General features: G+C 36.3%; 7 protein-coding genes across 10 annotated transcripts; 3 read left to right on the forward strand and 4 right to left on the reverse strand.

The window, feature by feature from the left end:
- Window positions 1–6,680: 6,680 nt before the first annotated feature.
- On the reverse strand, window positions 6,681–13,713 carry LOC137404339 (zinc finger C4H2 domain-containing protein-like). The gene is made up of 6 exons (XM_068090533.1): window positions 13,603–13,713; window positions 11,236–11,332; window positions 10,670–10,841; window positions 9,031–9,218; window positions 7,742–7,904; window positions 6,681–7,005 (listed from the first exon to the last, which is right to left on the reverse strand). Exons 2-6 carry the CDS (start codon window positions 11,283–11,285, stop codon window positions 6,904–6,906), a joined length of 675 nt encoding a protein of 224 aa, XP_067946634.1. The 5' UTR covers window positions 11,286–11,332; window positions 13,603–13,713; the 3' UTR covers window positions 6,681–6,903.
- Window positions 13,714–18,295: 4,582 nt separating this feature from the next.
- Window positions 18,296–27,424, reverse strand: LOC137404617 (prohibitin-2-like). Its single transcript, XM_068090842.1, has 7 exons — window positions 27,206–27,424; window positions 26,765–26,846; window positions 26,147–26,226; window positions 25,841–25,965; window positions 25,605–25,755; window positions 22,962–23,182; window positions 18,296–18,611 (listed from the first exon to the last, which is right to left on the reverse strand). Exons 1-7 carry the CDS (start codon window positions 27,318–27,320, stop codon window positions 18,504–18,506), a joined length of 882 nt encoding a protein of 293 aa, XP_067946943.1. The 5' UTR covers window positions 27,321–27,424; the 3' UTR covers window positions 18,296–18,503.
- Window positions 27,425–30,595: 3,171 nt separating this feature from the next.
- Window positions 30,596–46,004, forward strand: LOC137404616 (death domain-associated protein 6-like). Its single transcript, XM_068090841.1, has 9 exons — window positions 30,596–30,739; window positions 36,486–36,601; window positions 37,586–37,667; window positions 37,956–38,680; window positions 39,491–39,685; window positions 39,904–40,052; window positions 41,026–41,126; window positions 45,134–45,205; window positions 45,663–46,004. The coding sequence occupies exons 2-9, from the start codon at window positions 36,497–36,499 to the stop codon at window positions 45,788–45,790; spliced, it is 1,557 nt and encodes a 518-aa protein (XP_067946942.1). The 5' UTR covers window positions 30,596–30,739; window positions 36,486–36,496; the 3' UTR covers window positions 45,791–46,004.
- Window positions 46,005–48,050: 2,046 nt separating this feature from the next.
- Window positions 48,051–62,499, forward strand: LOC137405175 (dnaJ homolog subfamily C member 16-like). The gene is made up of 16 exons (XM_068091403.1): window positions 48,051–48,208; window positions 48,396–48,462; window positions 49,841–50,013; window positions 50,443–50,576; window positions 51,059–51,246; window positions 51,757–51,941; window positions 53,130–53,205; window positions 53,593–53,723; window positions 54,337–54,511; window positions 54,806–54,963; window positions 55,934–56,020; window positions 57,407–57,556; window positions 57,886–58,056; window positions 59,341–59,465; window positions 60,490–60,627; window positions 61,738–62,499. Exons 1-16 carry the CDS (start codon window positions 48,051–48,053, stop codon window positions 61,950–61,952), a joined length of 2,331 nt encoding a protein of 776 aa, XP_067947504.1. The 3' UTR covers window positions 61,953–62,499.
- A 483-nt stretch (window positions 62,500–62,982) lies between these two features.
- On the forward strand, window positions 62,983–76,264 carry LOC137403508 (far upstream element-binding protein 3-like). 4 transcript variants are annotated; one of them, XM_068089442.1, is made up of 15 exons: window positions 62,983–63,131; window positions 63,277–63,493; window positions 65,400–65,615; window positions 65,796–66,014; window positions 66,103–66,267; window positions 66,389–66,510; window positions 68,293–68,493; window positions 68,612–68,632; window positions 68,771–68,945; window positions 70,428–70,631; window positions 70,830–71,045; window positions 72,399–72,440; window positions 73,728–73,922; window positions 75,259–75,419; window positions 76,006–76,264. In XM_068089442.1, the coding sequence occupies exons 1-14, from the start codon at window positions 63,078–63,080 to the stop codon at window positions 75,387–75,389; spliced, it is 2,178 nt and encodes a 725-aa protein (XP_067945543.1). In that variant the 5' UTR covers window positions 62,983–63,077; the 3' UTR covers window positions 75,390–75,419; window positions 76,006–76,264. The 4 variants fall into 4 exon arrangements, with proteins under 4 accessions (XP_067945543.1, XP_067945545.1, XP_067945544.1 ...); XM_068089444.1 differs by lacking the exon at window positions 72,399–72,440; XM_068089443.1 differs by lacking the exon at window positions 68,612–68,632.
- An 830-nt stretch (window positions 76,265–77,094) lies between these two features.
- Window positions 77,095–78,509, reverse strand: LOC137403509 (uncharacterized). Its single transcript, XM_068089446.1, has 3 exons — window positions 78,408–78,509; window positions 78,114–78,208; window positions 77,095–77,558 (listed from the first exon to the last, which is right to left on the reverse strand). Exons 1-3 carry the CDS (start codon window positions 78,465–78,467, stop codon window positions 77,255–77,257), a joined length of 459 nt encoding a protein of 152 aa, XP_067945547.1. The 5' UTR covers window positions 78,468–78,509; the 3' UTR covers window positions 77,095–77,254.
- A 738-nt stretch (window positions 78,510–79,247) lies between these two features.
- LOC137405176 (ankyrin repeat domain-containing protein 50-like) lies at window positions 79,248–111,900 on the reverse strand. The gene is made up of 15 exons (XM_068091404.1): window positions 111,682–111,900; window positions 104,027–104,194; window positions 97,614–97,712; window positions 97,446–97,486; window positions 89,512–90,981; window positions 89,287–89,412; window positions 88,098–88,959; window positions 87,377–87,512; window positions 83,027–83,097; window positions 82,578–82,675; window positions 82,236–82,435; window positions 81,124–81,194; window positions 80,009–80,171; window positions 79,564–79,756; window positions 79,248–79,371 (listed from the first exon to the last, which is right to left on the reverse strand). Exons 1-15 carry the CDS (start codon window positions 111,898–111,900, stop codon window positions 79,248–79,250), a joined length of 4,041 nt encoding a protein of 1,346 aa, XP_067947505.1.
- Window positions 111,901–141,882: the final 29,982 nt, after the last annotated feature.

The following is a 141,882-nucleotide window of genomic DNA, read 5'->3' on the forward strand; positions in this document are numbered from 1 at the left end:
GTTACATTTAATGTATGCATGCGCTACCGCTACCTGCATTAAAAAGAGAGCTAATCATAGAATTTATTTTACTACCGTTCATGACTCTGACAATTCAAGCTCTGATTGGCCAACAAGACCCATTTACATGCTCCAAATGTTACGCACATGCAAAGAGCGTTTCTTCTTGCACTGACAGTTTAATGATGTTCATGCCATAAAATATGTTTGCTTTCGAGCTTTTAGTATTTTGTGCGATAATTAATCTACGCACTTTAATTTTAATGGTCAAGCTATGAACAATCTAGTGAAAGCTAACAAAACATTGTGTTAAAATGGAGTAAAAAAGTTTTTAATTACCCATGCTGCTCCTTAAATTGACAAAAGGAGATCTAAATACATTTAGCCATCAAATGAACCAGTTAGTCTCTTTTTCAAGTTAAACCTGTGAACTATATCATGGGCAGTACAAACATATCGCTTGTCACTCATTGAAAAGATACGCAAATAAAACAAATCAATAGGCTGCTTGCAACACCACTACTAGATTTATTCAACCTTAAAATAGCATTGCTACAGCAATTCACTTTGTTGATAAAACAATTAGAATGCAACATATTTCAACAGTTGCGCCGCAGCCGAGACAATACAAAGTCACCGGAAAGGATTAGTGAAAATCAGATAAGAAACCGCCGCAATGCGTCTGAATGGTCAGGTGTTTTTTTCATTCACCTACGCATTCCTCTTACGCATACACCTTTTTGTTTGCACGCGTGATAAGCAATAAATATACCTATTGCACATGATATAATCGGCGAGAACTTTTCTCGCTTTGTCATGCGAAACGACAAGCAAGGCTTATCAGAAAAAAGGTGTGACAGAGGGCTCATGTGGACAAGCAGCTGCAGGATGTTATAAAGAGACACATCAGACTGATAACAATGACTTCGCTAAATGAATATTATCCGAAAACCAGGAATAATTTTTTTTCTTATATGTTATATTGTCTTCTTTGAGATGACGCTGACTACTACCTATTTTGATGAATCAACAGCAACCCAAAAGAACAGCATTTATATAACAAGTTATACATATATATATATATATATTACATATTTATATATATAAATCTCAATGTTTGTCTGTCCATTCGTCTGTCCAGGTATAACGATAAAGTTTTAGGGATAAAAAATTCTTTGCCCACTGGATTTGAACTCAGGCATTCATCCAATACATTATGCTGCCAAACTGGCTGTACTAAGGAATAACTTGTTATATATAAATCTCAGTGCTTATCCATATGTCTGTCTGTCCTATAAGCTATATATATTTATATATAGCTTATAGGTTATATAATGAGTTAATATAATCAAAGGAAATATTTTGTCAGCAGCATCAGAGGAAGTGACAGCAGAATTGGAATGAAGGAGACAGAAATGAGGAGGAAATGAAATAATAATCGTGAGGGCTAAGTTTAACTTGCCCATTCCTTTATTCTTACAACGCTCTCCCTCTAAGTTTAACTTGCCCATTCCTTCATTTTCACAACACTCTCCTACCAATATATTTTCCATAACTGCTTCTTTTAGCAGTAATGATGGCGTAGCTCTGCAGTTAATTGTAAATTAGTACGGCAAGGGTATGCTATAGAAAGTTAGGTATAGCAAAAAATGTCCTATAGCAGTTTAGGTGTAACATAAGATATGCTATAGCATATTAGGTATAGCAAACTCTATGATATAACAGTTTAGATGTAGCAAAGCATACACAACGGCAATTTAAGTATAGCAAATTATATGATGTAGCGATGTAGGTATAGCAAACCATACACTATTTTAAGTTAGGTATAGCAAAGAATACACGGTAGCAACCTAAGTATAGTAAAAGAGTGAGCTATTGCATTTTTAGCTAAAATAAAATACTATTTGCTGCTAGGAAAGCAAACAGATCTCTCTTGTTGAGATATGCTTTCTAAATATAGGCATTACTTCAGTATTACTAACATCAGCGTCTTGTGAGATCTTTTTAGCATTATGAGGTAATAATCATGGGTAAGAATTAGTTAATATGCAAAGATACCAATAAATGTGTGACCAAAGAACATCTTCTGTGCCGGCAGCATACGAATACTCGTTAACAATACAGGCCATAATCAGTAAACATTACACTAGTGCAAGCCATTAATTAATATCATATTTAGAAAAATTGTTCAGAAAAAACATGTTTAAAAACTTATTTTTATTCCTTTTCATTCCGATTAGTTCATAAATTAAAAAATATGTATTAATTATTCGATTTCATTTTATACAAGTATATATATATATATATATACTCATGCTACAGACAGTACTGTTTCGGCTATTGAAGCCTCATCAGTGCAGCTCAGAGCTTAGGCAAGGGACACAAATCCCATTACCAATGAGAGTCGATTTCCTGCCATGAAACAACTAGGTTGCCTCACAGACTTTAAGAAAATCAATGTGCTGGCACCAGAGTGCTCAAATCACAAAAGTGATGAGCTTTGCACAAAGGCTAATAGTGCCGCACCTCTCACAGAGTGCTCAACCAAACCGAAGTAAGGGAGCATGTACTCATGCTACAGACAGTACTGTTTCGGCTATTGAAGCCTCATCAGTGCAGCTCAGAGCTTAGGCAAGGGACACAAATCCCATTACCAATGAGAGTTGATTTCCTGCCATGAAACAACTAGGTTGCCTCACAGACTTTAAAAAAATCAATGTGCTGGCACCAGAGTGCTCAAATCACAAAAGTGATGAGCTTTGCACAAAGGCTCATCTATATAGGCATATATATATATATATATATATATATATATATATATATATATATATATATATATATATATATATATATATATATATATATATATATATATATATATATATATATATATATATATATATATATATATATATATATATATATATGCAGAGTTATGGAGCAAAGGGAGTTGACTAGCCAACGTGAAATTATAGTCATATCTACTTTCCTAGTCCTGTAGTGACACATGTCTTTATATGTCATTAGGAATCAGTTTATAAAATTTAGCTCTGGCAAGCGAATAGACGGAAGGTAAAGCTAATACTGACACCTGTCCTTATATGTCACTAGTAACCAGTTAGGAAAATTTAGCTTTGGCTAGTGATTTGACGTAAGGAAGATAAAGCTAGTCCTGAAACCTGTCCTTGAATGTCACTAGGAATCAATTTTTGAACCTGAGCTCTAGCAGGTAATTAGACGTAAGGAGGGTAAAGGTAGTCTTGACACCTGCCCTTGCGTGTCACTAGAAACAAGCTTGTAAAATTGAGCTCTAGCAGTGATTAGACTTTAAGAGGGTAAAGCCATGGGCTAATCACATCTATTAAAAATGTAAGGAAGTCGATGATTTGCTGAACATACAGAGCTGTATACATGCCTCTACTTGCTGAATATACATGCTGTATATCCTTCAAGTTCCTAAGGATGCTACTAAGTGAATAGTGCTTCATGAATAATTATGATGATAAGACAAATGCTTGAGTGTACTTACAGAATTGATCAAAGAAACAAAGAGTGCTACAACATGGACATAGCTAAAAGCATTTGAGTCTGTATTGTATTAGGAGATACGTAACACCAAAACATGCATAGTTTTCAGCAGAGAATTGACTCAGTTAAATACTCCTCTCCCCCTCCCTTCTTTTGTATGTAGAGGCTGGCACTATAGGTTCACAGCTATACATCTCTCTCTTACAACTGCAGTACACTTGACTTCACTTCAACACCACCCATAACTATTATAAATATTAGGGTTTCAGTTTGTCAGTCTGTGTTTTGTGTGGGAGGAGTGGGTGGATACGCCAAGCATATAGCTACATCAAATGCATGTGTAGGCAACAAAATGTCCAATTCTTTTTTATATACTCCTCAGCTGTTATGAAACCTAGCCGATGGCATAGAAAAAAGACCAAATTTCGAGATGCTGATTTGTCAAATGAAAATAAAGTATTTAATATTCAGTTACTTGTAGGATTTCTTCAAATACCGGTGGATTCCAAATGAATCAATACATGTAAATGCGAGTCAAATACAAATGATAAGGGCAAGCATGCCGAGTTTATCCATTCTATTCACAGAAGTGGTAAAATTGTTGACAAGCTAGGAGCAGAGAGCATCGTTCTAAGAAAAAAGATAATGGCACGAAGTACCCAAACACGCGAGAAGACGAATATATGGAACATACTATCTAAGATAGTCTCATTACCATATCAGCAGCTTTGTTTGAATAAGCATTTAAAATTTACATAGACGACGCACCCTTGTTTAGAATAAACATTCTTATTTGGAGTGATCATCATAATGTACACTACGCACATACCCTTACAAATCCTTTTTCAGATTAATAATCACATGGGTTTAACAATTTTACTTAGACTAAGTACCCTTGTTTAGACTTGGCACCGTTTCTTAGAGAAAGCACTCTTGCTTAGATTACGCAATCCTGCTGGAATAAGCACATTCAGTTAGATTATGCACCCTCGGTTTGACTAAGCGCGTTTCTATAGCTCTACCATTTTGGTTTAGTAGTTTTCAGCTTTTATAATGACACTTTTGCAAACGTGTAGGCTAGTTATGATGAACATAATTTATGACAATGATTCTGCATCCGATATTCTGTGTAACAACTTTTAAAATCTCTGTGAATAGCTTGATAAAAAGAACTGGAGAAATCGATCAATTTTCTAGCCACACTTGTAGACAGCGGGGTGTGAAAAGACCTCTGCAATGCAGTCGTTGCATTGCGGACTTGGCAATGAATAACACTGTAATATACTAACAGTAACGGTGAATGTGGCAGACCCAAAACTTGCTCACTTCTAAGGAAGATATTTCAACACTTCTTGGAAATGTTCGTGATTGCTGTTATGAAATTATGTGGTGCCACAAAGGAAACATTCAAGGAAGAAAACCAGTTGTTACGAAGAGATCAGTGTCTTATAGTCTACAAACATGGTATTAAGTGAGACACTGAATAGCTTGGTAATTTGCTATAGTGACATCATTCGGTGTATGACCAGGGGGTGCTCGTTACATTTGGTTTATTTAACATTGATTTTTTGCATGACCTAACATGTAACATTGGATAAGACTATACAGAGATTCTATAGTTAATGACTGATGCTATATTAAAGACAGTATTTAGAAAAACAAGGAAGTGATAATATATGGCTTTAATAACATACCTGTAAATGATGCGATAATTGGTCAATGGGTTAACTAGCCTAAAGAAAGATGATGCAGTATTTTGTATTGGATAAGTGACGAACTAAACCTTTGAATATTTTGCTAAATGGTTTTACATGCACGAGTAGTATGAAAGTTTTGAAATCTTAAGTTTATTAAAAGTAGATAGAATAGTTTGTAAGGATGAAAATGAAGCTTTAACAGTCGGAACACTGAGACTAGTTGTTTTTTACCATTTCATGAAATTTTTTTATTTTTTACTGGTTTGTCTAAATATTTTTTGCAGTGTTGATGCGCTAAATCGTTTTATATCTTAGCTTACTTAGGGTTAAGACTAGTCATGGAAGGTCAGATTACATCTGTTGTGGACTTAGCAATGCTTTAAGCCAGTTAAGGTAGCACAATCATAAATGCAAACCTACTACCCACTTTCTAGTTAATCATATACCAGTAATTCTTGCTTTCATCAGCGCTTTCCACCTGATTAAACCGAAGAAAGTTTGTAACCAACATATAAATAAAAAAGCTTTATTAAAATGCGATAAAGCATGCGCTGTTGGCTTTGTTTTGCTCAATTCACAAGATGGTCACCTGGCTTAACCTGAATAACCTGTTTTAGACTAAATCTCAGTTCTGTGAGCTTTTTCATATCACTCATGCAAAACTGGCAGCACCACTTAATCATGTGATTGCCTCACAAGTGACTGTGAAAGTACACTAGCTCACACATGGCTCTGTTTCAATATTCTCTTCTATATAATATATTCTATTATTCTATATTACTATTCTATATATATCAGTATTCTGCAAAGCCATTTAGTAAGTAGCAGGCCAATGTTCCAATATCAATGTTTAAATTCTTACTTTTGTGTTGGATTATTATGTTAATAAAATGTGACAAACTAGAGGAACTATAATACAGACTAGCTTTTCAGGCACCCTTTAGGTACTCCGTTCAATATCATATCAGCATAAATGCATGTAGCAGCTTTTAAGCCTTGGAGATCTAAACAAAAAGTGAAAATTTTTCAACTTGGGTGCCATAAAAATTTTCCAGTTTCGTTGTGATAAAGCAACATTATGCAGTCTCTCACCTTTATACACATATCACATCTACGACACGAACCTTTGTAAATTTAAAACGGTTTTCAATGAGTAGACAAATCTAAAATGTTTTCGGTTTTGTGATTGTCTACCCTTAAGATTGGACAAATAAGAGCAATTTTGGAATTATCCCTTCAGTCAACAGGTAAATCCAAAAAGCACCGAGTGTGGATAACTGTATAAAAGTACATAAACATCTTTTGCATAATAAAAATGAGCACTAATCTTATCATACCTAGAAGTTATCTTACCTTGTCATAGAAGTTATCTTATTTTGTTGTAGTACAATGAGCAACATAAATATATCACCGTGATTATTTTTTCAATGACCAAATTATTATGTAAAGCATATATATTTGACTGAACTGAAGAAAGTTTGTAAACAACATATAAATAAAATAAACTATTAAAATGCAATTAAACTTGCACTATGTAAAGCTTTGTTAAGTTCAACCAACATGATGGAGACCGACGGATCGCTAATCAACGCCTGCATCACATCCTGTTCTACACTGAATCTCAGTTCTGATCTGTCAGACAGTCATACATATTTTACATGAAATAAGAATATTCATGTCACTTCTTGACCTTCTTTGGATGCCGCGACTTTGATTTGGCCTTGCAGAGAGGACATATGGGAGCATTTCTGTGTATGTACTGATGACAGGAAGCGCATTGCTGCAAGGGTGTAAGAAGAATATATATGTACTCACATGAGCAAGCGATAGATAGTGCTATGAGATTAATAATACTAAAGAAGGCAATGAACAATGTACCATGAACTTTCTGAGAGAGTTGACAAAGTTGATAAGTAAGACATGCAGAGAATATAGATGAAAGTAAATGCCTGATCAAATTTAAAAGCTTATTCATCATGATTAGTCAATAATAATTATTATTATTTAGCATGACTAGCAAATAGCAGAGCCATATTTAGCATGATTGTCCAATAGCAACGTTTTACTCAACATAACTGACCAATAACTAAGTCATATTCAGCAACTGCAGATACTCATTGCGCTGGACTATCTAATAGCATAGCCTGTGTTATGGGGCTATAAGTAGCGGGTCAAGGAACAGTGTATTACCTGTAGTCTAACATACAGTATAGTATATACATGTAGCACAGCGACCTTGGCTATCTCTACCATTTACCTCACCGATTAGACAATTAGCACAGCTAATGCCCTGATAAATTTCATTAAACTTCAATACAAGTATAAAAAGGGTGTCAGAATAGTTAAATAATTGCATCTATCTATCGTTCTATCAGAATTATTAAAAAATAATCCTTTGCAATTACTAGAAATTGATCGAAACCAAACAATGAAAATCAAAAAGCTAGTAACATCACAATTAATCTTGCTGATTTGCAACAGACAAACAACATGGACCCAATGGTCTGTTGTCGCACCTTCATTGGAGGAACTGTAGCCTTTGAGCTAAGCATCATCTGAGGTTTATCGTGACTGCCACTAGGCAAGGACCTCTTGCTTCCTGAACGTGACCTGCACTGCTTCCTTTCTCCATTGTTCGTCTCATCCGAACTGTTGGAGTTACGCTTAGACATCTTTGATCTAGAGAGAACATATTATAATAACTTATAATATATTATTAGATAATGCATAATATATTACCTTATAATATATTATAACTTAATAGAGTTTGAGACTTGTTTTCAAGTTCCATCAACATGACATGATCTCTGTCAAAGTTGAGAAATACAAACTAAGAAATCCTTTGAACATTCCAGTACAAGTACGGAACATTGCGGTACAAGTACGGAACATTGCGGTACAAGTACGATGTACAAGTATGGTGTACAAGTACGATATATATTAGGAAAGCTTAAGGATTGTATACGCTTTGGAGCTAATAAGTGCACTTTGAAAATGTTTTCAAGAACATTGAATTCAAGAGCGTGAACCTCTGTCAAATTTGGAAACACTAAAAATGTTCAGTCATGATTGGAATTGTCTTACCACATCACAATTATATCATTCTATTAGGTACCTCTGAAAATATTCAAGCTTATTAGAGCAAAAACATTAATAAATTGAAGAGTGTTCGAAAATTATCTAAACAAAAATAATTTTTTAATACTTACAAAATAGATACAGGTATATAAGCTTTTGTTGTCCAGAATAACAATTCAAAAACTATTGGACTACAAAAACTACTAGACATTAATAATGCAAAATACAGTTAAAACTATGTGTATATTTATGCAATATTTAACCTATTTTATTAGGAATGAATGAATAGCAACAGATAGCGTGTGCAAATGGTAGCAAAACAATACAATCAAGCCATATAGCTGAGATGAGTGCATCCCATCCCGCTGACGTGGTTTGGTCATAAAACACGTGACTCAATTCTGGATTGTGAACACCAGTACAACGTTAAAATAGAACAGAAAAACTAACCAAAGATTTGGTTAAGTTTCAACAGCTCACTGCTCCTACTTGCTTTACACGCACCAAAATACGTTTTTAATAGAACGGAATTTTGGTTTGCAAATAGTACGATGGCAAGGAAATGAGAATGTTTGAAAACACGCTGAAAGACCAAGCATGGATTTTATTTTTCAATAAATGGCTGATCATCAAGTAGGCAGGCCAGTTAACCTTTGCAAACCTCTATTTACCGGTAATAAATCTAGGACACATACGAGCAACAACCATAACTTCCACCTATGCCTACCTTGAGCTAGAAATAGAGGCAAGGAACTGGTATTTATTAGAGTCGTCTTCCTCCAGAGGCTCCAAACCAAGCTCAGTCCTGAGTTCATTAACTTCACGCCTAAGCGGGGAATACTTGTTGTACAGAGCTAAGGCTGAACTCTCGCCAGCCAGTAAAGCCTGCTGTCCTTGCTTCATCACTGTCTCCATCTATTATTAGACTCAGTAATGACAAGAGACGCACCTGACAAACACTCCCAGTGTTTAATGAATCCTTACGCAGTCAATCCTCTAATTATGATTGTGTTATCTATCGGCGTTTCAAACATCTGATGTTACACTCTACTCCAGAAGCAATTTTCAGCACATCTCTAGTCTAAAGTTCCTCGAACTGTTTTGTAAAAGCGAGCGAAGAGACCGGTAAAAATGAACAAGGAAACAAAACATACAAATATGACAAAACTTTGTAAGCCAATTTAGTTTAAATCTTACCAAGTCTAAATTGAAGTAAGTTATGCCACATCTTCACTTACACGCTACCAAACCTACACTGACTCTAAGTTTAACAATAAAAACTTTTTCATGTAGTTATTAGCGGACTTTGGCTAACAATTGAATTACAACGTATTCTTATAGAGTATTTGTTCCGACCTTGGATAGTTTTAAGATATGAAGCAGACCTCAGAATGAATGACCTTTGTCTGAATAACTTTAACTGTACAAGATTCAGAACTGATATTCAAGTGTGCCTTCAACCAAAATATCACATATTAATGAAAAATTGAGATTGTTAGTTAATAGAAAATAGAATTCACACTTGATTTAAATGGTATTGAAAGTTGCAATGTCAGAAAATGTGATCTGCTATTGATTGGTGTACACGAGGAGTACAGCTTGCAAACTAGCGGATAAGGAAAGTGACACTACTTACAACAACACACTTACACACTTACAACTTTAAATGAGATAGAAAGTAATAAAACTGTTCAAAAACAACTTTGCATGATTCAAAAGATGTCTGGCATCGAAGAGTAAAACCTTATTGTCCAGCCTACGAGATGGATAAAACATAAGCAAACACAAATTAATCAGATCGTTTTATCTTGCCTTAGGGGCATTCCAATGCTACATTCTGTTAATACTATTGTTCTAGAATGAATAGATAAGCCGCCTTTATTGACTTTCTGGCCGCGTGGCCAAACTATTGATCAAAAGTAAAATTGAGATAAACGAATATTCCTCACATATTCGTTGTCTCAGCCTTATCAGCACGCTCCATTTCCAACTATAGTTATCAAATGAGCTTAGAGCACCTCAACATAATACTATCAATCATTACCGAAGTACATGTAGTTGGTTATTGTCTCCCCGTGCAAAAGCAGACAAATAGTTAACAAAGGTTACAGCTGCATCAAAAGTAAAAGGTCAAATGATCATAATCTCTGAAAGCAATAGAAAAAATAAATTTTGCCACGCTTATGTTTTCTGCACAAACATATTGAAGCACTTGTGCCATAACATTGATAAGGAATGAGTTCTGATCAACGCAAAACTGATGCGTGTTAGCGGGCCTAATCAGTAGACAGAACAAATTCAAAAACTGAAACATTCATCAATAGCAGTTAATGCTACCAAGACAACGCGTAAAAAAAATTGACTACCATATTGATGTCTGAGTGAATCTGCCTGAGAACTTCGACGTGGTGAAGTTTTTCGGCCAACAGAAGGTCCATCTCGGATCTGTAGTCCTTTATGTTTTCCTCCTCTTCCCGCAGGTTCACTACTTCTTGGCTAAGTATGTTTGATACAGCATTGAAATCCTCAGTTTTGGACCTGCCAACAAGTAGCATAACTCTGTGTTAGCCCAGCCAATGAAAGAGTGTTACACTCTACGCTTGCTTGGACAGCAGGCACCTGACACCATTCTACCTATATCCAGCTAATAGGTAAGTGATAACATTTTATTTCAGCTCAATTCAATAGACAAGTGGGAAACTGTCACGCTGTGTTATCTAAAGCATCATAGACATCAGATATTGTTAATTTTAGCTTATCTAATAAATAAAGTGATTCAGGAAGTTTCACACCGAACCTGTAAATTGATGCAATACAAATTTTAAATTTTTATTTTCAAGACAGGTATAATCGATACCAGCATACAAAAGCACCGTGCATATAAAGTAACCAAAATATAAACATAATTTGAGGATTTTCACAAGAATTTTACCTAATCTTTTGCAAAGTATCCAGCTTCTCCATGTACTCCTGGTTACTCATCTTTTTCCGTAAATATGCTTCTCAAACAACCAGATGTTTCAAGCAATCTGAAATAGTAAAATAATTGTCATTTCAAAAAGGACGGAGCAGTGAGCCCATACAATAACTACTTCCAAGTACTCAGCATTTTAACTTTTCATCTAAAACTTATCCAACAGTAATAAAATTCCTACTCACTCTATAGAATGACCAGCTGCCAACTGACAATAAGCTGAATACGCCGATAGAACAATCGGTCGTGGGTAGATTATTGATTATTGAGCTGAATGCACAAATGGAATTGTATGAAGATGCCATGAACTACACCAATGTTTAGGGACTACCACAATGATCTTCAATTGCAATTACTGGACATATTTAACCATATTGACAAAGAACCACATTTCCAGCTAACAACAATCAGCTACACTTTCAAGTGGAGAAAAATTTTCAAGCTGCCAATAGATTGATTGACTTTTAGGATGATAAGGCCTTTCAAATTATTAAAGAGACATATTTTTTGTCGGACTAATGTGAAGCATATAAAAATGTGATATTGATGGCAACTGACATGCAATATGAAAAGCAACATTATGGTATATAAAGTTGTAGACGACGTGAAGATGCAGATGAAAGCTGTACAACATCTTATGCTAACTATTTTAGTTAGTATTGATCATTTTTTTTATGAAAAGCCTATAAAACAGTTGTTATCACTGCTACAAGCTATGAGGAGATAATGCTAAGATCTGTGTTCATAAATGACAATAAAGTAGTTGGTATTTGAGAAGCAAATTTTGAAGCCGCATCTGCCACAACACATTGAATGTACATGTGGCAGCAAGGTACTTATATCTTATTGCAAGTGCTACACAAAAGAGGTAATGTCCGAACCAAGTTTCCATTATAGAAAAGTTTATTTTTTGGCCTTTCCATAGGATAAAATGAAAAGAGACTTCTAAACATCTAAAATACAATGCAACAGTAAAATGGCAACCCTCTTATATGCACAAGTTTTTGTTCAATTTAACTCTATCAGCATTAGAACTGTATTTTTTACAAGATTGAGATGAAAAATGATATAATAAATGTGCGTGTATGCAGTATTTATTGGCAATAGTAATTAATTAATTAATCCAATAAAATTAATAAAATGAGAAATCTCTGCAACTTCTAACTTTCATATTGACAAATTTTACTTCAAGCAATTACAAAGAACAACTAAAATTGAATTCTAAGCCATGATTGTATAACTTATATTCTTTGAGATTTTCCAACAGGGAATATGTCTGTGACATTACACAAGCATTTTTTCAGGTGAGGGAAGATGTCATTCTTGCCGAAGTTCTTTGCTGCAGCTTGTGTGTGTCATGGAAATGTACAGATTGGGGATGATGACTAAGATCACATCTCTCAGACACAGCTCTCCAGCCTCTGTCTGGCAGAGACTGGAGAGCTGTCCATGTGCGATTGCCCATCATTTGGTGATTATCTGACTTGCTGTTTACTGTTTCTTGTTGATCGATTTTCTCTCATCTGTTTCATATGTTCTTTTTGGCGATTCTCTGACCTGCTGGTTAGTGTATCATTCTAATTGATTTTCCCCTTGTCCACTTACAATGGATTTTCGGTGACTCTCTAATCCGCTTAAAAATGTATTGCTTCTGAATCTTTTTACTGCACCAGATGGTTTGCTGGTCAAACAGATTGTGTAAATTGCTAAGACCTTCTTCTTTTCAACAGCAGCAGTAGCAAGGGTTGTACAAAAGTGTGGTCAACTAAACAACTTATGCTGCAATTGACTTTCAAGTAATCGTACATAAATTTCTGGTACCCTACACAAGACATTGGAGATTTATGGGTTAACAAACATTATTTTAGGACACTACAATATCAAACATTAAGCTATGAGAGTATGTAGTGACCATTTACTCACTAGATTAATTTTAAAGTTAGTTGAATGTTCTCACTTTTTATTTGAAAAGCACTGTTCACGTGAAGCTGCAATATCTAGTGCGGTTAACCCTGTATATCGCTTATGTAATGCGGTTAACCCTGTATATCTCTTATGTAAAGAGTGACGATCAAAAAATATTTCTACGATACCTCAGACAGTAAAGCTTATGTTGTTCCAAAAGGCATACTAAATGCAATTTACTAAATAATAGTAAAACAGACACTAACGGAGATATATGTACCAGCAGATTGTGGCACAAAAAAAGACAGCACACGACATGATAAATGAAATAACGGTCGTTCAAAGCACTCACAGTTTATACGATGCATAATGGGCACTACTATCGAAAATTCAAACTTGCAATACTGTCAAACAACTTACTTCAAATACGCAAACAAATTATTGCTTCATAGGAGGCGTCAAGGTATTCTGTAAAATGCTAAGAGCGTGTACAAGTAACCGAACATTAGCTAATTTTTATTAACATGTTGCCATAAACAGATAAAGCCGGCTCGCTCAACAATGAAAAATCAATTCTACAGGCCTGTACGGGCTTCAGAACATCGACCTGCGTTCTTGGATTTCTAACTGCAAAACTTGTCACGTGTGCACAACTCCTTTTCACAATGACAACGCTGTCCAACTATGAATTTTGGCACGCTTTATTGTGGAAACTACATGGGCGTTTTCTTTTGCCTATGGTTTACAAGGGTAGTAGAAAATGTGATTGCAGCCATGCACTACTAATACATGTTTTGCTTTAAAATTTGTGTAGGCAATTCACAGCTGACAGAAGTTGGCAGCTATAATCAATCTGGGCCATTCCATGGGGACCAGACCTGCCAACCCAAGAGTGGGGCAATGCGTGAGATTTGGTTTTGGGGCAATTGATGTATCAATGATAGTATGTATAAAATTGCGAAAATTGGGGCAAAAATCTCACGCATTTCTCACGCATTCTCATTTTTTCTTTGGGTGATTGCGTGACTCTCACGCCTAATGCGTGAGAGTTGGCAGGTATGATGGGGACTGGTCCAATGTGTGTGCTGACCCATCACAGATATGATTAAAACTAATCCTATGTGAAAGAGCATGTCAAACTTGGTGAGAATACAAAATTTTTAGTCTCTAAACATTTCGTGGCGCTGCCGGTATCACCCCAAAGTTTGCTGTTCAGGACAGGCAACTCCGAATCAGAATTTTTAGGTTTTTTGATTACAAATATCCCGAAAACTATATCTTCTAAAAATCTGCATTTTTAGTTATGTCTTCTTCCATATGTGATCTATCATTTTCATTTAAAAACTTGCCTGTCGGAGGCTGTCATTTGGGGTCAGAGATCGCTAAAGTAGGTCAGCAGGCCCTATTTTTGGCAAGTTTTGTAGATTTAAGCTATTTTAGCGTCACGTAAAGCCCGAATTTTTTTTCATTCTTTGGCAATGTAACTTTTAATATATGCTTATTAATGTATTTTCTACATAAAAATAATTTTTATTTGTCAGATTTCATCCTCGAGTGGGTGTGGGCGGGACAAATCCAACATGGCTGTCGTTGGCAGCAATGGAAAAGGGTGACGGAAACCACTAAAAATCACAGAGATAGCGTGAAAAATTATATAATAAAGTAACGTTTTATACATATTTCACATGAGCTGATTCCAAATCTTGTCTCAAAATCTATGATATTCTGCTAGAAAATAGGTTAATAGCACAATGAATTGAAGACACTTTTATATAAAAAAACCATTTTCGGTCAAAACACACAATGATCGTAAAATATGCAGAAACTGTATTTCTAGTTTGGATACTTGCAAAGACAACGTCAAAGAAGAGTATTGCCCTCAAAATTCAAAGGAACGGATAGAATCTAATGTCGAAGAACTAAATACGTCTTTAGAATCTTTAACAACACCCATTAAAACGAGTCAAGTTTTAAAGTTACCTCTGAAAAGAAAGGCAGAATATGCTGAAAGGAAAGCAAAAAAAACTAGAAAAAATCTAGAGAATGTAATAAAAAGATCTATTGATGTAGCGGCTGCCAGCGAACAACCTAAAGAAGATCCTTTTGCAGACCTTATGGAGGATATCAGAGAGAAGTTGAAAATAAGCACACGTAGGGAGCAAGTTTCTTTGTTAACACTTTTGCCCCTTTCTTGGCCAAGAGATCAGATTAGCAAAGATTTCAATGTGTCCGAAAGGCAAGTCAAAGAAGCAAGAGAGCTAAAGCGAACCAAAGGCATCTTAGCCACACCCCAATCCACCAAAAAAAGGTAATAAAGGTTTAGCGGCTAACATAAAAGCTGATGTAGACAACTTCTACAAAAACAGTGAATTTGTTTGTTTGATGCCTGGAGCAAAACAGGTCTCAATACATAGAAGCTTTGATGGTACTAGAGAATATGAACCGCAACGCCTGATTTTATGCAATCTTACCGAGTTGTATAACCATTTCTGCCAAAAAAACCCCATCAGGGGTAACCAGATAAAGATTTTAAAATATTGCGAACTTAGGCCAAAGTTTTGCAAAACTGCCAGTACAAATGGTACTCATTCCGTTTGTGTGAGTACCATTCACCAAAACTTTCGTTTCATGGTTGAAAAGGTGCCGGAACTGAATCACTACACGGATGTTCTTGATATGCTGGTTTGTGATCGTAAGCAGGCAAATTGTATGTTGAGAAAGTGTGAGAATTGTCCAGGTCAAGCAAACATTAAAAATTGCCTTTCTGAGCTGTTTGACAAAGCTGACTATGAAGGAGACGATGAAATCACATATAGCCAGTGGGTTACTACTGACCGGTCAAACATTGTGAAACACTGTCCAACTATCTCCGAATTTATCGACACAATGGGCCAAAAAGTTGATGAACCAAGTGCCCACCATTACATAAAAGAGGAGCAGTCTGCATTTCTCCAGAATCTGAAACAAAATCTTCAGACTACCGAAATCATCATACAGATGGATTTCGCGGAGAATTACTCCTTTATTGTACAAGATGCCTCCCAATCGTTCCACTGGAACAATCTCTAGGCCACACTACATCCTATAGTAGTATATTACAAATCAACCGAGGGAAAACTTTTACACATATTTTACTGTTATGTAAGTGATTATTTGCATCACAACCATTTAGCTGTCTATACGATGCTCAAAGTTTTCCTTCCTCGACTGAGACGTATACTGCCAAATCTTACGATGATACACTACTTCACAGATGGCTGCACAGGCCAATATAAGTCATACAAAGCCTTTTGTAATTTGATGTTTCCTACCGAGGATTTTCAGGTGCCGGCCAAATGGCACTACTATGCAATATCGCATGGAAAGTCTGCCTGCCATGGTGTAGGGGCCGTCATTAAATACCAGGCACGTCGAGCAAGCTTGCAGCGAACTTCGCAACATTTTATTACTACGCCTCAAGATCTATATAACTTTGCGAAATCAAACATTACGAAAGTGCTAACTTTATGGTTTGATGAGACAGATATCAACAAAGTGCGTTTACTCCAAGAACAACGATTTGAAACAGATGGCGTCCCTGTACCTGGATCCCGTAGCCATCGTCGTTTCGAAAGAATAGGGAGAACCCTTATAGGCAGGCGTACATCTAATGGTGAAGTATCTATCAGTATAGATTATGGCAAAACCTTTACAGGAAATTTGCTGACAGGGCTAATTCAGACTCGGCTAATTGTGTTGGCGAAAATTAAACCAGGGGATTACCTTGCCTACAAATATGAAAAGGACTGGTACATTGGATCTATGATAGATATAGACATGAAAGAAGAGGATGTAAAAATTAACTCTCTCTTACCGCATGGACCAGCCAAGGTATTCAAATACCCATTACGACCAGATGAACTGTATGTTCCAATTCAACATTTTTCTTGATGCGGGTAAATCTTGAGACAACTAACCACCGCCAATATACCTTGAGTCAACATTTACAGGAAGAAATCGCTCAGTTATTAGCATGATGTCATTGTGAGTTAAAACTGGTATATGTTCAAGCAGTTACTAACTATGCTCCAAATGTGATGACTGTCACATAAATGGTAATTGTGAATGTCTATGCAGATACACTGGACCAGACAGGGCAGCCTTATTGTGTTGAAATCGGCCTTGAATGGTTTTTTTTATATAAAAGTGTCTTCAATTCATTGTGCTATTGACCTATTTTCTAGCATAATATCATAGATTTTGAGACAAGATTTGGAATCAGCGCATGTGAAATATGTATAAAACATTACTTTATTATATAATTTTTCACGCTATCTCTGTGATTTTTAGTGGTTTCCGTCACCTTTTTCCATCGCTGCTGACGACAGCCATGTTGGATTGGTCCCGCCCACACCCACAGAAGGATGAAATCTGACAAGTATAAATTATTTTTATGTAGAAAATACATTAATAAGCATATATCAAAAGTTACATTGCCAAAAAATGAAAAAAAATTCGGGTTTTACGTGACGCTAAAATAGCTTAAATCTACAAAACTTGCCAAAAATAGGGCCTGCTGACCTACCTTAGCGACCTCTGATCCCAAATGACAGCCTCCGACAGGCAAGTTTTTAAATGAAAATGATAGATCACATATGGAAGAAGACATAACTAAAAATGCAGATTTTTAGAAGATATAGTTTTCGAGATATTTGTAATCAAAAAACCTAAAAAGTCTGATTCGGAGTTGCCCGTCCTGAACAGCAAACTTTGGGTGATACCGGCAGCGCCACGAAATGTTTAGAGACTAAAAAATTTGGATTCCCACCAAGTTTGACATGTTCTTTCACATAGAATTAGTTTTAATCATATCTGTGACGGGTCAGCACACACATTGGACCAGTCCCCATGGAATGGCCCATCTACCTAAACGAATTTGTTTGTATATAAATGTAGTTTTTGTTGCCTGTCAAGGCTCGTAAATCAAAAGTGTGTCAGCAGTCCTTCAACTATGCTACTGGAAGTTCCCTGATAGGAATTATTACCTGGTACTATTACTGTACGATGGCACACAAAAGATCATCTGAAAAGCTGGTGGACTACCACTTGTCAAATTAACGAGACAAATAGAAAATCATGTATGAATGTATATTAACACGACTAATATAAACAATATATTGACAAAAAACACCCTTGGTAATTATGATCATGTATTTGAGTTTACAAGCAATAAAAAATCAACACAAACTGGCAAAATAAATGCATATTATACATAATATCTATCCCGAATCTGCATCATAATGAAATGCGTTGTGTTCTCCAGATAGCAAAAATGCACGCTTCTATTTCTTCCTCTTCATATCATCGACAGTTTGATCAAACTCTTTTTCATTAATATTCAGCATCAGAGTGGAGGCATTTAAATAGACCTTGTTTTGTGAAGTAGTCAACTACAAAGCAACACATCCATAAATACAATACAGTGAACTAACCAATTGGCAATGAGAGAGAAATTTCATCAGTTACAGTACCAAACAACTAGCCTGTACAGCCACGAATACAATAGGGGTAGAGTATATCAACTAAGTTCAGATAATAGTAAGCACGACTACATATCGGAGTCACACAGCTTTGTAAATGCTGCTAACAAGTTTGATGTTATAGTTCTCACAACTATGAGCCATTTACAATGCTATAACTGTCCGCCGCAACTCATGTGGCGGACAATTTCAGACCAAAGCACAATTTCTAACACTCGAAGAAAATTATGACAAAATTTAAAGACAAAATATAATTTCATGCTATTGCACATTATAAATGCAAGCTGATACTTGATTTCAAACAGTATGTATACCTTTACTTTCTACTAGTGATATCAGGTTAGGGAGTCAGAGTTTTTGAGTAAAAATTTTTACAATAGAATTCACACCTTTGTATGAAACCATCCCTAAAGCACATCAATTATATCAGTACTGTTTGAGCTTATTAAGGTACTTCAATATCTTGGCTTTCAAATGAACCATTGTTTGACATGGTGAGACAGACATTGATTGGTGTTTATAGGATTTCCCCAGAGCTCTACCACGGAAATGTTTAATGGTATAGGCTCGCAAATTGTCACAATTTTCATATTCGGTGTTGTGTGCTCTTACCACTTATTTATTAACTACGATAATGCCGCTAGTGGCAGGCAAAAGTAGGACAACCCTAGAGAACCAATGAAGATGACAAAGGAATCATTGCCATTAGCTCTTCATGTACAGATTATTTCTATGATAAATAGCTCAGATTCCAAGCACCATACTATGTTTTCCCGATGATATTATGCACTAGTCCTCTTTTTATTGTGATGTTGAGGAGCATGACTGCGGCTAATTAATTTCAAGCATTGCATGATCTCGCGAGAGTGCAATTTACATATAGTCCTAGGGCCACGCCACTGCAGGTCACAATTTAATCGATGTGGTTTCATTACCTTTATCAATGACAGTATATTTATTGAAGCATAATCATATTTAAAAAGCAACATGGAAAGCGATACAAATTCTTCAGATAATAATACTGCTACAACAGCAACTACTTCCACAAATATCCATGAAAATACTTCCACGAAAAATCTATTAACCCAGGACACGTGTTTGTATTGGTCGGGCGTTAGCACAATCCCCAGGAATTGTTGATTATCTAGAATCCTAGTTTATTATTAGCGCTCTCTAGGTTTAAGAGCACCGATTGTCACAGAAGAGCGCAGCCTCAATGGCAGTGAAAGGGATTGACGACCTAAGGCTAAATGCTAATTATGACATCACATTGTGGTAACCGCAACCAAGTGTTTTTTTTTATTGTAGGACATACTTTTGACACCCTGTTTTTCATAGTTCTATTATTCTTTGTGTATTGAATATAGGCTCATTCGAAAGCCAAGACTCCTAAGTACTGAAATATATTATAAAAGTACTGATATAATTGATGCGCTTTAAAGGTTGACTTGCAACAAAATTCACATTGCAGTTATTTGGTATAAAAAGATTCACCATGTCTTACTCTGCTGTGTTGTAGGTGCAAAATACCGTAAAACCTCTAACTGAATGCTATGGCGCTCTATTTTCTAACCTTTGTTCTATAGTGGCGGCCAATTGGAGGCGGTGTTCAAATGGAGGCTGGCGGTCCATTTTTCAACTAGCTCGGCAGAATTTTCGGAAGATAAATTTAGCCCTATCATTGGCAAAGCGAATGTCGCCCATATTTTGCTCACTTCTCCGGTAGACCGATATTAAACATTTTGAATGCAATAAATCAGCTAACTTACCTTCAACTTGCCAAAGATCTCTTAATAAACGTGCATCAAAAACCGAGAAATATCTCTACTAGATGATATCTATTGCTTGCAATTCAACTGAGGTGATATTATAGCCTGTGACCTTCTTTGCAATTTTTTGGTATTTTCAGAATTTATTTCTCTAAATTTGAAAACATTTTTATCTTCTCTATATATTTAACATCGTTGAATAAAAGCTCATTGCGCTCACTGATATGTTTGCTACGGTTTGCAGCCAAAACTAGCTTTTTATGTGCAATAGAAGTGGAGTTATGAGCATCGATCCATTGTAAGCTGTGTTTAGATAGCCGCAAGGATGCTATTAAACAAAATGCTATAAATTTGCCTATTTATAAGCTGTACAACAATAATCTATCAAATAATACAAATACATGTATATATTTATGAACAAGTGACATAAACGAACCACACTTATAGCACATGCAGAAACAAAAATTAACATTTTAAAACATAAATATTTCTATCATTTGCTCGGATAGCTGCATTCTGATAGTTGCTTTGGATTGAACGAACATCTTCTAGTTGTCCAATACCTTCCACAATATCTTCTGGCCTCAACTCTTTTTCTGCACTGCTGAACCAGTCGATATTAGCGTCCAAACAATTTTTTAGGAGAGCAAACTTTCACGCACTGCATTTAGCACTAATGCAAGGCGTAGAAGTTTTACTCACAATAAACGTAACCTTTGGTTCAAACCCTGGAAACCGGTGTTATATGCATGTCCTTCGAAGATTAAGACGCGTAAAACAAATAACTACTATTAGCCTGAGACAGTTAGTAGTTATTTCTATGGGGTTGCTTTCAGAGTTCCATCTACCATCATAAATTTAAACCGTTTTTTTGTATTTTTTATAACGTTACTTCGAAGTATCATGACCACGTTAAACAAGGAACCACTATTAGCCTGAGACCGTAATTATTTCTATAGCGTTGCTGTGAAAGTTCACGTACCATCATAAATTTAAACCGTTTGTTTATAAATGCAGGCTACTTCAAATTAGAACAACCGCGATAGACCGAGAGCTACTACTAGCCTGCGACCAATATTGATTATTGGTACGGTGTTGTTTTCAAAGTTTTAACGAAAACAACAATTGGAATTGGAGAACGAAAGGATTAACTGATATTGATATAAACAATTCATTATTAATACGATTTTGTGGACACTTTTTTACTGATCAGTTGATATTATAGGCTCGTAAAGATCAAATAATGTCAAAGTGGTGGTCAAATGGAGGTGGCGTTCAATTGAGAGTGACAGTCTATTTTTCAACCCTTCTCTCTGGATGGCGGTCAATTGGAAGTGGCGTTCAAATAGAGGTGGCGTTCAATTAGAGGTTTTACGGTATGTAGAAATGTGATTGCAAGCTCTTACAAGCTCAAAAACGAACAGTTCATCACGGCCATCCCGAAAACGTAGTAGGTTGGAATCCCTTTTCAAAACGGCTCAAATGGGATGTAGTTGAACACGATGGCTTCTGTTTACACTTTCATGCAACCTCATTCGTCAAAATATTTTCAAACAAATATACATCAAGCATTCAATAAAACCAGGTCTATTGTCATTACGCGTCTATTTCATCATTATTGTAATGCTGCCACTTTGACCATGATATCCCAAAACCTACCGTAAAAATTAGTTTAATTTTGTAACCTTAGCTCGAAGGGGTACATATTATCATTTGATAAACAAGATGAGCCTGTTGGTCACCTGTGTTAGTCGAAAAATTCTGCAAAAATTGTTCGTGCTATTTGGCAGGAAGTATGGGTCACATGATGTGATTACGACTAGATGATTAGACCAAACTGAAGTGAAACTGTACAGTAGCGAGCATCTATATTTAATACGAGCTTTCAGGTAAAACCCAAAGTGTTTGTCATAAACTAGTACTATGAAGTTTTATATTGAGCTTTTTATTTCACGTGATAACATCACATGTCAAAACAATAACCACATCAAGATGAGTATGTCATCGAAATAAAGGGATTCCAAACTACGGCATTTTTGTGATGGTTGCGATTAACTATTCATTTTTTAGCTTTTAAGAGCTTGTAATCACATTTCCACAAATTTTGCGCTTACAACACAGCAGAGTAAGACATGGTGCATCTTTTGATACCAACTGTAATGTGAATTTTGTTGCAAGTCAACCTTTAAGGAATGATAATGATCACATTTCACAATGATAGAATGTGTGTCCTAAATTACTATTTAGTTACATGCAACATTAAAGATGCCTACGAAGTTTCATAGATATAAATTTACTAACCAGAGACAATATAACAACACAATCACCCAGTGTAATGCTCTTCAAAGTGGTTTTGACAACGTGTAACTATGTTTTGTGTTGCAAAAACAAATGAAATAACATGTCGTGGATATTCTAAAACAGTTAATTTCTTAGCATCTTCCATGTGTGGGATTCAAGAGCGACCGAAACATTAAATAAATCTGGTTACCGTTTTTGCAATTTGTTGGGCGGCTCTGATTTTCCTCAGTTTAAGATAACCAGGATTCTCCTTGATGGCTTCACCAATCATCTTGGCAGCCTGGGCTTCTCCCTCAGCTTGTACGACCTTCTGTTGCTTCTCCTGACGAGCTTTCTCCACGTAAAAGTGAGCTCTTTGCGCTTCCTGCTGTGCCACCTGTTTGGCCTCAACAGCAGCTGTGTACTCTCTCCCTAATAACAAAGTATAACCACTTATACTTTGGCATCAAATTGCTAGATCAAACAGAAACCAAGCCAAAAATTAATTGTCGAAATTCACCAGCAATCGATTTCATAATTGCTCGTCTGTAAAGATTTGAATTGCTCAAGATTGTAAATGAAATTAATTTGTTAAAGGAAACCTCATTTGAGCACATTAACAACAATGTTCAGCTAGACATAGTTGAGCCATAACGCTACGAAGATAAATTTGGTGGTTTTACTGAACCTAAAAACTCACACTTTGGGGAAGATGAATATTTAATTGAAAATGTTACTGGAAATCAGCACAGCTTGGTTGTAAAGCAATGCAAAATCGTTGGTGCTATACCATCTCACATCATCTACCAGCGGTAGAAAGAGATTGACTGCGTGACTCTGCATGGAGTGTACCATGTGATAGTTTTTGGTAATTTTGTTCAATAATACAGTACATACATGTAGGAATTTATTGTAATTGTAAATAAATTAATTTAACCCTAATTCATTCAATTCAATGTTCATGCAACTCAAACGCTATGGGGTACCAGCATTCTATGGTGAGCCAACAACAACATCACGTAGATACAGTGACAGGATCAAAGTGACAAGACCACAGCGACAGGACCACACATACAGACAAGGGAGCAACAGTGGTTAGAATTCTTAAAAAAGAGCGAGACATTAACCGATAGCTGCTAGTCTCATCTTGACTTTTTGCTGGATGGTGATGAGAAAAAATTCTACTGATCTATTTGTTGCATTTTTAGAAGATATACGAAATGCTTATTTTTGCAAATAACACAAAATGATTTTAATATATGTGGTATTTTGAATTACAATAGCGAGACAAGTAATTCAAGGTGGACCGCAAGCTATAGTGATAACGTGAGGTAGACGTCCCACTATGTTGTATGAGACTGCACGATATAAAAGCACCAATTTTTCATCTACTACTTATAAGATAATTGGGGGTCCTACCACACAAAGCTGTCGTCAGAATAGTCACTTTTAAAATCACTGTCGTCACTTTTAAAATCACTGTCGTCACTTTTAAAATCACTGTCACCTTTTTCAAATTGGTCACCAAAACAACCTCTTTCTTCACATTCGTTATTTTAATACAAATATCTATACTGGTGGCACTGGGTTGCGTTAAAAATCTGAAACTCGCTCAGTTTGAACTTCTGCTAACCAAAAGCATGGCTCAACCAGCGACCTTCACAAACATATTAGTGATGTTTGGGAGCGTTGCTGATTACTCCGCGAAGAGTGACAGCCGTCTTAGGTTTTTAGAGCTATATTTCTTGTACTGAAAATAGACCGAGATTGCCTTTAATAATCACTGTCAGTCACAGACTTGGAAACTGATTTGCTGTCAATGTCGTGGCATTTCATTGCTTGAATTATTTGGCAGTCTATAAATGCTGGGCCAGATGCTTCAAACCAAAACTAGTGAAGTTTCGGTTGACCGTGGTGATTTATGAACAAATAATAAGTTAGTAACGGTACGGCAACACGTAACAAAATTTCCGTTGGTTCTAACCAAAATCACGAAATGATTGAAACACACAGAATTATTCTGCGCTGCTAGAATCGTGCTAGCGAGCACGATCTCAGCAGCTTTTGCAATTAGTATAGTCCAAGAGACGTATAATGACACACAATAGTAAAAGTATAAGTGCAAATCAACATAGTACACACGATGCAACTGCTTAGATTGCGTTATTGAATGTATTTATTGTTTGGACGCTATAACTACAATTTGTTTATTTTTTTTAATTATTTTTCCTTTTTAGCAGCAAAAGTTTTGTGGTAGAGAATGTCGACATCTCTAGCGCAAACAAGTCAGTTGCATCGTATTTACTATGATAACTTTCTGTAATAATTTTCTTGTGTGTCGCATTATGTTTTCGGACTACATATTTCTTAAAATTTGCTAAAGTCGTGTTCGCTAACTAACAATAGCGCGACTTAGACAGTTTTATCGTGTGTTCTATGTTGAAATGCTTTCGTATTTTTATTGTGTGTCACGGTACATGTCTATACTAATTGCTAAAGCCGCTAGAATCGTGCTCGCTAATAATTTGTTTAATCTGTTAAAAGCGTTCGTCGACGAACTCGGTGGGCATGCACAGCTCAAATAATTCTGTGAATTTTGACCGATTAATTCTGCGTTTTTCGTGATTTCGGCAAGAACTCCGAACCAACGAAAAATTCGTTACGTGCAGCCGTACCTTTAGTAATCCTATTTACGCAATCCTCGTCACCTACATTGGTAAATGGTCGTCTCGTCTGTCACTTTTTAAATACCCCTGTCGTCGGGTCGTCAGAATCGTCACAAAACATGGGAGGACCCCCATAATTAGAAAAATGGCATAATTTACCAGCAAGTTAGAAAATGGAAAAGACTAACCAAAGGATAAGTCTGTGATTGAAACATCATCTAAGATGATGTTAAAGTCTTTAGCTCGACTGACTAGATCTCGTCTGATGAGCAGAGAGACCTGCTGACGCTGTGTGATCAACTGTGATGCATTGAACTTGGCTACGACACCTTTCAACACCTAAAATATACAGCAGAACTAATTAACAAAGAGTACACAAACAAAATCAACGAGCAACAAAATAAAAAATTCTGTAAGCACTCACCTCATTTATAATAGAAGGAAGCACCCTTTCATCGTAGTCTTTCCCTAGTTGTTGGTATATTCCTGGCAGCTGACTCTGATCAGGTCTCGCTAGTACTCTCAATCCAATATTCACCATTTGTAAGTCTAGTGAAACATGACATACAAATTGTTGCATCAAAATATATAGTTTAAAAACTAGATTGTACACAAAGTTAGCTGATTAAACGCAAGCGAACAATTTAACAAAAGAGGCTGTTATAGTCCACATAAATACATAAATATATTATAGTAAATGCAACCTCTAAGCCAGACTGTTAACAAATACCTTTGCTTCCTGTGGGTGATACAATCTTCCTTGGCCTTGCTCGAATGTCATATATTATTGGATACTGAAACCATGGTACCCTATGGAAAAATATAAGAACATACAATATATTAATGCCAACTGGAACCTATATGTTAGACTACCAACTGATAAATTTTTGTGGAGACTATGTTTTAATGACAACACAGAACCACTAGACATTGTGCCTACTAACATAAAAGTAGCTAAAACATGGTGCGGAACATTAGCAGTCAGACAGCACCAGTAGTCAGCTCCACTAGTCTTGTATCAACAACTTAATTAAACAAACATGGCCTTGTTTTACATAGTATATATAACAATTTACCAATGATGGATCATGTAATCATCTTAAAAAATCAAATTTATTGTTGCAAATTCATCCAAGGTGTGTAGCATAACTTTACTTTGAAGTAAGAGTTCGCTGTCATGTTACCCAGAACGGACAATATTACAACTTGCATGATATGACATTTAATTTTTTATATTAAAGTTGAGCGTAACGTTACAGCGCAAGAGTAATGCATGAATACTTAGAGATGAAGTCTAAAATACTACAGAAAACTGAAACTTTTGGATAATCTTGAAGAAAGTACTGACCTAAAGTGTATACCCTCCTTGTAAATATCTTTTTGCACACCGGTTACTCGGTTGAACATGACTGCTCTATGACCGCCTTCCACTGCGTGAACAAAAAAACACACATCAAATCGGCCATTATGGCACAAAAAGAGAACTTAGTAAACGACAACGATATGAATCGAATTAATTTATCAGTATACATAAACACGAAACATGTATGTATGTCTATGTATACATTAAAAAAGCTTACACGAACGGTTACTATTTCTGCACAAACTAAACACTCATCTCAGATGGCAAAACTTGCGCATCAATCAATAGAGTTTGAGGAAGATTCACCATATGCATTCAAAATGTTAAAAAGCATCATTTTATTTTGCCTCTAAATGTGCAACTCTTGCAATAGTAACATTCTAGTAAAATAATAGCAGCTAGAATAATATATAAAATCACGCCTACCGGTATAAACGGATTGGTAAAGCCCAATAGCTGCGGCACCAATTGCTCCGAGCAAACCAACACCAACCCCTGCACCTTTTCCACCACGCGCAACTCTTCCACCAATGTCTTCCATTGCTAAATGCTATGGTTAAAGACGAATGGATTAGCTACAAATTGCTGAAACGCTTGATTTTCAACCGCAATACACGCAAGGATGAAGAAAGTTCAACCTGCAAGCACGGTGTAAGCTAAGGTTGCGTCTTGCAGGTAAAAACACTGTTACAAAGTACTATCTTTTTACAATATTAATGATGAAACTAATTAATTTTAGGACTAACATTTTTTACAGTCTCAAACCAATAAAGAATTGTAAAAGACAACTTTTGCATAAACAAGGTTTGAAAAAAATTATTAAAAAATTAAATCAATCATTTAAAAAAAGATATAGTTTATCTATTAAACCGTGAGTTGAACTATATTTCTAGCGATTCCATTTTTAAGGTTTTGCAATATAATAAACGTCCAGATTTGAATAAAATTAGATTATGGTTATACATGTATATATGAGCAATCTTTATTGTGGTAATCAATAGCATACCTGCAAACTCTCACGCATTGGGCGTGAGACTCACGCAATCACTCCAAAGAAAAAATGAAAATGCGTGAGATTTTTGCCCCAATTTTATATACACTATCATTGATACATCAATTGCCCCAAAACCAAATCTGGCCAAATCTCACGCATTGCCCCACTCTTGAGTTGGCAGGTCTGATCAATAGTCATATATCATGGTTGTTGTTTTTTTCCCATATACGTTAGGGTAGTTTAAAAATTGCTTTATATAACTACATGCTTTGTGTTTTTAACATTTATTTTCAAACATATAATTGCATCTATTAATATTTCATGGCTATTCTTAACCTATAATTAATTCATTATGTTTTTATATGTAGTTTTTTGTAGGTCGTAGTTTGTAGGTTTTGTAACAATATCGTACATGTATGCTATTGTAACAATTTGGCCTAATGCAATGTTTATAGTTTTTAGATAGAAGTTTCATTTGTATTTATCTGTGAAGTGTGGGTTTTAGTACGCCACCTGCATTTGTAAAGTTAATGTTTTTGTAAAATGAATATCTGCATGATTTACAAACTTTAATTAATTTTTTAAGAAATAAATCAGTTAGCACATGTTTTAGTGATGCTGTTTTTATTCAATGGAGCTTTAGCATTTGTTCTAAACTGTAAAATGTAATTGTATTTCAGCATCTATTTTAATCCACTTTCATCCCAATTTTTAGTCACTTTATTAATACGCTAAATACGTACAGAATATAACTGCTATTGCTTGTGTTTTTCCACCCAACATATCGCAATCTATGGGATATGTTTTCCTTATGAGTAAAAAATCTGCAGTCCACCTTGTGCGTTAACGATTTTACAATTTTATCATATCTTACCTGGCAATAGTCTTATGCTAACAATTTACTAAATACAAGGTTAAAAACATATATTGAGATAGGAGCAGTGAAATAAATCAGCAAAAAGCCTTATGTGTTGATACTAAGATGGAATAGATAGTTTTAGGCTAGCAGAAGTCACTTTTATCTTTCCTACCTTTGTTTCTGATTTATTAGCTTAAATAAATTTCTGTGTTTGAATTTCTTCAACCAGTCACCCAAACACTAAATTTTCAAACGCCCATGCAATGGAGGCTGGAACATGTACCTTTCTAGTGTTTTCTAAGCACAACTATTAAAGAAAATGTTACACCTTAGCTGACAGAAGCAGAATCCTTTGATTTATAAATGTTAAATGAAGTCAGAATTTCAACAGATAAGTTTTATGAATTATAAATGGTACATGAGCCAAGACTTCATGAACTTCTACCAGACTTTTCATCTGGAGGCTGTTTTCTTAACAGAAAGAAACAATTAAAGTTTTGGACACAAAAGGGACTGGTATAAAGACTCCAGCAAAGATCAGTACCAGACATGGAGTGTGCTAAGTCATACACCGACTCTTCCAACTCATAGTCCTAACATTTCTAATACCGTAATGACATTATGTGATGTATGGACTGTTAGCACTTTCTATTGTTTAGCTATTGGTGGCTGCAACTAACCATAAGCTACAACTAGTCATATGTGTTTTGTGTGGTTTTCATTATAGTATATCATGATAGGGAGTTAGCTCCGCCTACTAAGCGCTTATGGATTTATTGTACATTGGACTGTGGATTACAATCCAGTGGCTCTCAGATGTTCATTGAATGAACACACAAGTTGTCTCATACATTACACACTATATCATACATGTACCTACAACAAGCCATGCACTAAACAATATGCGAACTACGCCTGATCATATGCTAACTGCACCCAATCATATGTTAAGCTACACCTGACCACAAGTTAGCCATACTTGATCATATGGTAGCCATACCTGATCATATGGTAGCCATACCTGATTGCGTGTTAAGAAACAGGTGATCATATGTTAAGTTACACCTGATCATGTGTTAGCTACATATGATTGTATGTTAGCTATACCTGATCTTATGTTAGCTATACCTAGTCATACATTAGCTATACCTGATCTTATGTTAGGTATACTTGATCATATGTTAGCTATACCTGATCATATGTTAGCTATACCTGATCATATGTTGGCTACTCCTAATAACATGTAAATAAAGATAATTTTGTCTAGCTTAATTTAATTTATTGAGTTTATTTGCTTCAAAAATATCTTTCTGGAATGTTACCCATCAGGCAAAAAATTTGCTAGAGCTTTATCAATTGTCTTTAGCTTTTTAACTGATGCCTAACGCTGTCAAAAGGTCTCTTCAAATAAAAATAAGAAGGTGTATATCATGGCTGGTGCATGGATTATGTTATTTTGTACAATATTCCTCAAGCATTGGGTGGCACCTCAGATGGGTATACATGCCAATAATGTTTGTATGAATACATTGTAACACTTATAACTTTTTGTAATAACACCAAGATGAATTGCCTGCAGTTTTCCCATCAGGTAAATGCAAGCTTCAGGAGATTTATTTGTGTTTGGTGTCTTACTAAAGTGGAGATTCTTGTGTGGTTTTCATCAGTTACTAAAGTTGCTATTCTTTATTTCAGATTCTGCTTTATTTGTTTAATACTATTTTTTTAGTTGGAGTGTATAGCCAACTTTGATAAGTTTACTCTGCCGTTTTAACATACATAATACATACATAAACAATTTTGACTAAAATACTGTACAAGAAGTGGCATTCGCTTAACTCAAAATGGATATGAAGCAGTTATATTCTCATGACTAATTCAAAATTCGCGCTCTATTAATTAATGTGACTAGGTTCGTATCATAACAGTGTGGTTAGAATGTCACTTCGCTCGGCTTCCGGAACTGTTACTGCTAGTTGGCGTTCTTAATGGAAAATCTACTGACAACCTGTTTAAATAAATTTTAATTCTGGATTGTTATATAATTTTTAATTATGAAGATTTCAGTTTTTCGGGCTTCTGCAGATTGCAATTAGTTGAACAAATGGTGAGTAGCATGTAAAAACACATTTTCTATAGCAATTAATCTTACTATTGTTTCGCGGCTTAGTTATACTTATTTATACTATGAAGACGATGCATTCACTCGAGTTTGTTTTTTTATCATGCAAATAGATTGGAATGCATACAAAAATATAATTGCCGTTAAATTATAATTGCTGGCTTTAACAACAGTAAAGTAATACCAAAATACGCTCTTTGTTATCAAGTTCCAGACCATGTGGAGGACACACGTTATCTTAGTGTCCAGTTGCAATCCAACCTGAAATTTAACAAGCATATTTCTGAAAAAATAGTAGTTGCAAAGCGGCAACTAGGCATGATAAAAAGAGCCTTATACTGGGCTCCACAATCTGCTCGGTTGCTGGCATACAAGTCACTTTGTCGTCCACATCTTGAATATGCTGCAGCAGTATGGGAACCGTTTCTAAAAAAAACACATAGCAGATATAGAAGCTGCTCAAAATCAAGCTGTACGTTTTAAAAGCCACCTTTAAGGACGAGAAAGTAATAGTGAAGCGAAAGAAAAGCTTGGTCTTGAGCTACTACACAAGAGACGTCGTGACATCAGACTCATACCTGCCAACTCTCAAGCATTGGGCGCGAGACTCACGCAATCACCCAAAAAAAAAAAATGAAAATGCGTGAGATTTTTGCCCCAATTTCCACAATTTTTTATATACTATCATTGATACATCAATTGCCCCAAAACCAATTCTCACGCATTGCCCCACACTTAGGTTGGCAGGTCTGATCAGACTACGACTTTTAATGAGGATACTTAGTGACGAAGATAAGCATTCAGCACTGAACAGTTCATATGACCTACTTATTAACCAATCCGAACCTCACATTCAAACCCGAGCAAGCAGTAAAGGACTACCATCATCCGTACATGCCACTAAAACAGCTTTCTACCTAGAACCATACGAGACATTAAAAATCCTACAAATAACCACTCAGCAAAAGGACTATAAACTTATATAGCAAGTTAAGCTTGCACTACTGACTAACATTAAACTCAATTACTCAAAAATGGAAAACCACTGACAAAATAAATTAAATCATATGAGGCACACCACTTCCACATTGAGTGGTCTAGTGTGAAGACAACTACGAGGTAAATCAAAACTAGCCTGATCTACTACCCCGTCGAAATCGATCTATCTGAAGAAAACTCATTGGAGTGGGATAGAGACAATTCTTACTGTTGGCATATCTGTGCTGGACCTAACGCTTCCTGTGATACAACTTGCTGTAATCAACAGGAGGGAGCTGAAACTAACTCACTTGTGCTCTGCTGGAACCAACAAAGTGTGCTGAACCTAACACTTCCTGCAATACAACCTGTTGAAACCAACTCACTTGTGCTCTGCTGAACCCAACAGAGTGCACTGAAGTCAACACTTCCTGCAATACAACTTGTTGCAACCAACAGAAGAGAGCTGAAACTAACTCACTTGTGCTCTGCTGAACCCAACCGAGTGCCTTGAACTCAACACTTCCTGCGATACAACCTGCTGCAATCAACAGGAGGAAGCTGAAACCAACTAGCTTGTGCTCTGCTGAACCCAACAGAATTTGCTGAACCCAACAGAGTGTGCTGAACCCAACACTGCCATTAATGCTGAAACCAACAGGAACGGATAAAACTCTGTAAGAACACTAACTCTTCAGTTTTAATCATCATTGCAACATTTTTCGAGCTTGTAAGTCATTCAACTGATGATCAGGAAGTGATAACATTTCTCCAACGACTAAACAATTTATTGAAGTAACATATTCATGTCCCTTTTTTAAAAGCAAAACACAATATGCCCTGCCTAAAAAGTGCAGCAGTATTTATGTATATTGTAAAAGTGGTCAAACTAGAGGTTAACAATTATTGTTTGAACTGACTAATCACGTTACTTTGCTATTTGCTAACTTAGCAAAATTTTTACATACGAAACAATAGAATATTATTATGCTGCAACTAACCATCGTGGGGCAATAAACTAGGCATTAACAGAAAGCTCGTGAAAAATTACATACAATATGATGTGAACAGCACTCTCATGTAATAGAAGGACGTGCTCTGAAGACGCAAAGTAATAACTACAAAATTTAGTCATGAAAAAAGTATAACCAAAACGGAAATGTATTACTTAGAGAAATTTTAACAACTAGTAACTAATTTGAACAGATCTTAGACTATTCCGACATGTTACCATGAACATAAATATATTGTACTAACATGCGAACAGTATGAATAAAATCGTTAAAAATTGTCCATTGCCCAAAAATGTCCATAAACTTTGGCAAATGGCATTTGTCATCTTTTCTATATCAACTTCGATCCCATAATTCCTTCATATATGTGACCCAGGCAGCCAGAATGTACAATCGTACTAAAACAACATTTTTGAGTTATTTAAAGTTTTAAAATCAGCAAATTCTGAGGATTTTAATAGTTTAAAAAAAATTTAAATCGGATTATATATGCCCAGGTTATGCAAGATTTAGTAGAAAAGGTCTCGCGATGAACTAAAACTGTTGTTTTGAGTTTAGGCAGGATAAAGTTGACGATTCATGAATCGTAAATAATGGTATTTGTTTACAAATCAAAATGCCATAGCAACCGACCACCTAATCTCAACCTATATTGATGAAATTTGGCATTATATGGCAAATATGATGGTTGCATTTTTATTCAAATTCGATTGACGGTTGACCTCCAAAAGGTCATGGTAAGGTCAACAATATGTGGCTAAAAGCGTGCTGTCCTGGAGATTTTCATTAAAAGGGTATGCTTCAAACTGGGCACTTCTCATCAAGTCATATTGCTATGACTGCATATAATGGCAATCCAACGACGTAACAAAGTGTTGGAAATGTATTCAGAATTGTCCACCTATACAGAAGGTCATTGTAAGGTCAATGAAAGGTGACCACAGATGGCATCAGAATGCGGAAATATCAACCCAACTCATCAAGTGACCATTCAATCTAGAGCTCTTTTTATGAAGTTTAACACTCACACAGTGTAACACCGCAGAGATTTATTGTAGCGCATTGACGGGATTTGCTTGTTATGTTAGTGGCAATTTGTCCCAACACAACCATGTCCAATGTTTCCTTTGGTAATCTTTGATACACAGTTCTAATGAGGCTTATTTGTTCAGATGACATAAAACTAGCGCAGAATTCCCTACATTTGCATCCACTTATTAGTTTGATGTCAACACCTAAAATGGGAATGTTATCAGCAGTGATAGGCTGATCGTTGTTCTCTGTAATTTGATTTAATTCATTAGGATGATCGTTATTACTCTCATTATCGTTAGCAGCCACATATTGCGTAAGAAGCTGTATTTCTAAGGTTCCCCTATTATCACAATCCTCATCGTCGCTTTCACTATGATCTGAGGCAGCTGACTCAGATTCTAAGTAGAAATACTCATCTAAATTGTTAGCATCAACCAGCCGTAATTTTTGCGACGGTTCCATTTTTTTGGCCTGGTGCGTTAAAACAGGAAATAGCCACATACATACGCTCACCCACAATTAGGGCCCATACTTATGATCTTGGGTTATGAAAAATTCCATAGCAACCACCGATATGGGTAGAGTTAAATGGCAATTCTGGCTTTATGATTGGTCAGACACAAAAAGAAACAAGACCATGTGAAAGAGCAGGGTTGAATGCACTATAAACCACTGTTTACTAAAATGGTGATGGTGAGTCATTTAATAGCATATAGCACGCGTAGCGCACTATTGTGAACAATGCAATTCCCGCACGATTGTACATTATGACTGCCGTGGTCACATATGTATATACTAGCTGTGCCTCCTGGCGTTGCCAGGGTATTAAAAATCAACTTATAAACATGAGAAGTAATGAGAGTTACCCACCACTTGCTATTAGACTGGCACATTGCCAATGGAAATTTCCAGTAAGCTAGTTAATAAGCGCTAGGCTTCTAATGACGGTACGCCATGACGTTGCATCTGCATTGTCCAGCTACAGCGGTTCTAATAATACCTATAGCTGGAGGGACACACATACACACACACACTTTGAGAAATATAAATATACATATATAGTGACTCAGTCGCCTCTCCTTTTTATCAGTCCATCTAAAATGAACGCCCATGGAGTTGCTCCCCATGGTCCTTTTCAGGGCCATTGCTCAATGATGTTGTTTTTTATTCAATGGAGCTTTAACATTTGTTCTAAACTAGGTTAACTGTACTGTTAAATGTAAGGTTGAGTAATCATGAAATGAGTGATGGTCCTTTTCAGGACCATCACTTTATCACCATATCAGGACCAGCACCATCTTTTTTTGAATCGCAAATGCTGTTCTAGCAAGCAAACTATGGGATGAGTGATGGTCTTTTTCAGGACCATCACTCATCTCATAGTTTGCTTGCTAGAACAGCATTTGCGATTTTGTTTACATATCATGTGTGAAAGACTTCTAGTTAGATCAAAGTGATTGAATTTCCTCTCAATGGGTTTTGAGGCATGCACAGTTTCTGTTGTATTTCATTAAAATATAGATTTTATTCCACTGTATTGTCTCAACGTTTTTGGCACACCCCACAACATTTTACCATTTCAGCATCTGGCATTTCAATTTTTCTCTTCAAGATGTTGTTTGTTTAGCTGAGTGTTGATATTTCTGTGCTATTTGAACTTTGTGAGCTAGAGAAACTTGGAAAACATCGGTAGCTTTAATATTTGTTTTCAAACTGTAAATTCATCTCTAAGATCTTTGCCCATTTCGTTGTAAGATTTTAGTGGATGCACATCAAGAGAAAAACAATCTTTACGTGCATAGCGTACGACATGTTTTTAGAGATGGTGGTACTTTAATACTTGGCTAAAAATGACAAACACGAGCATTGATTGTTTCTGCATTACATACACCAGTTTGATAGGCGCTGCGTCCCTCTCCATGAGCTATAATATAGGAAACGCTATGCGCATGCTGTCACCAATAGGCTATGTAACAGGCATTGTGAAAGTTGCGGCAACTTATCTCCAACTTGTTGTAGATCTCTAAATAAATATGCTCAAGGAAACGGATAAATATCTCTACCAGTTGATATATATTTCTCGTAATTAACCCACCTATGATCTTGGAGCCTGCATTGCAATTTGTTGAAGCTTTCAAGTTTTTTATTTCATTTTAAATTTAAAGGCATATTTTCCTTTTATAACTATATTTAACAAGGCTGCATAAAAGCTCATTGCACTCATCGATATATTTGCTATAGTTTGCAGCCAAAACTGGTTTATCTGTGCAATAGAACAGATGTTACGAGCGTCGATCCATTGTAAGCCGAGTTCAGATTACCGTAATGATGCTATTAAATAACATGCTATAAATCTGCAAATTTATAAGTTTTTATAATAATAATATATAAAATAGTGCAAATATATATTCAAGAACAATTGAAGTGACATAAACCATAATCGTAATACATGCAGAAACGACAATTAACATATAAAACAAATATTAGCTCACTGTCACCTAAGGGAAGGGTTAAAAAATAGAGCGTCATAGCGTTCAAATAGAGGTTTTACGGTAGTTGGCAGAAATATTGACCAATAGTTTGGGGGCCATAGTTTGTTATGTTAGAAAATTTATGCATTAAAGAAAAACTTTTTTCAGTTTTGATATGTTAGTTTACCCTGTATGTCGTCAAAAAAAACATACGCTGTCATATCCTCTTTACAGCTTCTGTTGTCATGTCTGATCGAAAGCGTGCTCCGTTTTCTATTTCAACTGCAAAGAGACCTTCAAAACGTATTCGAAGCAATTCTTATGACAGATCGAGTGGAGGTTTATCAAAGGTAAGGAATACCTCGACATAGGGTTGAACATTGCTTTAGGTGTTTGTGTAAGTTATTGTTTATAATTTTCAGTTAAATTTCATAGAATTACTTCATATTTTACCTTCTTCATGGTATGACGTTTGGGGTTCTCATAATTTGATACTTACAACAAATAATAGTTTTTTGCTTTTAATTGCCTCACAACTCATTGTGTATAATGTATATGTGGCTAATGCACATCGGCAGTCTTAAAATACATCAACCTCTCTCACAAATGTTCATATGAATCGTTGTGTAAAATTTCTCTTTAGACTCATTGCTTCTATTGCTAGTTCACCTCATCCGTGTCTATTTCTTTTTTCAGGGTATCTGCTAAATCTGCTGGAATTGTTGATCTTGTGCAAAAAAATGTAATCTTTCATGTAAAAGGTTTAAGCATTAATTTAATATGTAACATTTACAATCTAGAAAGCTATCACTTACCTTTGCTAAGGGAAAAAAAGATTTGAAGTCAATGTTTTTGCACTGGCCAGCTGTATTCGCTGAGACTTTTAATTTGGCCTCTTTATTAATTAGTCCATCAGCTTCATTTTTACTCTTCCTCATCCTTGTCACCTCCTCTCCAGGGTTGGAAAAAAATCATGATTTTTAGAGAAAAAAAATCAGATTTTTTATTTAAATCATTTTTTTTATTTAAATCAGATTTTTTTGAAAACATCAATTACCAGCTTCTTTTTCAGAACCGCTAACATAATATAATTTTATTTTGTTGAAGTGTGCCACATGAAAACATTAGCAACATAACAAAACAACTTTGCATCATTTTTATTTATTGAAAGTTGTTTTTATTTTAATTTTGGCCAAGTTGTGCAGTTCATATTCAGTGAGATGGAAAAGTTCTGAAGAAAATAAATCAAACATGATATTTTAGGATGATTTTCATCATTTGATTTTAATCGGCCAACCCTGCTCCTCTCTTTATCTGTTTGGTTTTGTTTGCAGTATGAAGGGTTGTCTCCTTCAGAGTTGATCATGAAAGACCTGATTTCCGCCTGTCGATCCACCCTGCCGCCTCATCATGAGGGTAAATATTCATTCTTGTAAGACAGTAGATCTCGAATCATATATGCATAGTACAGAATGTAATAAGCATTTGAGAGGAGATTGTTTTCCATGACGATTAATCAGTTGTTTCTATGCAGCTATTAAAATATAAAAATTAGATGTCAAGTATGAAATGTGGCTAACAATGATTTGAATGTGGTCTACAAAGGTAGTTCGTAAAAGTTTACATAGCTAAAGCTTAGTCTAAAACATAGCTAAAACTGTATTTTTTGTTGATGATGATAGTTTGCCCTGACATCGCTTGCAGGTAATAAGATATTGGATACAGTGGAAAAGCTCTACAGTAAGGCTAGCAAAGACTTTGTCAACTCAGACGACTTTATGAACCGTGTTAAAGAAACCGCCATGCAAGTGCGACACCATCCGGCCACCATGTTCGTTATCACTAAAGACTTGTTTAACGATATAAAAGCATACAAGACTAAAGAAAAATCTGAAAAAGAAGTTTCTAGCAAAGAGCCTGAGAACAAAGCTGAGGCGTTACAAAAAGACAGCGCTGCTTCTGCTGTTACTGCTGAGCAGGAGTCAGCAGACTCCGAGTCAGCCGCGTCTAGCAGCAGCCGACAGCGACCTTCCACTGGGCAAATATCGAGACTTGAGTCGATATTGGCAGCACATCACAAGGCGATAGAGGCCTATGAGCGTAAAGAGCTTTCGTTGGATGACCTTGACAAGCAAGACAATGATTATCTTATTACAGAACGTCTAAAAAAGAGGGCGGCTAAGATCTATCTGCGCTTGTGTGAACTCAAAGGCAGGTCAACTGACATGGGTGGGACTAGGGAAAAAAAGTTTAAATATTCAGGTAGCAGGTACAATGAGGTGAATATCCACATTCAGAGATTCATAAACAAACACAGTCTCGAGGAGCGTATGCCTGATTATTCTGATGTTAGAAGAATTGTAAAGAAGTGTAATGAAAAGTTTAAATATCGCCTCAACGCCCGTAGAGTGGACGATCTATCCAAAGAGGTAAAACAAGGTTGTTCTTTTAGTCTTACTTCATAGCAGATGCACATCATAGTTACAAAACACCCAAATAATTTTTTAGAATATGCCATGTTTTGGTCTTGCAACTTGAACACAAGCCTCACATGTGAGTTGACAGCACACCCCTGATTGCATAGCTTAACTACCCTTTTTGCTAGTTGCACCCTCTCACATAAGGTACAATGATATTATGATGATAAGCGGTAAGTGTTAAGAACTGGACACGAACTGTTTAACACTCGGTGGTAAGCAATATTGAGGTGCTTGACAAGTAAATAGCCACATTAGATCTAGTTGAAAGCTCAGTCATCAGCCAATCGCTAAGCAGACAAAATTATTTACAGGTTTTTAATAACATGAATTTCTGTTAACGCAATGATTGGTGATCCCTGTCTACATAACCTATGAATATGATCTATGTGTATTTAATTTATTAGATATCACATCAATTATTCTTGATAAATTCTTGTTTACTTACCAGTACGTTTTCAAAATTGGAATTTCATTTTTATTTGCTTAGTTTGCGGTGTCTGATGTCAGCAGATTAAGAGTCTGCCGATAACAGGCCTTATTCAAATTATGGAGTTACTCACTCCACAAGGTGGATGAGGAATCCCAAGCTGTTTATTCATCACCTTGATTTGTGTCCAGCTCTTCAGTTAATCAATCTATCTGCTGCAACTCCTTCCAGCTCCAGTTTAGAATTCTGCAAAACATGGCAGCAACTCAATTTATTTTATTCATCAACTAATTTGGGAAAAGTATTCTGTAATGAATTAGGTATATTTACAGGTGTTCACTGAGGTGGGTGGTATTTTGTCAAATCTTCGAAAAAAAGACTTTATGAATGATTTTGGACCTTCCGAGGCAAGCAGAATGCTACATCGTCAAACGGATGACCCAGCATTCTTTGACTCAAGGCTACAAGCAACACTTAAGAAGAACAAGGACTTGGCAGAAAGTAACCTCAAGCGGGAGTTTCAGAAGGTCAGTGCACTGATAATTCTCGGGCTACAATATCAGAGTTATGAGGTTTACATTAGTAACTTACTGATGATACCGAAAAGCTTCAGTTAGCACAATGAAATTGGTAGTTGAGTTTCTCTTTCACATGAAAATCCTATGCGTTAAAATCCTAGGCGTGCTTTGAGTTGCGATGTTTTCAACTTATCAAAACATCATTTGACTGCCTTCTCTTGCATCAGTGGGCAGATTTGGATGAAGAGTCACAGAACAAAGAAAAAAAGGAAGACGAGGAGGTCCTGGAGAGCCCAAAGAAAAATGGTGATAAGTCTGAAACAGCTGATGCCCTCAATGGTGAAGACACAGAGGGAGATGATGAGTCGGAAAGCAGGTAATTATGTGAGAGATTTAAATGATGTCAATTACATCAGGTGCTGCATTGTAGTGGGTGCTACTATCACATTGAAATGGGCTGACTGATACCAGACACATTGGTGTATGATGGCAGCTGTGGGTAAAGTTTTGATACGTTTAGATAGCTAACTCCTCCTGCACTGCTCGTAGCCTTTTTCTTTTTCTATGTTCCAATCATTTTTCTTTTTGTTCATCTACTCTCACCTTTTTTCATGTTTTTGTGTTGGTTTTTGTGTACGCTCTCAGGGTTGTCTCATGTAATATTGTCTCTTTTTGCTACCTACATAATGTTTCACATTTTTCTTCCATCTTTTTATAAGATCTGCTAGATAGACAAAGTCAAATAAAAGAATTATTTGACTTGATCTTACGTTGCTTTCAAATCTGGAACCATTAAGAGAGAAATCCACTTGCTATCACTAAACACTTCTGGGCCCACTCGTACATTGGTGTACCTCTAAATGCACATGAACTGATACTTATGTCACAGATGCTACTGGTTTCTATTGCAAATTAATATAGTCTAAATTTATTGAACACAGTTTTGTAAAGGAATACAATAGGTTACTTATTCACCTCTTAAATATTTAACTTTTAAATTTAGGTCATGGGCCTTTTTAATGCTTTTGATAGTGATAACATATCTCTCCATCTTTTTCTCAAAGAAAAGGCCTTGTATGTACTTTAAACTCCGCCCACATCCGTTACATAAAACAATGACAGGTTTGAGTTTGTCGCAAAACTCATTACCTGAGTATTGTAATGATACTTGGCATTGTATGATCAACTACAATTATACTTATTTCAGCAACTTGGCTTTAAAGGTGTCTATTAGAAAGCCCCGGCATGATTTGCGGCAGAAAAAAGGTTAATACTGTTTTCTGTAGACCAAAGTTAGTTTATGTCATACTTACACACATTTGCGCTTCAAGAATCTGTTACATTTTTAGCAGTTCTAGTAGTTCGTCGGATGAAGAAGATCTCATTGGCAATTTAGAAGTTCCAGAAAAGAAGTCGGATGAATCCGCTAGTGCTACGACGGATAAAATTGGTAAGTTATCAGATTGATAGCATCAATTCTCTATTTCTAACATATTTTTGTGAAATTGTGATACTTTTGATAAAAGTTACTGGTTGCTTTTTGACTGCATTGTCTGCCGTAGTATTGATTCTTAGATTCAAGAGTTCAGTCAGCAAACTCTCTGTTTTTTTAAACCTGTAAGCACAGTTTGTATGGTCCTCTAGTTGGAACTCAGGCTTTTTGCTTCAGTGCTAGCAATATCACCTAAATTTCGCCTCTGCGTTTTCACATCTGCCGAAACCGTGTAAGCACATTGTTTAACGGGACATAGTACAGCCAAAGCTCAACATACGCGCTCAATTCGTCCTGTGATCCATTTCTCATGAAAACCGGCATATTATGTTGATGTGAATATTCCTACAAGAATACAAGGTAGTAGTCTAAAAACACATGATAATTCCTCAATATATGCTGCTTGTAATTACACATACCATTCCATACCAAATACAAACGTAAAAACCAAATTATATGTAAACAATTAAGTGTTAATCAATAAATGTTGTTTCGCTTTAAAGTGAAGAGGCGGCAATGCTTGGGTTTGAAGGCTGAGTGAGTGATGATGCACTGTGGCATTATTTACTCTAACATTGACTAGATGAAGTTTAAACTATTAGATGTTTTGTATTTATACGATTTAGTTTTTATTTTCACCAGTCTTTTCTCAACTACTTACGCAACCGTCGTGTTTCAGAAAATTTTGATTTTCATATATTGCGCTGTCAGTTGCAGATTCAAATATTTACGCATATTTTATGTTCTATGTTGAAAATTTAGTATGTTTTAGTGATCGTAGTAGTGGTTTGACTGTGATGGCATCTGTTGGACAGTGGTACCACCTCTTCCACATGAGTCGTGTTAAGTTGAGAATGAAAAATGAAAGAGACCTTGACATGCAGCTAATTTGAGTATACAGAGAGTTCGTTGAAACGACTTTCAATATTGGAAAATGTTGGTCGCGTGTATGGTAACATGAGAATATATTGCTTGCTACCGTCTACTGGTACCATCAAGGATGTAGTAACGTTACATGATACACCTCAAAGCCATTACTGATATCAAGAAATACATTTGACAGTTCCTACAAAGTTGACTTGACATTACATACAAAGTCAAAGCATTAAAAGCCTAAGAGTATCAGTGAACTGAAGAATCCATGAAGTGAATAGGATGCTACTATGGAAGCTGTTAGTGACACATTGTGTCTTCTATCCACATTTCAATACTACATTATGTGGGTTTGCTTTAGTTGATGAGATAGTAGAGGGTTGGCACAAAAGTAGTCGGCAGGTCAAGTATGAAAAGGATTAGAGTATTAGATTATTTCGCTACGCAAAATAATTTTTTTATCGGGACAAAGTTACACATTTGGTAAAATTTAATATCTGACAAGGGCGCGTATAAATTGTCATAACTTTTGAACCACACGGTTTATAAAAAATATTTTGATACCAAATTATTTACCATCAAATTTTATATCAATTGGTGCCATTGAAATTCCATTAATATGTTGCAGAATGGGCTCAGACACATTTTTGCTATGACCGTAAGTGTGTCCAAGTCGGATGATTTATCAATATTATCACAGTTCAAGGTATCATTTATTATCACTGCTAAAAATAAAATAATGACTTTCAGTGGTATTATTGTTCAACAAAAATCACCCAAGTCCGTAGATCTAAAATTAGTGAAACCTTCGCAGCTGTAATGCGTCTACCACCACTACTGGTCGTTACCAACAATAAATTGCGATAGAAATTAAGTTTTGGTAAAGGTAAACTATGTTCAGGATGGATTGTAAACCTATTTTGCCATTGGCTCAACATATGCAGATAGTTGGTTCCTTTTGTTTAAGTATAGATATGATAAGCTAATTAATTAACTACTCAATAATCAGAAATTTTTGTACAAAGCAAACGGGCTCGGCTCAACAAGGCTCGACTCAACAAGGCTCGGCTACACAAGGCTCGGCTCAACAAGGCTCGGTTCAACAAGGCTCGGCTCAACATGGCTCGGCTCAACAAGGCTCGGCTCAACAAGGCTCGGCTCAACAAGGCTCAGCTCAACATGCCTCGGCTCAACATGGCTCGGCTACACAAGGCTCGGCTCAACAAGGCTCGGCTCAACAAGGCTCGGCTCAACAAGGCTCGGCTCAACATGCCTCGGCTCAACATGGCTCGGCTACACAAGGCTCGGCTCAACAAGGCTCGGCTCAACATGGCTCGGCTCAACAAGGCTCAGCTCAACAAGGCTCAGCTCAACATGCCTCGGCTCAACATGGCTCGGCTACACAAGGCTCGGCTCAACAAGGCTCGGCTCAACATGGCTCGGCTCAACATGGCTCGGCTACAAAAGGCTCGGCTCAACCTGGCTCGGCTCAACAAGGCTCGGCTCAACCTGGCTCGGCTCAACAAGGCTCGGCTCAACAAGGCTCGGCTCAACAAGTCTCGGTTCAACAAGGCTCGGCTCAACAAGTCTCGGCTCAACAAGGCTCGGCTCAACAAGGCTCGGCTCAACAAGGCTCGGCTCAACAAGGCTCGGGCAAACACCTTTCCGGGCCATGCTAAGCAGCTTGTAGTAGCGAAAGAATTAAATTTAACTCTGACCCTGTAGGAACAAAATCAACCACCTATAGCTCTATCAAAAAAGTGGCTTTCACCAGTAAAATTTTGTCTGTCTAGAGCAGGTGCTCTCAGCTACATAACATTGGACAGGCCTATAGATCGGTCATTTGAGGAATGGCCCAAGATGCAGATTACAAAAAGTTGTTCAAACCACCCGGCATATTATCAATAGATGTAAAGAAAACTGACAGCTACTTATTATAACCAGTGATATACATGTACATGTATTCATGCCACTGGGATAGTGTCACGTCATAGAATAGAATAGGTGAAAATCAAGAGTTAGCACATTTTTGCTGGATGGTTCAAACTGCTGACAAAAGTCCAGTTGAAACTGGCTGGTAAAAATTCAGGTGGCTGAAATTATCTAGCAAAAATCAGTTTCACTCTGCAATAGCATTTTAATCACATTACGTTCTCTGCAACTTTGAGGTGTCAAACAATGCATTTCATTGTAGATACAGTACCTCAAATATGTTTACTCTAATCACTATAATATACATGTATATATGCATATTTTTATATACCACTTCCACAATAGAGTATAAAATATTTAAATGAGTAAGTAGTAAGGAAGCAATATCTACAGGCTATATAATCTATTGAGTAAAGAATATTAAGAATATCGATTACCGTATGTAATTAGGCTAATATTGCTGACCAGTATTTACTCAAACTTTAGTTCAAAGCAGAAAGCATTCACTCATATTGTTGGAGTATTGGCCTGCACAGTCTCAGTCTGCATTTAATTTTTTGTGTCTTTTCTCATCTGTTCCAACAAGTTTACTTAATGAATAAATGTACACTAGAGAACTACTATTATTTATCATGTAAGATATAACTGTTAATTGGATTAAATTTATGTACAATAATGCCAAATAATATTAATTTGTCAATTACTGTCAATTTTTACCATTATTTCCCGGTTTTTACCATTTTTGTTGGCAGAAATTAATTTTGCTTTGGCATAAACCAAACCTGTGAAAATATCGTGATTGGTCTAGGAGAGCTATGTATGCTAATGAGGTCATGAAGTGGAATATTCTGGTGTTCGCCAAATAAAAAGGGACTGCTTTTTTATAGATATAGTAAAGCCCAATGGCTACAATCTAGCCAGCAAAGGTAGGAAAATGTATTGCATAGCAATAAGCGATCAAAAGATAGTGATAGCCGAGTGGAGCGGCGAGACTTTTACAACAACGTAGCTTACTCAAAAACTTACACTCTAAGCCTTTGGTTCAAACACTGAGATTAGGTTTCATCATAGGTTGACAGGTGTGAGGAAGCAAGTCTTTATTCTTATGCTATCAAAGACTCTACATGCTGTATTGATAATGATCTGTTTTATTTGTTTAGAGGAAGGGAGCAATAATGATGCGGAGTCAAGGCCCTCCTCCTCTGCAAGCTCTACTTCAGCTGAAGATGAAGGTCAGTATGACAGTCGTATTATGTTGGTTTGTCTTGACCACTTTATCCATGTCACAGCTTTGACATGCTGTTACTGCTCTTCATCGGTCAATACACACCATTTATGCACTATTTATACAATGTATAAAATACTATAAATGTTTAAATGTACAATGTATAAATGTTTGTCCCTTTATCATTGTGTTTCCATGCTTTGAATGGGGTTGGAATTGCTTCGGCTCCGAATCATAAAAGCGGTAAAATGCGAGCGTATTCAACGCCATTTCGCTTCGCTAAATTTACGCGATAGGCATTTGGCAGCAAACAACTCCAAACCTATTTGAAACATGAAGACGGTGAATCACTAACCAGCCATACCAGTGAGCTGTATGATTTGTATGAAAATAGCTTTTTATTGCTATTCAACAGTTTTTCACGCCTCAGTTCATCTTGTTGATAAATAACTCCTTATTTGTAGGCGGTACCGACATTGCTGACCTCAGTATGAACAGTGATAGCAAATCAGAGGCGTCCATTGATATGCATGCTGATGAAGCGGACACTGATAAGCCAGAAGTGATTCAACTGAATTCTGATAGTGACTGAGTGTCATCTGCATGCACCACTATGCACCAGAATATCATGGCTCTGCTAATATACTTTTCTTTCATATTTGCAGATTTCAGTCTCCTGATAAAAAAAATTCTTAAGCCTGTGTTGATATTTGTACAGCACTCTGCTGCCTATAATGGCATTGTATAGTTGTACCTGATGAATGTTCTTTTATAAGTGTACATATACATACAATGAAGAACCCTAATTGTTATTATGTCTACTCCATTTTTAAATACTTACAATTTATAATTGAGGAGTTGGCTGAAGAAGGCCATCGATTGTTTGTAGTCGATTTTGTTGATTTGGCTTTTGATTATCAGTTACAATCAAACAAAATACTACAAAGATTTGAAGGAAAATGTATGGTTATCTTGTTTTAAATATGAAGGGTCATGTTCCGGGTTGGTAACAATTTCACTAGAACAGCAGTGCTGTGTAGCAAATGAGAAATGACGGCATACTTAATCATGAAATGTGCTATTTTATCATGCCGAATGTGCTTTGACAGAACATTCTCACAAAGTCTATGGTTACAGCAATCTGTCAATACCTATATCCATTTGGGCAATGGTAAAAAAAGTGTGGAATGCGTACTGAGATGTATGGCAGAAATACTTATACATATAAATACACCTAGGAACAGCCAAACAGCACCTGGTCTAGAAATATAAGACAATAAAATTGTTGCACATGCAAACATTACATTTCCAAAAATTGTTGATGTTTATACCTAGAAAAGTAACACGCAATAAAGAAACAAAGAAGTTGTTATATCTAGAATCGGCCATGTACAGAAAGACATGGAAAGAATAACAAACTACACCAGCTTCCCTAATAGATCCTCACAGAGACAACATCTACAAATTCCGGAGATGAGAGGATCACCATTACAAACCTATTTCTAGTTCCAACCTACCCACTGTACTACCAAGACAAGGAGAACTTGGCATAAGGAAATTTCAGATAATCGCCAAAAGATAACAATCTTAACACAGACTATGATAACTTGCGTGATGTGATAGCTAGCTCTGTATTGACACTGATCTATACCAGTTCTAACATTATGATTGGGATTACACATTTTGAAATCTTTACTGATAGAATACAACAGGATGTAACCAAGGACCCCCAAAAATTACAATGCTTTGAACTGAAGAATTGAAACATATAGTTCCACTCTTGGACACCAAGGCTAACTCTTAACCCATATATAAGGACGCATATTCACCCATATACTTCGCTCTTCAATATAAGCTTCTTCGCAGCGGTCAGACGTGTCAGCAGAACAAGTGGAAAAGTCAACTTGCGGAGAACAAATCAGGGTAACTATATTGCAAGTCTCTAGAAATTACTTTTATAAGTTCAACCTAGAGTGCAACTTATTATATATTTTCTTGTTCTTAAACAAACATAAGGTATCGTGAAACCCCTCTTGCACACCTTAAGGATTCCCTCTCTCAGAGCAGTCTTAGATTCTCACATCTAGGAAGGTCTTTCATAGGGTCTTGATTACTCATGTTTTGTTAATCAACAAAACATTTGCTAATAGTCATTTATCAGGGCTGGTCCTGTCTGAAAAGTCAGTACTGACGATTAGCAGTGTATCTGCATTCAAGAATAAACTTGAGCTAATCCCTAACAGTTGTAAGATCATTTGGTAGGATAATCTAATACTATCATTAATCAACAAAACAAAGTACAGCTAGACTAAGGAACATGCTACTTGATAAAACACATTTTGGGCACATGTTATTAGTTATTATCCAAGCAATACCAAGAGGAAACAAACTAATCCACAATTCAATTACCGAGTTGTCTTTTCCTTCAGCAATTTTCGGGACAATTCCTTCAGCAGTAAATCCAGTCAATAATCTCGAGTACGTTTTTGACTCGCTCAGCTTTGTTAACAGCTGAGTCGGTAATCATTTGAAGATGAACAAAATATGAATAGTTTTATTTTAACATCTATAATATTATTAATTTTGATAGCCAATATATTCATAACACTCTGTAGGCTTATAATGACAAATCTCATTTAATGACTGGCCAATCACTCTTTGAATTGCTTATTATCAAGTAGCGCAATAAGATGAAAAGTAGACAATTTGGAAACTGGAGTTATCCTTACATCAAATTGTTGTTGCAGAAAGAACGAATAGCTCACGATACGTCCCGACACAGGGGTATTATAAAAGAAAAGTTTGATCAGCTGCATTTTCTCTCGCCCGTTTAGGTTATTTATTTTGCAAAAATGAAGAGCGGATCATCGATTTTATTTGTAACGATCTATCTTATCAATTTTGTTTGGGCAACTGAGCCTAAGTTTGATCCTTATAGCGTACTGAACGTAAAAAGAAGTTCAAGTGCAGATGAGATTAGAAAACAATATAAAAAGCTTGCTAGAGAATGGTAAGATTACCAAATGCAGCCAATGCTCAACAATCTTTTTGCTCATTTGGTCATTCAGCAATGTTAAAAATGTATCGATGATTTCACCCATAACATCATGAGATTGTTTTGTTTTTATAATTTTGTATGAAACGATGTTTTCATGCAGTCATAATCGTGGATGAGCAGTTTTTATCGATGTTTTCAGGCATCCGGACAAGAACAAAGATCCCGATGCAGGCGACAAGTTTACGCAAATAAATAAAGCCTATGAGGTGAGCTTAGTAAAAGATATTTTTATAATCTGTCACTTTCTTTTTAGCTTAATGTTTATACAGACCGTTTTTGATAGAATCTGCATAATTATTTACAATTAAAGATGGATAAGTAGCTCAACTATTTTGATGCAGGTATTTTAAAAATTGATCACGAAGAAACTCATTTGAAAGACTCTATCAGTCAAATACATATACTAGATATTGGCACAAAGGTTTTTAGGAAGTACCATTGCTGAGACTGACGAAATTTTAATTTCAGCTAAAAAGTTGTTTGAACCTATTTTCTAGATTAGGAGAAAAAGTGTGGTCTACCAAGCAAGTATTCTGATTAATTGGTTTAGAATAAATCGCAAACTGAGCTCCTCACTATTTCTTTTGCATTTTGTAAGTCAGTTTCAAAGTCTTTATTATTCATGACCAATGGTTAGAAGGCTTTTTGTGCTTAATTTCATAAAGTTGTACCACAAAAGCTTAGATTTCCTACACAAAAGCCTTAGTATTTATATGTCATCACTAGTTAAACTAGTTGTGATCTTGGGTTATATACATTGCTAAGAGATGTTCTGATACCTAGCTGCACAGTTGTCAAGCAATGTACAATTAAGCAATGTACAATTAAGCCATGCAAATTTGTCAAGCGATGTACATATATTAACTGATCTACAGTTGTTCCTGATATAATTGTAACCCCCTTCACAAAGTTATCTGTATACGGTATTTTATGGCAAGTATTTTATAATACTTGACCAAGCGTATGGTGACAAGGTTGCGAATTGCACTACTGTTCACCATTCATGCATTATTTAAGTTCGCATTATAGAAAGCCATTTAATAGATCATATTTGGCAATTGTAAACTGTTGCAATCTTTGCAAATCAGTTTGGAGTCCAAACGTATAAGCTCACTAATATATGAGAGAGGTAATGTTTTCTAGAGATATTACCACTGTTGAAAATTGTATGCAAAATTTTGTAATTATTTTTGTTTTCAAATTTTTCATTTTATAAATGATAATAAGTGACCCTGAATGAGTTTTTGAAAAACTATTATCGGTATTGGGTACAGCTATTGTAGTTATCTATATTAACAGAAACAGAATTTAGCAGTATGTGATCTGTGAACCTCTTTTCACAGATCACGTGCTGCTAGATTCTGGTGTTATTTTGTAACTCTAGATGCTGGTATTTTTTGTAACTCCATTGCATTGCATTTTTAATTGCAAATGTGCTTTTATTAGGACACCTTGACATGGTGAAACTACAGGAAGCGGTGTTGTCTATTTTCTTATTTTGGATCATGCATTGAGATTAGCTCAAATTTGTATCTTTGCGAAGTTGATGTCCGGTTTTAAGGAAGTCTTAAAAAACACTTTTAGATACTAGGAGATGAAAAGAGAAAGGATCAGTATGACAGGTTTGGTAAAATTGATGACAATCAACAATCTGGAGGGAGTCAAAGTGGCCAGTTCTTTAGAACTCCATTTGGGGACTTTCAATTTCCTGGCGAGGGCTTCAGATGGGATAGTGATGAGAATGTCATCACTGACAGGTGAGTGCGCGTACTTAAAGCTGGTCTAGTGGTACAGCGCAAAGACATGAAGACGCATAATATTAATTTTCCTCATCTTGATGAGTTGGTTGCTGTAAATAGGAGAAGATTATCATAGTTGGAAGTTAATTTACTATAATTCGCTGTCACAGCATATAGGTAGTTTATGGCTGTGGGTTGCGAAGAAATGTCGTTCAAGGTTTGTAGTTGAGTGTTCTACTTTATACAAACATTGCTGACTATAGTAGTAAATCACCTAAAGAGGAGGTAGCTACCTGTCCGCAGTGGTACGTTTGTTTAAAGAGACACCCAGCTAGTAGCCTTACAGCTGCGCATAAGGATGGCTCTTTGGAAGTTTTGTTAGTTTCTATTTACATAGCAGTCAGCTTGAAATGAGATAAATGGTTTGATTACTCTTATATATTACAGGTTGTTACAAAACCACATTCTACCAGAAAGTTATGAAAAACCCTATTTCTTTTTTGCTACTACTGATTTCTGCTTCAACTGCATGAGAGTTCAGCCTATTTGGAAACAGTTCACTCGTGATCTTGAAACCCTTGGTGAGTTGTAGTTTGGTGAGTTGGACCTTGGTGAGTTGTACCTTGGTGAGTTGTACCTTGGTGAGTTGCACCTTGGTGAGTTGTACCTTGGTGAATTGTACCTTGGTGAGTTGTACCTTGGTGAGTTGTACCTTGATGAATTGTAGTTTTGCTGGTCTAAGCTCATACTAATCATGTGATGGCTCAGCCGTTTCTCTCTTCAGCATTGACCATATGCAATGTCATCTCACTGCATACTGTTCATGTGACAGTTCAATGGGTCTCTCCTTCTTTGCAGCCTCTGCCTCTTGAATATTCATTGTTTGATCACATTTATTAAATACTAAATAAACTCGATTTTAAAAGAATTCGAGTCGTATTGTATCACATAGTTTTAGCCAAGTGTCAGCGTAGGGGAAATAAAGATGGTAAAAATTATATTTTGTCCAATCTTTGCGAGGTAGTTTAAATGTGATTTGATTTCTTTTGGTTCTCATTTTCAGACATCGGTTTTGGAGTCGTTGATGCCGATTATCAGATGAGTGTCGCCAAGCGTTTGCGGATTCCCAGAGTTCCTTGCATCGGGGCGATAGTCAATGGACGCTCAGTAATATTTGACTCAGGGCAATACAGTATTAACGTACTGCGACAATTCATGAGGAAACTACTCCCTGACGACCTTTTACAGCAGGTCAGTAGACAGTCTTTGTTTGTATTACTTTTTATTGCCATTGTCAATTAAAATGATGTTTATCGTTGCATGCCAAAAACAGATGAAAAGACAGAAATAAGAAATTATTGAATGAGTTCAGCAAAAGTGTTTCAAAAGTTGGTAATCTAACAGTGTTGTGGTGGAGTTATGATAGTGAATTAAACGTTGTAGTTACCGAACATTCATAAACTGAAACATACGATTGTGGATGTAGTATGTTAGTGTCATGGAATAAAACACGATATGTGACATATGTATAGAAGGCTAAATACAAATATTCTGGGCATAGTTTATGCAGTAATTGGAAACCTGTAAGACAAATGCAGATATGAGCAGGTTTAGAATACCACAATTTGTTCATTTTGTATGTAAGCATTTCTGTACCTCTATGTACGAACTTTCATATGCTACAGGGTTGGTGTCACTCACAAACTTGCTACAGGTTTAACGGTTACGCTTATGCATACAGCCGACATGGTAATGTTGCAGATTGATGCAAATTCGGTAGACTCTTTCCTTAGTGGATGGAAGGATAACAAAGTGAGGGTGATCTTTTTTGGAGCTCATGCTCTTGCCACTATGCGCCTTCTTGTGCCCCTGTATCAAGTGAGAAATCACATCTCGGCAACCTACGTTGATACTAGAGCAGCTGACAGCGCTCAGCTTTTAGACAGGTACAAGAGAGAAATCTGGTGGGATGATCAACATTACTCTATTGATTTTAAGCTTTACTCTGTTGTTGCATCTGGCATTTAACATCAAATCATTATTACTAGAAGCTGAGGAGGTACATCACCTCCTTAACATCTTAAAGGAAGGAGGTGATCAAATTCTACACATTTTGCACAAACACTTTTGGGACAGGCAGCATTACTTTCATTAGGATTAGTTCTATCATGGAATTATTTCTTTAGCATGTTTGAGCGCAAACAGAAGTGCAGGTCAAGGGCAAACACAAGTTGTTGTCTTTAGAGATATGTAACTGACCATCTGCTTTTCTGACTGAAATACTTTACAATGGCAGAATATCGTTGCTTCGTTTTATCAAGGTCTTTTTGTGGAACTTTGTGTAAGTTAGTCCAATATCTGTCAATATCTGTCAATATATTTTGATATTTATCAAAATCTATTCTCAGTTCTTGATTTTGTTTTTTTTCAAGTTTTTTAAACATACCACAAAAACAGCATGTGTAAATCCTTTTATTATAAATATAAAAACATTTCATTATTTTTAAAATTCATTATATGTCGAAGCTAAGTACTGTTGAGTCAGTAGCTTAGAAAAGGCCTTGAGGAAAGGACAGACGGAGGAAAACAACTCCGAGTTGGGCTTTGTTAAAAATCTGTACGTAAAAAATATACTAAAAATTTCATCAAGTTTGTAAAACTCGTGTCACATCTCTTTCCTGTCTATTCTCTTTTCCTGTAGAGCTAGTACAAGTTTTGAGCTATGACGGGTTTGTGTTCATACAGTCAGTTTTGGCAACTTGATTTTACAATTTTAATTTGATAGAAAATATGTAGGGGCATATATATATATTGTCTGCCGACCATAGATAACACTGGTATATATATCATAGATATATAATTAATGCTAGACTAATTTTCTATGTGCGTTTGTTGACAAAGAACATTTCACCCACTTCGGACCAAATGGTTAATCCTTCCTTATCAAACCATACCATAAAGACAACGATGATAGCAGCTGCGTCAGGGATTACATTGACATCAATGTATAGTCAAGAGAAAGCAATTATATGTTTAAAATGAAGGTCGTAAAGGTGGATGTGGCAGATGCTAGTCAATTGTATTTGTTTGAGACCAAAAGAAATATCGTGTTATGCTTGTCTCATTCCTACCAGGTTTGATGTGGAGACAAGTGCAGAAACACTGCTGATATTTAAGGAGGATGTTGAGCACCCTGTGCATGTAGAGAGTGTAAGTTACCTTTCTATGGAAACAATAATTTTTTATTGCAAGGTCAAGTTATTAGGACAAGAAAAAATGCTCGATGTATATTGATTTATATTGATGTATATTGATTTATGCATTCTTATTTTTATTACAGTCAGCAAAGTTGTCGGCAGCTTTTGTTGTTCAAAATATGTACAAATGTTTTAAAGATTTGAGTAATTACGGAGATTTAACTATGTTGTCAGCTTATAACTCTTCTTCATCTGGGTTTCTCACATTCAGTTGTAAATATTTTTACTAGTTGGTAGCCAAGTCCTGCTACTAACAATTGTCCGTAACTCTGAGGTTATTCTTTAACGCTTGTTTTACTCTGTTGTTTACTTGTTTTACTTTGTTCTACTCTATTTGCAGCAAAAAAAGTTCAGCACGGTTGATCTTCTTGCTACCTTTAAGGCTAATAAATATTTGTCCTTACCAAGGATAAGTTCTCCCGCAATATACAATGATCTCTGTCCCGCTAACGGCGCTAGTCAATATAAACAGTAAGCATTGTTCATATTTTAATTGATCATTAAAATATTTAGAAACTAAAAGCCAGTGCTAGTCTAGTTACAGTTGAAGTTGTCTTCTCAACGTCGCTATTGCCTTTTTGCGCTGATGTCTCATTTTTAATGTTTCTCAAATTCAAAGTTTTTGTTAATAGAATTATACAAGCTACATTCTTAAATTGTCATCATATCAATATTTTAATGAAAAAAGCACTGTAAATAATGAAGGTACCATGTTGCGAATTGTATATATGCCTCCAGGTGATGCCTGTTTGTTGAGACTACTGAAAAAGCTTTAATGATGGATCCGTAATTTTCAGAGCAATAAATATTGACATCATGTTTCAAAGATAACTCAACCGTTTAAAGAACAACTTTTTAAACATCTTAATCAAAACTTACTGATATTATTACAGATACACAAAATTTTGCCTGTATCATTTTGCCTATGATTAAAACAGAGTATGCATTTGGTAGTTAGAACTACTCGTAGGTGTCGACCTATTGCTGCCGCAAGTGTTTACTCCTTCATGTTATTGTCAGTTAAGTATTGATCCATTGCTGTCACAGATGACTTGAGTTCCTCGTTATATTCTTCTGTTTTTAGATATTGCGTTATGCTAACATTTGATTCAAGCTTGGCTGATCTTGCGCAAGTACGCCTCTTTAGAGAATTTGCAAGAAAAGCTACAGGGTCTGGAAATATAAAGTTTGCGCATGTCTATACAGACAAACAGAAAATGTTGACTGAAGTTTGGGGTCGGCCTCCAGGAGACTTTCAGGTGCGCTATATCTGGGATAGGCTATTGGTATATGTGAATGGTGACTCATAGTGAGTCATTAGTGATTGGTGAATCATGAAAAGTGACTCATTCATAGTCATGAACAGCATGTGATTCAAACTGCTCTTAAACTAAATACTTTTCTTTTTAGCACTAGATTTGTGTGAGGTCGTTTTTCTTAGCAAACATATTTACGCATTTGGTCAGTTTTTTTGTGCAAATACAATATTTTTATTCTTTTTAGTAATTGATAAAATTATTTTTCATAGTATGATCAGTTGCTTGTTTTCTCAGGTGGTCGTCATCGTGAGGAAGAAAGATTATAGGGTGGATCTGAGCTGGGTGGAGTGGTGTGGAGAGGGCTGTGAGGGTCCCTTGGAGTCGGTGATGACTAGACTTAGTACTGGAAGCTATAAATTCACTGATCAAAGTGTAAGGAGATACGATATCAGGTGGGTATTGCAGTTGTATGTCTTGCCTAAATGTCATTCAGATCCATAGACAGACATGGTCTGTTAGTCTGTTACAGTTGCCCTTCAGGATCAGTTGACAGTACAGAGCACAGTTAGACGGATCTTATAAAACACGGCTGTCATTTTAGGATGCCAAACTTATGAGCTCATAGCAACATTCATGGAGGTTTTGGTTAGCTCTAGCAAGATATACATGTAGGTAATATTGAAACTAGTAACTCAATAACTAATATTCACTGAAGGCTAGAATAAAGGCTAATCTATGCTCTATAGTTAACTCTTTCGCTACTAAATTAATTTTCTTACCGGGACATAATTCAGTCTTCCGTAAAACCTAATATTTGGTGGGGCACATATAAATTTTTATAACTTTTGAACCACACAGTCTATAAAAAATGTTTTGATACCAAATTAATCCACATAAAATTTCACATCAGCCAATGCAATAAAACGTGTTGCGGAATGAGCTTGGACACTTTTTTGGTCTTTTTCGGTAATACTGTGGAAATGTTTCGAGTCACACGAGTTATTAATATTATTATAGCTTGCGGCATTATTATTGCTGCTAAGAACAATATAATCTCTCTCAGTAGTACTATTATTCGATAGATAATCATTAAAAATAAATTAGAACTAGTTTTGTTCAGCCGCTCTGGTTTCCAGGTACATTTACATTTTATGTGTGAGCAGTCTTCATTAGTTGCTGCACCCAACTCAGAATCAAGCTCAAGTCATTACTACCAAATCGTATTATTACAAGAACAATGGTAACTAGGTCTCAGCCTCAGGTGTTTTAATTCAAGGCTTCATTTTTTCTATGGAATTTGCCTCTATTGAGCATCATATCGCTGAGTCTTATCTACATCTGGCCACCTCATTTATTTTTAGAAAGTACGATCTCTTTGCTTTTCTATTGTATCAGCTTGCAGATGTAATTTGCGTATTGTAGGGATGAGATGGCTGCCAGCCTGATAGTAAGGATAGTCAGGCGGATTCGAGATTGGTGGGACCACTTTACTTATACCTATTTTGATGGGTCTGTCAACACTCTCTTTGATTCTTGTTTTGATGACTATGTCACTAGAATTTATTTTTTTTTTGTGTAAGAGCAGCTTATGCCACCTTTCATTTCATGAGGTTTTCAAATTAAAAACTTGTTATCAAATTTTCATTTAATCAAATTAACTGTTAACAGCTTACCAGCTGTTACCGGCTGTTCATCTCGTTGGCCGAAAGAACTTCCTAAGCCTGTTCAATGAGCAGCATAGGATTGGTGAAAGTAAGCATAGTTTTAAGCACATATCATGTAATATCCTGTTTGAAATTTAAATTGATTAAATCTATCTGTGATGAGTCTGAGCGCGTGTTTCACGCACCTCTCAAGTTTTATGAGTCATACTCGATACACAGTCAAGCTCATCGTTATTGTCTTAACATATTTTGGCCAAGGTCATGCAGTTGTTTTCTAGTAAATATTTGACATGGTATTGTGTGGAAGAGCCAGCAAGTGGAATTGGTAAATGAGGTGCCATGCGGGTGTTTTAGAAAAAAAAGTGTGCTTGTTTTCTAATCAATGAGAATGGTTCTGCATTAATATTGCAATGTCATTGTGATGCAAATGTAGGTATGTGGATGCTTAAAAGGTGTATGAGAGAGAGTCATCTATAGTAGCCATCTATAGTAGTCATTTATAGTAGTCATCTATACCGGTGATCTATAGTAGTTATCTATAGTAGTTATCTATAGTAGTTATCTATAGTAGTTATCTATAGTAGTTATCTATAGTAGTTATCTATAATAGTTATCTATAATAGTTATTCCTATTAACAGAAACAGAATCTAGCAGCCTATTATCTTTGAACCACTTTTGTAATTCCATAATATTGCGTTGTTTAATTGCCGGTGCGCTCTAACTAGAATGCATTGACCTTGGCATCATGAAACTAATAAAAGTGGAGCTGTCTATCTTTTTTATACATGATAAGGTTTTGAAATTATTTGAATTTTGTCAAGTTGGTGTTCAGTTTTCATAAATCCTTAAGACATACTTAGAGATGGAAAGAGAATGAATCAATATGACAGGTGGTTAGTTAGTTCTTTTTAAATGAAATTTTAGTCTAGGCATATTTCTTACATGGTTTGCTTTTCCCATGTTTATTTTTTAAGTTGATTTGGTTTCAATCTTCATCATTTAAAATAATTGCTTTGTTTGGAACAAACTAGATAAAATATTCATGCTTTAAATTGTATTCGGATTATCATCTGTTGATTGCGGAGCAACATTCGTGATACTACTTGCAGTATTTCCATTTATTGGTATCATATATTTGTGGGAGATCTGCTCTCATCTGATTGGTTATAGGATTGTAGTTGGCACTTGAATGGCTACATGTATCTTTAGTATCGTGTATGATTGTTTTAGAGACCACAGTTTGACAATTATATCTATATTGTCCACAACAGTTTGTGTGGTTATTATCACCTTTGCGGTAGGCATGGTGTTCAGCTCTGCACCAACTTCTACACCAGCCTCATTTTCCACAGCCCCCACAAAAAAGTCTCCACAATCTGGGTAAGTGCTTTGAGTCTGTTTGTTTTGCCTCACTCTATAGACTTATAAACGGCTTCATAGAATGTTACTTAGAACGTTCATAGAACGTTCTATCTAAAGTTTTAAAAAATGCTCTGTTTAACCCATTCATTTAGCTAGTCACTGACATCGGTGTTCACCTTATGAAGAAGGCAGATTTTATTACTATGTCAATTGGTGTCTTCATAAGTGCTTTACTGTTAATAACTGGTGTTTGTGTTTAATGCACAAGAGAAGATAATTCCTTATTTTCAATGGTCCTGGCTCGCCTCACATTTTGCTGCAACATCCTGTATGCAGCTGTTTGACAGGTATGCCAAGAGTCCAGGCAAGTTTACTGTATATGACATGCGCAGCCACAACTATGATAAACTCATCACAGACTCGCCCCCTGGATACCGCCTCATTCTGCTCTTTGTTGATGAAGGGAACAAAAAACAGTATATAAAACGTTTTGCAGACCTCATGATGCCTTTTAACAGGTTTGTGTACCGTACATGTTGGCTGCGCACTGCATTTCATATTTTTCCATATCGTCTGTTTCCCTGATCATTCTGAGCTTCAGTCTCTGCTTTTGGCGAATAAAACAAACGCTCAGCCTAGCAGTTGTCTCCCCATCATTAATCAGGTGTTTCAATTATATGCTTGCTTACATTAAATACCTCTCAGATTATTCAAATAAGCTTTAGATAGTTTTATAACTAAGATGATGATAGTTTGAATATGACTTTCCATGGAAATATAATATTCAAATACCTTTCAATGTAGAAGGTTTTCACTCTAGCTTGTGATTTCAAACTGAGTGTATGAATTCTTAAATAATGATCTATGATCCAATTTTGGCAAAGCAAATGTATTGAAAAAGTTATATGAGCTGCTACTGTTTTTAACTGCTTTGAACTTTCAGAAAATGGTGCTCCTAGTCTGGAGCCAGAGAGTTAAGGAGCTGACGAAAATATAGCCTTATCTGTTGTCTTACCCTAATCATTGCTGTACTCCGCTGCTTCTCAGTAGTTATCCCAACCTGCTTAATATGGACATTTCATGCTTCAGTTATATCTAGTTTTACATTAACTAGCTAAAGTGCCTTAATGCCCCACTCCCTCTCCTCTTTGTCTACACGCCTATTCACATCATTATATTTTGTGTCCATCAAAAATTATTACCTATAGATTGACTTGGAAGAACAAAGTTAGTGATCAGTATTGTATGGTTTTACTCAACGAGAAGCAGACAGTTGAGGCCATACTATTGATAACACAAGTTATTTATTGGAAGACATGATACTTTGTATGATATATAAACTAGTCCTCTAACTCAGAGTGATATCTCATCATACTGAGAGTTAGTAGGAGCACATGCTATGATGTCACAGCTTACTCCTTTTGTTCAGGTCTAAACACCATTATCTAAGTTACTGATGTTCCAATTTTGGATGTCTAGTATCTACAATGAGTGCTACTAGCTATTTTAGTAGTGTTAATATAGCTGTTGTGTTAGTTTGTCAAAGAAAGAATTTGTTCTCCTTTGAGCATATGTGCTTCGAGTATATCTACAGTATGTTCAATCAGCAATGCTGTAATTCATCATTTGAAAAGCCATGCAAGATAATTCATTTATTATCTGGTGTTTTGCATCTTTAGTGATGCTAATTGTTGTATTTAAAATGCTGTATTTTATTTGCCCAGTTTCTTATGAAACCTCATGCAGGGCGTCTTGTCAGGAGACAAACCAATGTGTTCTAAATTTAGCAGTTGTTTTTATAGAGCTCCATACTTCATATTTGGGTTCATATACATCGACAAGTATCTGAGCTGGTATCAGCGGCTTCTCGCTCAAACTGTTGGGTTTAAAGAGGAATTACGCAACATATCAGCTCAAAACTGTATAGGTGAGTGTGTGAAGAGGCAAGTAGATAGGTTTCTGCTGGTTCTAGACTGAGATATGTCAGATTAGACGACTACGAAAATGTTGAGAACTGACTTCTCATAAGGTTTAGCCTTACATACACCTCATAGTATAAGGATACCTTTTCAGATTTGAGAACATTTGGTCTTTTTTAAAGTTCTTCCCATCGTGTGTACTTTTGCAGTTGTTATAAGGTGATGTGATGAGTACTGATACTTCCCATCGTGTGTACTTTTGCAGTTGTTATAAGGTGATGTGATGAGTACTGATACTTGAGAACTTTGCATAAGTTCATTACTCATGTCGCGATTTCTTGCTGTCTAGGTTATTGGGATTTTCCTACTAGTAACCTAGACAGTAAGAAATCTAGTTTCCCACCATCTACCTGTAACTTGTTCGTTTTACACGCGCTATCATCCAACTACCGTAATAAGCATCCATATATGGGATTACTAGCAGTGTAATTTGACATTGTGCAAATGTCTGCTGAAAATAGCTGTTCAATGATTGGTAGTCATTCACTGTGTTCCCATGCGTCCAATGGGTTCAGCGTTGCTTTCACTCTGAATGAGAAAAATGGTAAATTCCGAACGCATTCGACGTTGGCTGCGCTAAATTTGTGCAATAGCATTCGCTGTGAAAAAGCGAGTCTACTTTGACAAGTTTTGTTTTGAGAGATATCAAGAATTTTGGAAAGATCTATACATGTTTACATAGTGCTACTTCAAATTGTTGCAATGGTAGGGTGCAAACTCCATGGAAACAAAGTGAATGAAGAGGTACTATCATGCATGGGGCACTTTTATATTTCATTATAAATCAAAGTGGTTTAAGTTTAATATAATTAAAAGTGAAGCTCGTCACCAAATATACATATAAGTACATCATATAAGTTTATATTATGTCTGTCATACCCTGCTACAGTGTCTCTAGAAGTACTTTAGCTTGATTGTTCACGAGATCTGCATGGCTGATGAAAAGCCTGTAATGTTTTACTTATTTTATAGGTACTGTGTTAGCAATAAATGGTCACAGGAAGTACTACAGCATCTACCACCCAAAGACATTAAATGTTAGCGCCAGGCAACGGCAAGATGGCTATGCATTTGTTGGTTTGGAAGACAGCTCAGATTCTGAACAAGAAGGTAAGTTGCTACGTTGTCTAATATTGCCAATTTAATTTGCAATTGGTTTCATGTAAGAAACCAATTATTGATTAAACACATGGTAGGCAACTATATTAATTGCAGGAAATACAATAAGATAAGACACTACTGCAAACTATATATTCAAGAAGTATCATGCAAAAGAACCGCAGCATGTCACTTGTGCGTTTAATATTAAAGGTTGACTTGCAACAAAATTCACATTACAGTTATTTGGTATCAAAAGATTCATTATGTCTTACTCTGCTGTGTTGTAGGTGCAAAATATGTGGAAATGTGATTACAAGCTCCTAAAAGCTCTAAAACGAACGGTTAATCGCCGCCATCACAAAACCGCCATAGATTAGAATCTCTTTCCAAAACGGCTCAAATGGGACATAGTTGTACAAGATGGCTTCTGTTTACTCTTTCACGCAACCTCATTCATCGAAATATTTTCACAAATATACTTCATGCATTCAATAAAACCATGTCTATTGTTCTTACGCGTTTATTTTATCGTCATTGTAATGCTGTCACTTTCAGCACTGATATCTTATAACTTACTGTAAAAATTTGTTTAATTTTTTAACCTTAGCTCGAAAGAGTACATATCATTGTCTGATAATCATGACGAGCCTGTTGGTCACTTGTGATAATCAAAAAGTGCTGCAGAAATTATTTGCGAAGTATTGGGTCACATGATCAGATTACGACTAGACGATTAGACCAAGTCGAAATAAAACTATAAAGTAGCGAGCATCTATATTTGATACAGGGTTTTCGGTAAAACCTGAAGTGTTTGTTATAAACTAGTGCTACGAGAAGTTTTATATTGAGCTTTTTATTGGCGTTTCAATTTAGGTGAGAACATCACGTGACAAAACAATAACCAAATGTAATGACAGCGTTAGAGAAATAAACTGATTCCAATCTACGGTTGCTTTTCGTTTTTGAGCTTTTAAGAGCTTGTAATTACATTTTCACATATTTTGCACCTACAACACAGCAGAGTAAGACATGGTGAATCTTTTGATACCAAATAACTGTAATGTGAATTTTGTTGCAGTCAACTATTATTTTGACTGACCACACATCTCAACTTTTTAGGCATGAATGGCAATGGACACACTCTAAATGGTCAAACTAAGCCTATGGATGGAGACTCCCTAATCGCTGCGGGCAGACTTCTGGATGGTCTAAGCCATTGGGTGGACAGGCTATTCGATGGCACACTTCCTAAATGCAAAATTCAATCTTGGCCTGTTTTCCCTGTTGACCAAATTAGTGAAAGGAAATTAAATGAAAATAAAAAGGAACAATAATTCAGTGCTTCTCTGCAATCAACGAGAATTTTTATTTCTGTAGTAACTGTTAGATTTTGTCACTGCTCTTAGTCATTCGACTAAAACCTGTTCACCATTATCTAGCCTTTTAGAGGATATTATAGACATTTCTAACTGTTTTGGTGATTGTCAAATGTTCAACAGAGAACTACAAACTTTGCCCATCGGGTTTAGAACTGGCATGAATTATTTATTTATGAAATAAAATGGAATGCAATCTCAACACTGTATCTTATAAATTTTGTCTGTATGTGTATTTGATGCTGGTTCCTATCATTATGATTTTATCGCTATTAATTTTAATTATTAATGTTTATTTATTCACTATAGCTGCAAGCAACAAATCCTGTTTCTGCATGAATACTGTCTTTATACATTGAACCAGTTTTTATTGCATATTTATTGTATTTAAGATATGAGCAACTTAATCATCGGAGATAAACATACACTAGCTTTTATTGGCTATATTATTGTGACTTTGTGCCTAGCTATATCGCAACAACATTCAAATACATGGATGAATGTTGCTGCTGCATTATTCAGTGCATTGCGGTATGATACTTGATTTATGCGTGGTAATAGTGATCATAGCTTGTTACACGACATTGGATATGCATAGGCTAGCGTGAATAAAATGGAGAGATTTCATTGCTTTTGCAATGTTCTTTATGTATGTTGCATATATTATTATTAACACATTTAATCATTTTCTAAGATACCACTAAAAGTCATGCTGACTATAATTCAATAAATTCACAATTTAGACATTTTGTTACTCATTCTGATTACGCAAGCGTTTTATTTTGAAAAACGTTAAAAGTGGAAATAAATATAACCTTGCGAGCTAGAATGCAAAGCTGTCGTAAGCGCTTTCAATTTTTACTTGGAAAAGCCGATTCAGTACGAACTGTATTTATGGAGTTGTCCTTCTATGTTTCAAAATTGCATCTGAAGTGGCTATAAATTCAGCCAATCCAATCATCGATAACATATTCTTTCTTTAGGCGGCCATGTTGATAAAGCTGAACGTTTTTGTTATAGTTCTCTGACACATAAGCACGAGCTAGCGCATTCAGTTTTATAGGTTTTGAATTACATCACGATATGGAACAGTCGTCTAACGTGGCATTTACTGACGCTGTAGCCCGTGCTAGACAGGTATATATCGTTTAAAGTATTGAACCCCGTAGCTAGTCTGACGTATCGGTGTCTTGTACAGGTCATTCGATTTGATTGTGTAGTAAATATTGTTTTTCGATTTTTTTCAAGTTGCTGCTAAATGATATAAAAGTTGAAATTGCAGATTGCAGCCAAATTGGGAAGTGGAACACCTGGATCTGTAGGTGGTGCTCCAGCATCTGCAAACGGAACAGCTCCATTCACCCCACCGAATCCTCTTACGAGTGGTTTGTCTGACAAGGGTAATCCCAACAACATGCCTTTAGGTGTAAAACGCTCTTTTCCTGGTGGGGCTGGTGATGACGATCATAATGCCAAAAAGTCTGCAGGAGAGCCAGATGGTAAGAATGGGCTATATTTTTATACGAGGTATGGTGGCAAGTAAAATGCCTTGAAGGTTGACTTGCAATAAAATTCACATTACAGTTATTTGGTATCAAAAGATTCACCATGTCTTACTCTGTTGTGTTGTAAGTGCCAAATATGTGGAAATGTGATTACAAGCTCTTAAAAGGTCAAAAGCGAAAAGCCGCCGTAGATTGGAATCTCTTTATTTCGATGACGTAGTCATGAAATTTGGTTATTGTCTTGTCACGTATGTTCTCACGCGAATTGAAAGGCCAATAAAAACTCAATATAAAACTTATCGTAGCACTAGTCTATGACAAGCACTTAGGGTTTTATCGAAGACCCTGTATCAAATATAGATGCTCGCTACTTTACAGTTTTGTTTCGGCTTGGTCTAATCGGCAAGTCGTAATTTGATGTGACCCAATACTTCGCAAATAGTTTTTGCAGCACTTTTCGATTATCACAGCTGACCAACAGGCTCGTCATGATTATCAGACAATGATATGTACTCCTTCGAGGTAAGGTTAAAAAATTAAAAGAATTTTTACGGTAAGTTATAAGATGTCACTGCTAAAAGTGACAGCATTACAATGACCATAAAACAGACGCGTAAGAACAATAGACATGGTTTTATTGAATGCGTGAAGTATATTTGTGAAATATTTCGCCGAATAAGGTTGCATGAAAGTGTAAAGAGAAACCATCTCCCACAACTATGTCACATTTGAGCCGTTTTGGAAAGAGAATCCAAACCACGGCGGTCTTGTGTGGCTGCGATTAACTGTTCGTTTTTTAGCTTTTAAGAGCTTGTAATCACATTTCCACATATTTGGCACCTACAACACAACAGAGTAAGACATGATGAATCTTTTGATACCAAATCACTGTAATGTGAATTTTATTGCAAGTCAACCTTTAATGAATTTTAAACTAGTAGGCGTACCTAATCGTATTTCCACCATGCCCTTGTCTTGTGAACGTTGACAAAAATTTGTTGTACTACTCGTATGTGTTACTCACATTATGTATTACTCATAGTAAGTCATGCGTATTTCAACCCAGGTAGCGACTCATATCGCACAATGAATTCATTACTTCTTGCGTAGTTCAATAGGTTAGGTTATAACCTGGTAAACGAGAGGTTCCAAGATCAAGTCTTCTGCGAGATTTGCTAGATGTTAATTGCTATAGCTGGACAGACCGGACGACAAGCTTTGAGATTTATATACCGTAAGTCCTCATGCTCAAGCCGTGTGGCTTGTGCTCAAAAACAGATGACTCACGGAGGAAAAAATAATCCTCGAACAAGCTGTCTGTGGTATCTACCCACCCTTACCAACAAGACGCATATGCCCACAAACTGCGGCTAAAGACTGAGGTTTTGTCGTCTTTGACCCCTTTGGGAGCGAGAGTGTTGAGACGGGTTTTGCTATACCCCGTCCTCTTGAATAAGAAAACAGGCTACATTAGTACACGTGAAAAGAATTTTCTTTTACTTCCAAGTTCGAATTAAAATTCCTGAACCCTTGCATCAAGAACCTACTTGCCATGTCTCAGCTAGATTTTTATTGCGCTGTCAGAGGGCAAATAGAAGTAGCGGTCGTATAGAGGTAGCGGTCGAATAGAGGTAGCGGTCGAATAGAGGTAGCGGTCGAATAGAGGTAGCGGTCGAATAGAGGTAGCGGTCGAATAGAGGTAGCGGTCGAATAGAGGTAGCGGTCGAATAAAGGTAGCGGTCGAATAGAGGTAGCGGTCGAATTGAGGTAGCGGTCGAATAGAAGTCGTGTTCAAGGGGTTAAATTGTCAGGATAGTGTTATTCATTTGGTTCCAATTTTTTACTTCCACATAAGATACATAATAATATAATAAAAATGTTCTACTGTGCTATTTTATAGCTATCACTGCACAGCTGAGGGCGTTAGCTGACCAGCAAAGAACTTCTGCCAAGGATGCAGCCAAGATGGCAGCCGAGCAGGTGGCAGCAAAACTAAATCAATCGATATCAATGGCACCAAGTGGTGCACCAGTACCTGTAGTTGGTGGACCACATGCTGGGCTAGGCATGTCATCATCTGAGGAATGGTCAATTCCTAATCGAGTGGTTGGTCTAGGTATGTACCTCCATGCATTGTTCAAATTTCCTTTTACATCTGTGTACCCACATTCATTTCAAGCTCGCAGCAATGTAAAAGTTGCAATGTGATACAATATTGATGTCAGTACTTGTGTTGTTTTATGCGAAAGTTTTTGTTGTAATTAGCTTTCTTTAACGCCTCTTTGCTTGTCTGCAGTGATTGGCAGCAAAGGAGAGAGTATTACACAGATCCAAGCTCAGTCGGGCTGTCGTATTCAGATTGCACCTGACCCTCCACCGGGCCAGTCGCTATCTGAACGTCAGGTTTCCTTAAATGGGACTCCTGACTCTATAGCAAAGGCCAAGGACCTCATTAACAAAACCATAAATGAAGCAGGGCATGCTGCCAATGGTGGCATGTCTTCAGATGGTCCCGGTGAGTCATGCAAGTCTAGCTTTCTGCGCAGCACAGCATACTCTTTTGATTTATTTCTGTGTTTCAACCTTGATCATTGTCTCATTAGGACAAGCCACTTTTGAGATGTTGATTCCTGCCAACAAAGTCGGTTTGATCATTGGTAAGGGAGGTGAGACAATAAAACATCTTCAGGGAAAATGTGGATGTAAAATGATGATGGTGCAGGATGGACCTTTTCAAACAGCTCCAGAGAAACCATTGCGCATTACAGGTACCTGTCTCGACGATTCTCTGTTAAAAGCACCTGTAACCGTTACTCGTCTTTCAGTGTGTCACAAAGTGACCGATGTAAAAGTTATTGGTTAGCTTATCTTGATGTTTCTTGTTTGCAGGTGACCCTGGGATGGTTGAGCAGGCCAAGAGAATGGTAACGGACCTCATGAACTCGAAAGACATGCCAGGCAGAGGCCCTGGAGGGGGTTTTAACCAATTTGATGGAGGGATGCCAGAGTCGGTTAGTGCTCATGAACTCATTTGTGCAATTGCTGTTTCTATTGTTGGATGCGTAGTTGAATTGACTCAAGCTGCTCTGCAGCACCAATTATAATAAGCTTTGCTTTAAATGTCTTGAAAAAAGGTTATTTAGAAGCTACTTGATCTGAGTAAAATCTGATAAGTTATTTTGCAATATTTTGTGCTGTGTCCACATTAAATCCAGCTAATTTATTTACCTTAAAGTCTGCCGATCAAGTTTTTGCTGCAACATCCGCAACTAACTGTTTAAAAGTATGCATCAACTATTCAATTCACCCGCTGTCAGACTCGTCTGCCCAATTCTTCAAATCCGATAACCAGTGCTATTGGAGCTATCCTGGGTATTGGGTGAAAAGTAAATTGTGTGTTCTAGTTAACCATTGAGTTTAGCCTTTGAAGGTAAGTACTAACCAGTGATAAATGTTTTTAGACATTAAATGTCTGTTTTAGAGCACATGTATCGTGTTAGCAACCACGTCTCCGGTATTTATTCACACTTGTCCCTAAAAGTTTTCTTTCAGGTGGCTGGTGTTAAATTTGAGAAACTAGCATTCTGTTTGAAACAGCTCCGCAATGTTATCAACTGAATCTCATCAAATCTCACACATGTTATATTTCATATTAACTAGGACTCTTTGTCTGGATAACCTTTTCACCAGTTGTCAATAATTTTGAAAGATAAATCTTTTATTCCTTTGCCACTCGTTCATATCGAGCTATAATTACACCCATATAAGAAAAAAATATAAATAGATATAGAGTGAACCAATCATTTTCATTTTGTCACGTTCATTGCATTTTTTTCAATTAATAATACAATGATAAAAGAAGTTGCCATTTACTGATAGCCATTAGAATACTGTTATCAAATTTTGTTCTGGATACCACAAAGATGGTTGTCTTAATAGCTGCATTCATAATGCAGCTGTGTTTCAATTATTAACAAAGTACTTGAAATGAATTGTATTTACAAATTTGATAATTATTTACCGGTAAGAAACTTTTTTGTACGAAATATCTCTAGAAGGTAAAGTACAATTTTCATCCAAATTATTACTGTGCTACTTTGTTTCAACCATAGTAAATTCGAATTTCAGGGTATTTAAAAATAGTTAGAATTATTTGAATGCATTTCATAAAACATTCCGAGGGTTCCTAAAGCAGTAAAAAGTGAATTTCCAGGAACAGTATAACAAAAAGTGTGACCTACAGTTTTTAAAAAGGCGGTTAAAATCGGCATAAATTAAATCGCTTTGAGCAAATCATGTTGAGAGTATAAGACATTAACCAGCGTCACATTCAAATTATAAGATTTTGGCTTCAAAGTAATTTGTCTATAAAGGCGATAAACTTCACAAGACTTGGTTTTAAATGTAGATGATTTAAGTCTCACTCTCGAAACATTCAATATTTGAAATGTTTAATGTGTCTGTGAAAATATCTTGACTGTTTGAGCCATCTTAAAACAGTCCTTTTTTTCAACCTGCAATGTTCTGCTTTCGCTAGAGAGGCATGAGTGTTGAATGTTAATACAGTTTTAATCAGCTTTTAGTTCATAGAAGCAGCGGTCATGTGCAAAATGTTGAGCTCAACTGTATATAAAAATTTCCTGAAGTATGAGTGGCCAGTATATTGGTCTGTAAAGAGAACACTTTTGACTAACATTGTATTTCTTGTTGCTCTTGTAGAGATTTCCTTTATTTAATATTATACTGTTATTTGTCAGTAACTTTATTTGGTATTATGGTGTATTTCATATCAGGTGCCAGTTCCTCGCGAAGCTGTTGGCATAATTATCGGCAAAGGAGGTGATATGATCAAAACAATTCAAGGAAAGTTCAATGTGAGAATACAGTTTCAGAACGATACTGGTGGTCCACAGCGGATATGTGACATATCAGGATCAAGGGATGATGTGATGGCTGCTGCCCAGCACGTAAATGAACTCATCTCTGATAACCAAGTAAGTGTTTCCTTCTTTTTTCGCTCTCTCCTCCTTTGTCTATTCTCTACCTGCCTGCTCTATTAGTTATCTTCATTTTCTCGCTTTCTTCTGGTGTCAACTATACTGTTGGTTTCAGGCTCATGGACCTTTCATCGTGGTGAGCATCTTGTTCTTTGCTGATGTTTCTTGTTGATGTCTCAGACTGTTCATTTGTGTTTCACATGTTCCTTGTCTGATTTCACTCGTATGTATATATTTTTTATCATTTCAGCCTTTTTTGGTTTGTTGTTCATAGCAGAGAGGAGGTATGGGAATGAGCCGAGGTGGACCTCGGGGTGGACGAGGAGGATTTGGTGGGCCACCAAGAGGAGGGTTTGGTGGGGGTGGTGGTGGTGGCGGCGGTGGTGGTGGAGAGGATCAGGCAACCATGAGAGTGCCCGCCGATCGATGTGGAATCGTCATTGGCAAGGGTAAGTGTTAGTTCACTGGCTTCAGTCCTTCAAAGCCTATGTATGAAAGGTGTATGCCACTTTATACAGTCTGAATTCTCTTTTTTGTTTAATAAGGTTTAGGAGCAAATTTAAGTTTAATTTGATTCAACATTGCTTTGTTAAACTTCATGCAGGTGTATGCACAAACTGAGCAGTAGCATTTAGTATAATGTTTATTATATGAAAGTTGCAGCAGTCTGTTTTGGGGCAAATTAAAAAGTTCAATCTGGCCATATTGGCGGGAAAGGTTAAATGTTAATAAAAATTGTCATTTTCGAAAAAACCCTTTCGCAGGCAAGTTATTTTGGGCAATTTGAGACCCCTGGGCAGATTAATTTTTCATAAATTGATTTAAAAAAAATCATTGATACACTTTTATTTATGATATTTTATACGCGTATTATGTTTTTATTATACAGGTAAATACAAATAAACATTTATAAGTCCAATTCTTATATAAGTGTTTCTCTAGCTATAGTAATTTTGAAAGCAATTGCCCTTGCAGAGGCCTACACCACAGTCTTGACATAATGTGCTTATTATTGTTCCTCTATAGCTTTGCCTATAGCCTTTGGAGGACGCCATGACAGTAAAAGAAAGCTGTTGCATTCTGGGAAAATATTCAGAAAGCAGTAACAGAAGCATAAACAAGCTACAAACAAAAATCTCCATTTTATGCAAATACGTTTTTATTTCAGATTTTTCGTTCATTTAGTATTGCAGAAACGATCGTTTTTTTTTTCAAAATGGCAAATTTTTTTGTTGCTAACAGAGACCAATATATTTTAGTTTACTATTAGTAAAAAAAAATTGAATGAAAAACGCAATAAGCTAGCCAAAAATCAATATATAAAAAACGTTTGCGCGGCGACATAATAGTCGCTCTCTGCCCATTGGTGTCAGTATCGCGAAACGACAATAATGTCGCTCTGCCTTCCAAAGGATTAAGGCAGCATCAAGCTAAAGCTTAAGAGGCTGTTGTGTGTTTTTAAGCTTTTGGCAGCAGCAATATATATATATTTGTTCACGTAAGTGACACTTTCTCAGCTTTTTCATGTAGAACAATTCCGTTTATTAAATTGTTAATTTTTATTCTCAATATTTCAGATGAAGATTAAAATGTTACAAGAGTAAAATGTTACAAGTTATAACAGCTAAGAATATCATACAATTCAAGCTTTTTTTACCTTGCACCCGCATGGTGATATAGACACCCCTGCAATTTATAGCTTGATAATTTATAGTATGAATAAAAATGGATAAGTTGTATATTTATTGTTCTGCAGCTCCACTCAATACAAATGCTGCTTAATAACTTGTCTCCTTGGCATACCACAAATATCCCCTCCAAGTATAACATTAGGATAGGAAGGAATTGATGTTCTGATTCAGTCAGCCAAGGTTTGCCAACTCATAACATCTATTGAATGGTGTGAGCATAATTTATTGTATGATGGACAGGTGGAGAAAACATTCGCAATATCTGTGAGGTATCCGGTGCTCATGTTGAGTTGAACCGTAATGCTCCTCAAGGCCCTGAAAAGGAGTTCACTGTACGAGGTTCACCTGAACAGATTCAGCATGCCATGCACCTCATCAATGAGAAGATTGCTGTGCCTCCTCGAGGAGCACAGGGTGGTGGTCCCGGTGGTCCTGGCTCTCAAGGTCAATACGGCTGCTCTCTTGTTTTACCTTGTGTGTCCTATCCTGTCTAGAAACTAGATTTTGAGACATCTAAACTTTATTCATCAATGCTTGAAGTGAGGGTACATAATTGTGCCATGAAGTCCTGTTTCAAATTAATCATCTTTTTCGATTGTAGACCATTGGATGGTTTGTATTCTTACTGTGAATTTGCTACAGGTGGCTGGGGTGGGCCACAAGGCGGAGGCTATGGAGGAGGAAGCGGCGGGGGAGCACCAGGTGGATGGAACAGCGGTGGAGGTGCAGCGGGACCTCCCGGCGCACCTCAACAGCAGCAGCAACAGCCACAAGGTTGGGGCAACTATAACTACAACCAGTGGGGACAAACTGGTCAACAAGGGCAGCCTGGACAACAAGCCGGACAGCCTGCTGCAGGTGTGTGTTTTTCAGAAAATGGGATGAAACAACACCGTTGTTTTGGTAAAATCTGGCCTTGTAATTATTAAATTTTTTTTTGCACAATACTTTTGTATTGTTGATTTATACTTCATCGTGAGTTACCTTCAAATAGGCTTGTAAAGAGCCAAATGTGTTCAAGTATTTGTCGTCCATTTTGCTTGTTCCGTTTGGAACTCTTTTACCATATTTAAAGATCTTAGCATAATGAAACTGTTGTGTTGCTGACTGTGAGTTCAGCTATGCGTTAGTTTTTACCAAAGATATTTATTAAAGCATTTGTGTGTCCAATTCAAATCATCATGTCTAGGAATTGTTCCATTAAGGCAAAAATTATATATTTTTTCCAATTAGAACTATAACAAATACAAAAATAGCGTTTTCATGTCTGCTTAGGAGCCGTGAAATTGGCTTACCCTATATACTCATGTATAAGTAGAATTTCTGGAATACGATTAAATTTTTGATGGTGGCTTACGCATGAGTAATGTTTATGGAAATAGTGCTGCCGAGTTGTGTTGCCGAATAGAATGTGAATATGGAAAGAAAACTCAGTTATGATAGATGCAATATGAATGCTTAACAAACACTTATAATAGTTGTGGTTCATCATATAAATTTTGTTGAAGTTAGGTCACAGATTTATCGGTATCAAATATCAGTAAAAATGTTGTATATATTATCAGTAAACAAACTTATGACACCACTTTCAATCATAACAAGGCAGCTGCCAGTAATGTGCTGTACTCTCACTGGCCGGTTTTAAATTTAACTCATTCGCAACTGACTAACATTCACGCGATCTACCTTGAATACCGGTCATTTCTCAGAAAAATGCTGTAATTTAACTTTAACTGCTACAAGAAACTAAATTGAGATGAGTTACCCATTCAATTTTCAAAATAACCAGCCAAGTCTCTCTTTCAAATGGCATGAAATTCAGATAAAGACTTCATAATACTTACATGTAGACATACATGACTTACATGTGTCTCAAAGAAGGTAGTGTTAGAAAATTTCTGATTTTCAAAAACCTTTACTTGCTAAAAAGAAAATTAGAATTTCACAATAAAAATGGTAAAAACATAAGTAATTTAGCTAAAAATTATTGTTTGGCTACATACAATACAAAGCTATAAATAATATTTTTATATGTAACAGTTCGTTATGAACATAAAAATCATGAAACTCTATTTTCGAACTCTTCTTCGCAAGTATCATCCTTCAAACCAAAACATCAAATCTACATGCCAATATATCTCAAAGTACTTGTCATAAACATGTTTCAATTAATAAAAAATATGTACAATGATTCTGTTCTTGACTTTTCAGACTTCAAAGACAGCTCTGAGAATCAATATGATCCTATCGAAGGTGAATGATAACTTTAGTCTGTCTATCTAAAAAGTGCATTTTTATTTGAACATAATGATTCAAATTGCCGAAATAGAAAGTTAATAAAAACTTTGAAACATAAGAAATAATGTTTTTATTTTATTTTCGCAGTCTTTCAGTCTTGCCTCTTATGAATATCTATATTCACTTGTGGAGTGGGAAAAAATTGTTCGCGATCAATAAAATTCAATAAAAGATCAATAAAATTCTAAGTCGCCATATTCGGTTTAGGTAGGTGTCAATATGGGTTTGGTATTTTGGTTGTAACTATTGCCAGAAATGTCATTGAGGCATATTTGTAAGTTTTTCTGATTAGCTAGAAATTTTTCTTCATAACTAATCATAAATTTTTTCTATAACTCACAACTAACTGTACATAGAATGGGTAAATTTCCAAGGCGCGATAACTCTCGTTGTTAGCTTAGCTACGATCAAAATCCGCGAGTTAACGAGTAATACATTTGGAACAACGTTGAGCAAATTTTATACCTGTAAATTATGAATAATGTTTAACACCTGTATATTTATATAGACCTCGTTTTATAAATAAATATATATTTTTGTTAGTTTATTTATTAGTCACAGAGTGGCTTGAAATTGAAAACAATAATGGAAAACAGACAATGCTTAGCTCGAATTCTAGTGTGCAGTAATTGCATAAATAATACTGTAAGGAGTCATCCCTAACCTTGTTCAAAGACATGTCGAAGAACTCTATTCTATGGAGTGAAGAAACTTGAAATTTTCAAAGATTTCTTTATTCCGAATAGCAGAAATCAATTTAGTCAATATAATGAGAGACATGAGATAAGAGACATGAGATATAACATGAAAAATACATATAATGGTGCAACTTTTTGTCTTACAACTCCTTATCGACTTGTACATAAGATTGACTTGTAAATAAGATCGACTTGTACATAAGATCGACTTGTACATAAGATCGACTTGTACATAAGATCGACTTGTACATAAGATCGACTTGTACATAAGATCGACTTGTACATAAGATCGACTTGTACATAAGATCGACTTGTACATAAGATCGACTTGTACATAAGATCGACTTGTACATAAGATCGACTTGTACATAAGATCGACTTGTACATAAGATCAATGTATACATACATGTAAGTATATGCAGTAACCATTTCTGCCAGTTCAGTAATTACCTGTGCGTTGATGCTGGAATCTACTAGTACAACAAACTCTACAAGTATCACAGTACTGAATAAATGATTGGAGCGATGCATGTATTGTGTTTAGGAGGAGAACAAGCACAAGGCACAGACCCAGCATGGCAGGCCTATTACGCCGGCTATTATGGACAATATCAGGCCACTGGAGGACAGCAGCAAGGTCAGCCTGGCCAGGGAGCACAGCCAGCAGCTTCCTCTGCACCCGCAGCATCAGCTGCAGCGGCGGCTCCTGCAGCAGCTCAGCCAGCCGCTGGTCAGCCAAGTAAGCATAAAGTTTTAGACCTGCTACATAGAGTGCTGATTAGGAGTCATGAGTGATGCAATAGTCCCACGAGCGAAGCGATTGTTTGGGAGCTTTATGATAAATGCATGTGTGCACACAACTCGTGAAAATTATTCATCAACACCGTCACAAACCCTTGTACCGAAATCTCATCAACAAATTTAACCATTTTTCAATGGAGTCGTTTAAGTATAATAATGATACAAAACACATGTAAACCTATTTAGATATGTTACCAAGTCTTTGAAATTTTTAGACAATATTCTACACCTTACCCATCTGATCGGATAATACATAACTAGACAGATTAATTTGGCCTAAAATCACTATTACAACCTGACAAGCCTTTTTAATCAAAATTAAGACCGGCCAACGAAACGCCGATAAAGCTGTGTGACCGAGATTAGAATCATTAAGTCGTGCGTATTTCATGAGAAAAACGTGCACATTTCACCAGTCTGGCATTGTCCAATTGCCGAAGGTTTCTAATATTTTGCCGTTTTTAATATCTTGCAAAAATATTTAATTATAAGAATAATTATTCGATTTTATAAAATTATTATAAGGATCAATTATAAGAATAATCATTCGAATTTATTTATCCGAAGGTTTTTGTAATAAACGTAGACCGTTTGAGACGTTGACCGATTTACAGGTACAAAATTGTGGTACACAGTTTATCAGCCTATGTTTTTTTTGTCCAATTACCGAAGGTTTCATTAAATTATTTAGAACGTTAGCCAAAATTCTTTACATCTTATGTACACGCTAGGGCCGAACTACAATGCCCCTTTATGACGAGAACATTTTTTTATTTTTCTCCAGTTTGCAGGAAACTTCCAGACATGTGGATGCTGATGCTCGCTTTCTGTTACAGATCGCTGTCAAAACCATTCTACATTCAGCACAACCAACTTTCAAACGCAGCAGCTTGTCATTTTACTTCTAATATTGCATTTCTCCTATTGCAGGGGAGAGATATAAACATATAATCTTTTCCTTTCATCATTGCTGTTTGTTGTACATAATAACACCCAGTACATTACAGCTACCATTGCAGTTCTCCTATTGCACTGCAGTGCCATTTGACTGCTAATATTGCATTTCTCAACCAGCAGTACTCTTTCTTTTTCTAATATCACTTTGGTCGTGGGCTGTATGACAGGGGAATTTCTAGTATATAGTTTTAGGTTTTTGTGTTTCAAATTTTTGTTCACCACTTTTTTTTCATATTGTTAGCAGTCCCTGTGGTTACCTGAGACCCTTTTTGTTAGCACGTTAATCCTTGTCACAGGAAAATGTGGATGTATTGCAGAGATAAACCCAGCAACTGGGCAAGCCGATTACTCTGAGCAATGGGCAGCGTACTATAGGCAAATGGGCTGGCATGACCAGGCTGAGGCTATATTAAAGCAAGCGCAGGGTGGACAGGCACCTGCTCAGTAATGCCATCCATACCATTTCTTCAGTGAACAGGTATGTATCAAGTTTTTCCACAATCACTTGAACATGATGAAATGTTTGTGTAGAGTTTTCGCAAATGTTGCACGCCTTGTTTTGGATATCAAATATGTCAGACAGGTTTAGCTTGGTAAAATGCAGGCATGCAAAACACCAACTCCGAATTGAAATAGGTTTGGCAAAATAACCTGAGCCATTAATTGGCCCATTATATATATTTTCAAAGTCAATCGTTTGGTTATCCTTAGCACTAGTATGTCAGAATCGGTGCAATTTATGTAAACTATGTGGGTGGCTGTGGATGAATGCATTTTATTATAGTGTAAACCTCGCTGACATGCATGAATTTATGCATTGAAATGGAGCAGTTTCAACAACTAGAGCCTTCTTTTGCTTGTCATGTTTGCAGTGAGAGCACAATCCTCACACTAATGATGCTCTTTGTTGCTAAGACTGGTCTAGCATTATCTAATCATGTAGTTCTTTGTAGGTCTCAAGAATTATCACGGTAGGTGCAGCCCATGGCCCTTAACTGTCCTACTTTTAGGCTGGCCCATTGCCCCTTGTACTATAGCATGTGTTTTTGTATTCTCTGTTGCAGATTTATTTGATGTTCGTGTGAAAGATGGATTGTACATACGTATGCTAGTCTAAGGCTGAAACTGTACAAATTTGATATATCCTGGTTGCATAATAATCTTTCCATGACATGTTGATGATACGTTTCTGTATGCGACACCTCCATTTCCTGTTCACCTCGTACCTTTTATGATCATTGATTTGCTAGGCTGTGTACTTCTCATAGTTGACTGCATTACATTGTACATATACATATATATAGATGCTTGTACTACTTCAAACTTTCCATTGTCTGATGGTTCTCTTACAATCTACATGCATTGTCTAATTAAATCTTAGCATGAAATACGGTAACACTGTCTTGTACATGGTGAAATGCTATATATGCAAATGCATAGTTATGCTCTAAGCAGGGTGTATCACCTGTGCTCAGTGTCAGACGGGCAGGAGCTATGGAGGGTGTCCCTCGTGCTAGTGGGTATAGCTTGTAAGTACGCTCGCCGCAACATTTGAGCTCAATTATCATGTGTCAATCCGCATGCTTGTATCCATCCACATTCGCATATACAATGAATACACTACTGGGTTTAGTATATAATAGGAACATCCATGTTGTTTCCATATAGCATCTACATACTTGTTTAGGGCATAAGGTTGTCATAGAAAAATTCACTGTTGCTCGCTGTAGGCTTGTCTTATTCGTTTGGAGTTTTATTCGAGTGGAGATTCGACTTTAAAATACCTTCTCTAGCTAGTTGTGGTAAGCATCCACTTCATGCGCTGGCATTTGTCTTAGCTCTGTATAAAATGCGTTGATATAGGAATTATTTGCTGCATTCTTTGGTCTCTCTCTCAACATTACTGCTGTCATGTCTCTGGCTTATTATGCAACCGATATATCATCAACACGTCTTCAGTTTCTACCAATCTTGTTTCCTTTGGTCTTTGTTGAACGCCACCAGAATCGCTAAATATTGCATGATTTTTATTACTGTCCATTTGCTTATTCGAATTGTGTTAGTTTTATACATTTTATTGCTTTCTTGATTGTACGTAATTGTAGATATTTTTGTCCTTAATTGTCTCAAAATAAATATTTGCACAAAATAGATAAGAGTATGGGAGGTTATATACTTGTCATTTCATACCATAATTGGTCTCCAAAAGTCATAATCGCTAAATTGTAAAAATGACAATAGTGCATATGCGTACAATGAAACGTGTAAGCAATACTTCCATTGTACTATCACTGAAATATATTAACGCTTGTCTTATTTGCATCTTTCATCATCTAGTGGATTTTGAATAATAGACTTGTGTGTCAAGATGAATAAGGGTATGTAAGTCAGGAAGTCCAGAAAGTCCAATGTTTTGTCCGTTTGAGTAAGCGCCTCTTGAACATAAAGCTCATGCTCAGGACTCACTCCACCTGCCTTAAGCTCGATCATTAGCTTTTCCCTTGACATGAGGTTTGTATCAGCATCTCGGCAAGCTTCCCAGAGGTTTTTGCAAAACTGTGTGTTCGTTTCCATTCCTTTCATGTCCATTTGCTTGTACATGCGTCTAGTGAAATTGCTGAAACATTTCAAACTGAGTTTTTTTACCAATCCGACAACACAGCTGCCAAAAGTTTTGCAAAGCTTTGGTTCATGTCTTATCAAAAAACTCGCAAATTTATCACAGCCTATCTAGTGGTATATATGAACAAAAGCATGATAATAATGTAGTTATTAAAAGCTAATTTATATTTGAAAAAAATGCTTCATTGTGCACTTATTTTGCATTGTCTTAGTTTTAGGTTTTTTAGGTTTTCATTGACACCTTGATTTGTGATCTTATCGTAACTCAGTCGGTATTGGAGTCGAACTTAATATCCTTCAGTCAACACTTGATGTGATAAAAAAGCGTTCACATGTTTTCAAGAATATTTCTATTGAAGCAGTAGCTAACCCGATGGTGTGTGAAAATTGATGTTCTTCATCTTGTTTTATGATGCATGCATAGATCCTGAGACATGTTTTGTTCGGTTGTCCTGTGGAGCGTCATGTTCATATAGAAACCCATGCCGGACAAAATGCATAGAATTACTTTCAGCGTAGTAATTTCAACATTTTATAGTAGTGTACTTACTCTAGAGCAGTGATTTTATGTGATAATGCAGCTATTACAGCAAAGCTCCGGAGGTCGCATCCATGTGTAAGATCACACCCAAGAAGCTCGCATATCTATTGAAAAAGAAGCAGTAGTTATCTCCAACCAGACGTGCAAGCATGTTCTAGTAGCAATTATTTTGTTGACTTCTGTCTTTTGTTCACCAGAAGCTACATAAATATATAATCTTTCTAAATATGCAAAACTTGAAAAATATGTTGGTTATACCACAAAGGTGCTTTTACGCAAGTCACTATTGCGTATGAAACTCACCCTTATCAAGTAATGACCTTCCTCAGTGCCCAACTCCTTGTTCACACTGCTTAAAGCCATCAATGTTTCTGTTATACTGAGCTTGTTGGAGCCAATAGGAAGTTCATCGGCGCTACCGAGTAACTGTTTTAGTAAATGTATATACGTACTGATAATCTTTGAGCAAGCTCGTTCCAGCACTTAATTGACACAGCAAATATAAAAAGTACAAGCAATATATACCAACATAAAAAGTACAAATAGTGTATACCAACCGTTTGAAAGACCTCTTGGTACATCGCCAAGATACTTTTGCTGAAGATGCAATATTGAGCAAGCCAATCATCTGCAAAAGATTTATTTGTCAGTTTATTCCGAAATGTGATACAGTAAAGCTCGAAGTAAAAGGGTCGATGTATTCTGAATATGTGAGGTTAAAATTGTGAAACGAGGTAAAATTTGCATCAAGGATATGGCTAATGGTGTTTTCAAGTTGTGAGTGTTATTGGATGGTGAAGGCGTTACTAATTGCTCCCCTTTTCTGGTCCAGCATTCAAAAGCTTGCATTTCTGCTCGGCTGTGAATGTATTGGTGTAGGAAATTTTTGAAGATAATACTACAATTTCAAGACTGCGTATTGATAAAAGAATTATAACAAACTTGAGTTGATCTTGGATACAGCATTTTTCAAGACTAAAAATATCTGTATATGTTTCGGGGAATACATCTCGCTTTGCTCATGTATTGAACTTCCTACCTGTCAAATAGTCGAGTATTGTATGAAAATTTTAACATATGTAGCATGATTCGCCAGGTACCTACCATCAATCTATTTAATCAAAATGCTTATAATTTTCATAGTTATTGCTCACTTTCATTGAAATGAAGATTTCTGCCTGCCTCTGTCTGTTCTAGTTTGGGGTTTCTGTGTTGAGCGCGAGCAAGTTTCATTTTCATAGCCTTACGTTTTCGTTCTTCCGCTAATCTGCAGGATCAAAAAAGACAAGTAACTGAAGTTGAAAGCCACTAATTCCTGTAGTTTTTATCAGGCCAAACAAATGCATGCCTGTATCCATTTGATATCATTAGAGTCAACTTGAATAAATGATGTCAAACAAGTGGATGGTTGCAAGAAAAGTGAGACAAAAACTGCCTTTATCGTACAATTATGCCGTACCTTTGGCGCTCCAACTCGTCTCTAAATTTACCATCAACTTTAGCTTTGCCCCACCTCCTCTTGGCACTCTTTGTTTGGTTGTGTAACGTCTTATCATCTGTGTCTTCTTGCTCAGCACCTTCTCCAGGGTTACCAAAGTCATGCATTGTTGGTGTTGGAGAGCGTGGAATAATGTCAAAGATTATCTCTGGCTCTATCAATGACAGTAGATAAGGGTGACTAAGTAAGTAGTTTTTACATACTGTAAAGCTGTCGTGCCAACAGTGTAGATTGGCTTTCCTTAATTGGAACTATTAAGAAAATTTATTAGGTGTGTAAAACCTTTTTAGGTGACAAGATAACCTACATTCGGGCCCTTTAATGTATAAAATTTCTTTCCGCAAGCTACTATGTTTTTAAGGAAGTCGGCCACTCTATTTGTATAATAAGGTTCACTCTCACAAACCATGCTGTTCTGTATTAGCTTCTTTCAAACTGTCAGAAGTTAAATCATCATCAAACAGCCAATTTTTAGCTATCCTTTCTTTAGCAAAGGCAGTCACTGGTGTGCTAGTGGACAATAAACTGCCTCCTTTCCTGTTGTTCCCTATCTTTTTCCTTCTCTGAACCTGTCAAAATGAAAAAGTATCGGAAACAAGCTACTGGGTTGGTTTTACAAAAGCTATCATCAAGTGAGCTACCATTTAAAAGGATTTGATTCTATTTTCCAAGATACATTGAGATGATTCCTAAGATGTATTTAGCAAACTCGGTGATTAATGTGCTACGGACAGCTGCAAAAGTTATGCTCAAGGGTCTAATATTGGCGAAAATAATTACCATATAAAAATGAACTCATGTAAACTGAAGTTGTGTAACATGTTAACATTTGTTTCGTTGTCACTTATGATGTAGAAAATAATGACAGATGGTGAAACTGCTAGTCCTCATGCTAATCTATACATTTTGGAAAAAATGCAGAATAAAAGCTCAAGAGTTGTCTGATTGGTAGGCGCAATGTTGTATCAAGGTGCGATATAATGGAGATTTGTTAGATGATAATAGGGCCAATAAGGCTGTTTAGATCTACCAAGCAAAAACAAAAGTGTATCATCCTGTACTAATGAATCAAGTGATACATCACTTGTACCACAACTTCAGGACATTGGTTTATACAACAAGAAAATACAGAATAAAAAACTTACTGCATCCGTTGTATTCCAAAATTTATGATCGGCACATTTACCCAATAACCTAATTTATTTGCTTGAGATGTGTTATTTTTCATTCCTGACTGTCAACTGAGTTTCTCAATGAATGAGCCATTGGAAAATAACTAACAACTGAAAACAGTGTGGCTACATTGAATTTTGGTTCTATTTTTATTATTGAACTATTATTACAATTACCCTGTGTCTAAAAAATGAAACCATAATTTCTTTAGTCATTTGACTACCCTCCCTTTTTCCAGTATTCAGCAGGCTAGTATAGAATGATTTGAAGTCTGTTAGGGAAATGGCGTAAAGCATTTCTCCTTACATGAACAAAATTGAAGCAGAGATAAATAAAATGACTACATACTGTGTAGTTACGACTCAAGTCGACTGGCTCAGGAGGTGGAGCTACTGCAATGGTAGGAAAACCTTGATTCGCTACAAGAACAAACCATAGCTACATAATATTTCCGTAAAGCCTCTGTAAATCTCCATTAGCAAATGATAAGTGTGGGATGTAGCCTTTATCAAATTAAGCACATTTAAGAAGTACCACTGTATCCTTAGTATGCACAGGACCCAATTACATACTCAGTGTGTATACCCAAATATACACACAAAAGTACATACTCAGTACCCTCTGCCTACACTACTGTGAGTACACTTGTATACCTAGCCTACACAGCCAGTGCAGTCAAAGCCCTCACTCGTCAGTACACATTTGGAACCAGAACACATAGACCCTCCATCATAGATGCCATCACTTATGCTGGCACATGGGAAGTAGAAAACATGATCACAAGGTACATGAAACAGCATGATGTTATTTAAATATCATTACAGGCAAATTTCCACCGATGATTGTTAATTAAATGAGAAAATTGAATGAAATTGTAAAGCTGCATGTTAACAGCAATAGCAAACCTATATATGTGAATCTCAGTTTGTTTGCGTGTTCTTGTGAAGTTCGGTATGTCCGGTAATAGCTATTAAAATCTCGGAATGGAGACTCCATACCGCAGAAGATTTTATCTTGGAACCGCTCATTCGCCATGCAAATGCCTTACCAATTTAACTGCGCAAGATTGATGGATTCGTTGAGCAATGTATGTTGTTATGTACAATATATGTGTGTTGTGTTATGTAGGTGGAAATACGCTGCAGATCAGCATTATTCTCTGAATTAGAAAGAGCTGTAGTTAACTACATGTAGTTGACTTAAATTAGCCATTGGCAATGTACCAATCTAATGGCAAATGGCATTGTTTATAAGTGTGTCATTGCTATCACTGTTTATAAGCTGATTTAAATACCTGTGCAATGCTGAACATTTCGCTAGTAAAAATATAAAACTAGCATTGCGCGTAACTGGTGCATTGAAGTGATGCCTCAATTTTGGCTAGATTCCGGCTGCTGTAGAAATCAATGTTACAGACCTGGTATAGCCATTTTCGAATTAGTCAAATGAAAAATACTTACACAAAGGTGTAGGGGGTTTGCTGAGCACCTCTATAGGCGATGGATTTTTGGGCTCTTCCACTATGAGTGACGGTAATGTCGCAGTACTGATGTTTTTCTCGATGCTAGGAGTAGGAGATAACTGCGATATGATGGTCTCTAAGGCGTCATCATCATCATCATTGCTTGTTTGTGATAGCACCGCTGAAGATGGTTTGGCTCTAGATGAAACAATACAATAGCATTGGATGGTTCATAAGTATTGTAAGCTGCCACTCAGGTCATGTGACTAACTTTATGGCAAGATATGAGTTTCAAAATTAGCTAATTGTAGTGAAATTTAGTTCTCCCATCTTTGAGTACCGTGTCAGCCTTGGCTGTCGTGGCTTTGCCCCGCGCTCTTTTTTCTTCTTACTTGTCACTTTTTCAAAATCATCTGCTTCCTCGTGTGTCACCAATTTCTACAAAATGTTTATGCATTTGTCAAAACAGCTTTTAACTGATGCGCCATTGAAGGTTCCGACAGAAGTTTGCTCGCCTGTTAAAAAAGAAAGTAGCGATTTTAGTGTACAACGGCATGTGTATTATTAGTAAAAGACAAAGAACTAAAGAGACAAACAAACGAATTTGCAATGCAGACCAAGTCTAATTTTAAAAAATCTATATTTTAACTTTCCATTGTCAAATGTTCCAAAAAGTTATTTTTTATTAATTGCTCCCTCTTGAACAATATCCTTCGTGCTAACTTGAAACCTATGATCCTTACTATATGTTTACATATTATTGTGAGCTCGAAACAAAGTTGTACATACCTGATCATGTTTTAATTTCAACAATAGAGCCGAACTCATCACTTTCTGTAGGCTGGAATGAGACGGCTCGCCTGTAAATCATAGTCAATCCATGAAAATATTCTTCTAGACAAAGGTATGTTACAAGAGCTGCAGAGTCAGCATCAAGCACAGTAATAAGATCAAGGTGCAATTCATAATATAGATACAAGCTACAGATGACACAAAGCTGGTGAAGAGAACCTTGACATAAAATGAGGACAAGCAATACACTCTTAGTTTTCGCCCAGTGAAACATCTATTAATAAGAGTTCAAGAACTTCTACACACAGCAGTGTAAGAAAAATAAGCACACGATTGCAAAGAAAAAGAAAGCACATCTCTACAAGGCACACTACTTGCAGTGGTTCAAACCAAATGAAACTTAAAGAAGTTGTCTGCTCACAACCTGCTGAGTAAACAACTCCCTTAAGAATTCATATGATTTGGACTGGCATGAATCAACTCAGTTGCAGTGATTCAGGGAGTTACGAAGCAGCATTAGTTATTTACCCTAGATGCACATATTTGGGACATCTATCCTCTGCAAACACATAATTTCACAACACATTACACGGCGTTGACATTTTTATTGTGACGATCATGCCTACCTGTTACATGACAAACATGCTAACGCAAATTAACAATGAAAAGTTAGATGGTATTTGCACGAAAGTAATTTAAACAATGATACAAACGACGAAGAATGTCACGGTTGTATTAGTGCTGAAAAGAGCCATTTAACCTCACAGGTTAGTGTAAAATAACTGCAAGATATTGGTTAATGATGTCGCTGACTTCACCCACAATGGCTGCGCTACCTTCGATATCGTCATCAGTGACAAATTGAGGAGAGACATCGGTGAATGCAAGGTCAACTTCAGCTGAGTTTGCATATTGACCATCATTAGCTAACTCCCCATTCCGCTCTGCCAACTCTAACTGTTGCTCTAGCTCCACTTTCTTAGCTGCGGTACTGACAATCTCCTCTTTAGCTATTGGATGATTGACAGAAGTCAGAATCTCAGAACTTGGCGTCTCTTGAAGATTTGGCACTCGGGCATGTTTAAGTAAGTCATCATCACTCTGCACTTCTTGAGGCTTTAACTGTTCATCGATAGTCAGAGGGTGTTGCGAGTCGACATTGTATAGTAAATGTCCTGGGACTACCACCACTTCTCTTTTTTCTGGCTGAGTGACGTTTGGTTGAGTTAAAGGGGTATCTGTTGAGCGGCAGCGCTTGGGTGTTGCCATCAAAATCTGAACAAATTCTTTTGCAATATCCATACCAGAACTTCTTACACGTCGTTGTGGAGCTGTTTTTTTGAAGTTTCTTGTAATGAAGCTGTGGGCACTGGGCACATAGAATGCCGGGAAAGCTTTCAAGCACAGAATAATTTTGGGTAATACCCTTTACATTGCAAAGTAAGATTAATGATGGAAACAAACATTAACGGTCAGCTAAAGCCCTACTCATTTTTACACTCTCAACTGACTTGCATAGAATTGACAGGAATGAAAGAATTTAATTGAATGCAACTCTAAACTCATTTTATTAACAGTGTTTATGCCTTTGTATGCAAAACCAATTCTTCCAGTCTGATTCAATTCGGATTTCAATTCAAAATCCTTTCGTAAATAACTAATCTGTTAAGATAAAGATGATTGGAAAGATTTGAAAATAATAAAAATGCAAATTTAAATGGGCAGAAGTAAGCTTTACAACAAACATTTCAAAAATTATTTATTTTTTGCGAATTATATGAATTTTGCGAAGTATGAATTAGTAATTTTATGAATGTGTTATCAATTCAGGTTGCAATTTAAGTTAATTTTGCTTTTTAAACAACGTCCTTTGTGCTAACCTAAAACTTATAATTGTTACTAAATGTCTATATATTATTGTGATCTCGAAACAATGTTTTACATACCTGATCCTGTTTTAATTTCAACAATTGAGCCAAACTCATTACTTACGTTCAGGAGGCACTAGACTACCCATTTTCACGGTTTATTACTTCTTAAAATATTAAAAGGCATCACTGCTGCCAAGTTTTAGATTAGCCCAAAATAAGCAGTGTCACTTTAAATAGTTGCTAAACATTTTTAGCCCATTTCATTACAAAAAAAAAACATTAAACTGGCTGATCAGCCACAAACCTTATTGATTGTCAAAAATACAATAGCAACATAAAATGGGCAATAAAGTTTTACATTAAGGCGCCCAACTACCGAGTAAGTGAAATAGACTCAGTGACAAACATCTTTCTTTTGGATAATATTTAAGGTTTGTTCCTACATTAATATTTAGTAGCAATAAACAAGATTGTAAGTAAACATAACACAACTACTAAAGTTATTTTGCCATATTCCACGAAACAAATTCTTCTTCAATTATTCGATACCTGTATCTGAGCTAAATGCTCATATCAGCTAAAAAATAAGCCATTTTTTAACTCGTGCTGCTTCTTCCATGATATAAAATGTGTCTCAACACTGACATCAGATAAATATCTAGCCAGGAAGCACAGCAAAAGGTCAGCTAATGAAATAATTTCAATTCAGTTCAGACCCACTAAACAAAGATTAGTGTTTAATAGGCATTCATACCATTTGGTGTGCCGCTCAATGGCTCATTGTAAATCAACTACTTAGGGTGCGTTAACAATTAATTGTAAATCAACGACTTAATGCAAATCAATGATTCAATGCAAATCAATGACTCAATGCAACTCAATGACTCAATGCAAATCAATGACTCAATGTAGATCGATAACTCATTGCAGGTCAATGACTCAATGCAACTCAATGACTCAATATAACTCAATGGCTCAATGCAACTCAATGACTCAATGCAACTCAATGACTCAGTGCAGATCGATCACTCAATGCAGATCAATGACTCAATGCAGATCGATCACTCAATGCAGATCAATGACTCAATGCAAATCAATGACTCAATGCAACTCAATGACTCAATGCAAATCAATGACTCAATGTAGATCGATAACTCATTGCAGGTCAATGACTCAATGCAACTCAATGACTCAATATAACTCAATGGCTCAATGCAACTCAATGACTCAATGCAACTCAATGACTCAATGCAGCTTAATGACTCAATGCAACTCAGTGACTCAATGCAACTCAATGACTCAATTCAACGCAATGCAAATCGATGACTCAATGCAACTCAATTACTCAATGCAACTCAATGACTCAATGCAACTCAATGACTCAATGCAACTCAATGACTCAATGACTCAATATAAATCGAAGACTCATTATAAATCAATATTTTAGTGCCACAGGATGACTGGGTACAACCCCCTTGCATGGTTTAAGTCTTTGAGACTGATAAGTCTTAGGGCTAATTAAACATTAGTGTAATGAAGGGTCCCTTCAGATACCTATCATAGACCACTCTTGAGAATGGAAAAATATCTAGTGTTAACTGGGGTTGCTCGATGAAGAATTGTAGAGGCTTACCAGTATGCATTAATTTGTAGTTATTACCGTAACAATATACCACTTTTGACAATATGTGATCGACTTAGCAATTACTCCATCAATTATAAGTCGACAAATGATATATTTAGCATCCCTCAGAAGCTGTTGTTAAATGATGAGTAGTCATTTATTGTAGCTTACAAATATTAGGTATAGATTTAAATCTCAGGTTACGGTTTCGTAACAATATGTTGTGAGGACATGTGTACCCATATCTGTATTCACTGTCTCGCCGCCTCAGCGATGCTCGCCTACCTTTGTGAACTCTATTTGTGGCAAAATCTACTGAAATTCTTCTAAAATTCTCATAGGTACATGACATAAATATGAAGGGCATACGCAGACTCCATACGCTTACCCCATGAGTATGAAATCAAAAATGTCTCATTGCAATTTGATAAAAACTTACTGACTCATTGAGATTGTATCACTAGGGGGAGCTCTGAATATACTAACCTGTCACAGACGATGTTTCTCTCCTTTCTGATTCAAAGACCAAAGATCCAGAGGCAGCAGAGAAAGCTGCCTCTTGGCTTTTCCTCATTTCAGGGGACTCAAATTGATCATGCTGCATAGAGTCAGCACCTGCCGTTCATGTCAGAGCAAAAGTAGAAAACATAGAAGAAACTTGAGAAAGGAGTTCACAAAGATATCAACTGTCTACTTTCAATTCTCATTCTCATTGACGGTTTGTACCAGTGTGAACTCCCATCTCAACACGACTACCAGCACTACAAGTACGACTACCAACATCTACTACAAGCATGAAAAAGAAAGTCTAAAAGGGAATAAAACAGTTTTAAAATGTCGCTTTTGAATAACCTGGAGTAGACAGCGGCTGCACGAGAAGTCCTAGCTGGTCAGCTATATCATCCTCAGTACAGTTGGATCTCAGCTCATCATGGACTGACTCTACAGACGTAACTTGCTCCTCTGCTAGATCCGTCTGCGCCCTTTTCTGCAGTGAGTAACTACCATGATTGACTAGTACAATAAATTTAAGTTGATCACATCGCAGTGGCACTTTGGGCAAGCTTCTATTGATGTGTACACGCAGGTCATTTGACTTTGAATCAAACATAAAAATGGTTCATTACAATATGTTACACTAACAAATACACAATTTATCTTAACATTCTTATATTAATTAACTGGAGAATTGACTGTTAGTCGCCAATAAACTGGTACATAGCAATCAGGCCGAACATTAAACTCACTTCACTCAAATGACAAGTTTACCTCTTTGCAAAGCGAGCAGTGCTTGCTATAACAAAAATCCTTTCTAGCTTCAGTTTTCTCAGTGCACTGTATGAGGCCTGGAAACCTTCGACAGGTGAGGGGGGACAGTCTACGCTTATCATGAGCATTGTTGAAAAAATTAACCTTTTGCACAAAACTCAGATATGAAATGACTCCATAATCACTCTGAAATAGATATGGCAAGACTTAGTTTTTGCAATGTTTAGCATAATTTAGCCCTGAGGATGGGTGATGGTGGGGCCCGCTTGCCTAAGTTTTTACAAGGAGTTAGAACTTTACTTACGGTGGCTGAACCGAGAGGGTTTGCAAGCAATAGCTCATCAGCATCTTCCGATAGGATGTCTACGATGTTACTGTTCTCTTTCACGGTGAAGTCAACTTCAAAAGGCCCATTTGCGATTTCATTGTATGCAATCAATGTATCTATCACTTCAACCTTCTTTGCGATTTTGGCATAATCCAAGGCAGATAAACCATGGTTGTCTACCTGATTCAAATCAGCACCGTATTTCAAAAGAGCTTCTACAGCCTTCATGTTACCTCGTGAACAGGCAATGTGCAAAGGAGTGCGACCGTTGTTATCTTTTTCCATCAGCCCTACTCCACTCTCCACCAGGTAGTCTATGATGATATCTTGATCATTTGCAGCGGCCACATGGAGTGTATTCATTCCAACTTCATTTTTTGTTGAAAGTGATACTCCACGCTCGACAAGTAGGACAAGAGCTTGAATATTTCCAGATGCTGCTGTACCGTGAATCGAAGTATTTCCCTTGCTCGTTGCTTTGAGGTAGTCAGCACCTTCCGAGATCAAAACATTCATACTCTTCTCTTTTCCATAAGCCGCAGCCAGATGTAGCGGAGTGTGTTCATTCGCGTTCGTGACATCAATGTTGGCACCCTTGGCTAGCAAAAATGAGACCATAGACAAATTTCCTGATTTTGCTGCCTCATGCAGAGGCGTCTCTCCTGAAATGTCAGCTAAGTTGATGTCGGCTCCTCGCTCGACAAGCAGTTGTGATATCGCAATAGAGGACTCCGGTTGAGAACTTAATGATGCCATATGAAGAGCTGTCTGGCCTTTCTTGTCGGCAGCATCGATATGAGCTCCATTGTCAACAAGAAACATGGAGGAGCTCACATCGCCGTACTTAGAAGACAGATGTAACGCGGTCTTCCCGGCAATATTAGTTTGATTGATTAACTCTTTGACTTGCTCTTGCTTTTTTGCTATAGAGATGAGAAGACGAGTCAATTTGTGCTGTTTGTACTTACAAGAGTAGTGTAGGGGACTGTTGCCATAGACATTCAAGGCAAACAATAGTTCAGGCTTACGTTTAAGAATCGCTTTAGCAGCTTTTAAGAGGCCATATTTGCATGTCAAATGTAGCAGAGTGTCGCCTTTTCTGTCACAGGAATCTAAATCAAAGTTGGTGCAAGTGTTTAGTAGCTCAATTGCCAACATTTCATACTTCTTTATAACTGCGAGATGGAGCGGAGTTCTGCCATTCACATCTTTTGCATTGATGTTCGCGTCATGCTTCAGTAGCAATGCTATAATAGGCTCGCAGTTACTGTCTACCGCTTGGTGAAGAGGAGTCGACATAACAGAGTTAGCGCAATTAACTTTTGCTCCGTGTGCCAACAGATATTCGGCTACTTTCGAATGCCTAAAGTGGGCTGCTACATGCAAACATGTGTCTCCAATGTTATTCGCTACATTTGGATCCATTCCCAAAGATAGCAGCTTTTTCACAATGGGAAGACTCCCGGCAGCCACTGCAAAATGTAAGCAACTATTCCCATCAGCATCTTTAGCCAAAAAGTTGCTTCCAGTGTCAATCAGACAATCGCTAACAGCTGTGTTGTCACTGGCGATGGCCATGTGTAAAGGAGTGAGCCCAAGAATATTTTTACATTCTAAGTCCACTTTTGGTTGATTATAGGACAGATTCGCAGTTGTCCTTCCTTCAAGATAATTTGATTGAGACAGAAATTCTCGTGTCAGGTCTAGACCACCTGTTTGGACAGCCAGGTGCAAGGCGCTGTTTCCACTATTGTCCAGTATGTTTGCATTGACTTGGTCTATCTTAAGGAGATGCTTGACTATCAACTCTTTTTGTAACTCAGCTGCGAGGTGAAGGGCTGTTTTACCTTCAATATTTTTAGCATTGACCTCAAGCCTCTGGTCTTTGATGAGCATGAGAGCGATACGCGAGTCATAAAACTGGAGAGCTAAATGCAGAGCAGTGTTTCCATCTAGATCTTTCATATTGATGTCTATGTCAGCGTTATGCAGTAAACTCTTTACAGTCAGGTAGTTTCTTGCCATAACTGCGAGATGTAGAGGAGTGTGAAGTTGGGCATTGCTGCAGTTTACGTTGGCTCCATACCGTTGCAACTCTCCCAAAATTGTAAGGTGTCCATTCTTGGCAGCGTAGTGTAGAGCTGAGTTGCCTTCTCTGTCACATTTATTTGGATCAGCCCTTCGACGCAATAGCAAGCTGGCGGTGGCGGTATGACCATACATGGTTGCTAGCTGCAGTGGAGTATTTCCTTGTCTGTCTAATATATCAACTCGGTGTTTCGTTTGAAGGAGGTGGTCTAAAACCTTAATTGAACCAGATTTTGCAGCCAAATGAATGATACTCGTTTCCTCTAACCCCAGATGGCAGTAGCACTCGCACACGCACTGTTGATGTCTACCTTGAATCAAGTTGTTGTGGTCGCAGTCTTCATGTGCATAGTATTTGCACAAACATAACGAGCACTTGCTGCTTTTGACCAATTCTCTTCTTTCCATGGTTTTACACTGAGCCAAGTCTAGTCCCTTCCCAAGCAGTGTCACAGCATTGTCACGTGTATGAAAAGTGTGTGGTCTCCGGCGTCTGTCAAGGTGAAAATTTCGCTTTATGGTTGTAGCTGTACGATATCTTCTTAGCATCTCGTGAATTCGGAAAACGCGCACTTGTATAGATAGTTGGGCAGATGAGGATTTGTCTTCTCTGTACATGTGAAATGGTGTCTCTTTGCGCATGAGCTGTAGGTGCGGTGACGGTGCAATGTTCGGAGTCTCTGGGCTACGACTTTCATAGCTCAAGCGAATACCATGCACAGACAAATCCTGGCTGGACGCCATGCCACTGTCAGCTGTTGAGCAGCAAACTCTGTAAATACATGTGTCTGTGTTTAGAGACGCAGAATATTAGCTTTTAAAACAAATACCGGTAATACATCATTTCTATCATGACTATTTGAATAAATATACGCTAATACTCACGGCTAGAAAATAAATTTGAAATTATGTGCATTGTGTTAGTTTTTATATTATAAAAGTCATGATATAAATATACAATAGTTCAAGGGAAGATATTGATATGCAGAAAGATAAGTATTACCTGCTGACCTACTGCTAACACAACTAGATTAGAGTTCAAGGTTAAAACTGATGGCAGCATTATCAAATTTTGGTTTTGACCCTTTGCTGCAAGCATGTCAATGTTCTGATACATGAGATCGTGCTAATTTCCAGGCAGCTGGTTAGCTCAGATTATCTTTGTGACAAATTTAATCGAATGTCTCGTGGAAACCATGATATACTACTTGAACATTGCCAAAGACATAAGGAATTTCTATGTAAGAAGTTCTCTTTGATCTTGAAACCAGCAGCCATGAACAAACAGAATTTGATGTCATACGGACACTGGATATTAAGCACATAAAGGTCTGAGATCGGATGTCTCGTGCCCAAGCATCCGGCAATAATAGACTTAACAATAGACTTAACAACTGGTCGTTATAAAATCTATTTTCTGCTGACTTCATTACATGACTACAAACAGCAATCACACTCGTCATGTAAATAATTCAAACTACTTTACTTCAGAAAACAAGAAATCGAGAAAATTGTCAACAAGAAGACGGATCGGCTGTTTTATTAACAAGCCCATAAACGGTTCTAGAAGCATGCCTCTACTAGATAAATATTTGTGCACAGGAATCCATTTCAGTTGGGCGTCCAAGACACACTTTTTACATTTATAAGAAAATTATACTCACTCCTGGATGTTAAGGAATTGCGTGTGAAAGATTTGAAATGCATAAACATTCTCACAATTCACATTTATACTGAGTTCACCTACTCGTGTATTGTGTGCATGGTAAATATGTCATAATGAACTCATTTTTTGCTAACTTTATGAATAGCACATTTACTCCAAATTTTGATATACTACTGAAATCAAACTACAATTTTTTTTCTAATATATCAACAAAGTGAATGAGCGGCCGTACCACAACATGATGCAGCGATATTATTCTATTGTGCAGCTACTTCACTATCTGTTTAGCCCTGTCTAGTTAAATTATATCCTAGCTTAGGCCCAAACTTTTTTGTACAAGGAATTGTTTCATGCTAAGTGTGTTATATAATTACTGTTATATAATTATTATACCATAATATATTTATTATATAATTATATAATTATAATTATATAATTATAATTATATAATTATAATTATATAATTATATTTATATAACTATTGTAATATAATTATAATTATGCAATTATAATTATATAATTATATAACTAATTATATACTTGTACTTTGAAAAGAAAGCACTCATGAATTTTTTCTTAAATTAATGCTGGTTGGAGCAAAGACCTTCAATGGAGATAAAGGCATGAATGTAAAAGGAACCAACAAAAATCTTAAATAAAGACTTATATGCGCTATAATATATGTATTTTTAGTTAACATTATAATTTATTAAATTCATCAAAAACCAATCAGTAGCTAATAGCATTTAGCTGGCACAACCGCGCCTTTTTGTATTCTGCTTATATAGTTAACTATTTACCGTGTCTACAAACTGGCGATTCTCATTCGACATACGCGCAATTAGCTAATAAAAAGATTCAATAAAATGTTTTTTTTAAATTCACAGCAACTAAAATGGTTGAAAATAGTTTGATTTTAAACTTATCTGCTAATGCTTACTGGTTTAAATCAGCAAATCAGGGCGAGGTTTAATGCTTACTGGTTTAAATCAGCAAATCAGGGTGAGGTTTAATGCTTACTGGTTTAAATCAACAAATCAGGGTGAGGTTTAATGCTTACTGGTTTAAATCAACAAATCAGGGTGACATTTAATGCTTACTGGTTTAAGTCAGCAAATCAGGGTGAGGTTTAATGCTTACTGGTTTAAATCAGCAAATCAGGGTGAGGTTTAATGATTACTGGTTTAAATCAGCAAATCAGGGTGAGGTTTAATGCTTACTGGTTTAAGTCAGCAAATCAGGGTGAGGTTTAATGCTTACTGGTTTAAATCAGCAAATCAGGGTGAGGTTTAATGATTACTGGTTTAAATCAGCAAATCAGGGTGAGGTTTAATGATTACTGGTTTAAGTCAGCAAATCAGGGTGAGGTTTAATGCTTACTGGTTTAAATCAACAAATCAGGGTGAGGTTTAATGCTTACTGGTTTAAATCAGCAAATCAGGGTGAGGTTTAATGCTAACTGGTTTAAGTCAGCAAATCAGGGTGAGGTTTAATGCTTACTGGTTTAAATCAACAAATCAGGGTGAGGTTTAATGCTTACTGGTTTAAATCAACAAATCAGGGTGAGGTTTAATGCTTACTGGTTTAAGTCAGCAAATCAGGGTGAGGTTTAATGCTTACTGGTTTAAATCAGCAAATCAGGGTGAGGTTTAATGATTACTGGTTTAAATCAGCAAATCAGGGTGAGGTTTAATGATTACTGGTTTAAATCAGCAAATCAGGGTGAGGTTTAATGATTACTGGTTTAAATCAGCAAATCAGGGTGAGGTTTAATGCTTACTGGTTTAAATCAACAAATCAGGGTGAGGTTTAATGCTTACTGGTTTAAATCAGCAAATCAAGGTGAGGTTTAAAGTACGTTAGACTACTTATAGCAAGCTTGTAGCACCTCTCTGGCAACATATATACATACTATATTGTATACTACTATATATAACAGACTAGTAAGAGAACTTCCCTATATGATGGTTTCCATCAGACTTCACATGTCTCACTAGTATCCTGCCATACATATCTCACAAGTGGCTTGGCTTCATGCTCCGCAATGTAATGTAATTATAATGGAATTTATCAAAGAGAAACTGAGATTAAAGAGCTGACCACCAAAGAGAAACTGAGATTAAATGAGCTAACCACCAAAGGGAAACTGAAATTCAATGAGCTGACCACCAAAAAAGAAACGGAGATTAGATGAACTGATCACCAAAGAGAAACTGAGATTAAATGAGCTGACCACCAAAAAGAAACAGAGATTAAATGAACTGATCCCCAGAGAATAACTGAGATTAAATGAGCTGACCACCAAAAAGAAACTGAGACTAAAGAGCTGGCCACCAAAGAGAAACAGAGCTTAAATGAGCTAACCACCAAAGAGAAACAGAGCTTAAATGAGCTGACCACCAAAGAGAAACTGAAATTCAATGAGCTGACCACCAAAAAGAAACTGAGATTAAAGAGCTGATCGCCAAAGAGAAACTGGGATTAAATGAGTAGATGTTTAATTACGACCACCAATCTGACAAGTCATCAGAGATAAATGCTTACAAAAAGCTCAGTGTTATATTCTAAGGCAACAATAGCCACGATCGGGTTATAAAAAATTGCCAAATTTAAATACTTTTTTCTTTCGGTTGACCAATCAGAGTAATTGTATGTAACTTTTAAAAATGTTATTTCAAATGTGGATTGAGTAAAAATATTTCAGTATATAAATTCAGCAGCGATTTTTTTTAATCGAGCTCAACATTTTGGAGTAATTCAGTTGTCGGCTTGAAAGTTTATTGGAAGTTGTTTTAGGAACAAAAAAGTTTTTTTGATAAACAAAGTTTTGCTTGTACCATAAGCTATGAGAATTGACATTGTTTCAACGCATGAATATCTCTTTGCGCACCTTCTATGGCAACTGACTCCAAGCTATTACAAGAGACCACTGATCAGGATGAACTCATATAGGCACACTCAACTAGCTTGCCTCAGACCACACTTCTAATGCTTGAAAACAACTTTAGCTTTAGTTCTGTTTCTATGGAATACATACCGAGAACATAGATCCCTTCGATTATATAGTTACGATAAAGATACATATCTTAGAATCATGGGTTAGTTGGTACATAAGCAGTAAATGACCTCCTAACTTAGAGTGCTGTCGGATTCTCTATAAAATAAGTATACGCTTATTTTTACGCATATCCATCAACATAAAATTATCATACCTTCTACTTCCTGTTTCCAGTAATATGCTACCGGCAGGGGATAACTTTATGGAAGCACCAAATACATTTAGTATAAAGTAAGCCTTTGGTTATCTTAGCTTAAAAAAATTAAAATAATTGTAAGGATATCAGGCCATGGCTGCTAATGACACTGTACACTCATGCTTTTTTTGCTGTCAACAAACCCTGCCTAACCCAATTCTCAATAAACACAGCAACAAACATAACTATCCTAAAATTGTGAGTAAGTGGCTGGAATCTGGATGCTTCACATGTCCACTTACGCATACAGAATTTAAGAGCATTCTCAAGGAGCCCTAATTTAAAACAACTATGAAAAAGACAAACTTACCTTCTAAGTCAGCGAAGTGAGTGTAGATATATAGACACGCCTGTGAGCAAACTGAAGGCGTGTGTGAGGCGGCTGCTCAGCCCACATCCAAGTCACTACATCTCAGGGTTGTAACCAATAGCAACCAATTAAGTGCGGTGTATCAGGTATCCAAAGCCGTCAGTTAAACAAAATATTTTCAATTTATTCAATGAAACAAAAAATATTGACTCAGTCTATTCCACTTGATTGCTCGATATCACTGTAACAGATCGCGGCAGGCGAGCGTTTATTTGACACCGGGGGTCACTTCAAGTGCTCTTGTAGATGAGAAGACGAAACATGCGAATCCACAGCTGGCATTGACAAGGGAGAGGATAAGCAGTAGAAGCACCATTTGGCATGGGTACACAAATGATAAGGTGTTGATTTACATAGATTTGACACTATTGGAAATACTGCCTAACATACACATGATGAAATAATATTTCCTACAGTTTTAAAAGACCAGTAAAACTGACATGTTCATGGTGAGTGTAGATAGTGTCAACTCAGTTAATATTGAAACACAACCGACTATATTGTCACACTCCATATAATTGGTCGCTCTTGATATTCCAAGGGGTTCGATAGCAAATCAACTGCGCCGAAACCTGTAGCTGAAGTGACGCAATCTTGAGAAGAAACTTTTTCAGACCATCCGGAGCTTATGTTTAGATAGCCTTGGATACTACGCGTCTTCCATGACATTGGAGTCAGAGACTAATCTTATCATTATACCTAGATGGCACTGCAAACCTCAAGATAGACTCAGTAAAGCAAGGTGCTGTTTAAAATACAGGGCCGACCATCACCCACCCTCAAGAGCGTGGAGGACCACAGAGCATATGCATACAATGTGATTGATAATGTCAAATAACCAAATCAAACAAAATGATATAAGATAGTTTAAATTATCTGAGAAACAAGGGATTATAGCGACGCGGCACTAACAGAAGGATTTGTCTCGCTAGCAGGGATTATGTCTGAACCTGCAGTGCCTGTGTCATTTGTTGAGAACAGACAACCATAGATAGTGTAATACCGTAAGAACACCAGGTATTAAAAGAGTATTACGTAGCTAACAAAGGATGACAATGCTAGGAGCTATATTTAGAATCATAGACCTATTAACTATACAGTATGGTTACTAGTTATAGTTTACTGTATAGTTAATAAGTCTATGTTTAGAATAGATTCAACACGTATTTTATTGTATGCGAACTGCTAGTCACTGAGAAATGACTAGATATATTATATTATACACACTGTTGGCAGCTAGCGATGTAATGAAGGGTCTCTGTAGCGGGTGGCTGAGTTGCTTAATTCTTCCTTCTATCTTTAATCAAAGCTCAAAATTTATAACCCAACACAATGCAGCCATCGGTGTAGGAAACAAAGTCTAAAAATCTTTCTTACAAAGAGAAAAAGTTTTTATTGGCCTTAGTATTTATCAGCAAAATGATGTTTTTACTTACATACCAAAAAATGAATAAAAAGACAGAAGTAAGGAAATATTGAAGAAGTTGAACAAACGTGTTTTAAAAGTTGGACATCTAACAATATTGCGGAGGAGTCAGGATAGTGAATTGAAGGTTGTAGTAACAGAAAGTTCATAAATGGAAATTTATAAATTCCTTCCTGTGCTTCACCATTGGAATGTAGAGTGAAGTTTTTGACACACTTTTACTCTATAGCTCTAATTTCACAAATTTCTACTTTTACTCAGATAAACAGTTCGTATACTATTTCCTAACCAGCAAGTATCTATAAAACCAAGTAAGCACAACTCCTGTAATCAAACGCCTATAGTTATGACTGCCATTTTAAGAAGCAAATTCTTTGACAAATTCCAAACAACAGACAAATTTAGCTAATTCCAAACAACTTGATTTAGGCTGGAAAATTCATTCTATCTGTAGACATATTTTAACCTCTAATTTTATTTTTAAGCAGCAATATGACAGCGAGTAAATGCGAGCACCCACCGCTGCAGACTGGTTGAAAGTTGGGTTACTCTTTTTCTAACCTAAAGAAACAGAACAGCAACAGAATTTTGGCTCTGAGCCATTTACTGAGGAAAGAGTCTTGTTGATATCTTGTTGGCATATATTTGCTATCCTTTCAGACTACAATATACCTACAGGTATACTAACCTCAGCCAGCCAGGCATTGATATTATCTAACCAAACCATGGCACCCCTGCTTCTCGCTGAAACCCCTTTTGAGTTTCCCAGCCTCTTTTCCACAATGCTCTGTAATCATATATTCAACAGAGCATTCAATTGAACTATTCCGTGTTTGTAGCGTGTGTCACATACATGTACAACCTTGAGAGATGTTTCTCTGCTGTAGGTAATTACAGCACCCTTGTACTGCCTATATGCACAAGACTAAAATAAAGCTTTGTTTGATCAGCATCCACAGGAGGAGAAACATCAACTGCAATGAATCTAGCCATTTTGCTTCATAGTGAGGTCATAAATTAACTAACGGGGCTACACCTAGCAGGTAGAAGATTGGGCACATGGGAAGCGTTTGGATTCTAATCGAGGATCCCTCCAGGTTTTAGAAGGGTTATGGTAGTTTCTGCTTTGATTGGGTACACAAGATGATAATCAGGTTGATTAGGGTTCTTTGACAGTGCCTATCATATACATGTACTTAGTGTTGCATCATTAAGGACCTTAGCTCGAGATCCTAATAAATAGATTAATGTTTTTAAGCTATGCCAACAGAACGCTTATCTTAGAAGAAATGAGTTTGGTGCATGCTAATAATGTTTTATTAGATTCGTCCGCGGGTCATCAATGGAATAATTGAAGTGATAGTCACATTTCACTTAAAGTGCTGTATAGAAGTTATATTCTTTTCCATAGAGCTGCATGCAAATGTTGAAGTGATTTCTGACTTTGCTGAACCAGAGTCACTTGACTGGAAGGTAATGGCATTCAGCGGGCGAGAACAAGTCGAGAGGCTAGCATTTTCATCCTGTTGCAGAGGCTGGCCGATAAGTAGGCCTCTAGACGCTGCCTGATGTCATCACTGATATAGCGCAGTGCTTTTACAGATGTCAGTTTTCGATTCTAAAAGAGGGTGTCCAGTTCACCCTCCCCATACGTTTGGAGTTAGCCATTTAGTTATCATAGGTCCGACCCATGCACAGGTGATATCAGATTAAAGGTATTACTGAGACCAGGCTCATATAGGCTCAAATAATAGGCTTACTTCATGATATGACGTATCTTCATAAGATTTTGTGATATGGCATACTTAATACATAAACACTACATACTTGTATGCATATACATATGCAGTCATATACATATATTTACATACATATTTACATACTAAATCAGGTTACTTAGCGATGAAAAGAGAACCTAGAGGTACAACCTAGTTTATGGATATGTGTAAGGTTTATCGAATGCTTATACCCAATTCAACGAAAGGACCTCTTTCAATATTATTAGTGCTTTCAGCTTCTCTTTGTAAATTTTAGAAAGGTACACGTGACAGAATATCAAACAAATATCTCTGATGTAATTGAGCAGACAATAAACATTAGTACTGCGCTTATCGATAAACTTTGAGTTTTACTCTATGTGAAGCCTTTAGCGATATGAGGGCTGACAAAATAATTACTTTATTTAAGGCCGGAAGTTGAGTTCAATAAAACACTTTTAGCATACAGCAAACACACTTGTTATCTAAGCGTTTGGTTATCGTAGCCTTAAAGCATCTTACTATTTAAAACTGTTCTTCATCAATATGATAATCTCACAGCGCATAAACTAATTAAATCATCAGTGGTAATCATTTGCAACTTGAATCAATATTTGTCGAACTCTTCGACAAAATACTGGGTTTACATGAAAAAAATTAAAAGAACTATTTACCAAAAAGGACCAGAAAGTGCTTGAACCTAAAAATAAGTACATCTTATTACATAATACTGTTTCTCAATACACTTATACAACAATACAAAAGTTTAGAAACAATTAATTTGAGTATGCGGTTGAGGCGATAACCACAGAAAGGCTTGAAAAAATCTTTAACTGCTATCTTTGCCAAATTACCCGATTCAGACAGATCCTATAGACTTTTGACCTTGACTCTCATCATTTGGCTCATTCCAGAATTTGGGCTACTACATTGCCTTTGCTTTTAATCAGAAACTTATGAGCAGAACAGTAATGGGAATAAGAGCTAGTTTTTGTCCATCATCAAAAGAGAGTGATGTTGAAATGCAACATTAAGATACTACGCATACCATAACTATATCCATTGATTCCTTTTAAACAAAATTTTAGAGCAGCTTTTCTACTAAGTTATCCATTTACACCTTATGAAAGGAAATTTGGTTTATTTATGAATGTAAAATACATAGAAAAATATGAAAGACATTATGCTTAAGGGAATTGTGATTTATCTTACCATGAGAGGATAATCCCTAACCTTTATACTTGTTCAATGTACGTGTAAGTCGATATTCGCCATGAAGTTATTCGGAGAAATATTCAAAATCACGATCTTTGCAAATTACTTAATCAAACTATTGAAGAACTTTTATCAAACAGTTCACTCTGATTTGATCAGCATATAGTTTTCCCACGGCCAAACACGAGCGAAGCGATAGTTTGGGAGCTTTATGATAAATGCATTCGTGCGCACAACTCACGAAAATTAGTCATCGACACCGTCACAAACCTTTGTACCGAAATCTCATCAACAAATTTAACCATTTTTCAATGAAGTCGTTTAAGTATAATAGCGATACAAAACACATATAAACCTAATTAAATATGTTACTAAATCTTTGAAATTTGTAGACAATATCCTAAACCTTACCGATCTGATTGGATTATACATAAATAGACAGATTAATTTGGCCTCAAATCACAATAAAAACTTGACAAGCCTTTTTAATCAAAATTAAGACTGGCCAACGAAATGCCGATAAGGCAGTGCGACAGAGAGTAGAACCATTAGGTTGTGCGCATTTCACGAGAAAAACGTGCACATTTCACCAGTCTATGGCATTGTCCAATTGCCGAAGGTTTCTGTAATTAACGTAGAAGTACTGAAAAGTAATCGTTTCTTTTTTGCCAATTCTACCGGACTCTGACATTTTGGACACTTGTAATGAGTACTACTTTAGTATTCCAACTGATGTCCAAAGCAGTGAAAGTAAAGGAAATGATGATGATATTTTTCTATCTGATTCTTATAAGATTATTACAATATTTAATTGTAAGAATAATTATACGACTTTATAAGATTACTAGCTGTGCCACCCGGCGTTGCCCGTGTAATAGAAGAGTATTTGGACAGAAAATATGATTTGTATTTAACATATTACAACATTTGCCATTCTAACTTTCAAACTACATATCACAACATATTTCATCACTACATAACTACATATCATGAGAAAAAATATCATTGTCTTATAAACAATGAGAAGTAGTGAGAGTTTTGCTATTAGCCAGTTTGATAATGTGAGCGAACAGCTTCTCGTGACGTTATGCTTTGACCCGCGTCATACGTCAAGCAGGTAGGTATTGCTCTGATATACTGACTTATTTTGGCTGGCTTGCAATTCGACATTCGTAGTCCAGTGGGCTAGGCGTAAGACTGGTGAACAGCTGGGTCCGAGATGAATCCTCTTCGATACGGAATAGTTATTCCAAGATTTTAAGATCTATAGCCGGATTTCCGACATACAGATGGACTTTGAGAAATATATATATATACTAGCTGTGCCACCCGACTGGTGGTTGCCCGTGTAATAGAAAAGTCTTTGGACAGAAAATTGATTTGTATTTAACATATAACAACATTTGCCATTCTAACTTTCAAACTACATATTATGAGAGAAGTGTGTCGTGTAGTTGAAATAAATTAGGAGAAAAATAAAAACAACTGTAAAGGTTTTAAAACTTTGTCAAACAACTGTACCTTTCAAGCTAGTAGCCTGGCATATTGCCAATGGAAAGCTCCACTAAGCTAATTAATAAGGTTAGGCTTACAATGCCGGTAAGCCATGACTTTGAGTCTGTATTGTTGTCCAGCTCAATTGTTCTAATAATAGCTATAGCCGAATTTCCAACAGACGACACACGGACTTTGAGAAATATATATATAGATATATAGATTATGAGATTTAATTATAAGAATAATCATTCGAATTTACAAGATCGAAGTATATAGTGACCGATGGTGTGTAATATGTTACTGTTATTATTTTTCTAAAGATTTTGTTGATGATACTGCGGCTGTGCCCGATATCGCGGTACTGCCAAGCCATTTTTAATATCTGCAAAATTAAGTAATAGGCCTACATTTTCTTATAGATATACATCTATTTCTATGACAACCAGCTAAAATCTGTTTAGACTTTTAAATTCAGCATAATTTTTTAGATATAACTACAGAAATCTAGATAAATATCACAACTTCTTGATATTGGTTGTTATGACCAATGATATACAGCCCCCCCCCCCAGCCTGTGTATATTACACAGCAGCTTGCCATTTTAATTCTAATATTGCGTTTCTCCTATTGCAGGGGAGAGATATAAACATATAATCTTTTTCTTTCATTATTGCTGTTTGTTGTACATAATAACACCCAGTACATTGCAGCTACCATTGCAGCTACCATTGCAGTTCTACTATTGCACCACAGTGCCATTTGACTGCTAATATTGCATTTCTCAACCGGCAGTACTCTTTCTTTTTCCATTATCACTTTGGTCGTGGGCTGTATGACAGGGAAATTTCCAGATATAAATATCGTTTACTATAAAATTGTTTAGTACAAGCACCGGTAATCTAGGAAACAGTTGGCAAGGTGGTCAAACTAAACATATTATATGATAATATGATACATTTCAGTTTTTGCAAACGTTATTTAAACAAAGCAAGCACTAGTCAATACCTAACCAATGTTCTAAACAACTCTAGCATTTATATTTCCAGAAGAGCGATTTATTAGCATTCAGTAATTCTTTTGCTAACCAAACATTAAAATCTAAATCTATTTCGCGAATACAATTAGCATGTTCTGACTTTTGTCTTTCCTTAACACGGTGGTAATGTTATTAATACAAAAGGGTGTAACCACGAGTGTCTATTAATACAGAGTTCTTTAGTCGTGGTTATACAGCAACTGATTTGGTGTTTCTACAGTGAGCACATCTCGATGAAATACAGAGTGTGTTTTTTCCAGCTATTGGCACGGGTAATCCCAATAGAAACAAATTTATTCTGTCTTTGGAGTATATTTACATAATTTATTTATTTTTGCAGACGAACGGTTATCACGATCTAAGGCTATTGTTATAGCTAAACGATCACTAATGGAGTAATTACAATCACATCAATATTGGCTCACTATCGTAAGCGATAGAGGGTAGCTACAAAATTAATGTTCTTTTAGTTTATCAGGTAATCATGGGCTGAAATTATTAAGATAGTTATTTAACATTAGAATATCTGAACCAATAAAATCATAGCACATAAAGTAAACTGTAGACACACTACTAATCCCGTTACAAGACACTAAACACAGCTTGCAAACTACTTGGTGAGTTGCATTGCATTATATTGTATATAGTATACTGTATACAGTACACATACTGCATACAGTGAACTGTATACAGTATACTGTATACAGTATGTATACTGTATACAGTATACATACTGTATATAGTTTACTGTATACTGTATACAGTATGCAGTATACAGTAAACTGTATAAATATATTGTATACAGTATACTATATATAGTATACTGTATACAATATACTATATATACTGTATACAGTATACTATATATAGTATACTGTATACAGTATACTATATATAGTATACTGTATACAGTATACTATAAATAGTATACTGTATACTATATACAGTATACTATATATAGTGTACTGTATACAGTAAACAGTACACTGTATAAGTATACAGTACACTGTATACTTTATACAGTAAACTGTTTACATACTGCTTAATTTTTTATCCTTACGATAATTAGAGTTTTTCAAATCTTTATTTTTAGTGCATTTGGCTTCCTTTTGGCTGATTAAGTTTTTGTAAACACAAAAAGATTCCTGGTAAAAGGTTCACAGACATGTAATGTCACAGACATATAAAACTATAGACAGGTAGACAAGAAAGCTGTAAACAAATTGAGTTTATAACATAAGAGCTTAGCAGAGCAATAGATTTACCAAGCTGTAAGTGCATAGAGACACAGACATGTAGAGGCACAGACATCAAGAGTTAGAGACAAGGAAACATAACTCATAAAACATAAGGTATAAAGACAGAGACATTTAAAAGCACACACATATAGAGACACAGACATGTAGAGACATATACATCAAAAGTTAGAGACAAGGAAACATACCTCATAAAACATAAAACATAAGGTGTAAAGACAGAGACATGTAAAAGCATAGACATATAGAAACACAGACATGTAGAGTCATAGGCAAATGGAGCTACAGATCTAGGCACAAAGAAAACTGACTGAGACATGATGAAATGCTTGAAACTTACCAACATCTTCTCATCAGTAGATTTAGGAGGTAAAGAAGAAGTCGAGAGCTGATTCCTACCACACTGATGTCTGAGGGAATGCTTGTAAGACAATTTGGAAGCGTTTGTCCGTAAATAGCCTTTTGAACCAGATGGTTCTCTCATAGGGGCTCCAGGCTCTTCGAATATCTGTCAGAGAAAAAGAGAAAAAGGCATTCACAATGAGCATTCAAACAAAGCTAGCATTATGCACTTTTCTATAAATTTACACTATTATTCTGTCACATATATTTGTAAATTGTGCATTACAGTGCTTATCAATTTTAGTATGATGTTGTGTTTTTTAAATTATGCTACTACTCATCCAGTAAATTTTTTTTTATATTTCCTAACGCCTCTCGTGTATCAGTGGAGATGGTTTATAACAAGTCTTTTGCTGTTTTTAGAGCAGGTTTTATGGACATATTTTAATTACGTACTTTATGAAGTTTTGTTGTATAGCTCGAACAGAAACTCTCACCTTAGAAAAACACTGCTGCAGATGGAACAGCTACTTTATAAAGATTCACTTTTTAACTTGGATAATGGTTATAAAACAGTAAACAGCAGCAGAAACTTCAACAAAGAATTGAAAACTTTTACCATGTTTTCGTTTTTATTATTAAAATGTTTATGTTGCTTTTCAACATGAAGCTATATAACCTTCAAGGTCACAGTTTCACCAGACTTCAAGGTCACAGTTTGACCAGACATAACAAGATGAGAGATATGGTCTCTTTTAAAATCATTTAGAGAAACGCAGCCTGCAGTCCTTTGCTATATCTGCAGGTAGCTGAGCTATTCCACTAAAAGTCCTTTAATTACATGTGTGCAACATTATGGCAAGCAGCAGACAACTCCAACATCTTTAGCTACTGCTTTTAGCATTTCGAACCTCATTTGCAACAGGCATGCATTGATTAAATCTTTCTTATTTTGTTGATAATTTATAAGATAGTAATAATAACTCTGGGAGTCACTGCATATATGTAAGCCTTTTGATATGAAAGCCCTAGCATAGCAGGATAAGATAGTCTGAGTAGAATCCTTACGATGTACATGGGGAGACTCAACTTCACATGTACATGGGGAGACACAACTCCACATGGACATGGGAGACACCATGATGTCTTTAAATATCTCTGTAGAATGCCTTAAATCTTGTAATCAAAATAACAGTTTACAGTTATATTATAAATATTTTGAGTTCAAACGAATTCTGCTTTTTCAAGGGTGTTTTAACTTTGGTACATTTAGTTAATGGAATGCTTAAAGTTTGCACACGATATAAAAAAGTTTTTATTTCTTGTTTTACACTTTGAGGACTGCATTATACAGTTTCAAGCAGAAAAATGTTTTGCAATCATGGACTACGGCTTTGAAAAATTTCAAAATTTGTGGAATCTGGTACCGAGTGGTTTGATATTAAATAACAAGCTCGTTTGTACAATATAACTGTAAATCCGAATTGTGACTTTCCCTGCACTTCCGAGAACATCCGTCTGACACATTGATTGCATCAATAATGTATTTATATATTTTTCATTGCAGAATCTTGTCAGCATGTTAGCTTGCACATGGATCAACTGTGTTTATGACATTTCCTATCATTTGATAGTAAAGTTTGTCTGCATATGTTATGCACACTTCTGCACACACGTTATGTTTACTGGTTGCCAAGCGCAACTAATGCGCCTTTCGAAATAATCTCAATGCGCATAATGACTCTCGATATTAGCTGGTTGAATCGTGCGAAATCCATCGGACGGTTTCTATTAGTAATCCTATATAACCAAATATTGAAATAGGAAATTGTATACAAAAGCCTACGGATTGTTGAGAGAACTCTGCTCACACAATAGAGTGTGGTTGAGTGTTTATATATATAGTAAATATATTAGCTAATGAAACAACTAGGCTCAGTTTCCATAATTAGCTAGCCTCAGACCATCAGAAACTCCCTCAAGCTTATGAATAATGATTTTTTTACTGAATATATGTGTCTTGCTGTTTACTGAAATGATAAACGAATATGCATTAATATTTTTCTAACCATTTTATATATAGTGACCAGTGAGACTCTACTACCATCAAATCACACAGCATAAATGTACACAAATGTGTGGGTGATCCTTCGACGACTGAGTATGATGTATGCTTAGCTCACTGCAAACAGAGGCTGTGCGTGCTTTTAAGAGCATCATTGCACAAATTATTGCTCTGCGAACTTGTCTGGACACATCTGAGTCCAGTGGCAAGGAGCCTTGACAACTGGAGACATGCCCAGTTACTGAAAGCAATTTAAGGTTGGATGCTATTTCTGTCACCATCAGTTGCCTTTGTTAGGAATTGAACCCTAACCCAATTGTTTGCTGGTCAGACGTTCTAGACCACTAGGCCACGGCTGCTCTCAAATCGACGTGAAGTTATCTGTTCATTAGCTTTTTAGAAATGTGTTTTGATCTTGCCAGCAAATTGGAGTGTTTTTGCTATCATGAAGTTATCAAATGGCTATTAGAAAACAACTTACACATTTCTATCGAGTTGAATTAGATCATGCCTGTTAAGATACTGGCTTTGTGTATAACCAATCATATACAGCCCCCCAAGTATGTGGGGGGTTGTGTATGTTTGGGGGAAGTGGGGGGTTGTATATCATTGGTATATCTACTATCACAGGAGCCAATTTATTCGTAAGTGGATGTATGCATGTAATAATTACAATCATTGTATGCTCTGCTATAAGAATTTTATTAACTGTTTGTGTACATCAGTATATGTGTATATTCCTATATTATATGTATCGAAACAGCTCTTATGTCAGGTTAATCAGTTTCTTCGAAGCATGGAGGATCTACAAGGATTCAACACAAAGAACTTACGAAAGTCAAAAAAATTATAAAATTAGGTGTGAGAAAAACAATCAGATGCCAAAATGTGTTTAGCTCCATGAAGTTCCTTAAAACTCTCAACTATAAAATTAGGATTGTTTTGCCTGTAAATAGCCTTGTTACTTGAAGATGCTAACTGCAGAAGATTTGTTATATAAGACAGCGCATCATGGGAGGTTGTCATATGGAATAATTATCTGCATAATTATTCTTAAGTGTGTGATGGTGATCGAGATGGGCAGGTGGTAGCTGGCTCAACTTGGAAACTGAGTATCCGAGTTCATCCTCATGCAAGGAAGTTTATTTTTGGCATCAGACAGATAAACAGACATGGTTTTTATTAAAGTAAAGATTGAAGTTGTCTGCTTTCAAATATTATTGTTATCAAAAGATGCAAACTGCAGAAGATATATGTTATGCTATAGCAAGAGGGGAAGGTTTGCTTAATGACACAATCACATACTATGATAGGTCATAGCTTCAGTTCCTTGTAAATATCCCTCTAGCTATAATGGGGGTCAGCTGAGGCTTTTATCTAGTTTGTTGAAACTCACCCTTACGTGTGATATGTGAGGTTGTTCTGATTTGACTGACTCGAACAATTTTTTTTTATAGTTGTCAGCAAAAACATAGGCTGTAATTATCACCCAAATAAGAACAATGTTATTTTGGATTTGTACGTGTAATACTGATTATAATCATTTCAACCTGCTGGTATTTTTGTAAAGTTGTAAACCTGCGAGACAGTCAGGTTTACTTTAAGATATATAGGCAGATATAACAAAGAGTGTGGAGTGGAGACCAGTTTTAACCACGGGCTAGTCGGGTCACGCAAGATTTTCGCCACGCATATACAAAACAAAAACAACAGAGTAGACACACTTTTCGCGGTCTTCCGCACGAATATTCAAAAATACTAACAGATGTCAATTCTATCGGCCAAACACAACCTACTAATGGATGAGCAACCTATTAATGTATCCGAATACCTCATATAAAATAAGCCAACCATGTTACATAATGGTTAATACCCACTTTTTCTCTGGAAATATGCCTGCTCGCGGTTTTTGGCCAAGAATAACCAGGGTTCATTATACACCAAAATGTTTCTCACGGGTTCCGGAGGTAGCCCGTTATTGGCATTATCTAGCCCGGTTTTAACCCTCTAATCCTTACTAAGTGCAAGGTATAGACAATCTTTTTTAAAAACTTTTTTAAAAGAAATGTCAATTTATATTGATGTAATCTAGTTATTAGTAGTAGCATTTTGTAGAGAATTTTCTACTGATCATTTTTATGTATAGTTCATAAACATCAAACTAACGCTTTTTGAGTTATGCCCAAAATAGTGAGCTCAAAACATAACAACCATTTCTTTGAAATTAATTCAGGACAGAAAGGGAAACTCCGAAGCTAAACTTGTTTTACAAAGGACACCATCAGAGCTGAATGGTAGAACCATCAAAGCTGGATGGTGACAGAATGTTGTCTGCATAAAACATTGTAATGTATCATCTGCATCGTCTGCTTTATCCAGAAGTATCGATGATAAAGATTGAGGGAACGTTGTCTATACATGGAGTGCAACACTATAATACTTTTGAAGAGTACAACTATATATTGATAGCGTTTTAGTCATAATTGATTTTTAGGATTATTCATAACAAGCCGTGACACATTGCAGCAAGGGCATGATGAAAGTACCTGAGAGCCAAAGTACAATTAGAGCTTAATGTCCTTCAATCACACAGCTACAGCTCATGCCTGGTAGGAGTGTGTTAATTATGTCAGACCCTTGCATCAGTGCATATCACCGAGCCAGCGTTTGCTAAGCATGTATTAAAAACGTGTGCAATGTTCAAGTATGGGTGTTAAAATCTGTGTGGTCCGATTCTCATTCCCTGGACTTGCAGCACATCAAAATGTTCAAAACATGCAGAATAATTGAAGCACCCAAATATGCAGGTTCTGGTACTCTTTTGTTCTTCTACCAAGGTAGGCACCTGCATACAGTGGCATCCTTACTAGGCTCAGGGGGTCGGAGCTTGCTGGCAGACTATTGCTCGCATATAATTGCTAATTCTGATGAAAAAGGCAGCACACTTTTTTATACTCTGAAAACTTACCAGAAATAGTAAGCCCTATGTTGGAATAATTTATTCTCCAACTTATAAAAATTGGAAAAAGAAAGCTAAAAGCTACACTGGGTGTGAAGTCATTGATCAGTTCAGTGTCAGCCAGAGAATTATTAAAAAATATCGATTTGATTATTGAACTACATGTATAAAGAAAAGATCAACGCATGCAGGTGTTTTTAGCTACTGTATGTAACTGCAGTACACATAAATTCTCGGGATATTGTTTTCTGCAGTGAGTTGGTTGTACTGCACATAAGCTACACAATTTAAACTTCCTCTAGTAACATTACAGAATTGATAGCAAGAAATGGATTGTGGCAGAGGTGTGAATAGCAAGGAATTGATTGTGGTAGAGGTGTGAATAGCAAGGAATTGATTGTGGCAAAGGTGTGAATAACAAGGAATCGATTGTGGCAGAGGTGTGGTTAACTAGTCTTGTGACTCACCAGATTACCACAAACTACTTAAGTATGTGGGATGAATACACAACATCGTCGATCGTTACAAAGATTTGTTTTTTTGTTGATGAATAGGTGTGATAGTTCTAGCTTTTACTAAACAGAAAGTGTATTAGCCAATAAGATATCAGTAATGCAAACAAGGAAAGACCTATAGCCATCACCATCCTTCCCTCCTTCCTCTGCTATGGTAGGCATGTAGGAAATAAATCGGACTGTCTACTAATGTGTGCCTTGTAAAAAGATGATCCAGTCAAGCGGTTTTAAGAAGAGGTAAAGTTAAGTCTTGAGGCTTAGCAAGTCACATAATTTTTAATAATGGCTGGCACGACTAGCCCAGCTGGCGTGGCTGGTAAAGGCAGCATGGATAGCATGGTTGGCATAGCCATCAGCCAAAATATCTAGTCTTTAGAAAAACTCGTATTCTAAACATTTGGTTAAAAAGTATAATTTTTGTCCTACCGAATCCTAAACTAGTCGCTGATTCGCTACGGTAGCATTAAAAACTGAAGGTATTTCAACACACAGTTTTAGTCAGCAAACGGAAAAAACATAACAAAGTAGTCATTCCTTGTAGAATGGTGTTAAGGATGCATTAAGGATTTCGGCACATTTCACAACAAAAAGTTTATATAAACGAAAAAACCCTTTTCGATGTTTTCTATTTGACATCATTTTGTGTTCTATATAATTATCAGGATGACGAGGTGTTGTGCAGAGAGTGTCGTAATGATCTACTTGTCAACACTTGCCAACACTTGCCAACACTTTTCAACACTTGTCAACACTTGCCAACACTTTTCAAAACTTGTCAACACTTGTCAACATTGTTTTATACACCTCAACGGAAGAAGCAGACCATTGTTCTACCTACCTACTCGCTTTCATTTGTCGATTAGCCTCATCTTTTAAGAATCACCACTTGATAAAAAAGACATGCATGTAAGTAGGTTTATAACCCAAAAGCAAGACAAGTTCTCATATGGTTTAAAAATTATAAAGAGGAAACATTTTTTATAACATAAGATGAAAGTTATGTTCAAATGAGCAACAGATAGATGTTTCCCGTTACAGTTTTTTATGAAGTTTGACAAGCCAAACAACTCATTAATAACATGGTATGCAAATTGCACACACAAAATTGTCTATTTCTAACTAGGTTTACAAGACCATTGACCTTTAACTTTATCCTTAACCAAAGCAAGTAAGATCAATTATAACCAAATGAATGGCAAGACGAAATTGATAAAAGCAAACGTGGCAAAACATTAAACTATGCCCCAGAACTACATCAGTTTGAAAAAGTTATGCAGATTTATTAGCTAACTATATCTCATTACACTTTGAGTAATATAGGTCAAAGGTTAATATAAAAGAGTCACCGATAGTTGCTAAACAATAATTAATACAGTTCTAAAACTGGTGCCCGTTTTGTTTTGTAGTCTAAGCGTTTCTCTTACCAGGCTATCATTCTCAATATACTATACATGTAGTTAGTATCTCAGGCCTGCAGGGCTCGTTGTTTATGTCACTATTGAGCTAGCCAAATGGTGAATGGTGAATGATGACAAGACTAGCAGGTGTCTTTTAAGGTCGGTCAATTTCAGTTACAAATGGCTACGTAGCTTGAATACTACCTAAATGAAATTTTGCTACCTCGAAATACGGGTGTCATCGCAAAATGGCACTTTAATCAAAGTTATTAGTGGCTAAACTGAGAGATGGATGACCCTCATGATTTTTACAAAAGTATTTTACAATTAAATTGGTGCTGTTTTGTGTACTTGACAATTCTCATCATCAAGGCCTTCTATTATCAGCCTTGTTTATGTGTATTAATTTCTAACAAATGAACCACAATCATAAAAATATCCTTTCTGGTAAGTTCAGAAAATGTGGACAGTAACTAATTTATTTGAGGATATCCAACTGATAGATGCATTCCAAGCAAACACCAGCGTGTCGGACTTGGCCATGATTTCACTGAAATCACATTTTAAGCGTCGACCTGAGTAACCGCCTCATGATAAGGTTAAGTAAGGTCGTGTTTCTTCAAAAGTCGCTGTTTGTCAAATGTGATCTCATAGAAAATTACAACATACTCTTTACTGGAGCGCCATGAATACATATCATGCACAGCTTCTGCTTACCCTCTTATTGGCTGTAGTTTTCCTGCTCATCGCTGTCTTGGCATCACGGGTCAGCATACTTGAGGGACTTCCGGTTTCATATCCAGATTCATTTCTCTGAACAAAATGGTCGGGCAGCGGTGTGACAGCGGACTTTTGGCGCATGTTTAGCCGATACCCTGTCTTAATCACCAGCTCCTCTTTCCTGTCCACGCATACTTCGCACACAGTTGGCAGCATGTCCGTAGGTGTAATAAAGCTCTCGTGACGGCGTCTGTTAGATGCACTCTAAAACTTGAGATGTTGAAAATTCAAATGAGTTTGTTGAAAAGAAGCACTTGAGATAGAGTAAAATCAATGTGATGACATCAAAGACGCGGTTGAACAGCCTGGCAATGAAAGAAATAGAGATCTTTCATCTGCTATCAGCTGACACGCGACTGACCTTCAGTATTTTCTGATCTTACCTAGATTAGCCCGTGTCTTCAATTTTTTTGGAAGATTGTGGCAGCCACCAGAGTAGATGTTAGATGAATTAGAATATAAAATCATGCACTGCAAGTTCATAACAGTGTCAAGTGAAAAGTCCAAAGGGTAAAACTAGTCAAAGAAATACAGCAATTCCATGTGTATAACTTCAGTTCTGCGAGAGGTAGTTGCTACCACTCGTATTAGTAATTTGTGCTTATCTAGGCTTCTAGTTAACATAATTATTACAGCCCGCTTAAGTTATGACAAGCAATCAATGGGTTAATACAGCCTTTACAATACACTCCCACTGTAGCGGCTATTATAATACACACCCAATGTAACGACTATTATACAGGCATCTACATGTATGTTGTGATTTTAAAGTAATATATTTTTCAAGTGTTTCTCACCACTGCTACTTATTCCCAGTCTGAAGCTTTTAAAATTGCATAATCTACTTCATTGTCATTGGCTGAGGGTTCAGCCAATAAAAATTCACCGAATTTCGTGTCTAATTAAACTCTCCTGTTAATCTAATAGAAGTAAGAGTTCTGTATAGCTGGAAAGCATATAGCTGTACACCTGTACATCTGTACGTTTGTACATCTGTACACCTGTATGCCTGTATGCCTGTACGTCTGTACTTCTGTACACCTGTACATCTGTACTTCTGTACGTCTCTACTTCTGTACGCCTGTACGTCTGGTCGTCTGTACGCCTGTACGCCTGTACGCCTGTACGCCTGTACGTCTGTATGTTTGTTAGCTGTGCCATAGTGAGACAGCAGGTCTGATAGCAAGATGGTTATTAGTTATATTGTTATAACTAGCACCCTATAACTAGTCTGATGGCCTGTGAGAGGTCGTCAGGTGTAATTAGTAACTGCACAACTATTCCAACACATGGAAGGGGGTGAATTAGTCAGGTGTCAGAGTGTCAGCTGACTGAGCTAAATGTCATAAGTTCCAATCCTGTATGATGCATCCTTTTTTAACCGTTCAACTGTAGCTTCAAACAGACGGACAGATGAGCTCGCTGACAGTCATGTCGGTTTTGAAATACCATGTGTAATAAGTATCAGCACAATTATTCCACAGCGCAGCAAGATGGTGGAGATGTTCAGTTGGCACTATGTCTGGCGGCCAAGCAAAATATCTGAGTTTGATGCCCATGTTGTGCAATCTTTATTTCTAATGCTCTTAGTCTGGCTTCGGACAATGGAATGACAGACAATGGCTCTTATATTTGATTGACCAGTTAGCCTTATAGAAGCAAAGTTCGTTTCTATCAGACTATGAGACCATCTCATTTGCTCTGTCTCTAATGTTTGCAATCAGTCTTTTAATTTTGTAATTAATATTAACATGTTTTAGCTAAAGAAAGTGTAGTATCATTGTAAATGCGTACCAGCATGTAGCTCCTGCAGCTGGAAGAACACCAAATAAGACCCTTTTCGGGTTACATTTGGCTGTAGTAACCTTTGCTAGTCGAGGGTGGATGCTGTTCCTTCTTCTGTTTTGCATGAATCAGCGGACTCAGAATTGAAGAAATGAATTTTTAAATGATCCGCAGTTGATTGAATGTCAAACAAGGGTAAGCAATTGGCTGCTTGCCATTTTACAGAGATTGTCTACTCTTACCCATGAGCCTTCATGCGGGTGAACAATTTCTTAAAAACTTATTGTTCCAGTGTAAGATAGTAGCGCAGGCAAGATTCAACTAATCTAGCGACCTATCAGCAGGAAATTATGTTAGCTGATAGTAGATTGCTTGAGATAACACAGGCTCAGTTGAGTAATCGAAAGTACAAATAAGCCTTTCGCTTCATCCTTCCTCTTCAAACAACACGACAGGGTTGATTCGCTTTGACAATTTATATATATATTTCTCAAAGTTTGTTGGGTATGTGTGTCATTCCAGCTATAGCTATTAAAATCTTGGGATAAAAAATCTGCATCACAGAAGATTTGATCTCGGACCCTCCAGTTCACCAGGCCGACGCCTTACCAATTCAGTCACACAAGCTTGATGATTTCCTTAGGCGATATATGTTGCTATATGGAAGCAAATAAGCTACCGTTTTTGGTCACAACACAAGGTGATGGCATAGCGCCATGAGAAGCTGGTAGCTCTTATTAGTAAGCTTACTCCAAGTATCCATTGGCAATGTACCAGGCTAATAGAAAGTGGCAGGCAACTCTTATTATATCTCATTGCTTATAAGCTCATTTTTAAGACCCTGGCAACCCAGGTAACACAGCGAATTATTAATAAAGAGCTGATTGTGTACATGTAACCAGGAGCAGCCATGGTTCAATGGTTAGTGAACTGACATGTAATCAGTAGGTCAATAGGTCATAAGGTTACATAAGTTACATAAGGATTATTGGTGGTGTTATGAAAGGCATCCAACCACAATTGCTCCTTTGCCAAATCGATCGGCCATCGACGAATGAACTGTCTCACCCATCTGCAGTGTGGGAGCCGATCTGCAAGAGTTTGGAAAATTTGCAAGAGTGTATGTTCAGTATGTGTATATTTGTAAGGGTGTATGTTTAGTATATGTATATTTGTAAGGGTACATGTTCAGTGTGTGTATATTTGTAAGAGTGTATGTCCAGTGTGTGTATATTTGTAAGGTGTATGTTCAGTATGTGTATATTTTTAAGGGTGTATGTTTAGTATGTGTATAGTTGTAAGGGTGTATGTTCAGTATGCGTATATTTGTAAGGGAGTATGTTCAGCATGTGTATATTTGTAAGGGTGTATGTTTAGTATGTGTATATTTGTAAGGGTGTATGTTTAGTGTGTGTATATTTGTAAGGGTGTATGTTCAGTATGTGTATATTTGTAAGGGTGTATGTTTAGTATGTGTATATTTGTAAGGGTGTATGTTCAGTGTGTGTATATTTGTAAGGGTACATGTTCAGTGTGTGTATATTTGTAAGAGTGTATGTTCAGTGTGTGTATATTTGTAAGGGTGTATGTTCAGTATGTGTATATTTTTAAGGGTGTATGTTTAGTATGTGTGTCCCTGCAGCAATATTATAATCCTTTTACAAGGGCAAGTTGTACTTTTAACATTATCATAATCCTCATATATAAATCTAAGTGTTTGCTGGTTGGGGTGTCATATATCCAGTTATAGCGATAAAATACTCATGCTTGCAGGGCTTGCTAGCGTTAGTATAAAAAAACCACTTCGCAATGAAATTGAACTCAGAAACATCTAATTTTCAGACAGGTGTGCTAAATTTACAATACGTGGCCACCATGCCATGCTATGGAATAATTGTGGACATACTTTATACACCTGCCAATATTTAAAGGCACCCGGGAATGCTGGTGTGCTAGATAAATACCTGCCTAGATTTCCCAAACAAAGCTATAAATATATGTATATATAGCACAAACTTTATTAAACTCATAGTACAAGTAAACTTATATAATACAAGTAGAGAGTTATGTACTTGCTACTTGAAAATGAGGAGATAACCCCTCACCAGACACGATTTGTCGCTCAACAAATTTAAGGTGCTTTTGAATCTACTGTACATGCATTCCCTAGAATGGTATCCATGACAATATATAAAAAAATCTATCATAAAATAGTGTACACGACAAGCTTCTGTTCACTCCTCCACATATCCGTAAACTTGGAGTTATCTGCTCTGTGCTGCTTCCAGCTATATATGACTGAAACAGCAATCACTCTACTGATGACTTGCAGACAAGTTCAATAAAACATGTTAGCATACCCCACATGTGTTTGTTATAAAGTAAATATTTAGTTATTTTAGGTCATAGCTTTTAATGCTGCTTCAACGTACCTCCACTCATCTACATGTAAATATGTACGTTCAATAGACCCTACAGCAGTGGTTCTTAACCTTTTTCAGTGTATTTCCCACTTTGAGGTACTACACTCCAAGATTTCCCCCTCTCTAGCAGCCGAAAATTGTGGTATTTTTGCCACTCTCAGATTGTAAGAGGAGGCTTTTCCAATAGCATTTTGCCATATAGTCAAAATGAGTCAATTATTAATTGAACCGTGATAGAAATCATATTTTATGGATAGTTTGTCATGATATACTTTTTATTTATGGAAAAATGATGTTCAAGATAAACACAACAATAGAGTAATTTAGTTATAATAAAAACAGCACAGTACAAAGTTAGCAGTCATGATCTTAGTGGGCCCTCTGCTGCTGTTTATTTTTTGCTAGCTCTGGTATGCTTGGTGTATGCTTGTGTGATGCCTCAGTAGTATGGTAGTGATGCATAGCTGATGCAATGTAGTCTAATTATCCAATAAGCTGTTTGATACATCTCGATGCTTTTTCGTATTAATACAGTTGTACCCACAATAAAAGCATGTATCTGCACCATGTATGTGATGAAAATACAGTACAACAGCTATATCCTTGAAATGTGCATAATCAATATTCTCAATCTGAAGCTTGAGAATTTCCCACCGCAAATCCTCAAATTTCCCACTGGTGAGAAATTTCCCACTGGTTAAGAACCCCTGCCCTACAGGGTTATCTTGTACCATCAAGTACCCGAATCAAGGCAAAACTACTGTAAATCCCTTACAGTCCTGTGATGTGCGCTATTTGAATACAAATGGCTCAAGCATATTCCAATGCATTTGAAAAAGTTAGAATTACCTCTCTGGTACTAAGGCTATCATTTAAGCTGGTCTCGATTTACAGTATTGATGACTCGTAATGCTAAAGCTAGCAGATTTTTATGAATACAAAATAGTTTTCAATGTCGTCCCTTAGCATTCACAATTCAACAAAGTTGTAACATCACTGCGCTAATAACTTCCCTAGATTAAACACTTTACAGGCTTGTAATGGTTCGCCTATTACCTCAGTTGATTTGAGATTACTGTCTTATTTCAAAGATAAAAATAGCTAGCTTAAATATATTGTAGTTTATTGCGTCATCTCAGCAGAATTTACGTTATAAATAAAATAACTTTAGTCTTCATCTTTTAATTCAGGCATTTAAAGCTAATCCGCATGTAGAACACTTGCTTGTTGCGTCATTCAGTCAGCTTTGTGCACGCGCGTTTGTCTCAGCCTACTTCTTCCACATCATGTCAATCATCATTATTGGCAGTTCTCCAAGACTGGCATGATTGTTTTATAAAGTTATGTTTAAAAGTTCTCTCTCAGTCTGCTCAAACTAAAAATCAAGATCGGCAATAATAAGTATTGATCTCTCTGGTTTATATTCCTTTGTGCAACATTATTGTAGAAAGTTTAAAGGTTTATCCGTGTGCACGTGTGCATTTCTTCAAAGATTTCTCGAGTATGATGTCTGCATAGCAGAGGCTGAGTATGCTTTAAGAGCATTATTGCATATAAAATAGCTATGTGATTTCGGCTAAACTTACCCTAGTTTAGCCGAAGGTTGAATGTCATTGCTGTCACCATCGGTGGCCTTTTTAATATAGCTTATATACGGTATATATACCGTATAAATACGGTATATATACGGTATATATACGGTATATATATGATATATATACGGTATATATACGGTATATATATGGTATATATACAGCGTTTATACGGTATATATATACCGTATATATATATATCGTATATATATACCGTATATATATATATCGTATATATATATTCCTTTTTTAAACAGAGGAAAAACGAAATAGCCAATTTTAATGGTCCTTTAGTGGCTCTCTTCGAACAAACGATATTGGTGCAAATCATTCTAAATGATTCTCTTATGTACATGAGATGATAACTCCCAAGTTTTGTAAATTTTTACGCGGGGGACCATTCCATGCATCCAGTCGATGGTAGACAATTGTCAATTACTGTTTGCTAGCCAATAGTCAGCATATTTGAGTTAGCGCTGTATACATGCTCCCCAAATGCATGGATGACCAAAATATCAAATAAACATTGAACAAAACTTACACCTCCAGTTAAAGTTGAGCTGGGCAGGAAGTACAAACTTGACCACTGCATAGTGTATATTTCAAGTTTGTACTGTTTCTGGTCATATACATAATATTTGCTTGAAGTTTTGCTTGTTATAGGTATCGTGTTATCAGCGAACAGAAAGCACAGACTACAGTCACTTGAGAAATGTGATACTTCCTTGTCATTAAATATTAAAAAGCAACTGGTACTTGTCTCAAGATGTCCAGCCCACAGGGTTAAAATTACAGCTTCTGCTAGCCACAGGCATTGCCTTGAAAATTTCACTGGGGTGACCACTGTCAATATACGCATAGGAAATGCATGTGGACAGTTAGTTTTGTCTTAATACTAGCTATTTAACTGTATTGATGTGCAGCTGTTATAAGGTTTTAGACATTATACAGATGCATGTAATACAACATTTCAAAAGTTTTGCTTTATTGTGATAGATTTTTAGCTTCACTGTTGTAATAACGATTTTAACCTTTCGTTATCGTAAGCCGATGTATCGGCTATCGCGGTAATAGAAGTACAGACCGTAAGCCAATTCATCGGCTTATCAATAGGGTTTCACTTTTCTTTTCATTACGAACTCTACACATTAGCTAGACCAGTAAAATCTTGTCTCCAATGAAAAAACCTTGCCAATCACGGGCAACTAATCAAAAAAATTTTTGCTAAACAATTATATTTCTAATCACTTTTCCAAACGGGAAAACCAGATCGCAATCGTTATGGTAATAAGAAATTCACTGCGTTCATTCGATGGAAAGGAAGCATCAGAAGTTTTGCGAACAGTATTATACTTGTTTTTGTAGAAAACTTTGTTTTGAATAAGATGTATTTTACAGTAAAACAATATCTGCATTGATTCTCGAAATATTGCATAAATATTAGCGGTATATCGAATTTTCGAAAATCTGTTTGAGCTAATTTCATCAAAACAGCGAATTTAGCGTAGTAACGAAAGGGTTAAACCATTTTCAGCTTTGCATTCCTGTTTTAAAAGATTCATGGTTGTTGGATCGTTTACTAATATTGGGAAAGAAAATGCAAGAAAATGGAGAATAGATATTTGAGAGTGTAAGTGTGACTTTCTCTTCATGGCAGCAACTTGACTTAATGATAGAGCTACTAACAATCTACGCAGATATTGTGTAAGCAGCTAGCCTTGTATGCGCATAGCTGCTCTCACAATCCAGGATCTCTGGATTTCACATCAGCCATTAGGCATTAGCCAGTTACACATCTTGCAGAAAGAATGTTTTTCTAGACCGCAGAGCCTAAAATTGCACTCGTCAACCTTGTGTCTGGTTAGCCAGCCTGACCATAAAGAGAAGTTTAAACACTTTTCTTTTTCTAAGTTTGCACCACAAAATGCCTGTGGAGTTTTGGAAAGCTGCCGTAACGATCAGTCTCTGCCACTGAATTGAAGCACAGAAATTTTTTTGAAGTGGCTGTACAGCTTGGATATAAGACCACACTCAATGATATCTGTACAGCTCGTATATAGGTCCATACTCAATGATATCTGTACATCTTGTATATAAGTCCATACTCAATGATATCTGTACATCTTGTATATAAGTCCATACTCAATGATATCTGTACATCTTGTATATAAGTCCATACTCAATGATATCTGTACATCTTGTATATAAGTCCATACTCAATGATATCTGTACATCTTGTATATAAGTCCATACTCAATGATATCTGTACACTTGTATATAATTTCATACTCAATGATATCTGTACATCTTGTATATAAGTTCATTCTCAATGATATCTGTACATCTTGTATATAAGTTCATATTCAATAATATCTGTACACTTGTATATAAGTCCATATTCAATAATATCTGTACATCTTGTATATAAGTCCAAACTCAATGGTATCTGTACATCTTGTATATAACCCCTTGCTCAATGATATCTGTACATCTTGTATATAAGTTTATACTCAATGATCTCTGTACACTTGTATATAAGTCCATATTCAATAATATCTGTACATCTTGTATATAGGTCCATACTCAATGATATCTATACATCTTGTGTATAAGTTCATACTCAATGATATCTGTACACTTGTATATATGTTCATACTCAATGATATCTGTACACTTGTATATAAGTCCATACTCAATGATATCTGGACATCTTGTATATAAGTTCATACTCAATGATATCTGTACACTTGTATATAAGTCCATACTCAATGATATCTGTACAACTTGTATATAAGTTCATACTCAATGATATCTGTACACTTGTATATAAGTTCATACTCAGTGATATCTGTACATCTTGTATATAAGTTCATTCTCAATGATATCTATACATCTTGTGTATAAGTTCATACTCAATGATATCTGTACACTTGTATATATGTTCATACTCAATGATATCTGTACACTTGTATATAAGTCCATACTCAATGATATCTGGACATCTTGTATATAATTTCATACTCAATGATATCTGTACACTTGTATATAAGTCCATACTCAATGATATCTGTACAACTTGTATATAAGTTCATACTCAATGATATCTGTACACTTGTATATAAGTTCATACTCAGTGATATCTGTACATCTTGTATATAAGTTCATTCTCAATGATATCTGTACATCTTGTATGTAAGTTCATTCTCAATGATATCTGTACATCTGGTATATAAGTTCATACTCAATGATATCTGTACACTTGTATATAAGTTCATACTCAATGATATCTGTACTTCTTGTATATAAGTCCATACTCAATGATATCTGTACATCTTGTATATAAGCCCATACTCAATGATATCTGTACATCTTGTATATAAGTTCATACTCAATGATATCTGTACACTTGTATATGAGTTCATACTCAATGATATCTGTACATTTGTATAAAAATCCATACTCAATGATATCTGTACACTTGTATATAAGCCCTTGCTCAATGATATCTGTACATTTCTATATAAGTCCATACTCAGTGATATCTGTACACTTGTATAAAAGTCCATACTCAATGATATCTGTACATCTTGTATATAAGTTCATACTCAATGATATCTGTACATTTGTATAAAAATCCATACTCAATGATATCTGTACACTTGTATATAAGCCCTTGCTCAATGATATCTGTACATTTCTATATAAGTCCATACTCAGTGATATCTGTACACTTGTATATAAGTTCATACTCAATGATATCTGTACATCTTGTATATAAGTTCATACTCAATGATATCTGTACATCTTGTATATAAGTTTATACTCAATGATATCTGTACAACTTGTATATAAGTTCATACTCAAGGATATCTGTACACTTGTATATAAGTTCATACTCAATGATATCTGTACATTTGTATAAAAATCCATACGCAATGATATCTGTACATCTTTTATATAAGTCCTTGCTCAATGATATCTGTATACTTGTATATAAGTGATTTTCTCCAACTGCAAGCATGTTAGAAGAAATGCAATATTTATTGTTAGTCTGGGAAGGTAGGTGTCATGATATCATTAGCAGCTGTCAGTCTAGACAGCACAATTTTTACACGCTGTCAGGTGAATATTTGAGGTTCGATTACACCGAAGCTAGTTCTGTTGTACTACGTATGGATACATGATTAGTTCACACGCATGATACTTCCTTGTACCCAGAAATCATTATAATGACTGCATCTCATGACAAGGTAGAGTCTTTGAAATTTCAATAGCAATGCAAAAGCATGCATATTGCATGCTAAGTTGTACCCTCCGGACAGCCTGATGTCTTCAAGTTGCGACAATCTCCTAACATCCCTAGAGTCTTGGAGGCTGTTGACATTTCATAACTTTAACCTATCTAAAGACCTAAATGGCATTTTCTACACATCTCCTTATTATCAATTAGATACATTATTAAATAGTAGAATGCATTTCTGGTCGTGAAATCAGAAAACTCCGTGCAAATGTGATTTTTCTAGTAGGCCTATAGCTGTGCCTATGCAAAAGGACATTTATCAAATTGGTAGGTCCTATACGGTTTATTGAGATGTAACTAGAGAACCAAGGCTAGATGGTTATTTATAGTAAATACTTTGATTTATTTTAGCAGAAGTATTTGTTCGACAGCAGTCAGATATGTAATCACTAGCTTGCTATATACGTACCATGTTTTATAAACTGTTTTTATAAGATGCTACAAAGTGTTTTGTCATTAATTTCCTAAATATTTCTCAACAATCATTAAATACCATTTGTTTGTAGTCCATATTAAAAAGCTGCTCCTGTAGAAAAAAGGGGGAGTAACTTAAAACATTAGCCATCCTTAAAATAAGTCTAAATGTTTTAACTACGATCAAATTTTGTCAATTTTAATCTTGAAACATGCTGGCAGTCAGATCACTTCAAACATCAGAAACAATCGCAAATGATAAAAAAATGCCGATACTTTCTGATAAAATCTACTACAATATTATGCAAGTTCATTTTTAAGAATAGTTTGCAGCAAACTGTAGAGCTACTATATACAGTAGACGCTCCTATAATGTATACCTCTTATAACGTAAATTCTAGATAACATAAAAAATATATATGCAAAGTTTTTGCTTCGTACTACGTAAAAAGTTCCATATAACGTAAAGTGCCAAGTTGGAGCAACTTCTCAAATTCAATTTGAAAGGTAACGTATATCGTCGTACTTGTGAGAAAATCGATGTACATATAGAGTTATATCTATTTTATATACAAATTCTATGACGTTGTAGTTCATCATAATAGATTGTCAGATGTGTTGACAAAACAGAGAATAGATAGCTACGCAATTGTTAATAAATACCTAAAGACGATCAATTGGTGAAGGTGTTACAGCATCGGTCTTCCAATCGGAATGTCACAAGTTGGGAGTATCGCTGAAAGTTATCTTTGATCCGAACTTTGACTCCTGAATACAGATAGAAACAAACAGGTAGTCACAGCTCTTTTTATAGTGAAACATATTTTTGTTTTATTGTAGACGTATAAAATATTTGTTATTAGTTTTACTTTCCAGAATCGACTCTACTGTCGAAAAAAATGAACAAATCGTTGACAATGGACGTCGAATATGTGCGTTTCCCATCAACTCATTGTAAAGTTACAGCAATCATTGTCTATAAAACCATTGACATTGATCAAAAAATTGAGACAAGTTGTCGATGCGAACTAATAATTTAAGTTACAATACGTAACAAAAGTAATTAAAACAACAAATTAAAAAGTAAAGTCTAATTTTTTTCTTGTTATATGGCCAAATGGGTGAGTTTGGAAAAATGTTGGAGCGGATTAGGTAATTTACATGTACTTCATTGTTCGCATAACGTAAAGTCTCTATAACATAAACGTTCCTGGAGCGGATTATTTATGTTGTTGGAGCGTCTATTGTATCCAATTTCATGGCATATGAGCCAGCTGGACTAGTTCTTGGCGCCAACCAGGGCTCTCTGGAACCCAGGATAAGGAGCAGTACTCTAATGGAATCAGTTACCTAGAGCTAGTAGTCTGTAGCGCCAACCAGGGCTCTCTGGAATCCAGGATAAGGAGCAGTACTCAAGTGAAGTCAGTTACCTAAAGCTAGTAGTCCGTGGAGCTAACCAGGGCTCTCTGGAACCCTGGATAAATAGCAGTACTCAAATGGAATCAGCTACCTAAAGCTAGTAGTCCATGGAGCCAACCAGGGCTCTCTGGAACTCAGGATAAGGAGCAATACTCAAATCAAGTCAGTTATCTAGAGCTAATAGTCCATAGAGTCAACCAGGGCTCTCTGGAATCCTGGATAAGGAGAGAAAGTTGAACACCAGGTGCAGAGAACCATAGTTATTATAGTTACAGTTGAAGCAAGTTGTTCAGAACAATGTTACCTTTGTAACATTGGTAACTTTTGTATCTGTTGTTAGCATAATACAGTCATACCTCGACACCAGAGTGTCCCAACATAAGAAAAGTTTGAGATACGAGCAAAATTCCAAGCAAATCGCTGCCTTCGGATACAGGACAAAATCGAGATGCTAGCATACTCGATGCATTCGCTAGGTGGCCGAGTATGCAAGAGGCCGTTTACAAGAACAGCATGGCTTGAACATTCTCGTTGCATCAGTTTGAAAAAGTTTTAAATAGGCCAATTAAAAGTTAATGAGAAAGTGAGTCAAGAAATGAGACAAAGAGCCAAGCAGGAGGAAGACACGTAAAACACTGAAAACGAAAATACAATCAGTTCAACATGACGTAAGATTAGTGCATATTTTCAAGTGTTTCTATAGTAATCTAAGTTTATTTAATGGTTGACTTGCAACAAAATTCACATTACAATTATTTGATATCAAAAGATTCACCATGTTTTACTCTGTTGTGTTGTAGGTACAAAATATGCGGGAATGTGATTACAAGCTCTTAAAAGCTAAAAAACGAACAGTTATTCGCAGCTACACGAGACCGCCGTAGTTTGGATTCCCTTTCCAAAACGGCTCAAATGAGATGTAGTTGTTACAAGATGGTTTCTGTTTACACTTTCATGCAACCTCATTCATCCAAATATTTTCACAAGTATACTTCATGCATTCAATAAAACCATGTCTATTGTTCTTACGCGTTTGTTTTATCGTCATTGTAATGCTGTCACTTTTAGCAGTAATATCTTATAATTTACAGTAAAAATTCATTTAAGTTTTTAACCTTACCTCGAAGCAGTACATATCATTGTCTGATAATCATGACGAGCCTGTTGATCACCTATGATAATTGAAAAGTGCTGCAAAAGTTATTTGCGAAGTATTGGGTCGCATGATCAGCTTACGACTTGACGATTAGATCAAGCCGAAACAAAACTGTAAAGTAGCGAGCATCTATATTTGATACGGGGTCTTCGGTAAAACCCTAAGTGTTTTTCATAAACTAGTGCTATGATAAGTTACATACAGTGAAACATGGATAACTCGCCCACGGATAGCTCGAACACATGGTTAATTCGAACGGTTTCTTTGGTCCGTTCCCACATAATGATAAATTGCTATAGATAACTCGAACTCAACACTGTTAACTCGAACTGTTTTTTTCCCAATGGCTACCGAAACGGTTGTTATCGCATTAGAAAATCACTTTATTCAAAGCCATAGAAGTAAACCTCAACTTTTTGTAATTCATAAGCGTCGTTTTTACCACCATCGGCAAAATATTTTTGTCAACGACTTGTCGAAAGGTTTGGTGAAATTTGATTTATACCAAACATCCGCTTATATTAGCGATATTATATTAGCGATCGCCCTTCGGAAGCAAGGTAAAGTGAGGTAATCTTTGCATAAACTTCAAAAAAAATCGGCAAAATTGATCGTGGGTAAAACGCTCAAAAGAAAACGATGTCTTTTCTTTTGAGCATTTCAACAACGATCAGGTTTTGCCAATGTCAATCTAAAAAACGTCCTGGCAATAACATCACCTCGAACAACAAACCAATCTCAAGTGATAAAAAAATCTCTATACTTTTTGATAAAAACGTTTTAAACTTTACATTAGAAGCATTTAATTTGAAACAAGCCATTTGTGCTTTTGATTTATATTATAGTTTGTATATGTACATGTATCTACTAATAAGTAAGTAAATACATGGGCTTGTGACAGTGCTCTGATAACTTGAACGCTCTGATAATTCGAACACTTTCGCTCGGTCCCGTGAAGTTCGAGTTATCCATGTTTGACTGTATCAAGCTTTCTATTGGCCTTTCAATTCCCGTGAGAACATCACGTGACAAGACAATAACCAAACTGTAATGACTACGTCAGAGAAATAAACAGATTCCAATCTACGGCGGCTTTTCGTTTTTGAGCTTTTAAGAGCTTGTAATCACATTTCCACATAGTTGGCACCTACAACATAACAGAGTAAGACATGGTGAATCTTTTGATACCAAATAACTGTAATATGAATTTTGTTGCAAATCAACCTTTAAGTTAAATTTAAGGTTCATATTACGTTACGTAGTGTCACACAATTGTAGCATGCCAAACGTGTTGCCGTCAAGTCTCTCTAACACCGCTGTTAGCTACGACTGTCAGTCTCGAAGGTAAGACTCCCATACAGTACTGTACATAGTAACATTACATTTTATTGCAGATCATAACCGCCAAGCAGGTATTTGTTGCTTTATAAGCAATGGTAGAAAATTAGTACATTTGAAAACAGGTCTTTTTTATCATAATACCCCGTTGTTGGATGTTTTTTTTCTGAGGGGGAAGGGTTTACCTTGTATTGGGTTATTTTACTTAGGAAGGATTGATTTGGGATAAAGAGAAGCTACCATACATATGAGCTCAGCCCCGTAACGCATCAAGCTCATATGTTGAGGTATGTCCGACTCCAAATCTTTTTAGCATGCTTAATAACAGAACATGGTTTGTTAACTTACATATTTGCTAATATTGAAAGGTCTGGCTATACACACTACATCATCACCGATGCTTAGAGTAGATATTTGCTGTAGTTACACACCCTAACACTACTAACAGATGTATCTTATTGAAAATATATTGACTAATGAGAGTTCGCCTCCATCATATGAAGGCTGTAATACCCTTGCTGGATTTTCTCATCCCACTAATGAATTATTATCAAGATATTTGTATTGTAAATTGGACTATCCAAGATTTGTGATACCACTAGCGTTTGTACAGCTATTTGCATCGCTATATTTAGCTAAAAACCCTACATGCTAACGATGAAAACAGAGAGGTACAAAAACTCTAAGTACATGTCAAAAATTGAACTACAGAAACAGGTACTTTGACATATTTAGTTACTGAACAAATAACTGACATGCTTTAAAAACTATTCCAAGTTATACCATAACTTAATTAGTAATTAGGTTAATTAGGTAATTACCATATTTATGTTACTAGTGAGAATAGGGTTTGTCCACCCAAAAATAACTGTTTGTATGAAGCCCTGCAGCTATTGCTATTTAAAAACCACCCTTGGACGCAACGAGCATGCATTGACAAAGAAGAAAATTGAATTGAGGTCATTATGATTGCGGCCATTATAATTGAGGTCATTATAATTGAGGTCATTATAATCTGTGATTTAGCCAATCACAGATTCGTCACTCCTATATCTTTTGCTATAAAGTAATATGTTTGTTTTAAAATGATCAATTTATAATGCATTGCCGATATGTCGACAAATGTGTTGTCTATGCAAAAGATGTGTTTCATCGATGTGTGTGGTCTTAACGCCTTGAAGCCTGGCAGGAGATAACTCCGAAATATGTTTTTACTTCCGATCCTTCGTAGTTTCGCTTTGTTCATACATACTTTCGGTTTATGGATGAATACAAATTCAGGTCACTTTGTGCAGCAAGTTTTCAGTATAATTTTAAAGTTTCCCATTGATTGAACTATTGGTTATTGAGAAATCGTCAAACCGATAGCACTTCTGGCTGACTGAGAAATGAGAAAAGGCTGCTATTAGTGTTTAATGACATACTGTTTAAAACTCTCTGTAATGAAACTAAAAGCTGGACAGAACTAAAAAGCTTCTTTTCTTCAGCAACAAGATGTTTACGCTAAAACTATTTGATTTTCTATTCATAACAAATGTGCACACTCTATCAGACTCTGTATGCATCAACCATTATATTTCCTTGGTTACCTCTACAACATCACATATTTGAAAAAGTTGAAAATAGCTGTTTACTATATTTGATGTCTGTTGTTTTTTATTGAGTTCTTTCAACAAGCTTGAAACTTCAAAACGGTATTCAGTTCATCAGGAATTGTTCTATCCTAAGTGCTATCACAATCGATGGAAAGTTATTAATACTGTCTACGATCAGGGGCTTGCTTGTGTATACAAGGTTAAGCTTCAATGTGTCAAAGAAGTGAAAACAAGTTGGAAAAAAGATTTATATGCATCCTACGTACTGTTCTAGTTTACAGAACAGTACGTATTGGCAAAATGCCAAACCACTTCTGCTAATCAATTCTTGGCAGAGAATCAAGTGGCAGCGGCTATTGCGATTAAGTTTACAATTCCCAAGCGTCATGTCGCAATAGGCCATGAAGTAGCGATGACGTTGGAAGTTCAATTATTATTACTATGCAATATTTATATTCTTACAACTCATGGATTGAGGCTGTCGCGAATCTATAGTACGCACGCACCACATGGTCACATGATGCATAGAATGCTTGGGGCTAGCAAACTTCTGACAACCCTAATTACTCATGTTACCATTTGATAACTAGGCTTGTATGTTAATATAGTTGAAGTCATGTGAATAACACAGAGCTAGTCCAACTATAAGGGGTTAATACACCGCAACTGGTTCATTTAATGACAGTAATTTTCACATCCCTACTGTTGTTTCATAACTATAATTTTTTCTATTTCTGTCAGCCCGTAATACGCAAGTTGCTGACTTTTCTATGATGATTATTTTAATATCATGGTAAGCAGCGCTAAATACAATATATTCTTAGCGCCTGACTATCACATTCCCAATGAGGTCCCTTCTTAACAAATTCATCAATATTCTTTGAACTTGCCAGATCTTCCAGGAAGCTCTTTCTTGACAGCTGGCAGTGAGTAAGGAGTTTTGGATAGAACTAATTAACCTGTTAGACGGCCTGTTCATAGCATAAGATTATAATCACAGAGGTATCTAGTGCTAGGAGTACATCTATTGATATCTTTCCATTCAAGAAGAATATTATATTAATACTTTATTTAACAAAGTATTAATATAATACTATTTAATATTTAGACTGTTATATGCATGGTTGAGTATATGTTCATTATTATTCTAATATGTATTCTGAATACACACTGTTACATATTCTACATTAGACTGCTATATGCATGGTTTAGTGTGTTTTTATTATATACCACGAGTGCCAGTCCCGTGCACTGTGAGAGATCAGCATGAGTAATCAGTAGATGGAGAACTATCCCCAAAAATGTTAAGTCACCTGAGTGGTGTAAGTACTAGTCTGCTAGATAGTGAATCTGACCCTCTGGGTTCAATACCTGTGCGAGGTAATCTTTTTTCTTAACTTTTTAGCGGGACTTCAAACGGAGTGGCACTGCTCTTATTATAGTAAATATTTGACTCATATTGCTATTAAGAAAAGTTTTACTCTTTATTTTGAATTTCAAAAACAAATGTGGTAATTGATAAAATACAATTAGAAATAGTTTCATGCAAGAATAGATTGTGAGATGAGGCCATCTATTTTGATGAACGACTAAGATTGTTTTTGATCATTTAAAGATTGTCTGGCAGCTTATTGATTATCCCCCTTCCATTGAAGGAAGTTCTCTAAAGGTCGCAGATCGATGAAATTGCTAGCTTAATAAATGTCATAGCTCAGTTCGCAAACCGGGCTACAGCTGACAACAATTTCACATGCCAGATCCTAAGGATGAGTCATAGCTTGGATTATTCTCTCTCTGAATTTATGCTCATTCATTGGCTGATGAAACTGCAGCAGGAACCAATCTAGTGAGAATTTAGCTCATTTGTGCACTGAATAGATAAAAGATATTTGATTTGTCAATGACCACAAAATTTGTAGGGTGCTTTCAACTTCCCTATTTGTAAGGGGTTTCCAATCAAGTACCTCTCACAACTTCAAGAGAATAGCCAAGCCAGGTTGATTTCAGAGAAGCGTATTCCTGGGGAAGCATTATTAATAGGCACACTTCGACATCTTTATAAATATTTTTAAGTTTTTAGGCTATAATATCCCACTACTTGTCTTTTAGCAAACGCCTTTGTTGTATGTTAAACCATAACTATCACATACAACTTTTATCGTATTTTCTAGGTAAATCAGACACGCTGATTCCGATTTTGTACTCAAAATAAAGATTGGTCCACTAACCTTCAAAGTCATGAAGGCTTTTTTAAAGCATTTCAGTATCCGTTTCGAAAACAACACAATCGGCATTACAAGCTTCGCCCACCATATGTGACGAAACCTAGCTTTTTCAGGAATGGAAGTTGGGGATGTTTAGTCCGATTTAGAATAATAAAGATGCGTGTCTTAAAACCCATTATTATCTAAATCCAGCCTGTAAAATAATCTCAGTCTTTTACGAAAGGTATATAAACTATTTAAAATTGCTCGTAGATGGTTACATGATGTTTAAATAGGCTGAACGCTGAGAAACATGAGCTCAAAAAGCATGGTTTTATCACAGGCTAGCGTTGTTATCACGCTTTTTTGAGCTCATTTTTAAATATGCAATGTTAAATAGCATATCTACCTTTTAGAAAAGACTGAGATTATTTTTAAAACTGAATTTAGATAATAATGGATTTTAAAACACCCATCTCTATTATTCTAAATTGGTCTAAACATTCCTACTTAACTTCCGTTCCTGAAAAGCTAGGTTACGTCACGCATTTACGGGCGGAGCTTGTTGTGCCGATCGTGTTGTTTTCGAGACCAATATTAAAACGCTGTAAAAAAGCCTTCATTACTCTGAAAGTTAGTGGACCCATTTTTATTTTTAGTACAAAATCGGAATCAGCATGTCTGATTTACCTAGAAAATACGATAAAAGTTGTACGTGACAGTTATGGTTTAAAAGAGTTTTGTTGGATTCTTTTGCAAACTATAGACAAAGTTTCTACACTGTCAGTCACACAAGGATAAATTTTATATGTGGAAGGTAGATAACCTCATCTTCCTAGATACCACAGGACCAAAATATAGATATCCCATGATAGATTTTTGTTTGATATTTTGTTATGCGTGGTCCCCTAGAAAAAATCTGCCAGCACCCTCAATGTTTTAGGGTCATCCATGCCTTGGCAGCCGATATGCTGCTGCGAGAGTAGGCTCTACCAGCGTGACTACTAAATACATACCGTATAACTCAATCAGCTACTATCCATGATCAAAGAATTGATCGGGTTTTATAAAGCATGGATCTTTATTTAGGGTAAAGTCAGGATAGTTAGTTTGTCGGTCCAGGAAACCTCGCAAGATCGACCTTTTCTAATCCAATTCTAGTCTCATTCTCTCTGCTGATCAGCATAGAAGTAGTAGTTTTAGAATCTGTACTTGAGGCAAGTTGAGGATGTTGGCATACATTGCGTACATAAGAATTTTTATACCTTTATATCACTTTCTTACTTGATAAGCTCATTCTTTATTGAAACATCTTATTGCTGTAGACAATTTTTCTAGCATAAGAAAATTAATGGCATATTTATTGTGTTGCGACGTTATGGTTACTTTTTTGAAGAATTGGGTCTCTCTTTCAGATTTAAATTTGGCCAGGAGCATTCTTTTCTTCAGACAATCTACATTTTAACTTGTATCCCAATTATACTAGTAGCCTGTAAGTTCTATTGGCCTTTGCTAGTGCATTGTCAGATGATAGCTAGATTTTTACCGATCTACTAATGTATCGATCTTTTGTCCATAAAATTGGTATCATGGATGATGGCTCAAGAATATCCTTCATAAAAAATGTTTTCTAATTTTGATAGAATTTATATAAGTTTATATATAGTAAATATTATTAATATCCATTAATGTACTAGAGACAGTACACGCACTGTCCAGTGCGAGTATTTGCTACAAAGAGAGCGGTGTTGCTATATTTTCAAGGTTTTTAGTATAGCCTACTATTTTAAAGCTACAAAGAGAGCGGTATGACGTATAACAAGTTGTGTTGTAAAAGAGACGCATGCGTCATCAGATCAAAACATAATTATTAAAATTCAGAAATTATTGGAAAACTGTTATTGAATGGGAAGTATTGCTTGATTAGTTCAACCTGTGTAAATAGATGGCATACTTGGGAAGCAAGCGCATTGAATTTTTTAGGCTGGTTCTACACATATTGAGGCCGACAGGACCCACGCATGTGGGTTCCGGATTTAGAGACAAATCCGTTTGTTTGAGTGAACGGATTTATCTCTAAATAAAAGTTACCACACAACAGTTGCGAAGCTGGGATGTTTATGTGAAGCCCATTGGGGTAATCCAGGTTGGGGTACTCTAGAAGTATCCCAACCTGGAAAACCTTTTACCCATGCAACCAATATGAGATTGGTTGTATGGGCTAGCCGCCGGCTGGATCGTCCCTTAGTTGAGCTCCTGATGTTAGAAAGCACCTGGACTGTCCCACTGCTCTTTAGTTTAAATGGCACATTTTACTGCTGATGCAAAGCTGAATATCTTTCCAATGTTGGTAATTTCAAACTACTATAGATATCACTCCAGTAAAAACACACGTTACTCTGTACGTTAAGAAACCTTTCTATCTATATATTTATTTCTCAAAACATGTCCGTGTGTCGGATGTCGTATGTCTGTCTGCATTCCGGCTATAGCTGTTATTAGAATAGCTTAGCTGGGCAACAATGCTGACGCATTGTTGTTCACTGGACATTTGAAGCTTACTAACTAGGTTAGTAGAATTTTCCATTGGCAATGTGCCAGGCCACTTGGCAATGGCCTGCCACTTGCTGGAGAGTTGCCTGCCAGCAAGTGATAAGCAAATCTCATCACTTCTCATTGTGTATAAGCTGAGTTTTAATACCCGGGCAACTTCGGAAGGCACAGCTAGTATGTGAATAAAATCACAGTTTTATTCACATATAGAAATCAGTCTAAACTTACCTACTCGTAACATACAATTTTTACAATGTGAGTAGTTTTATTACTAATTTTAAGGACAACCCCGGTCTTTCACATATGTGGTGATGGCCCCAAGTCAAATTTGACTAGTTTTGGAGACCACACGAGATCGGATATTTGGGGCGTCGTGATTACTACTTGTAACAAAAGTAAATAAAAAGGGATAAACACTGGGGTTTATTCAAATATTCTTTTGAAGTTGAAGAATAACAATTCCGAATCTTTTTTAATCGTCTTAACCTCTGACAATTTTAGTTGATTTTAATCTTGAAACATCCTGACAGGCAGATTCCCTCAAATATCAAAAGCAATTGCAAATGATAGAAAAATACCGATGCGAAATGATAAAAATCTATTAAAGTTTCATGTAAGCTCATCTTCGTGGAGGCACATTCCGTATGATTTGCCATTTACCACTCCTGAGCGGTATTTTTGGAGGAGGCAGTTTGAGGTTCTACCATTTTCTCCAGAAGTACATACATAGCCTAAACCCTACTCTATTCACAGAGAGTAGTTAGCTAATGTGTGTACAAATCCCCTTCTATTCCACATGCTAGCGTATTTATTGAATGCCTTTTCTTTCAACACCTACTCGCTGGAGTGTGTGTATGGATTAATGAATGACCTACTGGCACAAGACCTCATGCATTTTTTGGAATTTTATCTCCTGTATGATATTTATAGCCGATGAAATGGTATTAATCAATTAACAAGCTTGGCTGTTGGAATACTTGCTGATAATCATGTCTCAATAGGTGGTGTTAGAGCAAGAGGCAGCAGCCCTCTAATCTCCAATGAGTTGTGTATGCAGGCAAGCTGCTGCCGTAGTTATTGATAGCTATGAGTATTGGCAAGCTTCCAACAGTTCCTAAGCCCCTTTGGCAGATCGCCAAATGAATGTAGTCTGCGGTTATAATGAATTCGTATCGATCAACGCTATTGTCTGAGTAATTATAAACCGTTAAACTTGTCAAAGAGCTGTTTACAAAAGAATAAGTTAGGCAATTACATCACGTGTGCAAGCTGCTTTATATTACATGCATCTGCGGGTTCTATAGCAAAAGGTCATTTGAAGGTCTCAGTGTTTGATCAGTTAGGTCAAACTTAGCCATTCAAGATCAGCTAAGCAATTATATAGAGCGGCGTGTGCGCGGAGGATTCGTGTGTTTAGTGTATTTATATGGGAATGTAGTTGTAGCGCCGTATGACTGCCATTACTAGTCTAGCCCTGCCTGTCTACAACCTGTACGTACAGACAACAAACCGCTAACTGGATACTCATTAACACCCACCACTCAGTAAAGTCATATATTGGTTAGTATGCTACATATTTGTATATTTTATAGTTTTCTTATAAACTGCACAGTCATTCAGTGTGTTCATGAGGTGAGATTTTAATAAGACTCGATAGGTTCTCAATAGGATAGGATTTGCGGGCTCACTATGGGAAGAAGCTGCAGTTTTATTAGCTAGACATCTGCGGAGGTAGTGAACAATGAACTGGAGAGGATGTTATAAAGTTGCTAACGATATTTGTTGAGGGCAACGCCAGAGGGGCCACAAACCCTATGGTGAGCAGAGGAAAGTTCCAAGGTAATAGACAGGTGTAATAGACAGGTGTTCGCTATTTCGATTTCCAAGCGAGAAACTTGCTTTTTCATCTTCTGACAGTGTTAGTTTTCTACGCTTTAACCAAAAACAAACCTTATCACCTTATCTGGGCTCATATATCTACTTGAGGTAGATATATGAGTCCAGATATCTACCTATCTACCTGAGGTAGATATATGCAAAAGATACAAATTTTGTCTTTAAGGTTTGTGAATGTTGCTTGCCTGTTGACTGCTGACTGCTGTTTCAGTTAACACAGCTTTCACCCCAGAGTTATGTTATGTCTGTATCTCTGAAACAAATTCACTTAGCAATAGAGTCAACCTGGAGCCGAAGTTCTTCAGGAAAGTATCTGGTCTGAATTAAGAATAATAATTAAATTTAGGTATTGAAACATACAACTGTAGATTGCACTCAGGCAATATGTGATTGGCTTTCTTTAACGCCAACTGTGTCAAATCGTTAAAAAATTAAATTTGACACCATCATTGAAATTTCCCAACAAGTAGAATTAATTTTGGCAGTTGATAATTATTTGCACTCAACTATTGTTTTTAGCTGATCTGGATATAATAGAGAATAGAATCAAAATGAGAAAAGTGAATGGCTACTGTTAGTTGCTCAATATCTGTTCACACTCCCTTTGAATTACTTAACAAACGCGTCTCTGGAATGTCTCCTGAAACAATACAGACTCGGTGGTCTTAGCTTTCATCTCTGATGGTCACAGGCCGTTGTATGTTGAGGCACGGTTTCAGTACGCCCCTCACTTAATCTCTGATAGTCACAGGCCGTGGTGTGTTGAGGTACGGCTTCAGTACGCCCCTCACCATCTTTACCATGCGCAAGTACTTGCAATGATGTTTCTTATTGATTTCTTTAGAGGCGGAATTTTCTTGATGAAAGGCGGTATTTGTAGCGGTTTTGAATATAGCGTGATTTCTTTTGTGTTTGTTCATTACTACTTGTCAGCCACCGTATACAAATATCCATATGAGTAACAAAGCTTTGGGTGAATTTGTGATCCGCTGCGGAGGTACAGGTACCAATCACGGCAATCTATGTTCTCTCATTGTTTAGTTACTTGAATAGACAAGGAATTGTAAACAACTATATCAAAGAAAATAGTAGGGCCAGCTACAATGCTTTGTTATCTGTCTCCTCTGTCTGGAAGAACACAAACTGTTTCATCATGCAGTCCATTTCGATGTTGGCCATTCACTGACATAAACCTCTCCGTAATTACCACACCAACATTCATCATTCATCGAGTTCCTTATATTCTCTCCACGCTCTTTTTTGACTCTCAAAGATTTGTAGTGAATACCTAAAGAATCGATAACATAATATATAAAGCTGCGTAAACTGGCAATATAAATAATGGCCCCTGACAACAACAACACATAAGCTGAGAATGGAATTAGCCTTAGGTGTCAAAGTATAATATTCTATTATGTTTGGTACGGGTGAATTAAGGTAGCAACGATGAGTGGAAAATTTCCAAACAATCATGACGCTAGTATTAACGCTTTACTCTACTGATTTTCAACGCCAGACTTGGCAAATACAGTAATTTACTCTGCCTCTTCACACGCATGTTTGAATAAGGCTCTCTAGTCTTCTGTCAACAGTGCAACGTCTACAGCCTAGACTATGCCATGCAGTTTTATATAAGTCTAGCTTCCGGTTACATAGACCCATTCATAGTTTTAAGTCAATGAAGAAAAATGTTGTGGTTAGTTTCATTCATCATGCCTTCTACTATGCTTTACACTAACTGTTACATTACACCGGTGAAGGTATATTATTATTTGGCATATTTGCCTTTCAAAATTGGAACCCTCATTTATATGAATTTGTACATTGTTGGATATTTTTTCAATTGAAAGTGTTAGCCAAAATACAGCTCATTTTGACTTAAACTACATTTAAATTGTTGGTCGTTTGAAGAAAATTATCACAGATAGTATGGATATAGATCTGTGCAAGGTTTTCACGTGCCATTTGTACTTGTATTGAATCTGAAGCACAAGTGATAGCGTTATGTTATTACCTCCAAATATTTATAAATATTATATTTCCTTCATGATTTTATTGCATTTGGGGCAACCAGCATTTTTTTCAACCAGGGCAAAACAGAAGTAAAAATTTTGCTTCTGTTTTTAACAACTCAACTGTTCTTTACTATAATAAGAGCTGTGTCTGTCTTTCCGTCAGAGCGGTAAGCAAAAATATTGCATCTCACGAAATCGAACTCATACATTTGGCTCAAGATTTAAAACAGCTTATAAACAGTGGCAGGTAATGTAGTTGCCATTGGCTAAGTTTCTTTACCCAATGAATTTGAGTAACTTAAGCTAGTCTAAATCTTTACTATAATAAGGGCCGTGTCCCTTTACCTGTCCAAAATATGGTTGGCAGTTGGGGGCAAAAAACTGCATAGCACTACTATTTAAACTCACAATTTTCAGTGTGGTAGACCAGTTCTATAACAATTGTACCGATCAACTGCCTACCTATCATACGTATTGTATTATACCTGACGATCTCTCACCACACATTAGACTGCCAAAGCACTAGCATCAATAATGAAAATAACTCTGGATTCCACAGTTTTCTTGCTTTTGTGGGTGCCATAGAGCCCTAGTGAAACACTCCATATCCATGCGGTTCAAACCTTGTTGGCTGTTGGTGACAAAACAAAGCGCTTTCACTGGTTATCCTCATTGTTTCTATGGCCACAAAGGGCTAAAGACACCAGTCTAAGTTCATCCGACTCCAGAGTACAATAGAGCCAACCTCAAGCAAGGCTACTACTCACAAAGACCATGTAGAGGTTATATTCAAAAGGCTACCGTAAGACTTGTCAGGCGCTTCGCGAAGCCGGAAAGCAAACGAAAAGCTCCACATGGCAGCCAGCACATTACTTTTGACATTTACTTTCGGTAGAATCCAACAATTGGACTATCGCATTAAAGTTGATTCCCTTTCTTTCTAAAAACATGTTTTTGCAAAGTTGGCTTAAAACAAGTCTAAGCTGTTCTATCTTAAAGTACTAAACCAGTAACCCGAACAGTTGCCGTGTCTCTCAGCTACCCCAATGAGCACAACAACAAAAAACAATGTTTTCATTTATCTCTGTGTTTATGCTGTATCGTTACTTTTGGCAGAACTCGTCTGCTATCATACCGTCAGACTGAGTTGTCAGAGCAGGTTGTCGGCACAGGTTGCTGAGCATTGCAAAGCAATTAGAGGTCTTCACCAATGTGACAGGGCAGATATCTTGTTTGCTGTCTACTTTGACGTATTACCTACATGTGTCTAGAATGATAGTTTAGTTTCTGTGCCAGGAAACATTCAGCCGGGCTACCATTGTGTATATATTGTTTATTCATCTTCCTGTACCATTTTAAATATTTGCCCATCTTTTCACATAGCCAATGAACTTCATCTGAATTGTTTATTTAAAGTGTCATCTCGACCAGATACATGCGGTCAAAAGACATTGCTTGTTGAGTTGCTTTTGTGACCCTCTTGTGTGCCCATTATTTTGTGTGGATGGGTGGTCTCACTGACACCTTCACAGGCACAATAACAAAAGAACTAGCTATTACTGATGCCAATCACGCCTGCTGTGATTCAGAGCTGCTATGAGTAGATACAATCTTTAGCTAAGCAAACTATTTGCTTCAATCACTGGGTGGGGTCGGTGTACCGAAGCCCTAGAATAGATATTGGATCTGAAGCTGCAAGTAGTGTCTTGTTATTCATAAGTGTGTGGGAATAGCCTAGTGGTAGTTGGTTAATTGGCTGCTTGTATACACATATGGGATGTTTTGACTACTACAAGCCTCCTACCAGCTGCCTTGTAAGTAGAGTTTCATTTTTTACTATTACCCGAAAGTGTGTTAACGGAAGCACAGTTAGTCATCGACTTATGACCTATGCGACGTACGTTCACCCGACTTTACGACCACATCTGTGGGAAGGTCAGGCAGCTCAGCGCGAGGCGTACCATAAGCCGTTCTTTGTTAATTTCGTTAAGCTTTTTCATTAAGACGAATTTTTTCTGCCACACGATATCAACAGTATTTTCTCTCAAAATTAAAATTGGCCAATTTGTGTACTGATTATATACATTATTAAGAGATATACATTGCTATATATATTGTTGCTCGCCATAGCGAGTTCAGTGTTATCCGTTATGGTAAAAACAGCTTTGCAAACCAATAAATGATAAAATCTAAGTTGAAAGTTTGAATTTTACTAAAATACATACTAAAACTTCCTTCAAGTATGTGTTTAGTAAGCTAAATTCACTCAAGTTAGATCAGAATCGATAGAATATACAGAATCGACTTAGGGCCTACGTCCGGATCGACTTACGGCTAGCCAGAACCAAACGCGATCGTAATTCGATGACTACCTGTATACTTTCAGATGGTAAGGAGATTTCGTTTGTACTTGTCGATATAGAAGTTATAAGCTCGCATCGTACAAAGACTGATTGACCTGAAGAGGAATTCATTATTTGCATCTTTATTAGACTCCGCTAACACAACCATTCCAATCAACTTTCCGCCTTACAAATTTTCTAAGAAGTTGTGAAGTTGGTGCTAGGGTAATCATTGTTTAACCGAAGCCATGAAGTTAAGAGGCAACACTGTCTTTGGGATCATCAAACTTGCTCTTTTTTTCCAACCAGCCCAAATAATGTATGTCATTGATGCTGCAACTATCAGTAATTGATTTCTTTCAATTTTGCAGACACAAAGAAAGACCAGTATCAAACCCGGACACCAAAGACACGAGCGTGGGAATCATCTACTCTTGTTCAACTGAAAACTAGTCTCTGCTAACAATCCAAAGAACTATACTTGATAACTGCTTCTTCTGTTCTCACAATGATGTTTCCATCAGCAGTAAATGGTCAAATGCCATTTGTTGAAAAGTATAAACAAGAACAGATAAGGAAGGTAATAGAAAAGCACAGAGCCAGGCACCACAGTGGTCCTGACAGCCGCACAAGCAAGAATAAATCTAGCAAACAAAGAGATACTCACTCCATGCCTATTCTCTGGCAAAGCGTCTACGCGGGAGGACAGCCACGTTTCCTGTCGATGCCCTCCCTTCGAGACAGCCGATCTAGTGTAAGCGCCGTAGGTTTGGCAAGGCACCACTCGCGTGTCAGCAACTGCTCATCATCTACAGAGGCCGAAAGCTCTCATAAACATTCCTTACTCTCATCCTTAAAAAAACTATTCTCTCATAAAAAGAACAGCAAATCTCATTCTTCCGGTGCTACTGTACAGTCCACGAGCTCTGCCTCTAAAAACCGAAAGGAAGTCGACAATGACATAATAGCAATGGGAGGAGGACGGAGTGCGAAAAGGCAGCGGATGAGAACAATATCGAACTTGAGTGGAGTGATGGAAACCATAGAGGAAGTTAACGAAGTTCTCGGGTCCACTGACTACTTACCTGACTCTGACAGTTCTAGCTCATATAGTGGAGATACACATTACAGCGCTCCAGAACTAAACTCTACCAATACGTTGTTGTACAGCTGCAGCAACCTGAGTAGCTTCTCCGGGTCTTCCTCCAGTCAGCACAGCAGCACCCCAGATGTGATATGCGTCGCTTGATTGTGTTTCACTGACTCTGTGCGTTCTCTAGGTCATTCTTTATATTAATTAAGGCATTACAATTGTATATAAAGATTTACCGGCATGTTTGCTAAAGTGTAAGTTTCTTGGGCGTATCCATTGACCCACAAAAATAACATTAATCGTTATAATAACTTGAATTCCTATTTCGCCCAAGATGAAACTATTAGAAACAACAGGTTACTGTTTAAAATACCATCTGATTGCTTCTTTTTCTGCGTATTTCAATTTGTTGATTTTGGGACCATCACCGCTCATTATTAGGGCAAAATTTTTTGACTATCTAACAACCAAAGAATGAGATTTCAGCTGGTCTAATAAATACAAAGCAACAATATTTTCTGGACTTCTACAGTCAGTGTTATCCAGCATAAAGTAGGAACAAATCCAACTAAACTGTTGTTTAACAACATTAATTAATTAAATCTTTTTGCTTTCAAGCAATCATGATATTAGAAGTAGGTTATAGTGAAGAAGACATTGTCTATTAATCGTAGTTTGTGCTGCAAGCTCACACACCTTTTGTCAGGTTGCGAAATAAATACAAGGCGATTGGTGAAAGATGTTTAAACTTGAACTCTTCTATAAAGGTCGTCGAAATAATATATTTATATTCCATTGAATATGACTACATTGTTTTAAGGTTTGACTGACCAGCCTATATACACTATATGTATACACTATATGTATACACTATATGTATACACTATATGTATACACTATATGTATACACTATATGTATACACTATATGTATACATATAGTGTATACATATAGTGTATACACTATATGTATACACTATATGTATACACTATATGTATACACTATATGTATACACTATATGTATACACTATATGTATACACTATATGTATACACTATATGTATACACTATATGTATACACTATATGTATACACTATATGTATACACTATATGTATACACTATATGTATACACTATAGTGTATACACTATATGTATACACTATATGTATACATATAGTGTATACACTATATGTATACATATAGTGTATACACTATATGTATACACTATATGTATACACTATATGTATACACTATATGTATACACTATAGTGTATACACTATATGTATACACTATATGTATACATATAGTGTATACACTATATGTATACATATAGTGTATACACTATATGTATACACTATATGTATACACTATATGTATACACTATATGTATACACTATATGTATACACTATATGTATACACTATATGTATACACTATATGTATACATATAGTGTATACACTATATGTATACACTATATGTATACACTATATGTATACATATTATCAATCGCTTTTGAGACGACTTTGTAGTTCAGAGGACTTTGGGCTTAATATCATTTTTGGAGTGGTCCAAAGCACGCCCCTGTAAGTGGCTGACTAAACCAAGAAGTTTTGCACTTGAAATCAGTCAAAGAAAGGCTATCCAGAATTCCTTTAGGAATGAAACACTGACCCTGGAGCCACTCTTTGTCCCCTGCTCAAATTTACTTACTGAAACAGTTATTATGACACATTTGTCAATAACAGTTTTGTTAAGGGATTGGCTCAAAGCTGGTGATTAAACAACTTCCTTCATTGACTAAGTCTAAATGGCCTCGCCGAGTCATTTGTTTAAAAGTTGTCTACATATCCATGCAAGAGTAGACAACTCTTTAACAATATGATGCAGTCCTGTTCAAAACAAATCAAGAGGAAATGAATACAAGATGACAAGAAGCAAGAGAATTACTATAATAAAGCACAAAACAGATGATAGAGTTTTCCGATGAGATAGATGCAATGATTGGGTAGAGAGA

This window comes from Watersipora subatra, chromosome 9 (assembly GCF_963576615.1).
Source record: "Watersipora subatra chromosome 9, tzWatSuba1.1, whole genome shotgun sequence".
Taxonomy (NCBI): Eukaryota; Metazoa; Bryozoa; class Gymnolaemata; order Cheilostomatida; family Watersiporidae; genus Watersipora; species Watersipora subatra.

Excerpts from the sequence above, each read along its gene's own strand:
- LOC137405175 (XM_068091403.1), top strand. The coding sequence starts at position 48,051 with ATGAAGAGCGGATCATCGATTTTATTTGTAACGATCTATCTTATCAAT. Across the intron at positions 48,209-48,395 it reads AAAAAGCTTGCTAGAGAATG|GCATCCGGACAAGAACAAAG; the intron begins GTAAGATTACCA and ends CGATGTTTTCAG. Across the intron at positions 53,724-54,336 it reads GGCGCTAGTCAATATAAACA|ATATTGCGTTATGCTAACAT; the intron begins GTAAGCATTGTT and ends TTCTGTTTTTAG.
- LOC137404339 (XM_068090533.1), bottom strand. The coding sequence starts at position 11,285 with ATGAGTAACCAGGAGTACATGGAGAAGCTGGATACTTTGCAAAAGATT. Across the intron at positions 9,219-10,669 it reads TTCACTCAGACATCAATATG|ATGGAGACAGTGATGAAGCA; the intron begins GTAGTCAATTTT and ends GTCTAATAATAG. Across the intron at positions 7,905-9,030 it reads GCCTCTATTTCTAGCTCAAG|ATCAAAGATGTCTAAGCGTA; the intron begins GTAGGCATAGGT and ends TGTTCTCTCTAG.
- LOC137403509 (XM_068089446.1), bottom strand. The coding sequence starts at position 78,467 with ATGGCTTTAAGCAGTGTGAACAAGGAGTTGGGCACTGAGGAAGGTCAT. Across the intron at positions 78,209-78,407 it reads AAGGTCATTACTTGATAAGG|ATATGCGAGCTTCTTGGGTG; the intron begins GTGAGTTTCATA and ends CTTTTTCAATAG. Across the intron at positions 77,559-78,113 it reads CATAAAATCACTGCTCTAGA|CAATTTCACTAGACGCATGT; the intron begins GTAAGTACACTA and ends GAAATGTTTCAG.
- LOC137404617 (XM_068090842.1), bottom strand. The coding sequence starts at position 27,320 with ATGGAAGACATTGGTGGAAGAGTTGCGCGTGGTGGAAAAGGTGCAGGG. Across the intron at positions 26,227-26,764 it reads AAGGAGGGTATACACTTTAG|GGTACCATGGTTTCAGTATC; the intron begins GTCAGTACTTTC and ends ATTTTTCCATAG. Across the intron at positions 25,966-26,146 it reads ATCACCCACAGGAAGCAAAG|ACTTACAAATGGTGAATATT; the intron begins GTATTTGTTAAC and ends ATGTTTCACTAG.
- LOC137405176 (XM_068091404.1), bottom strand. The coding sequence starts at position 111,900 with ATGCTGCCAACTGTGTGCGAAGTATGCGTGGACAGGAAAGAGGAGCTG. Across the intron at positions 104,195-111,681 it reads AAACTACAGCCAATAAGAGG|ATATTCGAAGAGCCTGGAGC; the intron begins GTAAGCAGAAGC and ends TTTCTCTGACAG. Across the intron at positions 88,960-89,286 it reads CATCTCGCAGTTATAAAGAA|CGATGTGAGCTCCTCCATGT; the intron begins GTATGAAATGTT and ends TTCTAAGTACGG.
- LOC137404616 (XM_068090841.1), top strand. The coding sequence starts at position 36,497 with ATGTCTGATCGAAAGCGTGCTCCGTTTTCTATTTCAACTGCAAAGAGA. Across the intron at positions 41,127-45,133 it reads TGCTACGACGGATAAAATTG|AGGAAGGGAGCAATAATGAT; the intron begins GTAAGTTATCAG and ends TTATTTGTTTAG. Across the intron at positions 45,206-45,662 it reads TACTTCAGCTGAAGATGAAG|GCGGTACCGACATTGCTGAC; the intron begins GTCAGTATGACA and ends CCTTATTTGTAG.
- LOC137403508 (XM_068089442.1), top strand. The coding sequence starts at position 63,078 with ATGGAACAGTCGTCTAACGTGGCATTTACTGACGCTGTAGCCCGTGCT. Across the intron at positions 68,494-68,611 it reads AACTCATCTCTGATAACCAA|GCTCATGGACCTTTCATCGT; the intron begins GTAAGTGTTTCC and ends TGTTGGTTTCAG. Across the intron at positions 73,923-75,258 it reads GCCAGCCGCTGGTCAGCCAA|AGATAAACCCAGCAACTGGG; the intron begins GTAAGCATAAAG and ends GATGTATTGCAG.